This window comes from Anopheles coustani, chromosome 3 (genome assembly GCF_943734705.1).
Source record: "Anopheles coustani chromosome 3, idAnoCousDA_361_x.2, whole genome shotgun sequence".
In the NCBI taxonomy this organism is placed as follows: domain Eukaryota; kingdom Metazoa; phylum Arthropoda; class Insecta; order Diptera; family Culicidae; genus Anopheles; species Anopheles coustani.
In genome coordinates this window covers 90,713,553-90,856,633 of record NC_071288.1, presented here as the reverse complement: position 1 = coordinate 90,856,633, position 143,081 = coordinate 90,713,553, and the positions used below count along the sequence as shown (strand labels likewise).

The 143,081-nt window shown below is 43.0% G+C and overlaps 8 protein-coding genes and 1 long non-coding RNA gene across 14 annotated transcripts; 3 read left to right on the top strand and 6 right to left on the bottom strand.

The window, feature by feature from the left end:
- Positions 1–5,086: 5,086 nt before the first annotated feature.
- LOC131258608 (uncharacterized) lies at positions 5,087–10,354 on the top strand. Its single transcript, XR_009178099.1, has 6 exons — positions 5,087–5,216; positions 9,262–9,361; positions 9,444–9,537; positions 9,619–9,818; positions 9,897–10,067; positions 10,144–10,354. It is a non-coding gene; the product is annotated as an uncharacterized LOC131258608 (long non-coding RNA).
- Positions 10,355–26,483: 16,129 nt separating this feature from the next.
- Positions 26,484–39,385, top strand: LOC131271515 (uncharacterized). Of its 3 annotated transcripts, none has more exons than XM_058272965.1 (14): positions 26,484–26,822; positions 27,230–27,424; positions 27,496–27,897; positions 31,853–32,053; positions 32,134–32,244; positions 32,313–32,416; positions 32,588–32,646; positions 33,429–33,565; positions 33,670–33,763; positions 36,104–36,258; positions 36,783–37,092; positions 37,176–37,431; positions 37,514–37,666; positions 39,011–39,385. In XM_058272965.1, the coding sequence occupies exons 1-14, from the start codon at positions 26,484–26,486 to the stop codon at positions 39,030–39,032; spliced, it is 2,538 nt and encodes an 845-aa protein (XP_058128948.1). In that variant the 3' UTR covers positions 39,033–39,385. The 3 variants fall into 3 exon arrangements, 2 of the variants coding, with proteins under 2 accessions (XP_058128948.1, XP_058128949.1); XM_058272966.1 differs by lacking the exon at positions 39,011–39,385 and adding an exon at positions 37,877–37,904; XR_009180121.1 differs by lacking the exons at positions 32,588–32,646; positions 36,783–37,092; positions 37,176–37,431; positions 37,514–37,666; positions 39,011–39,385 and having other exon boundaries at positions 36,104–36,148.
- A 1,715-nt stretch (positions 39,386–41,100) lies between these two features.
- On the bottom strand, positions 41,101–48,712 carry LOC131261313 (lysophosphatidylserine lipase ABHD12). Of its 3 annotated transcripts, none has more exons than XM_058263316.1 (7): positions 48,640–48,712; positions 45,998–47,527; positions 43,716–43,834; positions 43,456–43,634; positions 41,584–42,150; positions 41,353–41,514; positions 41,101–41,273 (listed from the first exon to the last, which is right to left on the bottom strand). In XM_058263316.1, the coding sequence occupies exons 2-7, from the start codon at positions 46,087–46,089 to the stop codon at positions 41,109–41,111; spliced, it is 1,284 nt and encodes a 427-aa protein (XP_058119299.1). In that variant the 5' UTR covers positions 46,090–47,527; positions 48,640–48,712; the 3' UTR covers positions 41,101–41,108. The 3 variants fall into 3 exon arrangements, with proteins under 3 accessions (XP_058119299.1, XP_058119298.1, XP_058119300.1); XM_058263315.1 differs by having other exon boundaries at positions 45,998–48,115; positions 48,633–48,658; XM_058263317.1 differs by having other exon boundaries at positions 46,918–48,115; positions 48,633–48,657.
- A 173-nt stretch (positions 48,713–48,885) lies between these two features.
- On the bottom strand, positions 48,886–50,024 carry LOC131269281 (cytochrome b-c1 complex subunit 7-like). Its single transcript, XM_058271635.1, has 4 exons — positions 50,015–50,024; positions 49,689–49,826; positions 49,434–49,481; positions 48,886–49,299 (listed from the first exon to the last, which is right to left on the bottom strand). Exons 1-4 carry the CDS (start codon positions 50,022–50,024, stop codon positions 49,052–49,054), a joined length of 444 nt encoding a protein of 147 aa, XP_058127618.1. The 3' UTR covers positions 48,886–49,051.
- Positions 50,025–51,479: 1,455 nt separating this feature from the next.
- On the bottom strand, positions 51,480–59,800 carry LOC131261380 (lipoyltransferase 1, mitochondrial). The gene is made up of 5 exons (XM_058263400.1): positions 58,673–59,800; positions 56,640–56,747; positions 53,551–53,654; positions 53,200–53,464; positions 51,480–53,109 (listed from the first exon to the last, which is right to left on the bottom strand). Exons 1-5 carry the CDS (start codon positions 59,333–59,335, stop codon positions 52,948–52,950), a joined length of 1,302 nt encoding a protein of 433 aa, XP_058119383.1. The 5' UTR covers positions 59,336–59,800; the 3' UTR covers positions 51,480–52,947.
- An 11-nt stretch (positions 59,801–59,811) lies between these two features.
- LOC131261381 (uncharacterized) lies at positions 59,812–60,455 on the bottom strand. The gene has a single exon (XM_058263402.1). It carries the CDS (start codon positions 60,288–60,290, stop codon positions 60,063–60,065), a length of 228 nt encoding a protein of 75 aa, XP_058119385.1. The 5' UTR covers positions 60,291–60,455; the 3' UTR covers positions 59,812–60,062.
- A 2,077-nt stretch (positions 60,456–62,532) lies between these two features.
- LOC131260642 (protein 4.1 homolog) lies at positions 62,533–107,329 on the bottom strand. Its single transcript, XM_058262414.1, has 15 exons — positions 107,212–107,329; positions 106,197–106,555; positions 75,898–76,239; positions 75,380–75,825; positions 75,157–75,309; positions 74,735–75,093; positions 74,510–74,667; positions 73,205–73,292; positions 73,065–73,138; positions 69,234–72,056; positions 67,727–67,951; positions 67,370–67,483; positions 67,063–67,218; positions 66,888–66,998; positions 62,533–65,674 (listed from the first exon to the last, which is right to left on the bottom strand). The coding sequence occupies exons 3-15, from the start codon at positions 76,036–76,038 to the stop codon at positions 65,609–65,611; spliced, it is 4,914 nt and encodes a 1,637-aa protein (XP_058118397.1). The 5' UTR covers positions 76,039–76,239; positions 106,197–106,555; positions 107,212–107,329; the 3' UTR covers positions 62,533–65,608.
- A 21,924-nt stretch (positions 107,330–129,253) lies between these two features.
- Positions 129,254–130,846, top strand: LOC131260824 (peptidyl-prolyl cis-trans isomerase Fkbp12). Its single transcript, XM_058262654.1, has 2 exons — positions 129,254–129,490; positions 129,613–130,846. The coding sequence occupies exons 1-2, from the start codon at positions 129,454–129,456 to the stop codon at positions 129,900–129,902; spliced, it is 327 nt and encodes a 108-aa protein (XP_058118637.1). The 5' UTR covers positions 129,254–129,453; the 3' UTR covers positions 129,903–130,846.
- Positions 130,847–130,859: 13 nt separating this feature from the next.
- LOC131260823 (protein EFR3 homolog cmp44E) lies at positions 130,860–136,545 on the bottom strand. 2 transcript variants are annotated; one of them, XM_058262652.1, is made up of 4 exons: positions 136,464–136,545; positions 132,781–134,386; positions 131,674–132,047; positions 130,860–131,605 (listed from the first exon to the last, which is right to left on the bottom strand). In XM_058262652.1, the coding sequence occupies exons 1-4, from the start codon at positions 136,543–136,545 to the stop codon at positions 131,172–131,174; spliced, it is 2,496 nt and encodes an 831-aa protein (XP_058118635.1). In that variant the 3' UTR covers positions 130,860–131,171. The 2 variants fall into 2 exon arrangements, with proteins under 2 accessions (XP_058118635.1, XP_058118636.1); XM_058262653.1 differs by lacking the exon at positions 136,464–136,545 and adding an exon at positions 134,512–134,714.
- Positions 136,546–143,081: the final 6,536 nt, after the last annotated feature.

Here is a 143,081-nt window from a genome sequence, read left to right as displayed (position 1 = left end):
TAAATTTTCGGATTGCTACAAGTGTCATGCTCACAAGTGTCGAGGTTGAGATGATGATTTATTCAATAATTTCGTCGGCTTATATACCTATAATATATAGTTTTCGCGGGTTGAACTTGACATAGAACTGTGCCATGATGCGTGGTTTACTTTCTAACTTCTAAGGAATTGTTCATGTTTTACTTTCTAACTTTCTTTCGTTGTTTAAGTTTGATTCTTTCCTCATTCTCTGGCCTTTTTCAACATTGCTAGTGTAACGAGGCGGTTATCCGACCGGGCGCGAAGGTGAACCCGACCGAGTGCGTCGTCGTCTGTCACGCGAGTATTCCCCAACAGGACACTTGGTTGTCCGATGGTTTCGGAATCAACGGGTTCCGTCCGGGCCGTGACTGGCCGACGCCGGAGAAAACCACGCTTGATGACGAAACCTTCAAGTTAAGGCAAATCGGGAACCCGGTCCGCAGCGCGACACGCCGCTGACGGAGAGGAATTCCAACGGATTTTCCTTAACCTTCTGGACGATGGAAGGGATCGAACTTGTCGAAGTTTCGAAGTTCCGTCCGAGCCGTGACTGGCCGACGTCGGAAAGAAGCCTTCGAGTTTTCTCTAAGTTCGGTTGGGAAAGGGGACTTGTCAAATTTTGAAGTTCCGTCCGAGCCGTGACTGGCCGACGTCGGAGAGAAGCCTTCGAAAATTTTCTAAGTTCGATCGGGAAAGGGGACTTGTAAAATTTTAAGTTCCGTCCGAGCCGTGACTGGCCGACGTCGGAGAGAAGCCTTCGAAAATTTTCTAAGTCTTGGAATTGGGAATGAGGAGCCTAGTTTCGGATTATTGGGCGTCGAAGTAAAATTCTTTCGTCCACAAGTGTCGGTTGAAAAATGACTGGTTTATTAAAAGTTTCAAGCGCTTCTATACTAAAATGCTTCTTATCCTCTAATGAACGTAAGCGAGATGGAGGATCTCGTTCTAACACGCGAGAATTTTGTGCTTAATTTGTTATCTCGCGAGTCCTGAATTTTACGGTCTTATCCTATCCTCGCTTTCGACATATTGGTCCGTCCGCTACAGCGCTAACAAACGTCCTACTTTTTTGCTATCTATGAAGAGAGGTCGATCATTTGAAATTAGTGTAGGGATAGTTGTGTTGTTGTATTTGATTATTTTCATAAACTTCACAATTCTACAGCTATTTTTGTCAGTGTTCATTTTCTTCCAGTTTGTTGTTCATGCTAGATTCCTTGATTTTTTAATGCTATTTTTTACTTTGTTAGCGAAGTTATTGGCCTGGTTTTCGGAGCTAAGTTTCTTCCATTTTCTTGTTATCATGTTTCTGAGTTTAATTGTAGCTTTTATGTTATTGAGAAGAATTAGGTTACAATAATCAGTGTGCATTAACCTGTAATATTATAATATACAGTGACCGGCAGGAAAAAGTGCCCACTTCGAATTTTGTTGATTTTCGCTCAATATTTTTTTCTCAATCCAACTGAATATACTGCAAGTATTTTTCGTATATTGATTAACATATTTCATATAAGATCCACTAATGAGTAAGCAAAAACAAACATATTTTGATTTTGAGAAAAAAATAATAAAAAAAAGTATCTAAAAAAACAGTGACAAGAAAAAGTGCCCACTTTTAAAATTAGAGCTTTGCATAAACTTTTCCATTGAGGGCTAACCAACTTATTGCGTTTTAATATTTTTTAGGTTTATTAGTACCATTTCTGATATTTATACATGTATGATCACGTGTTTAATTCATATTTGGTTGTAGATGTACAATTTGTTAATATCAGGTTTTGGTATCTCATTAATTTGAGTGTTGCAAGAAATTACATTACATAAAATATGTTTTATGACACTCATTTACATCGAAGTAATCCATTCAAAGCACGAAATCCACAAGGCAGCGGTAGGAAAAATCACAATGAAATTTTAAACGTAGGCGGATCGCCCTGGTAGAGGAGACATGAGCAAAACAGATGCACGCATGGACACTAAGATCATTCGTGAGATCAACAAACTCCAAAAGTAACTGTCAGAGAGGTCATGGAAACACTTCACACATCAGTTTTCGAAAGAACTATCCGTCGTCGGCTTGTTGCATACGGGTTACAGGGCAGACTTGCTAGGAGGCTTCTTTATATGAGCATGACCAATAAGGCCAAGCGTCTTAAGCTCGCTGAGGAACATGCTGCTATGCCTCTAGAGTACTGGAAAACGGTTCTGTGGTCTAACCAATCAAAATTTGAACTTTTTAATCGAAGATGGCATGAACGTATACAGCGCAGATCGAAGAAGGCAATGCTGCAGGTTCGCCACATCCAGGGCACAGTATGCCATGAAGGAGGCAATATGGTGGTCTGGTGTTGTTTTTCGTCCAGTGGAGTGGGGAGCCTTGGGAACATTAACGGTGTTAAAACTGCAGATTACAACATAAACATAAACATCCTGCAACAAAATCTGGAGATTTCACTGATCCTGACGGGCCTTGAAGAGAAGTTCGTTCTCCCGGCGGGGGTAAGTTCCACGCGGCCCGGCGGGGTCAAGTTCGACATACTGCCAAGAAGACGAAGTCTTTCTTCCCGTCTTGTCGGACAAAACTGTTGAAATGGCCTCCTCAGAGCCCGGAGGTTAAGAATTTGTGAACAATTCTCGATGCCAGGGTGGACAAAACTGACGTATCGAAAAAAACGACAATTTTGAAGCTCTAATGCGCGCTTGAGAAGAATAAAATCCCCAAAAACTAAAAATCCTAGTAGAAAGCATGCCAAAGCGCCTTCAGCAGGTTCTAAAAGCTAAAAGAGAACACATAAAATATCAAAATGCATTTATTGTTTCTTATTTTTTATGAATAACTGAAGTGGGCACTTCTTCTTGTCACTGTTTTTTTACATACTTTTTTTTATTATTTTTTTCTCAAAATCAAAATATGTTTGTTTTCGCTTACTCATTAGTGGATCTTATATGAAATATGTAAATCAATATACGAAAAATACTTGCAGTATATTCAGTTGGATTGAGAAAAAAATATTGAGCGAAAATCAACAAAATTCGAAGTGGGCACTTTTTCCTGCCGGTCACTGTATCTACGCGTGAACTTCCGGCATCACGGTTGCCCTGATATATTATATATTTTCTTCCTCTCCTATTTCTTATGATAATATATCTACACGTGAACTTTCGGCATCACGGTTGCCTTGATATATTTCATATTCTTCTTCACATCACTTTCTTAGCATAATATATCTACACGTGAACTTCCGGCATCACGGTTGCCATGATATATTATCTATCTCCTTCTATCACTTCGAATTAGCAGCCTCACTGCTGACTGTAGAATGCCCTTTACTCGTGGTGGAATTCACTGATCACAATGCACCTGTAAGAAACCCATCTTTCCTCCTTTTCGAGACTTTGTCCCGAAATAAAACACAAGTGTGGTTTCGTTTCTATAGTTGCCTAAACTGATCGAACTGTGCCTTGGTCTATTTTTCACTATAACTTCTTTGCTGTCTGTAACTCCATCTTCGAACGGGGATGGAACTGAGCGTCGCGAACTGAGGTTTCTTTTCAACTGAGACTTGTTCGATCAGTCTTTGGTCCTTTATTTATAGTACAATTTCTTCCTTAAGTTTAACATTTCTTTTTGGATTATTTCTAATGGGTTCCCACGGTTCATGTCTGAATTTCTAAGAATTTTGATAAAGAAAATAATATTGAATTTAACACTTTTGTTTGTCTGAATTGTGATTGGTCGTTTAAAGATTTAATATCGATTTACTGTCTGGCTAACTTCCTGTTTACTTAATTATGATTGGTTAGTTTGGTTAATATCCCAACTGGCGAATTTTGTCTCGTTATCATATCGTTACCATCTCGTTTGTTAATTTTCGATGTCCATACCCGACGAACAAAGTTGCGCGACGGCGAGTTTAGGAGCAACAATTTCCATACAAAACGCCCGGGCGATGAAAGTGCTACCCCAGTGCTCCTCTCCGCGAGTCTATACTTGCAAGCGGTAGCACAACATCGTTGACCCGATGTAACAAGAATATCCATGTTGCGCTGTTTTTCCGAGCAAAACACCGCGGCGAAGCGATGCATCAGGAGGAATTTCCCCATCCCACCCCTGACGGACCCATACTTGCTGGCAACATCTTCACACACGACAGCGAGCGTGCGAGCAACAGGCCGTTGTGTTTAAAAAATCATCGTGCCGCGCTGCAGCCTGAACGCGCGTTCACGCATGTGTTCGTTTTTTCGTCGGGTACAAGATCGCGTACATTCAACACAAAGCGGTCGAAAAAAGCAGGCGTACAATGGCGGTGCCCGCATCGCCAATGTTTACATTTTTACTACACTGAATCTTTCGATCGTAGAAGCCATTGCGTTTCAAAAGTGATGAACAGTTGGTGTGTAAAAACTTGGTGCCAGTGCAAGTGAAAGTATGCTCCTGCAGAATAATGTGCAAATTGTGGTTATCAAACATAACCCCATCGGGCTTGAAGTGATTTCTTCAAAGACGATCAGGATGGTATATCAAAACGCGTAATGTGTTCGGTTTATTGATGTTTGTTTTCTTTGCAGTTGGCCGTTCTATTCGAAATAATCAACGGTAATATCGTGATCAACCATACGAGCTTCACGAAAGAGGATACTATCGGTGCAGGGTATAGGAAAGTAGCGATATGGTTCGCTTGTTTACATCGAGTGGCCATAGCCTTTGAGGATACGATATATCTCGTGAAGGATGGTCTGCAATTCAACTTGTGGTCATTTGAATGCATTGGATGAGAAGCAGGTGTTTTGGGGGCTCCTTCTGTAAAGCTAAGAAAGTAAAATCTCGTTTCTTCGTAGGTTTGTGAAGAAGGATAGAATATCAGCTCTTTTATCTGCAATCAACAATACTACAATCCACCTGCAGCATAAATTAACCTACTAAACGCACCATTCAATCAAATCTAGATAGCTGGAGGAAATACATGGAAGTATTTAGCAAGGAAGCAAGTAGATTGAAGTGATGGTGTGAGCAAGCAGTGTTATACGTTTGATTGTTTTTGATTTGTTTTTTTCAGAATGTGCTGTTCTTACATATATCATCGTGCTGTACAAAATAACGATCAATGTGAAGAAGACACCATCGGTGGCGATCGCAGTAAACATGCCAACGAAGGGATTGTTTATCGGCGTGGAGTGTGAATATTACATAGGTAAGCGATTTTAAAATTTGCCATCATAATTATCATATTATAGATCTAGTTGTTTGACTGAGTGTTATCACTATATGGTATTGTATGTTCTATCTAAGCCTATACATGCGAGAGTGTGCATCAGTTAATCGTTTTCAATCCCCACTACGATGTTCTCCGCGCACGTTTATCTATGCCAATGCAATATGGCATTTTTTCTATCATGTTGTCGTTCTATTTGCTGTATTGAGTGCTATTGTGTGATTTCGCTATACATACAAATGCTATTCAAAATTTCCCTCATTGCTCTACAGCTATCTTGTAGGGACGATTGATATGCAGTGCAGTTTGTTGATTTTAACGATTGTACACATTACCAAGCAAAAACCATATATGCCTATGTTAAATTACATGTTCATAGACGTAAGGTTGTAAGATGGCCTGGCACAATATCGTTTGTTTTGCTAATAACGTTACAGCCGATAACGATTGTTTACATTACAATAATGATGGCTATTTGCTCCAAAAGCGAATGCATGTGGACTTCATTTACCAATTGGGTTAGCCGAAATTTCTTATACGTATGAATGGAAAATGTTCAAAACTGTTTTCGTTCATCTTTACTTCTAAAAATCTCACTGTTAAAGTAGTTTAGGTTAAATTGCAAGTGATTGTCATTTGAATAGAAACCTAGCTTAATAGTGATTATTAAATTGTTCGATAAATATGCCATTGGCTTGACCCATTGTCAAAAATGTTTTTAAGAGAGAGATGGCTTCGCTTGTTTTCTCGTGCGAGCCGTAATTATATAAAAGGATTACTTTATGTAAAATAATCCTATCCATCATAGATAAATTATTTTTAAAAAAGATGGCATATTTTCTGTCAAAACTCTACCGTTGAAGTGCTATGAAGAAATGTGCCTGATGTGTAAAACGTACCTGCGACTACGAATTCTTGATAGTTGAAGTGCTATGAAGAAATGTGCCTGATGTGTAAAACGTACCTGCGACTACAAATTCTTCCGGACGTCCATTCGCTTTTATGCTCTCTGTGTGATAAGTTGCAAGTGAGATATATTCGTGGTTTTACATTCATTTCGTCAGTGCAAATAGGTTTTGTGTTTGCTCAGGATATGGCCTACGTTCTGTATTCGCGCCGTTTGAGGCAAACTTCAAAAATCTACAAGGATACCGCTGCTCGGACGAGAAGAATGGAAATAGCTGGTGCCAGCGTAAACATTCGTTCTTCAACTAGTGAGCCAGTGGCTAGCACCTCAACCTACGAGCCAATACTGGAGCTTCCAGAGTTGTTGGAAATGTATGAAGAAAGTCATTGCGAAAGAAATGAAGAAAACCATGACCACCCCGATGAGTTATATGACATAGAAACAACACCTATGGAAGAATGTCTGCGATTTTGGGCTCTTGAAACGAACCAAACCCATGTTGCTCTGAACAAAATTCTTCGAATTTTGCGCATAAAAACAACATTTCGACTGCCGAAAGATGCACGGACTATTCTCAAGACACCATCCATCAAAGCAAACATTGTACAAATAGACGGTGGGAGATTCTGGTACAACGGTGTAAACAAATGTATCCAGAATAGATGCCGGTAAGTCTACCCAACTATCGTTCAGCGATCCATAGAATGTTACTTAGAAATGCTAAACCGTTTTCATTCTTACTTTTAGGGCCATGAATCTCAACATCAACACGATGAGTTTGTACGTTTCGGTTGACGGTCTACCACTGACCAATAGCAGTAAAATGCAGTTCTGGCCTATTCTGATCAGCATAGCAGAATTGCCTACCGTAGCACCGATGCCGGTGGCTATCTTTTGCGGGCTAAGAAAGCCGGAGAAGGTAGAAGAATATCTACGTCCACTTGTGTCGGAACTGAATGAGTTAATGACGGACGGCATTCGCATCCAGGACAAGGCAATAAACATTAGAGTCCGGGCTTTTATTGCTGATACACCAGCAAGGGCGTTTATTAAAGGTAATGATTTATTCTCTGGCAATCATTCATCACATTTTGTACACACTAATCACGCTTTTATTGCTTCGTTTTTTTTCTGTTACAGGTGTAGTCAACTTTAACGGTCTCCAAGGATGCATCAAGTGTGTTTCTCAAGGACAAAGAGTAAACAACCGCACTATTTTCAGAGGAATTGATGCCGAGAAAAGGACCGATGCGGTTTTCCGTCAAGGAGGTTATTGGCCTGATCATCAGAAGCACCTCACCCCACTTCTTGACTTACAGCACTTCAACATCATTGACGGAGTTATAATTGCCGACAGACTTCATCTGATGGACCTGGGAGTTACCAAAAAGCTTTTAAAGAGGTGGAAAAATGGCGAATCAGGATTCCATGGAAAGCTGACAACAACGCAATACACGAACATCTCGTTGGCGTTAGAAGAAATACGGCTACCGTCCGAATTTCGTCGTCCTCTCCGTTCTTTGGAGTATTTAGAAGATTGGAAAGGAAGCGAATTCGGTGCATTCCTGCAGTACGCCGGAGTCGTCGTCTTGAGGGGAAATATTAGCGATGCTCAGTACCAACATTTCATGTTATTGTTTTGTGCCGTTACAATGTTATCAACGGAAGCATACAAAGTGTATTGGGCCACGGCGAAGAATTTTTTGGATAAATTTGTGCTGGAATACGAAGGAGTGTACGGTCCAAACGGTTTAACCAGCAACGTACATAACTTGCAGCATGTCTGCGATGACGTGTGTCGGTTCGGTGCACTACCTGACTTATCTTCGCACCAATTTGAAAATTACCTTGGCCATCTAAAAATTTTGTTAAGGCATGGATACAGAAACCTTGAACAGGCCATAAATAGGCTTTCTGAATTAGACTATTTGTATACCCGAAGAGCAAGCTCGAAGACAAAATTCCCATGTTTACAAAAAAGCGGGGGAAATATCACTGCTTCTATAAGACCCGGATTTGATCTTAAAAATAATACCAGGGACGGGTGGTTTCTGACCACCGACAATTGGGTTGTCCAAATGACCACGGGAGAAATAAGTAACGAAGATATAGTTATAGGAGGAAGGAAGATTTTAGTTTGTAGGGAATTATTTTATAAGCCAATTAGTTCGTTCGCTATGAACATATCCATAGGGAATAGGAATGATTTGAATGAAGACATTGAAGAATGGACTGTATCTAGTATTAAATGTAAACTTGCGGCAATCCGCTTAGATCTATTGGAAAATTTAGTATTTATTCCTTTAGTCCATACTTTTAAAACGTAAGTGTAAATAAAGACTTGTAATATAGTTAAACATTGTTTATTTTTATTGCACCTTAATCACAAGATTTTGAATTTGACTATATTGCATATAGTCTCTTAATTTAAAAAAGGAAATGAGAAAAGTAGATTGTAGAAAAGAAAATGAGATCATCAAAAACCATCTTTTGTAAACCTGTGGGCCGTAGATTTGATCCTCCCAGTTATTTTTGCCCTTTCGACTGCATGATGTATTTTTTTTTTTAAATAATCACAGACTTCTCGAAGGGTTGGGATAAAAAATTCCGTTTTTCCTAATTCTACAAACAAATCTATCACATTTTTGTATTGCGAAAAGCATATTTTTTTTGTGCCACACTTGGCCCTTCCTGTCCAGCTGCACTTAGCTAAAAATTGCTTGTCGAAAACCACGTCCAAGGCTTGATGTATTTGGTAATACATTTCGCCACACTCAATTAACGATTTGATTCCGCCTGCTGTTTCTCTTCTGTATGCACCACTTTCATCTCCCAAATCTCTTTCTAATTTTTCAAGTTCCTCCACGTCTGCAATTTTCTGGAACACAAAAAGCCTTTCTGCTGTAGGATTTGCCCTGTTAACCGGTCGTAATATGTCCAATATATAGTTCAACGTGGTTTGCATAGTGTCGATTTTTTTGCTTAACGTTGAACAACAGCATGGTTGGTTCGTAGATCCGTTTGAATTAGCTGCATGTGTATCTGTAAAAACAATTGTTCACATATCACGTTGTTCATTTTAAAAGTAATCGTTTTACTTACGTTGCTTCTTTGCAGGTGCGGTATGGATACTTTGGGACGGCGACAAATGAGTTGATATGTTGGTGGCAGCGGAAGGAATCGTATGACTAGAAACCGAAGGAACGACTGCTAGAAGGTGAAACAAAAAGCCATGAATCCATCGTTACGGATACATCAATTGAATCATGATTCGTTTTACTTACGTTGTTTCTTTGCAGGTGCGGTGTGGATAGTTGCCGAAGAATGAGTTGATGTTACGGAGGAAGCGGAAGGATTCGTACGATTAGAAACCGAAGGAACGACTGCTAGAAGGTGTCAAAAAAGCCATGAAACTATCGTTATGGATACGTCAATGGAATCATGATTCGTTTTACTTACGTTGTTTCTTTGCAGGTGCGGTGTGGATAGTTGCCGAAGAATGAGTTGATGTTACGGAGGAAGCGGAAGGATTCGTACGATTAGAAACCGAAGGAACGACTGCTAGAAGGTGTCAAAAAAGTCGTGAATCCACGGACATATGCCGATGCATATTAACAATACTCACCAATAAATGAAGCTGGTGTGCTACCATCTGCTCTAACCAGAAACTCCAAGTGAGGCCCTTGCATGCCAACTAGATAAAAAATCAAATTCATTAGCAAACTTAAATCAATTGACCATATACGTTTCAGCTTACCGCTGGTTGGTGTAGCATTATCCGCATTAGTCCGTTTTGCTGCAGAATTAACATACGGAGAAGCAGATGAAGCGTGGGCCGGCGAAGGAACGGATGCTGGAATATAATCGAAAGCAAAAGGGATTAATGTACCTTTTCCCACTGATTACCTGGATAAGCCATAAAAGTAAGGGTCATTTACGGTTGGTTATGAATGAAACCGCAATAACACTTTCTTTTCTGATTTATCCGTCATGTTTTAGCTACCTGGACGTGGTGCACCACTTTTCGAGGACTTCGACGGCGGGATCTGTCCCTTTTCTTTCAACACCCGAGAATTCATCGTTTTAATTATTTACTTGTTTTAAACACAGCCACTTGAGTCAAAATTTTAGTCCGAATGATTTAACCCGGCTCGTTGGTTTTTCTACCCGCCTCATGCCGGTGCTGTACGCGTACGCTTACTTGCTCTGTCTGACTGTGTATGTTCATTGATGAAATAAACGAGACGTTTCCACTAACACAACCAAACATTGTCTAGAATGAAAATTGTACCCAACTTGAACGAAACATCGCATACCACACAAAAACACCGCGCATTGTATAAAAAACATCGCGTCACGTCGTTTTTGTCACGCAACCTACATATTTCGCAGGTTCCATCAGTACTCTGATGATACCATGAAAAACACTCTTTTGATAGTGCAACATGCGTATTTTTGTTACTCGGGTAACGAGACAAAGTGTTGCACCAAAAAAGAGGGTGGGGTGCAACATTCAATCGGTTATTTTGTGGTGGTGTTAGTGCCAAACAGAGGTTACGAATGTGTGCGTGCTATTTCACCATAATGGTACGCACACAACTATATAATCCATTTCGGATGTCAAATGAGACGGAGAAGACGGTGTTGTATTCTACTCGAGCCGCCAACGCGGAAATTTTTATTTTTCGTAGAATTCCTCCGCTTCTTCAACATTCTGCTCTCCCAAGGGCGGTTTCTTCCTCCGGTGTTATTTCTGTTGAACGAAACAAACTAAGGAATAGAATTAGTGAATCGCTGTTATAAATGCTTATGATTTTGCACTATCACTTTGTTTACTTACCGGTTCTAAGATCCGGCCAACGCATTCGTGGACGATCGAACTCCCCATCCGTTTCCCGATCGCACATGAGCTGACACTGTTCCCGACTTGTTGATGGATCCTATTAGTTTCCGTTTAGGCGCCATGAACATTGCAAATTCAACACACTCTTACGGAAGGAACAACACTTTACACTTTTTCACTCGACTGTTCTAGCGCTGGATGTTTCAAAGACTGAAAACTTCATCGCGTCGCGATTGACAGTTGGTGCGTGATGGCATTCATACAGACGGCCTTTTTTATTCTCTACATGATTGACCGACATAAAGTGCACCAACACACATTCGGGTTGCTGTGCAGTGTGGGAATGCTACACGATCGGCTCCGCTATTGTAATGTGTCAGACTGAAAGGGAAGATGTGAAAGGGCAGATGTGACTTCTCCCCTAGCACACCGGTTCATCATTAGAACGAGAAGGAAGACAAAGTGTGCAAGAGAAAGCTGACAGTTCTGGACTCGCGGGGGTAGGAATCTGTGGACACGGGGCAATGTTGCATGTCGCCGTCAGTTGGGATGATCCTACACGTGCCTATCATGATCGAACATGTTCGTTCGCCTAATTTGGGGTTCATTATTTTACCTGAAAGTGTGGGAATCTATACATTGTATTTGAATGCGTTTCTAAACGTTCTTTTGCCCTTGAACTAAATATGTTGTTTATTGGCGCGATTGCATGTACACCCGAAATCGTGAGAATTATCTCGCGGTGTCATATTGAGACGAGTCGTACGCTACCTAAGGGCGTATGCACTTGAAAGCGTGGGAACACGCATTCCCAACTACGCATGCATTGCTTCTTTAACATTTGGTTTATTGCGCAAAGTTATTTTGGGTTTCCGTGGTTGAATTTGTTATCGGTAAACAATATCAGGTTACAATATGCGTACATGCCCGTTTGGCTTTGATTGTGATTACGTTGCACGTTCAACACGTTTATTAATTCACTTCTATTCGACTATGTGTGTGATTCAAAGTACAACAAAAGCTAAGTAAAAGTGAGAGTTATGGAAAAATTCAATCCTTACAATAGATAAAATCGAACAGACACTTAAAAGAATTACTAGGAACAGCATTTCCAATGAAAAAAGAATAAAATAACGGACAAAACTCTGTTCCCAGATGTCTTTCCCAGACTGAGAGTTTATTATTTTTTACAATATTTTATGTAGCTTTCCAAAAAATTTCAAGTACTTAAGTATCTAAGAGCAAAGATATCTGTACTAAAATACAGAAAAAGCCAACTTCTATGTAAAATATATGAATTACACAGATAAATGGTTGTAGATGTGAAGGGTGAAATTTTTTGGAACCTCAAATTAACATACTTAATGAATTTTTAAAATAATAAAAGTTATACAATATTTTGGGGAACACTCTCAAGTATCTTCACTGAAAATTTCAAATCGATCCGACGTCTAGATAAAAAGTTTTTTAGGCTGAAGTACAGGACAACGGAGTCTCCCATACAAAATGTATGGACTACACGGGTAGTCCGGTTGAATGTCTACGTAGGTAACTTTGGTTGAACGGGTGACGGTTAAGTTAATATAAAAAAAAGATTGAAAAAATAATGCACCCGTAGAACAGGCCAAAAATATGTGGGTTTTGCTGCGCCAGCTGGCAGGATTGTCCAGAAACATCATAATCTCGTGTAATACAATAGTATTACACGATATTACAATGAAAAAATGGCAAAACATTTAATTCCGTGCAGTCGTCAGAGACCGTCAGTCAGCAGGGTCCCCAGATAGCTATAAGAAAACAAAACCATGTCACATTTCACATGGAAAGTGGCAGCCGGTGGCGGTAATGTAGCGGTAATGGTAGCGAAAGTGTAGCGTAATGTGTAGCGTAGGCTCGATTGCAGCTATCAACTCGACGGCCAGCTACTCTGGGTAAAATGTAACTAACAACTCGACGGCCAGCTACTCTGGGTAAAATGTAACTAACAACTCGACGGCCAGCTACTCTGGGTAAAATGTAACTAACAACTCGACGGCCAGCTACTCTGGGTAAAATGTAACTATCAACTCGACGGCCAGCTACTCTGGGTAAAATGTAGCTATCTACTCGACGGCCAGGTACTCTGGGTAAATTGTAGCTAACGTCTCGACGCATAGGTTCACCGGCAATAATGATGCAGTATATGAAAAATAGTTTACCAGGGTATATGTTTGATGGGCAAACGATGTTTTAGGAAACCAAATATTCTGAATTTTTTAAATATTCAGCAATATATTAGTAACGAAAGTACCTGCTTGGTAATATTTTGAGTAACTAGTTAGTATTTTTATTATCGATACCTAGCAACAGTAGCTAGTTATACAGTTACAGCTCCCTTCACTAGTTCAGTTTCGTTCCTAAGCCCAAAGCGACCAGAGGTGTTTGTTCCGCGGGTCGCTGACGGGTAACGTTCCGCGGGCCGTCTCCCCCTATTTTTTATTTGTAAATTTCTTTCGTGTGCTCCATCCGAGTATGTAACTGACCGGAACCGCAACCCCCGGGGCAGAATAGAATAGATCAAGTGCGAAAAATCAAAACAGAACGGGGTAACACACGTCGAGTGTAAGTGATAAAAGAGAGAAGAAAACCCAATTTAAAACATAAGTAGAAGAAAGAAGAGAAAAAAAACGCAGCGAGTGTGCGATATCCCCAAGACCGTTTTTCCCTTTCTTGGTTCTTGCGGCCGTGTGGTGTGTTGGATTAAGTTTCGTGCAGTGACCAACCGCGGTGGATCCCTTTTCGGGTGGTGTGTAAACGCAAAAAAAAGGGTTTTTTGCAACAAGCGAGTGTTTTCGACGCAAAATATGCAAATGCTTCATAATTCTTACCGAGAGGAAAAAGAGGAAATCGAAACGGATCGTTCAAAATCCGTTTCCAACTTGTCTCGGCTTGTCGTTGGGTGTTCGAGATGTGGCATGCTGGCACAAGCTAGCTAGCGCGTAAGATCTTCTCAAGCGGGAGCAGCAAAAGAAGAAAAAAGAATAACATATCGAGAGGAAAATCTGAACTCGCGCTTCTGTCGGTGCGCCACGGTGTACAAAAATAAAAACGGCACAACTGCTGCCGTTGCTGCTGTGTATTTTAGTGCCGCTCAATAACAGTGTCGAATGCTTGCCTAGCTAACACCGTTATGAGGTGTGTTCCGAAAAGCGGCACGGCATGGCGTGGTGTGTGCAGTTAGTTCGATGATCTTCGTAGCAAAGTGGGGGCCCTGAAGTCCCACAGCATTCCCGATCGCAGCCATTACAGCAAGGGTTACTTTGTGAGCAGTAAGAAGCTGGTGGAAATGCGTTTGCACGGTCGATCAGCTGATCCGGAGCGAACTTGTTTTGACCCAAAAATGGATACGCAACAAACAGCGAGGTTAAATTATGGCACACTGCTGGTTGTGTTCACCTTCGATGATCATATGGAACGTCGGAAACGGGATCTTCTATGGTGGTTCTTTTCTTTCGACAAAAATTGCCAACAACAACCATTCGCGCATACTACGATTACTTTTGCAGAACGCTACAACTCGGAGGATGTTGTACCTACACAAACGACGATAAAAACATACGACCCGGTGTGTGGAACCACCGGAGAGCATGTAAACCCAAACACAACCGGATGGATGTGTAGTTTTTCTGCTTAGAAGAGCTGAAAGTAGAGCCTCCCCCCAAATCACGGCATGTACTGAAAATGGGGTGGCATTTTCCCCCCCATTTTTCTTTATTCTCTCTCTCTCTTTTCCCGCGGTCCGCTCGTGTTCGCGCTCGTAAGAACGGAATGAATTTTAAAAATATTTTCTTGAAGAAACCTCCCTTGCAGGCATGATTTGAGGCCGCTTGCGAAAAGAAACGACCCATCCTTCCGGCCGTTTGCCCCGTCCGACACTGTTGGCCATCGGCCGTGACACGTTCTTCGTTAGGGGTGCAATATTTTGCTCTTTTTTATTCGGTAGGCACAATTTTAACCAGGTCCTCTCGGGTGAGGATAGCTGCTGGGTGCGATTTATTTAACGGTTTCAACGAAGCTCATCTCGTTTTCTTCTTTTGTCTTTGTGAAGCAGAAAGAAGGTTCGTTTGCAACCCCAAAAGATACTTCCATTAATTATTAAATAATGTAAAAAAGTCAAAGGAAATTACATGAGCTGACCGAAAGAGGAATAAGCGTTTGCATGATTGTAAATCAGTTTGGTAGTAATGAGATATTTCTCATTGAAAGTCCACAACAACAATGTTGCATCCGAGATGAATGGTTTATTTGTACGTAAACCTTGAACCCAATCAAGGGTCAAACGAGATGTAAATTTAAATGAAGATTCTGTAAGAGCATAACTTTTAAGCCCTCATACGTAAACCTGTTCAAATACAACACAGTAAAAACTTTTGAGACTATCTCCACTGATAATCAAAAAAACACACTATACACTCAAGAAGCATCCACAACAACCACTCACAAGCCACGTCGTCTAGCGTCGTAAGATAGCGAAAACGCGCTGAAGCGCAAACCCCTTCTTTGCCCAGCAAAACTACATAATAAAAAAACATAGTATTATTCCTGGCCGTACTGTGATGCTACGAAATCGCATTCAGGTGTGTTTTCAAATCTCAGCCCACATTGCCGCCCCACTTCCTGTCCCCCGTGCTAGTTACTGCACCGGTTGAATCATCGGTAAAGGCAGAGGTTCCCAAAGGTATCATGTAAAATACCATCCATTGATGCATTCAACATTCATTGTGGAAAAGAACGAGAGTATTTTGTAAAACTGGCTATTTAATGTTCTTCTTCTTGTTCTTAACAACAACCACGTCTTGGAATGTATCTTAATTTTTAATAATTAGCCCTGAAAGGAAAAAACAAAACCAGCTCATGGGAAACAAATTGGCAAAACCTTTGCAAAACTATGAGCGCAACTGACTCTTCCCTTTTCTTCGGAAAGAGAGCTGTTATAGGAGACCATGCAATTGTGCCAACAATGCACTTCAAACGTTCCATAGAATGAAACGGCTACTGCGTTTTGGATGTGGGTTCTTGAATCATCTTCTCCATTGGAAAAAAATAAACACAACATAAACCTACGCTCTTCATCACGAAAGAATCTTTTATACACGTTCTCTTGTTTAAACTTATTTTCTACATTAGATGACTTGGTTTTCTATTGATTTTGCAATTAATTTGCTAATGTTACACCACTCAAAATATGTATATCGTTTCATAAGATGCATAGGCTTTAAAGCCGACACCCAAACCGACGTTTTGCGTTGCCGTAATAACTCCGTTGGCCAGCATCAGATAAATCCATCTCATTATCTAAGCTTTCGTGGCAACACAATGTAGAAAGCGGCCAAGCCCGCGTTTGACGCAAACAGCGCACTCTGACGAACTGGGAAACTGTTTTGCAAACCATTACATGGGACAGAGATGGTGGAATAAATTTCCCGCGATGAAATCCTCCATGATATAACGCGTGCTTTCAGTGTTCGGCAGATGTAATAAATTAGTATAATCGACAGAATTCAGTGGACTTGAGGTGTTTTGGAAAACTATATCGTGCCTTTAGCTATAACTATACCGAACAACCCAAGAGTAAAACATTCTCGACGATCTGGGGCACATGCTATCAATAAAGGATTTCCGGGCAATATACGAGTGTGAAGGACCAGACCCATCATGTGGAAGCCAAATGGCGAAGTAAACGGCAGTATCTGACCGCTTCGTAAACAACGCACCAGAAGTAGGTCACAGGAGACAGAGTGAACCGTACTGCGCCTTCCGTTCCGGGTTGACACGCGAGTCGCAGGAAGTCTTCACGTGTCCTGCCCGGAAACTAGGACATGTCGACTCCAGGTGTCGCCCTGCGGGGAAATTTCTACCGCTTTTTTTTTTTGTCAGAATCACAATTTATTGCAAGTTGTAATTGCGTTGCGGAAAGGTGGCAAATAAATTAGATACCATTAGCTTTCCCGGTCGATAAACAAACGTTGGTTGGGCAACAGTTTTCCAAGCGGAAAAATGGTGGAAATCTATCTGCTTGTTTTATCTTTTCCGGTCCATCTTTCAGTTGTTTTAATTTTAATTTTTTTCCAAAGCTTTTAATGCAATGTGTTATATCCATCCTTTGCTGCACATCTTGCCGAATATTATTCAAATATTCTTTTCAACATTTTCCTTTTGCAAAAACAAATGGTTGCTAAATAAAAGATAATTTCTGCAACCGAATATATTCACCCCCCATGCTAATGAAATCGCATAAAATCTCATCAAAGAAGTATTTCAATATTTCGAAAGATTCCCGACCATCGGAATGGGTGGCGAAGGCCGACACGGACGTCGTTGTCGGCGAACGAAGACGACACGGATGATGATGAGCAGCGAGTGGTTTGGGCGGACCAGTGCGGACCCCTAAAAATAGCACCCGTGGTGGCGTGAAAATTTCGACCACTGCCACGGGCTGCATAACTGACCATCGGCTCACAAGACGCGAGCATGTAAATGTGAATGGCGATTTTTCCGCCGCCAGCCGGAAGGCAAAGGCTTCACCGGGTGTGCGCCCTTGGCGTTTCCTTTGGAATACACATATTTTGTAAGTTCCCTTACGACAAAGCATAACATCTTCTCTTTCGTTCGCACGAGCGGAAGAGAAATTGTACAGACACAAACCCTTTTCTATGCGCAATGTTTCCGTACTGCGAGAATCACGTGGCATCGACGCAGCTTAAGACATAAGTCAACACTTTAAGACGAACCAGTGAAATGGATACACAAGTGCAACGACGCCCGGGAAATGTGGGCCAACCGTTGTTTACTTTTCCGGCTTTCCCGGCCAATTGTAACAGCAAACAGTAATAAAATGGTTCTGTTTAGTTTACACTCTCGAAACCACCGAATAAACTCCCTTCTTTCCCAACTCGGGCTGTGTGTCTGTTCTGTTCCAGTGCCACGAAGAAAGTGGAATCGATCGACACTAGAGTGAACTGTACCCGTTCGGTTTGACCCTCTTTCGTGCGACAAACGGCCGAAAAACCATGAACCCACTCGTGAGAAGGATGATAAGGAGTCTCACGAGGCTGCTGAAAAGGCGAGGTTAATGAAAACAGTCCATTTTTATTGTTTATGCTACTTTTGCTTTCCCTCCACCTGTTTGTGTGTATGTAGAATACCTTCGTGGTGGTGTTGTTTGCATTAATTTCGTTGCACGATTCGAGCGTGTAATTTCAAATGCAATTTCACCGTTAGACACACCTCGTGTGCATTTCCATTCCATAGGTGTTGGCATTGATATATGTTTGCTACGGTTTGTGTGCTCGTTCGTACCATTCCGACCCGGTGCTAATCAGCTCCTTATCGCATAATAAGTCGCTAATGGAAAAGCAAACATCGTGTCGATTTTTCGTGTCACTTCTATTCTCTTTAAGTGATTAAAATTATGTGTAGTGATTGTGTTTCTTTTCCAATTTATTTTAATTTTACTGTTAGTACTAATTAACTGTATTTTGGATGTTGTGTTCACTTGAAAGTGGTTTCTTTTGCTAGATGTAATATCTGCGTCTCTTGTAACAACGTGTTTTGCGACGTGCAACGTAATTGAATTATCCGGAACAACCAAACTCAAGTGTGCGAATGCACTTTCATACTCCCTACCTCCACCCCCAGGTGCACTCAAGTGTTTCCCTAGACAAAACTGCACTCAGCAAATGCATCACCCCAGCGCATTACTCATTTTCCATCATCATTATCATCGATCGTCTCGGGACCGTGATCGTGGGGAAGGGCTCGAGCTTTCAGGGATGATAAGCCAAAGGGGAACGCTAGGCAATAGCAATAAAGCCATGCTCGTTATTATCCGCTCCGATCGGCATTGCACCGGGCGTCATTAAATCGATCGTCAAACTGGCAAGAACATGCTGGCGTGCAATCATGGAGAAAATCACAGTCTTGGCGTAGCATTATTGCGCGCATGGCTACACGTGCCTTGCACCGTTTGCAGAAGCGGTTTCGGAGAAGATTGAAGCAGTTTATGGGTTTGTTTTTGTCTATTATTTTTTGCCAACAACTTCCTTCCTTCCTTGCATCGGATGCTTCCGGTTGAGGCGTGTTTGACGCATCTTCAAACCGTTTGCCTAGTAATTGCGAGAACCGGAGTGGTTAAGTATCGAATTTGCAAAGCAATTACACCAGGGTCACGTGTTCCGGGTACGTCATGCATCGCGACGGAGTGAATTTTATTTAAAACAGAGGTGGAACTGGATAAGTTAGTGGACCATTTAAAATATTTCATCTTAATATCTTATTTATACAGGATTAATTCAATTTAAAGTACAATAACAAATTAATTCATGGCTAAAGATAATTATCTACATTGTATTTAATTTTAAATTTGATAAATTAGTCCGATTCAAAATCAAATTTTTCCGAAATGCTTGACGCCGGAAGGCAAATGCCAATGAGGTTAAAATGTGATGAGCATCTTTTTGTCGCCCAAGGTATTTTTATTTTTATTTCAAACCATAATTTCTGCCTCATGACCTTTGTCAACATCTTCATTTTCACAGCGTAAACGAATGAAGTAACTCCGACCGGAACCGATGGGCCTAAGCTCAAAGAAGAAAAAAAGGAAACAAAAACAACGTTTCGCTTTGTTTTCCGGCAGCGTGACATGGCTGCGTGTGGAATGAGTTTTAAAATTTAATGGCCCATTGCAAGTGGAATGAAAAACAACCCGCGCTGAGGGGTAGGAGGAGCACGGGGAGTTGACTATATACCTTGTCGATTACAGAAAAAAGGGTATCGATCGACGGTTACATGATCGCGCGCGAATCGCGGTCTCATAAATTTGTTAACAAAACCTCCGATTGCGTGATTGCATGGACGGATTCGGGCACTCACAATTATCGGTCGCCTTGCCAATGCCAATGTCGCCACGGTCGGTTGGCCGCATCCGATGGGTTTTGAGGACCACGACCCGGAGTGGAGTGGGGCGCCATTAGCTCTCCGAGGAGGAGGTTAGTTAGCCTTTTTTTCCCAAATGTTGACGTTCTGCATCGGCGGCATCCGATGGCATAATTGATTGTTGGCATCACCGTTTGGTTGGAGGTTTGATGACTTCGCGGTTGATCGACAAAAAATCAACTAATCACTCACATCTAATCCACAGTGGTTTAAGGGACACAGATTAAGGGACAACAAATCTGCAAAAAATATTTTCATAGCCAAATTACATTAAGTTGTTTTTAGGACCATTGCGCACATTTAGGTGTTTTTAATTAACCTCCCGAATATATAGCTTATTATTTACTGTAATGGGTGGCCTCATCGAGGCGCTTCCTTATCACCGAAATGTACCGAAAAACAAAAACTCCCAGCCGTCACGTCATTTTGACACTCTCTGGGACACGTCGACATGGTCTGTCCGTCCGTCCGTCCTTCTAACCTTCGGAGGAGTTGGCGCATGTTGTATTTTTCTCTTCTCCCTCTTCGATTAGCTCATCGAGTGCTGTTCGAATGCAAATTGATATCAAGTGGAATTTTTGAAAAAAAAAAAACAAATACAATCACTCACATATTTTATGCATTATGGCTTTTGAAGGCTTCGTGCACAAGGAAGAAACACGTAGAAGAAGACAACATTCGAAAAGAGGTTTTATTAACAATATCAAATCTTTGAATTTGTCCATGAGATAAGCAAACGTTGTGTTTGTGTAATTGACAAAATCGGAAAGTTACCTTAAATTTCTATAACTCTTTAAATTTTTCGATTAAAATGATAAATTTTGCGTTTACTGACAAATTTCACTGCCATTAATCCGAAATGAATAATGAGTGATGAAATTAATGCGAAGCAACGATGTATTATGGAATTATTTGCATGCTAGTAGGCAACGAAAATTCGAAGAGCTATGGCCTACTACTGAACCGAGGTGGATCTGCGTATTGGAAAAAGTATGGAAAAGTAGACATTGAAATGAGAACGATTGAACGAGAATTCTTGTGATTGATCTTGACCAGAGTGGCTGGCGATGGAAGATGGAGAAAACGAAGCAAATTGAGGAAAAAAGAATACTTTTTATTTGAAAATTGAGATATGTAAAGAAAAGATTTGTGGAGATCACGACACATACTAATATTCAATAAAAAAAAGCTTACCAGAGCTAATTGAACACACTTTGTGGTTCATAATGTTTTGCTTTTTTAACAACAACACCACAATGTTAAATTTTACTCAGTTTTAATTTATGTTTACAGATGCTTTATCAACTCGTATTGTAAAGAATATGTTCTATTGCATCTTCACTGCCTTTTAAGTTGTTTGTTTCTCTTTCGTAGTGCTGTTTGATCGATAGGCTACTAACTTTCTCTGCACTAAAACAAACTCCCTACATTTGTAGCTTTTCACTCTACGGACTAGTCTGGAGGTGAAGCTAGAAACTGTTCGTAGTAAAACCATCATGCCGATTGCCGGCGCAGCACGCACCTAATGCGAAAAAAGCATGCGATGGTACGTGATCGAACCGCTGCCGTCTGGATTGGCAATCTGATGTCATCGCCAACATCCAACGTGTCCGGCTCCACGCCCCAGCCGGCGGGACCTTTAACCGTAAATCCCGCCGGCTGCTGACGACGGTGCCCGACCGGGTGGAATCGTTATTAATAGCCAATCTTGAAGGTCCATCTCCTGCTCTCTCGCTCTTTCTCCGCCTGCTCTGCGCACTGGTGTACAACAGGGTCATCATATCGCGGACACCCGTTCCCGTGTGTTTACATTTTGCATCATCACACCGGAGGTCCCCGCCGTTCTCCCCCGGGCCTAGGCTGGAACGCCTCGTCCGCCATGGTCTCATCAGTCGGCTCCTGAGAAGCTGCACCTTCCGATCGATGTCGCAGCCAGCAACATTGATGGGCGATGAGTTCGAGCGGGGAGCGGGTTGTGGTGTTGGTAGCGGCGTAAACAATTCACTAATTGACATTTGATTTTGTTTAAAAGCCCCGGCACGAAGCGGAACGAGGGGGAGGGATGTTGGCCAAATAGCTGGCAACGGTGACGCAAATTGGTAAACATTTTTTCCCGGTCTCCGACTGCCTCTACCCTTCCAACGGTGACGCACTGCCAGCATGGATTTATTTTTATGAATTTCAAATATTTCACAAACATAATAGAAACGGCTCTGCGGAATTACAAACCGACCCGAGGTATGCTTCGTTTCTTCGCAAACACCGCAGCGTCCTTCGCAAGCCAAACAGTCGCATTTCATATCGTTGATTGAAAAAAACTTTACATGCTCATCGGTCGTATCATCTAGTTGCATCTACAAATATGAACCCGGGCGATATGACGTCATGTACTGTGGAATGATTGTAAGATTGGCGAGTTCCAGCTGGCGAGAGAACAGCAAGACTTTTTTCAGCATGGGTTGATTTTGTAGCGTCCGCTAAAGATTGTTTGATTTGACAATTCTGCACCAGTTTAAGGAATTTCGCATATGAATAAATAAGTCAACAAAATTAAAATCCATCACAACACATTTTTATTATTTATCACTCTCTACAAGAATTTTATGATATAATATACACGACATAATAGCATTTATGGACGCCTTTTTTCCTTTGAGTTCTAAAGTTTTTCTCCTAATTGTTGTGATCTACACGAATCATTTCTACATATTTCAATTTCCAAAATAAACTATTATTTTTCATCATTATTTATTTTGTTTCTTCGTTTTCCATCTTGTCGCCATCCACTCTGATCAAGATCAATCACAAGAATGTCTTATTCAATGGTTCTCACTTTCATTCATCCTCTTTTCCGTACCTTTTTTTTGCGTAGAACTATTTCTGTTCTAGTAGGCCATAGTTCCTTCAATTTGCATTGCCAACTAGCTTGCTTTTAGTTTGACACTTTCCGAAAACACTAGAGAACGCTATAACAAACATGTTTTTCTTTGTGAACGGGTACTTTTCGCTACTCCAAAGAGGTGTACAATGTATTTAGAGTTGTATTTCTTGTCTAGACGATGGTTTGTGAGGATATGAGAAAATATGTGCTTTTACCTTCGTCTCGATAATGCATACTAATCACGGAATGGAAGGATTAATCGTCGGCTTACTTCGCATTGACTGAGGAATCGTTTTGTCAAGACTGTTGTCAGCTCGAGGTTACAAGCTTTGGGGTTTCGACCACACAAGGCACCGGCACGCAAAACAAGGGCTGTTGCATAGATGTCACGACCGGCCAGCGTTCCCATTTTGGGGCGATGGAACGGCATGTCAGGGCTGGGTCCACCATCTCTCGAACCAAGAGAGAAAGAATGGTCCACAAATGGGTAAAAGGCAGCGCGTGCAATAATCCCGCCAAGGTTACGGCACCCAGCTTGGCATGTTTGACTGCTGGCACCATAAAATGCAGTTGAAGCCCGAAAAGGCTGACCGGTTTCGCTCGGTTCAAGAGCTACCAAATGCTGACTTCTTCAACTTAGTTTCACCATCGATAAAATAGCGTTGAAAAATCCGCGCGTGGACCAGGTCCGGTTCTGGTATCGCGTCATCTCGATGCCATCATCATCGGCATTCCGGGCCAATAGCGGGCTTTGTCACCCAGCAGTCATCGATCGATTAAGACCTTCCACCAGATTTGCTTGCCGACCACCGTTCCAAAAATGCGAAAGAATGGTAACTTTATGGCCACAGTCTTCTCCTTACCTTTCTCCGGTTTCCCCTGGCCACCTCGACGCGTTACTGGCGTAAGCATGCTGCCTTCCCCAGGCGACGTGTTATCAAAAACTTCCACCACGTCCGGAGACCATGGTGCGCCTGTGTTATGTGTCCCCGCCGCGGTGCTGATGTCATGCTGCAGAAGATTTTTCGCAGTTCAACCGGTACAAAGTTCTCCTTCTGCCCAACGTTCCGATTCTCTTTTACGGCAACGGTTAGAAAAAGTACAAGAGAATAAAAACAAAAGTTGAAGCCCACAAAACAACCACTCTCCAATCTGTGTCCGCTGCCATTCCGACCCCTTCTTCATGGCGTTGACAAATTGTGTCTCCCCGCCTCGGGGCCTCGCCTAGCCTTTACATAGTGGTACGTTGGGTTTGGAATTACATCGAGAACGCCACGAGCAAAAGGCTGATGGCAAAGGTTAGCAAAAGCTGGTGATTTATTTAATTGGCCCATTCTGGTTCGTCATTGATTTTTTGCAACTGCCAAGGGGTGATGAACCTGATGATCCCGTAAAGATATCGGAACGCAAATTGAGGATACGATTGCGGCTGATTGGGATCATTAGATGTGATACCCCAATCATTCCAGACTGTAAACTGATTGTAGAATGATTTGATAGCAACATAGGACAATGTACTAACATTTGATTTTTGAGGGATTCTACATGTTTTCATATTAGTTTTGGTGAGAACTCCTTCATGTATTCATATTGAGTGTTTATTTTTGTCCAGTTAGATCTTTAATGATTCAGCTTTTAAGTACAGTTTTAGCTGAAATATATCACAAGTTCCGGCTTGAATTCTTCCACGAACGTTCCGGGTCATGCCGTCGAATTCCAGCGAACCCTAAAACCGCTAGATAAGGGAAAGGACCGTATCATAAATGTGCGACAAATGTTTCGACTAATTTACCAATGATTCAGGTGGTAAGTGAAGTGGCCTTCGTCGCCTTTCACTGCGGCCAGGGTGGTCGCACCGTAACACCGTTATCAATCGTTATCGTAATCCAACTCCAGACGATGCTGGGTGGCCATTTATCCAACCGTGACCCGCACAAAGTGTTGCACCTGATGACTCGCGTGGGGCACCTGGGGATGATTTACGATAAATCCGACTCATTGTGGCATTGCAATTCGTCATGCGCGCCCGGAACGTGGGGGGAGGGAGGGGTGGGTTCGATACCATAAAAATAACTCTTCCTCCATCGTGGTGGGTGGCACTTGTTGAAGGACATAAAGCAATAAGACTCACTGCACACGCATGACGCACACGTTCCGATGTAGTGGCTCCACTTGAACTATTGACAAATGTGTTTGGCGAAAATTTTAACGGAGCGTCCGAGCGCCAAAAGCCATCAACAATGATGAGCACGCAGATTTGTGTGGCGATGATGTAAAACGGGACGATGATCGGTCGATTGGAAAAATGCTACATGCTCGATCCCGGTCCAATTTCCCGTCGATCGGCCGAACAAACACTTCACACACCGGGTGACGTCCGGTCGGCAGCGGAAGAGTGTTTAATTTAATATACACCGAACAAGCATACTGCATAACGATGAGATCATCGAATATTTTGCCTTCCCTCGAAGCTGATTCAATTATCGATCACAATACTGATCTGAAGAGAATAATTTTGAAGCGTTACTCAAAATACAGTAGACTCCCGACTGTACACATTCAAGTGCAAAATTGTTGTACGCACATTTTTAAATCCAACAAAAGGTTGGTTTGAAAATGAATTCCACCTTTCAAAAAAAAAAATCATAAGATTATCATAAGATAAAATACAGCCATTCTTTCTCAACACAAATCTTGTACTTAAAATATGGATATGAGATATACAAATTTACAGACTCTATTATCCGCGGATTTCGTTTTGTTGATCTTTTGAGCATTTTGCGAATTATCCACGATTACTGTGCCAACCTTTACTTCGGAATCGGGGGTCTACTGTACCTTAGACCGGTAGAAGGAACACATTCTTAGAAAAGGGTAATGCGGGGCTCAATTAACTTTTGAGCAGGTAAAATATTTAAATTTAACGTTTATTTTTCTTTTTTACTGCTGTGTTACTGATTATTTTATTCAACGAGATTAAAAATTCAAAAGTTTTATCAGACCTTTCAATTTCATTGGAAGTCAGTCACTAGCTTGGAAAACAATCACAATCGGGCTGATTCCCTTAAACATTAGGCAAAAATAACACATTCGTTCGAAACGAAAATAATGTGTTCAAAAGTAGCATATTCTTATGACGTTGGAACAGATAAATCGTTGCGGTCCGTACTCCCCTCTCATCTTTCAAATCGAATCTGATTTACGAGTCGTTAGTGGGGAATGCTAAAATGTTAAATACTATATGAATATTATGCAATCAAATTGTATGATTGTGTGACTAAAAAGTTCGAAAAAGGACACTGTTGCATCCGTTGGTGCTTACATCTCGAACACCGAACCCAAAGCCGTTCTTCGTGTCGTTTTCGTGCGTGTTTTTCGTTGGTGCAGTGATTAAATGTGATTAATATAATAATAATAATAAACATAAAACTCAACCCCACTCTCGTCCACTGTCACGCCAGCATCCAACCAACCTTGACTCCCTATACCATCCAACCACCAACATCACCACTTCCACCACCATCTCCACCACCACCACCACCACCGACCGAAAGTCCAACATAAAAAGAAACCACCAAAAAACGAAAACCCGGACCGCGCCCCCGGGTGTTATGTCGTGTCGCCGCGCAGGATCGAACTGCTATGGCCGAAGACTTGGCTGATCAAATTGACGATTATATCTGTGTATTTGAAGGAGCCGGTGACCTAACGATGGATACGTTCGTAATGCTACTGTTCGCGCTGATCGTGGTAGTGATCTCGCTGGTGTTTGTGACGAAGCTGATCTACGACAAGTACGTCCTGCGCAAGGGCGTCACCGGCAGCTCGGGCGTCGCGGCCGACGCTGGTAGCGTCGCCGGCGGCGTCGGCGTCGGCATCTCCGGGGCTACTTCCGGCGCCGTGTCGTCCGGGGCGTCGGCGGCTGCCGTGGCCGGTGGAACGCGCGTGTCCGAGCCGAAGGAGGTGCTCACCTCCAAGAAGGTAAAGCCGAAGCGTTCTATTTTCGTCCCCAAGGTCGTCTGCAGACATTTTCCGGAACCTTTCGCGGAAGGAGGCGAACTTCAAGGCGATTCCTGGGGAAATTTTCAATGTCTTGTTTTTCATTTCTACGCATACAGGCCTTTGGTAGCTCTAAAAACTTACTTTGTTAATTTATAAACAACAATTTATAAACTTTACTAAGGGCCCTCAGTTATATGTTCACTCAGAATGAAGTTCTCTTTATGGCAGATTCATGTTTTTAAAGATCTCTACGATACTCCTTTAACTTCTCCTAATTTTTTGTAGGAAAAACAAACATAAATTTATTCTGCGCTAAACATTTATAACTCCCATGAGAATGTGGCATTTATTTTAAGCTACAATTAACCATCCCACTGTTTTCGCAGGACGCGATCCTCTCTCAAGTCCGCAATGGAGGCGGTGGTGGTGGTGGTGCACGGATGGGCGGTGGTTTCGGTGGCGGAACTGGCGGTGGTGCCACGATCGCCCGTAAGCGCATTTCCCGCATGAGTCCCGGACCGGAGCTGACGCAGAAGAAGCGTCCGGTGATCCCCCCGTCGAACATCAATGGAACTGACCCGGTAAGCATCCTTAGAGCTTCGTATTCCCATCAGCATCGTCCTAATGCTATTCTGCTCTCCCATTACGACAGCAAATTACCCAGTGGGCCGTCCATCTGTTCCGCTGGCTGTACTCCGACCTGGTGGTGGTGAACAAGTTGCTGCAGGACTGGGTGTCGTCGGTCAACACGGCACTGCTGACGCACGTCGAGCAGCACGAGATGATCGTCGAGATTGTGCGGGTGCTGCCCGAAAGCCTCCCGCCGAACCTGTCCAGCATCCTGTGCGAGGCCACCGAGCAGCCGAACGAGGTGGAGCTGCTGTTCGACGTCGACACCACGCCCGTCCTGCAGATCAAGGCGTTCAAGTCGAACAACCAGAAGACGGAGGTGTCCCACTACAAGGCGACCATCTCCCGGCTGAAGTCGCGCGTCAGCGTGATCGTCAACTACTTCGCCCTGAAGGGAGAGATGAAGCTCGAAGGATATCCGGATGTAGGTATTCTTTCGCGAAAAGGTTTTGTCTAGAGTTGTGTATTTCAGATTCAGATTCATGAATCTGAATGAATCTTTCAACAAAATTAATGAATCTGAATCGCTGAACGAAAGATTCCTGAATCTTTCGGGATTCATGAAGATTCATGAATCTCTCAGGATTCATGAAGATTCATGAATCTCTCAGGATTCATGAATCTCTCGGGATTCATGAATCTCTCGGGATTCATGAATCTCTCGGGATTCATGAATCTCTCGGGATTCATGAATCTCTCGGGATTCGTGAATCTCTCGGGATTCGGTATTAATGAATCTTCATTGACTAATGAATCTTCATTGATTAATGAATCCTTAGGGATAGGAATCTTTAGGGAACAGCAAAGCGCGATAGAGGTAGGGGAGTTTTGGGAAATGTATATTAAATTTGAGCACAAATTCGGCCCAAAAAGTTTATTGAATTTTGACATATTTGTTTAGTTACGTATTTCATTCACCCTTGGTTAGTTTAGCGCATCTAGATGTAGAAATTCACTGAGAAAACAAACTAAAACAGACAACGACGATGTTTTGCCCCACCGTAGGAGGTATATATTTTCCCATCATCTCCTATTTTAATGAAGTGCACCCGATTGACAAAAATTCAAATTTTTTGCAGCTGTCATGTAGTTACAGCAAGTTTTTCCATGGCAGATTGCTGGGACTCTTGCTGGAACTACATGATAACAGCCAAAATTTAAATTTCTGTCAACCGGGCAGTTTGTTTTCTTTTCGGCACCGGAAAAAAACGTTGGTAAGAATATCAATTAAAACGGAGTTTTATAACTGAACTACATTTGAGAAGAGTAGAAATGAGTAGTAAAACAAAAACTCCGATGTTTCGTGGAGAATATATATTCAACAACGAATTGAAATACATCTTCTAATATATAAAAGTCACCGTTGTCTGTATCTATATATGTATGCACTCGCATCACGCAAAATCTACCGGGCCGATTTACACCAAATTTGGCAGGAAGGTAGCTAATTTTCCAGGATTGAATGATCTGAGCTTCGTTTGTTGATATCCCCATACCTCCCTACCCCTCCCGAACACCTACCCTCTAAAATTAATGAAAAACAATTATAGATCAACAATTATTGAACGAATTTTCACAATTCATTGGTGGATATCATTGGTTAAAATTTCATCCATCTAGGGGAAGGAGAAAGGGGGGCTGTCATAAAGGGTGTCCCAGAAAGTATAAGCACGATTTCAAAATTAGGTAAAAAATAAAACCTGTTCCAGAAACTGAACTTTTGTTTCATAAATTGTGTTTGGGTTCTGTTCTGGACTATTTGCGAAAGATAAAAATTTTAAAAATTTAATCGTATTCTAATGACCGCTTTTTTTATCTGTCGCCTCCGATATGGCTCAGCACATACTTATCGTGAACGGTTTTCGACACTTTTGAACGGTTTTACACTTTTTTTGAAAACTGTTGATGTTTTCCGTTGCTTTAACATGTTTTCTCAAGTGTGCCTTCGTTAGCGCCCAAAATATCTCAATTGGTCTGGTCTTGGTCGACTCTTCGTCGAACTGATGCATGAGGGTTGACCACACAGCAGCTTGTCGTACAGTTTCCGGGCCCGATGTTTAATGCATGCAGCCTAATTTGCAGTCCGTTTCGATTTCTTTTGGATTTTGTACGATTTTAAATTCAATCTTGCCTTGTCTCATTGGACGTTACTTTTTAACGTACCCATTTGTTGAGCCACATCGCGAATGGAACTTTCCTATTTTTGCTTGATTGCTTTTGCTCTTTCCCGGTTCAACTGTTGGTCGATAGGACCAGGTTTTTGACCACTTTTAAGCGTATCCTTGAAGCTGGACTCCTCCCGAAACTTTTGGATGGCGGTTCGTACGGCTCTGATACTCACACCTACCGATTTTGCCAATTTCCTTAGCGAAATGTAAGGAGTCGAACACCATTTGTGCAGAACGCTTTTGCGCTTTTTGACGGAAATGCCTCGCATTTTAACAGAAACGGTTTAACAAAATAGTTTGGATGCACTATCTAGTAGGTTTGAATGTAAACAATCAAACACCCGAAGAATCAACTGTTTGGCGTCATCCGTTTTCCAGAAACGTAATTTAGAAATCGTGCTTATACTTTCTGGGACACCCTTTATTACCCCCTACCCCAAAAATAGTAAAAATGCAAGATGGGTATCAATTTCGCAGTATTTGTGGTCTCTAAATCGAATGGCTTCATTCTTAATGTTCAATCTTACCTCAGACTCCCTTTACCTTTCTCCTCTTCAGTAAAAAAAATAGCAATGCTCTAAACGAAAAAAAAGTGCATTCTTATCATATGTATGCTACGCAAAATCTACTAAGTGTATCTGTACCAAACTTTACTGGAATGTTGCTAATTTTTTATTCTTTCGAATACCCTCCTTCCCTGCCCCCCTTTCGAACACCTATCGCTTATAATGATGAAAAATAATAATTATTCGTCATTTATTCAATGGGTTTTTACAAAAATTGGACCACATACTATTTGAACATGTAGCCGTCATGTGATAATATTTCATCCATTTGGCGGAAGGGGTAAGGGGGGCTACCATCCTGAATTCTAGCTCAACAATGGTTACAATGCAATATAGGTATCATTTTTGTACAATTTGGGGTCACTTAATCGAATGGTCACAGTTTGAGTGCTCAATCTCATCTCTCCTACGTAATAAATATTCTCAATCATACAAAATCGGTCAAATCAAATCAACCAAACATAATTATAAGAGAGCCAATTTTTCAAGTGCGAAATGTCCAACATTCTTATGCCTCCTTCCTGCCTATAATTTTCTATCACCTAATCCAGGGTTCTCCAAACTTTTTTTAACGTGGGCCGCATTGGGTGGAATAACCGTAGCGTTAGGCCACATTTACCCAAGGAGGAGAGGGTCGTAGTTTGGAGGCCCCTGACCTAAACGATAGAAAATATCTAAAAAAAATATGATGCCACCTTACGACAGATGCGACGGATTAAAAAAAAAGACGCTATGTAACACCATAAATATCGCGGGGGGAAGATAGAAGTGCTCTTAAATAATTGTCGATTGATTGTTGTTTTGGTCCAACTGTGGTTTAGGCACAGTTTTTCTCATACTTGCTTTAATAGATTAATTTTAAATGCTTGCACTAAGCTGGAAGCACAATTAAGTAATGAATACAAAATGTATATTTACATAGTTTCATCGACTAAAGGTAATACTAAAATTTTCAGCACATAGCAAAATTTAAGATAGTAAAACTGAAAACTGGAATTGATTTCTACCCGGATGAAATCGGGTTAATCGGCTAGTTTTCTATATTTATAAGATAATATCGGTTTTTTTGAATGACTGATTTGGCATACACGTGCAAGAACTGCTAATGTCCATCGCTAGTTGACTCGTATCAATTTTTTTAAACTAAACAAATATGTCAAAATTCAACAAACTTTTTGGGCCGAGTTTGTGCTCAAATGTAATATACATTTCCCAAAACTCCCCTACCTCTATCGCGCTTTGCTGTTCCCTGAAGATTCCTATCCCTAAGGATTCATTAATCAATGAAGATTCATGAATCTCTCAATGAAGATTCATGAAGATTCATGAATCCCGAGAGATTCATGAATCCCGAGAGATTCATGAATCCCGAGAGATTCATGAATCCTGAGAGATTCATGAATCCTGAGAGATTCATGAATCCCGAAAGATTCATGAATCCCGAGAGATTCATGAATCCCGAGAGATTCATGAATCCCGAGAGATTCATGAATCCTGAGAGATTCATGAATCCCTGAAGATTCATGAATGATTCTGAATGAATCTTCCGTAAAAGATTCATGTGAATGAATCTCGTCGAAAGATTCATATGACCCAACACTAGTTTTGTCGCATACCATTAACACCGTTTCCGTTACGTTTATAGATAAAGATTCACTTGAACAGCATCGGCCCGCTGAAAACCGCGAACGCTCAGGACGAGAAGAAGCAGATCGATCTCATCACGGAACTGCTGATCGGTTCGATCCGGGATGTGGTCTACCCGGTTGACTTTTCGATCTACTCCACCTGCCCCCGACTGATGGGCGAGGAGTCCGAGGAGGTTACGTCCGACTATGGATACGGTGTACGTTACCTCGCAGTTCCCTACAACATCGTTTCCGGCTCAATAAAGAGTGCCTTTTGATTGGTTTTCTCCTACCTTAGGGCTACAACGATGGATATCGTGCGTACCAGGACGATCCGTACGGTGGAGGTTTATCTGCGTCGCCAAGGAAATTGCTAGTCAAAGTGCTGAAGGCCGAAGGACTTCTAAAGGTAACCTCTGAAAAAAGGCACAACAGTTGGAAAGTTAAAATAATGCTCGTCTTTCCATCCGTTTGTAGTGCACGCAACCCTTCTGCGTCATCGAGATGGACGAGCCAGCCCAAAAACACCAGTCCGCATCCAAGCCGGGGCAAAACCCTTACTGGGACGAGTCTTTCTTGTTGTAAGTAGCCGACGATGAGCTGATCGTAGAGTTCGAAACGGTAGCCCTTAGAACTTGGCGGTAGAAGATCTCGATCTTAGAGGCGTCCTCCTACAGTCTACAACTCTTTGTCTCTGCTCTATCGTTTCATGTCGTTCGGAACATCCCTTTCCCGTTACTTCTCCCCCGTAGTGATCTGTCGAACCACTCCACCGAACTCCTGTTCGAGGTGTACGATACCGTAGCAGTAGGTAATGAACAGCCACCGCCCGCGGACATCAAAGATGATCCCGGGCAGGCCTGTGACGATGCCGGCAACGGTCATCTCCCACACGGTCTACCCGCGACGACTAACACCGCGGCTTCCGATGAAACTGCGAGCATGCCTTTGACACCTCCTGCCGTCGACAGTACTAATAACCCGCCGGGTGTGCCGGACGAGGTGACGGATACTGACCGCGTTGGTGCGTCTGCCAACGCTGCCGAGTGTCCCGAAGCGGATGCCACAGACGCAAAGGACGATACTGATAGTGCAGCAGCACCCTCCGATGCTGTTGTTGCTGTCGCTAGTGCCGATCCTGCTGCATGCTCTGAAACTACTAACCTAGCTAAACCCCGTAATGCATGTGAGTGTGAGCCTGTCAGATCCCAGAACCGATCTTTAATTACATTTCTTTAGAATGAAATAGCTTCAAGTAGAGGTAAACGATTCATAGATTCCGCTGGATTTAATTTGGAGTTTAAAGTGCAAAATGATTTACTCATCCAAAAGATAGTTCTGTAGTTCTCATCAGAAGTTTGTAGTTTGATACAATACTTACCGTGTTTGAACCTCTGCTTTCAGAAATCAAACCTGTCTTGATAAGATATCAAAGTTGCTTTCAATGTTAATACATAAATTAAGAAGCTATTTACCTAATGTATTAATTATTTTGCTCTTGCATGTAAAATACTAACTGTTCATATTCAACTATTAGCCTACTAGATGTAATTAAACATTGTTTTCAACCTTTCTTTCGTCGCACCACGCCAGCTGGTGGCCAGAAGTTCCTCGGTTTGGGCCTGGTAGGCATCGACGAGCTGTCCAACGGTCCGGCTACGACGCAGATCCTCGAGCTGCAACCCCGTCCATACGAAACGGAAACCATTACCGGTTCACTAACGGTTGAGGTAGGTCGTTCAAGGCGCGATCCAAGTAACCTGTTTTATCTTTTGTAACGAATTTCAATAACCATTTATTTTATTTTCATTTACTTTTACCACCACCAACTTAGTTTGTTTTCATCGATTCGCCGCCGGTTCCTGCCGCTCGACGGCAGTTCCCCCAGCAGCCCTTCCAAACGAACGGAATGTCCAATTTTGCTCGAGGTAAGTCTTTTAATTCTCTGTTCAAGAAAACACACTTTCATGGTCAAGGAATCATTCTCTCAAAAAAAAGTGCATCTAAACCCGTTTCGTAAATTTATATTTCACCATGTAATATTTATCGGCAATGAAAACCCTCCTCTCCACGTTCCATCAACACACCACAAACCGTTTCACACACCGAGTACAGTTGTTTTAAACAATTTTGTATTGTATTACTTGCACCTCGTCTTAGTCCTACGGGACCAGTTTAGTTTGTTCTTTTGATTTAGTTTTGTGGTTTAGTTTTGTTTCTTGGATTTCGTTTTGTTCACCGCCAATTGATTCGTTTTTTTTTCTGTTCTGTTCGTTTGGTTTGGTGTTACATTTTTTTTTATCACTAGCTGCCTTTCGTGTTTGTTTTTTCCTGTCCAACACGGAAAACACGGAAGGATACATTGATTTTTCCCCCTTATGGTATTTTTTTCTCTATTTTGGCACAAAGTTTGTAATCCATGCAAGTGGTATAAACTATCAAAATTTTAAAGTAGTGTAATAAAGCAACAAGAAAAAAGTCGTAGGTGCACGAGGCGTTCGAAAATGCATTTGTTTCAATTTCCTGTTATTTGGTAACCATGTTCACCCGAGCCCATGTGCCATTTCCATTCCCTGTAATATTGTGGACACCATACCCCCCTGGCAAAATGCATAATTTAATCTATTCGCACAACCTTTTTAACAAACAATTGATCCAAAAACATACAACAAGAACAAAAAAACGTCATTGTTCCATCAACACCATCGATTCTGGATGGATAGAATTTGCCTAACATCACCGGAAAGGAATCAAGATCAACAAAGAAAGAAAAACAACATAACTAAAGTATATTTTCTCACATAATACCCCCTTATCTGCCTATTATCTATTTTCTTTTCTCTATCTATTGTTTCAGAATACTAAAACCAAATTTCGAATCTAAAACCAAAGACTAAACTTACAATAGCTAAAACCAAAACTTGTGTACGAAAACTTATCAAACACGCGCTCTTAAAATATCAATATCTCAATCTTTTCTTTACTCAGTTTAAAATGCTCCCTTATTAACTAGTCATGATTGCAAGCACAAAATTAAAAAAAAAGATCCGGTTTTCAGTTAGTTTATACAACACTTCGTTGTTTGTTATCATGTCTATAAAATGTCCATTGTTTAGTGTTACTGATTCTGCAGCAATTTTGGAAAAATAAATTGGAATCGTAAATCAGAAAGTGATGCATTTTTATTCTTCCACCCTTCTTCAATCGTTTCCAAATTGATCATTCGTAGGGTGATCGAAAGACGTGAAACTTTCTACTCTTCTTTTGAATGTTAAAAAGAATCACATGTCCAAACAAGAACCGTAGTTTCACCAGTTGCTCGGAGATCGTCCTTCGGTGGCTGCAGTGGAAACTCAAGCCACATCCTTAGCTCGCACACGCACCGCTGCCTGTACCTCACGCCTCAGCTTAGCGCCAGGAAACAACCTCTTCTTTAATCTTGACACTCTGCGGCACTTACGTACACGAGCAGCGCTCGGAACATGTTTAAGCTAGGAGCAAAAGAACAGACTTAACGTTATCCTCCATCCGTCCTAATCAATACCATTTGAGGAGGAAACTGTACGAAAACCAAAGCCAAAGATAGTAAACTATTGCACTGAAAGAGAATGAAAGAGAAACAGAAAGGGCGAGAGAGATGTGAGTAAAGATATTTTCTGCGTTGCCTGATGCTCTCAAAACCCATTAACAACCTCAAACCACTAATCCGGGATGCGTTTTGTGCTGTTGCTAATGTAGTGTTTGAATTAACTCCCTCATCATCGCCATCATTCGTCGAGCGTACCGTAACTGTTCGACGGGGTTTGTTTTGCATGCGATTTTCGTATTTGCATAAAATCATCTATTTCATAGAACTACAAACACACACTGAATGGTAGAAGAGATAAAAAATACACGTGCATGCGCTTATTCCGTTAGGAAAATGAACACTTTCCAGGAGCGGCTTTAAAATAAAAATCGCTCAATTGTGTTGAGGAAAAATTGTTGTTAATGGATCTTCAAATGCCCCCCAAAAAAGTGTGGTCAAACGTCATCTCAACTTTGTGGAATACACATCCCCGCCCTGAAAACGATCCCTTTGCCCTCAGTTCCACCAACACTCGCAGCTTGTGATTTTTCTTTATACTCTTTAATATAATTTCTCCTGTTTTTGAACGTGTGTCCTTGTGGAAACCCCTTTCCTATCCGAATCGACATAATTCGGACGGCCTTTTTGAAAGATAACTATCGCTAGCTAATGTGTGTTTTGGATTGTCCCTTCTTTGCAGATGCCGTCACGAGTACGCCGGGCGGGGCCAACGCCAGTCTTTCGCTGACCAACGGCACCCTCGGTTCTCCCACTTCCCCCTCGAAGCTGTCCAACAAGGCGCAGACGATGGCGGAACGAAACCAGCGGTTCCAGGCAGCCGAAGCGAATCGAATGGTGAGCCGACGGGAAGGATGGAATTATAGAATAAGTTCCTAGGGAATTTACACCGATGTGGGAATAGTTCTCCACCGTTAATTGATGGTTTAATATTGCTAGAAATTTCGATAAAAAGCAGGGATTACTATATCTAAAACACTCAATTAATGTTTGTTTTGTTTTGGCATAATCATCTATTTTTATTTTAAATTAAGGTAATTGTTCTCATGTTTACGTTAATATTAAATAACTAAATTTGTGAAGCGAGAAAAAATTGGAATCGTAATTTCGTTCAATCTAAGTTGCCTTACTCGTCAATCTAAGTTGCCTTAGTTGCCTTAGAAACGAAAAGACAGCGCTATTATTTCAATCATGTATGCGTTGAAAGTAAACATTTAAAGGTTGTATAACATGAAGCAATTAGTTAAGGATAAAGTTTTTTGAGTCGCAAAAAGTACCAGTGCCTCAAGAATATGAAAATCCAACAAATTACCAGAAAGACTAAATAACAACTCTCTTTTCCTATTGCTTGCCCCCGACAGAATAATTCCTTCCTAAAGCCTTCGGCCGGCGGAATGATGGGTGGTCTGAAATCGGAATCCACGCCTGCCTCACCGGCCCTCTCTTCCGCTTCCCAATCGATGACGGCCAGCCTGAGCAACAGTGCGCCGGTGAGCGTAAACGCCCAGCCGGTGAAGAAACCGCGAAACATCTTCGGCACCCTACGAAACAAACTGACCCCGTCGAAGAAGTCGAAATCGCTGGACGTTCCCCAGTACAGCCCGACCGGTCCGGGAGGTAACGTGCGCAGCGCATCGTCCACGCTCAGTCGAGAATCATCGCTCGATCAAAGTGCGTTTGCGTTATCCAAAAAAATAATGTTTAAAGTGCTGTACGGTACTTGATCTGACCGCTGTTCTTGGTGTTTTTCGTAGGATCGAACATTTTCCGCAACCTATCGCGCAAATCGTCCATCTCGGAGTCGTCCGCCATCTCCGGCCTTTCGACGGGAAGCGGACGAACGTACGTGCACGAGGAATCGACGCTGCTGCTCGAGACGACCGAGAACAATATCGTACGCCACTATCTGGTCCCGCTGGAGGTGGCCACCAAGCAGAAGAACTGGAAGCGCAAGGGCACCAAGCTGCATGTTTACAATGACCATACGTTCGTTGCGAAACACATCCCGGGGTAAATGGAGGGTTAACGGATATGAAAACATCTAACATCGTTTGACATCTGTTGATCTAACCGAACTTCTGTAACATTTCAGGGGACTCCTTTGCTTCGTCTGCAACCGTAGCATACCGCGGCGCCCGGGCAAGCAGGGCTACGAGTGCCGGGACTGCGCCATCCAGTGCCACAAGCCGTGCCACGTACGTGCACCGCAAGCCTGTCCAAATCCAAAAATTCTGTCGATGCAACTGTAAGTACTTTACCTTTTCTTTCCGGAAGCGACATAGCGAGCCATCTCCTTCCGCAAAACTACTTCCTTTTTACTTGCTATCGGGTGGTGGTGATCTTGAAAAGTGTTTTTATTTTGGCCCCACACTCCTTCTGCCCCGCCCGGTTTGATGGACATTTCTTTGACCCTAGTTTTTATTCTTCTTCCCCCTACCTCGCCACTCTACCGAAGGTCCTCCATGCCTGTACTTAGAGACTAGTTGTACCTACTACTGCTACTACACCACCGCCGACACCGTAAGGCCATAGACCATGTCGACCATCCTTTACCGTTTGCGCATCTTTGGCTTTCTAGCGGCAAAACGATTCTTCCTTCTTTGGCGTGCGCGCTACTGTAGATGCAACCTTTCCGATATTAGCTCCGCCTAACGGTAGAAACTGCCGACCATTTTCGTTCGCGCGAAAGTGAACCGAGAAATCCATGCAATAGGTTTCCTGAAGCGCAAATTTACTTCTAAAAATTGTAAAAAAAATTGGAAAAAATGGCTTGCTGTGTCCTGAGAATAAAACAAAAACCAAAACACACGACAACCCGAACAACCTTCGATCCGTTTCGTAAGTGATGGAAGAGAAGAAAGAGTGTGTGTTTTACGCTTGCCTATAATCCCCTTTTGCAGCTCAATGTTGTGTACATGTTTGTTACCCGGTTCGGGTCAATCTTGTCGTTTGCCAACTGTGTGTTTGTCTGTTTTTGTCCCGCTAACCGATTGGCCGATGTTAAAATTTAAGCCTTGATGTTGTTGTCATTTTTAACGTTACTTCATTTAAAAAGTAGCATTCTTTCACATCTCTTGTCCAAATATTTCCATCCTTCGGTTTTGTACAAAAAAATGTTCATTTTAATTTTATTACTACATCATTACCAACTTTCATGTTATTAAAAACCTTTTCCTCTTGATTTCATCCATTTATACTTCTTTTCACCTGCTGTTATTTTGCTTATGCTTATGCTTATCTTCTGTTGTTTGCTTGTTATTTTTGCATCGTATTTTGCACAGTTTTAGTTATTTCAACTTTGAAGCTTCTTTTGTTGATTTCGTTTGCTTTGCTTTTTATTCGCTTGTGATATCATTTTTTGGAAAAAATCATTTCGTTGCTTTCGATGTCTGCTGTGTAGTTTTTATTTCGTTTTTGAACTCGTAGAAGATTACCTTTCATCATGTTATAATATGCATTAATAACTCCGATTGAAGAACTTGACAAACTGCGTGCATAAGCTCCTTCTCCTCAACGCGTGCTACTAAAACTGACTCTTGGATCAACTGAATTCTGCAGTGTTTTAATATTTACCATGCCTTTCTTTCAGATTACGGTGGCCATGGACATAAATGGGAGCGTGGACACATACGATACAAAAAACAAAAAACAGAAATCAAAGAAGAAAACGAAACCTCGACGATCAGCGAAAGGCTGCGATACACATCAGCTGCCAAAGGAGCATTTAGGACACAACAGAAGGACCACAAACTCACTCTCAGCGTGTCTCTGGAACTATTAGGAACGAAACCAATTGGAGTCTGGAGATTGTTTGTGTGAATGATGAAGGAACAGAAACTGATAATGAGATAACATCCTTTAAACAACAAAAAAGGCTAATTTAAGCGCAACAAAAAAAAAACAAAACTAACGAACGCTTCCACTTACGATTTCAGCTTCTGCTTTTTTTTAACTCTCATTACTAGATTCATAAAAAATGAAGGGGAAAAAGGATCCATTAGAAGAAAAAACCAATCTCGAAACATTACTCTACGAACAAACTTTCAAACAAAACGAATAATTCTTCGACTCGCAAGATCGCTTTCTTAATTGGTTAGACTTTCTTATTTGTTATCTTGTTTGCATAATCTCTTAGCGAAAGTCATTCTACTGTGACACTCACTCCCTCTCTCTCCTTTTGTCTCTCTTTCTCTATCTTTTTATGCTTATCAATCTCGCGTATTTGTTGTGTAACATAGAAACGGTTTTATCTTTCAATCTCGTTCTGAAAGCGAACGAGCAAGGATAGCTTTAACAAACAAAATTAAAAAGGCACACAATTTTTCAGGCAACTGTTAGTAGATATTTGTTGTAGTGTCGACCAGTTGGGGAAGTAAATGATCCTGTGTGCCTACGACGATGCCAAGCAGCAGATAGTCATTAGCGGATAAGGAAAAGGGAAACGATCATCAGCCATCGTTACCACAACACATGAAGCAGGGATTTGCGAAAATCAGTAGAAAAGCTGCCCGGTGAGTAGAATGCGAAGCAGGAGATTTGGTATTTTTTTTAGTCAAAATTTCATTAGATTCGAATGAAAACGGTGCAATTGTAAGAAGCTAATACAAAACTATTCACTTAGAAGACCGACGCAGACATATTTATTATCAATGCCATGTTTTCCTCATGTGTAGTTCCACTGGCCGAACCGAACCAATTCATTCAATCGTAAACGATAAAGGTTTCACCCATTGTGGTCACCTCTTGAAAAACAGGCTATCTTCGGGAAGGTGGATCTTTAAGGGAGGTGGAGGAAGGGTAATGTTCGGTCATAGAGAGCAGGTAATTTAATTTGTGTTTATCATAATTTCCCCGGGATACAGACGTCCGGAACGAACGTCACACACTGTTGAGTTTTTGTGTTAATACTATCGTTAAAAGTACCATTATTATTATTATTATTATTACTATGATCTTTTCTGGAAAAACTTTGTTCAACAAAAGCAATCGGTTTAATAAAAGTCCACAATGGCGAGAAAAATTTTAAGGATGATGTTGTATTAAAAGCCAAATAAAAGATTTCGTTGTAATTATCAAACATACATATTATATGCAGTTATGATATTAATAAAAACCGAATTTCTCTTTTACAACTTAAATCGGTGAAAGAACACTTAATCCCGTTTCGCCCGTTTTTGGTTCAATAAGTTTAGTTTTATTGATAACATTATTTTCCGCACAGCTCATGTGAAAAGTGTTCGCTACAGTACCAAAAAACGGTATCTTATTTCCTGCGAGTGAACAAACGGCGAAGAGGGAGAGGGGACAGCCTGCAGGGTCTACGACACTAGCTTAGTATCCCCCAGAAGTTTATCTGCTAATCCTACTAAAAAAAGTCATAAAGATGCTTTACATATTTGGTAAAACTCTACAATGCCCTTTGAAGGCCTCCCAGTTTCCAGTGTCGGATGTGGAACAGGGTGATCCGTCCATCGGGGCAACTATATTTCGCTCCTAATCCTATCACCTCTTGCAGTGGTCGTGCTTTTAGTGGCTAAATTCCTGTTCTTCCGCGTGACGCTGCCCTGATCCAACGTCAACACAGGCATCATCTATTGTCTTGATGAACCAGGGACGGGCTCCCTGTTATGGCGCTCTTCTCTAGTTTTATTCTATCGACTACATATTCTTGGCTCCGCATTTTTCTTTCAGTACTGCTCGTAGCGATACGCGTGGAAAAAGCGCAGCACCTTCTCAGGCAGGTTGGGCGCACGGCATATGTATTTGTGCCCGTAGTGGCTCGTCTTCTCGAACCGATGGAACTCGATCGGGCCCCACGATTTGCCGCGGGTGTCGAGTGCCTTCCGATAGAGCTGTAACACAATCAGGAGGAGAGTTTTTCAATTAAATAAATAAATTTAAAAAACGGGCAGCAGTTGTAAATATTCCTACCTTGTAGCCTAACTCGAACGGTACGACGAGATCGTCCTCGGCGTGCAGGATCATCACCGGCTGCCGGAACTCGGCAATGTGCTGGTCGGATTCGAAGCGCAGCTTGTTGGCGTACATCGGTTTCGAGATCAGATAATCAAACCATGGCAGATGGCGATACAGCTGGAAGATAGTGAAGAGAAAGTTTCGTTGTAAGTGTCCCATCTATGTACGCCACCGTGGAACACTTACCTTCGAGAACGGATGGGCAATGATCTCCTCTTTAATGTTATTAAATGGACTCTCGAGCACGAGAGCCCGCGGCCCCGGGAGACTCATCTCGGTCAGCAACGACAGCAGATGCGTGGAGACACCGGTGCCAAGCGAATGGCCCCACAGGTAGACGGGATTGCGTGTAATGCTCGTGATGTACTGGTAGACCGCGAGTGCATCGTACACTACGCCCCGCTCGGTCGGGGAAAGGTTGGCCGAGTCACCGTACCCGCGGTAATCCATCGAGATCACGTGATAGTTGAGGGACCGTAGCATCCGATACAGTTCGACCCGATGCGGTGCCCCACGGGACGCCGTGTTGCCGTGCAGGTACAGGACCACATCGTTCGTGGTCGCACGGAGGCACTCTTCGAAAAGTTGACGCTGGTGCGTTTCGTCCGAGGGAGAGAAACCGTCGGCGTGCAGTATCCGGTCGATCTGCCGGTATCGATCGTCGGCATGTCCTTCGGGTGGTAAGATGCTGCCTCCACGGTTTCCGCCGACACTACCCTCGATCGATGGTATTGTACTGTTGGAGATTGTTGCCTAAAAGAGCGGAACGTAACAGTATGTTAATCACGAGTTCTATTGAATCAAAGCTGTGGTTATTCGAGGAAAATATTCACACAACAAACAGATTGCATCGTACAAAAATAACTTACACTACAGGATGATGAAACTAGCGATGAGTGTAGTTAGTAAAAACGAATGAGTTCAAGCTGCTATAGCGATGAGTAACTATTTTACTTACTCATTCAATCTTTTGGTATTCAAACCTTTTTTTTCCCGATCCCAAGCTTTGTTTGGAAAGCAAATATATGCCGCGAATTACAACTGATTCCACATATTTAGTATGATTCATTGGCTTCAAAAGAATATTTTTTCCCATTTCAAACAAACAGGAAAGATTTTAAGACCCGTTTTTTATCTTTTTTTGTAGTACAGCAGACTCTGTTATCCGAGAATTTAGCAGTTGGGTTATGTTCAATTAAATGTACCCTTGTTTTAACTAAAAACGTCGTCGTTAATCAAACGTCTAATGGAAACAGGACATTCTGTCGGCCCAGCGAGGATACAAACTTAAACTTTACTTTAGATATACCTCGTGTGAATAAAACATATGTACGTCCAACACGAATGAATGGGGATCAAAGTGCATAAAATATATGAAAATTAGTCTTTTTTTGTTTACAACTGCATATGGCATGAGAATAACCACTATCGATCCGACAATTGATGGAAAATAAACATTTTCTACAGGAAAAAGCAGTCTCCCCCTAGCATATCGCAAAACGGATAGTCAGCTATCATGAGGACTCGTGGGGGTGAAAACACATTTCCAACCCATAATCACATTCTGCACGCAATTTTTCCCCAATTGGAAAGGAACATTACCCGTGGGTGATACACGCACACACGCACACGTCCCTTGAAAGTGGTTTCGTTACAAACAGTTCCTGGCAACTTTCTTGTGCCACCCTTCCACCGTCCTTAATTGCATAATGGGATTGAATTGGTCATAATAATTGTACGCTGTGGAAGCACAGGTCCGTCCCTCGACGGTTTCGGGACGGTGCAATGCTAAAAATAGTACCGTCGTGTGACCATTACCACCACCACGCATCACAGCACACAGTGGTCGTGCTCGGTACGTCATCAAGCGACGGAGTCGAGATGACTGATCGAATGATCGGTCATGAGAGATGGTTAAAAATAAACCCCACCTCCCAGGTTCGAACCGTAAGGTCATGACGTTGCACCTTCAGCGTGAGAAAGCGCCGAGCAATGCGGATGCCGTAATTTATCGCTTGAAAGCCTTGCAAACGGTTCTGGAGTCGCGTTCGTCCTCACCTCGTCGACTTGAAGCTCGCGGGCGTAGCGCCGCACCAGATCGTTCGGTAGCACGTGCCATACGGCAATGTCCACGTCGATGTCTTCCTCCTGATCGCGGTAGTTGATGTAGAAGTTGCGCGTAGCGTACAGACCACTCTTTTCCGGTCGCTTGAGGTCCAAGTTGGGTGGGTATGTTACTAAAAGTAAAACACAAATTAAAGGCATCAGAATATGATGTAGCAAAACTCTAAGGCCGACTTCTCGTTGGGTATACTTACTGAACGTGAGAAACAGAATGCCCTTCTGCAGTGAAAAGGAATACTTGAAGATAATCGGGAGAATGACAAACACGATCAGTATCACCAGGACCAAGATCTTGCACGTCAACAGGCCGATTCTGAAATGAGAAAATTAAAGAAATGGTTTTTGTATCAGTAACCCGTGCTTCGTTGCCATGACAGCAAACAGGTGTTAGTGGAAAAACTTTGTAAGCAAACGTCACTTGTGAAGCGATATCCTTCTGAGACACTCCGAGGCGCGCGACATATCAAATGGTGCGATCCCTTTCGGTGCGAAAACTCCGTTCAATTGGCGTGCAAGGGCGGAACAAACGCCGTCGTCGTCGCCGTCGTCGGTGCATCCCTTGCACTTGCACTCTTGCGTAGCGGTTTAGAGTAATAGGGTTAGTATGGCCACGGCTTACGGCTGCGCTGAGGTGTGTCTGTGAGCTCGGTACACTCGGGCAAGTTTGTTGATGCAACGAAGTTGCAAACACGACTGCACTTGACCCTGAGCGAAAGTTATGGGCTGAATGGGGGAGAAGGGGGAGGCAGATGCGTCTCGTAATGAGAAACCGACCGGGAGGCCCCTCTTGTACGCGATAATCTTCCGTGCAATCGAAGGAAGATGTGCCCCCGGGGAGGACTGTTACGATGCGCTTGGGAATTAATGTTTTACTCGCGTATAATTCAGTGGAATCAAGAAATGGTCGTCCTTGGCGCATTCCAGAGATAAACACGATAGGAAAGCAAATGTGGCTATTACACCACAATTTCATGAAACGTTTGCAAGCATGAAGCATACAGGTTATTTAGTAACACGTTTAAAAAATTATAAAACGAAATCGAAAAAGCTAAAAATAATGATGATTATGTTGTGGGCAAATATAATGACCATGGAATTTTGTTTAGCTTATAACAGCAACAAATATGCATCATGCAGATAAGCCGAACTGCAACAAAAGTCAATTAATTACCAACAACTAATCAAATGTAAAACAATGACGAATGTGCAACAACTTTACAGATAACAGTGCGCAGTCAACTTTATGTGTCGTGTACAATTAAAATAAATTTTAAAAACATCCTGTTTGGAACCGTCCACAAACTTATCAATCGACACACAACATTTCCTATGCTTCATATCAGCAAGGGAAAGCAAAGCGTGTACTTGTTACTAATAAACCCTCAGTGGCTACCAGAATGCGAATACTCGTAATGATCGTCATGTTTACAAAACCAATGGTCCCCGGCTGGTAGGAGGGACGCCGGACTGATGATAACCAGGAAATACAAAGTTCATTTTGCGAATTACGCAACAACGACGATGTTGATTTGTCTCATACGCCGGCGAGCCAGCTAAATCTTGGGGTATATTTAGTGGTCGCGTAGAAAACCGAAAAGTTTTTAGTATATTTATCATATCTAGTCCATCAGCACACAATCTAACGGCTTTGTTATCTTTAATCTCACTGAAAGATGATATGGTTAGAAATAGATAACAGAAGAACATATTTCGGTAACTTTCCCATCCTCAATCAATGAAGCATTTCTTTAGATGCATATTCTTGAGTTAGTAAAGGAGTGAAAGCATTTGAAAGAAAAACAAGCCGCCTTGCAGTAAATGACCAGCAAAATATGGAAGCAGAGAAACAATTAAAAAACTAAGAACTTTCTTTCAATTGTTTTGTTCATTTCAAACCAACCGAATTAATCTTTAATTTAATTTCGAACTTTTTTCAATTCAAATCTTTCTCCTAATGGTTTCTGTTGATAATTTATTTTTGCTTTTTTAACGAATGAAATTATTTGAATATGAAAATAAAGTTTTTTATCTATTGCATGTTTTGTCTATTTCCCTCATTATTTTTCGGTCATTCTGTCTAGTTATGTCAGGAAAAAGAGAGGAGGGTCCACTTAGCATGCAATTTTTTATGCATCCAGCAACAAGAGGGAGAAACGGCCTCGAGGCTGCAGTATGCTGTTCAGAGTTCTATTATCACCTTTTATTTACTGTTCTTGTTAATTTGTTATCTTGGTTTAAATGAAATATGACGAACAAAAACTCAAGCCAAGGAAAAAATGAACAATTCTCCTTGTTAACAGAACCACAGTACTTACATAACATTGAGATGTTTTCGGGACACGAGTTCGAAAGACACAAAAAGAGAGATGTAGGTGGAAGGTGCACGACGGACCACCCGAAATCGGTCGTGGTAAGGTGAGGATACATAAATCTACTTTCGATGGTAGGGGATTTCGGTTTGGGTGCTACTACTTACAAATCGGTCAACCAGAGCCCGACCACGATCCCGGGCAGGACGGTGGCCTTGAAGAAGTCGGTAATGATGCGATCGAGATCGAACAGAACCATGGTGGAGGGTTGGTAGGTTAGTTGGTCGGTTCTTCGGTGGAGGAACACAATCCGTTCAGCAGACGTTCACGCCCTTGCTCCGCCTTAAACGGGTTCAACTTTCCTTTGTTCCGGCAAGGATCGTGTTCCCGTGTGCTTACGATGGGCCGATGAGGATGGGGATTTAGTGTTTAGGGAAGAGGAACGCTTTGCCTGAGAAAGCACAATCAACCACGCAAAACAACACTCGTTTCGTCCAGCAGAAACTTATCACCCACAAATTGGCGGCAGAACAATAAAGGGAGGTTTATTTTTGATATTACTCGATCTTGCACGATCGTGTGACAGAAGCGCGAATGGGAAACGTCAAGCGATACGCGATCCGTTTATCCGCAGCGTTTCGTTGTGTAAACAAAGGAATGGGCCCTTCACCCACGTTCTCCCCCTTTTTTGCACGGGGGAGGGGTTTTATTTTTTTATGGTTTACTCTTTGCGATGCACAGTAAACCTTTTCCCTTACTTGCGCCCTTGCCTACAACTGCGAGGAGAACATTCAGATGAGTCACGCTGACGATGAACACGCATAAAATGGATCAATTGGTTCCACCGGGGATTGATACACTATCGCGGATATTTTTTCGCTAACCCTCAAAGTCGTCGTCTTGGGGACGCCAGAGTGTCAACATGGCGTAATTTTGTTCGCTAACTGAACAATCGCAGCAGCCGCTTCTTGAAGATGCACTCGCACAAAACCCACGCAAACCACAGCACACACACGCGAGCGAAGTAAAGCCTAGCAGGGGATAAAAAACCACAATGGAAGCGAAACACTGCGCTAATCGTAATCACCTTTTCAGACTGCGCCGATTGACGGACCAGTGCATGCCTGCGTACGGTATGGCCGCTGACAGCGAACTGACGACGATGAAGATCGGGACTCCGCGCCACGGCGACCGTCGATTAACGGGGAAATGGCGGCACGCCACTCGCGTGTTGTGTTGTTGTGCTGCTATCGACCGCCACCGCCACCACCACCCGCTGCAGTATATTCGCGGTCGATTAATTGAATCGTGGTTGATTATGTACGAAGAATTACTACCACCATCGCGGAGGAAATGGCAGCGTCAGGAATTGATATCGCGGCCGACCGAGCGCACTGTAGGCCTTCTTTGATGTGGGTCTTCCAACGATTCAATGAACTTCAGTTTTGATGACCGTTAATTTTTCTTCTAGCTTCAAAGGTCACTTTGCTTTCCTTTACACAAATTCGTTCTTCTATTTTAGCCGGGCGGTTAAAAGCCACACTTTGGAAAACTCACACGGAAACTCTCACGATTTTCCTTCGCCGGAAGACGGTGCACGACTGGCCACTGAAAATGCCATCTGGTATTTCACACGAACAATTTCATGCGATTACGATTTTCGTAATACACACGAATACACGGCAGGATCAAACAAACTGAAATGAAAAAAAAAATCAGCCAAATTCGTCTGCCGCGAAAATGCGCAAGAATAGCACACTGGCCGAGGGAAAACGCGTTTCCCGATGCGCGTAGAAAATTGCGCGCTGCAAACACAGCTTGCCCGGTGCTGGCCACTCCCGTGGCGTAGGAAAAATGCAGCACGGAATCGTCGAAGGGGGAAAGCGTTTGGAAAAAAAGTTATCATCAACAAACGACCGGTGATATTTTCGTCTGCGACTCGTTCATCTTTTTGCGTCGCTTTTCGCGGACTTTTGGTCTCTTGACGTCGGTTCAGTTACGATCGTCTGCATTCGTTCTTGTGGTGTAGCTCTTTTTTTCCGGGACACACGGTTAAAATATTTGGGACATTTTTTTTGTGACGACCGCTTGCTTCGCGGGTTGGCACTAGTTTTACGACGAGTTTTTGGCAACGAACGACGGTTTGCAGAAGGAAGCAAAGAGGGACAACACGCTTGCGGATTCGGTATAAATTTGCCGGTTGTTGGTTTGGATCGGGGCTTGCGGGTGGCAGTGGCGTGAAGTTGGGTCCGGGAACCGGCTGGTGATGTAATTGCACTTGTACGCTGTAATTAAAATAGGTTACTGAATCATTTATGTTGCCGGCATAAGGACAGTTTTACTTGGAAAGGTTTCGTGTTTTAATAGGGCTCATAATTGGCTTGTAATGATCGTAAAAGCTGGGCAAACATTGTCATATGACGACAGTCATACAAAGGAATGTACAGCTATTAAAAAACCATCATAGGAAAGAAGTGAAATTTAAAGGAATAGGTGTTGAAAAATACAATTGAACTTTCTGCAGAGCAAAATTTTAACCAAACAAAGTTAAACCAAAGTTCATATTTACAATGATTTCACACAAATCATAATATAATCAGGGTTTAAGAAGTTTTTACAAAGATAGGCATGGAACCATATGGTTGCTATTGGCGTAACGAAACAACAGAAACCGGTATTGCGAAAATATCTGATCTAAATGCACCATACCACACAACTTCACTCCTTCATTGTAGATGAAAGGAAACGTGCCTAAAACGACGATTTCTTCCAAGAGTTTACACTACGACTTGTGCTACTTACAATTTACGTTCTTGCTCGTCGGCTCAACTAATAATCCTGTTTACAAAATCAGAAAAACGAAAAGCAGGGTAAGCATGTGAAAAAAATGTAAACAAATACAATCTGAATTATGCGAATGTCAAAATCAGCTGACAGCCCAAAAGCTCCACCTGCGACGTTTCGATTTCGAAAAAGCTTTCTTTCGAACTTTCCCTAATCGATTCTGTATTTTTTCATCTGTTGGTCAAATTATTAAAATACTGTAGTTTATGTTCCAACGATATATGATTTATTCCTAATATTTCACATCATCTCACATCGTCCCGCTGTACCGGGTAGCATAATTGCGTCCATCCGGTACGGATGGTTTGTAGACGGCATCCTTGCAGGACCGTCCCACGAGAACGTGTGCACATTGGCGGTCGAAATTGCCACGATATTTACTTGTTCGACTCCCACTTGAGCTTCTCATCACGCTCCCGGACAACCTCATCCAAGTACGGTTCCAGATACTTGGTGTCCTCCTCGTATTTGGTCCACTGCTCCTTCGGCAGGATGGTTTTCGTCATCGAGAGGTGGAGGGCGCGAGTGATGCGGAAGTTGCGCTCATCCTTCAGCTTCTCCGGCAGACGGCGGATCGCTTCCTTCACGTCCTCGTTCTCGTACAGGCAGTCGTCCCGGTGAAGACCTACGATGAATGAACAACAGTGAGAAAATTGCACAGCACGTCCACCCCGAGAGTCCATGAAAGGTTAGGGTTGCATCCGACCGGGGCCGCTGGCTATCGATGACCCAGCTTCAAAACAAACCATCCCAACTTACCGTACTGGTTGAAACCGGCCATGTTGTACGCCCATTTGCTGAGGGCAGCTGTAAGCAACGGAAAGACATTCAAATTAGAATGTAAACAAATCGGATTCGATGTAGGAGAGTACAAGTTAAGGACATAAATTCTTCAATATTATGTAATTTGTGCAATCGGACGCAATTCTTCTGGAGTTGAAAACTATATCATAGGACGTTCTTATTGCAACAAAAACACATTGCACCGATCTTAAATCAACTTATTTCACTCACAGTAAACGGCGGGTCCTTTGCGAGCGACGTACGACATTTTTATCGACGAAAAAAGATTGGCAAACTTTTCTCGAAGAATTCTGCGGTTTTGCGACTTCAGAAACGAGTGAACAGCACAGTAGAGTTGGGTAATCCGAACTGCACTCAATAGAATGTGTCGTTCACGGTACAGGAATCATGTACCTAGTTCCGAAGGATGACGAATGGCTTTGTGATTTTGATTTTAAGTGCCACGCGACTGAAAAAAAGCAAATTTAAAACTAAAAATCATCACAACTACATAATCTTGCTTCTATATAAATCATATTGTATCAAGAGTGACGAACCTAGATCCATTTCGAATTTCAAAAATTGTACCATCCCTATCTGACCTAGACGTTGATGACAACCAAGGTGGGTCCTAAGGGAGGTGAGCTCAAAGGCCTGGTTGTGGCAGCCATTTTGAAATCAATTTTTGACAATCGTTCCTGGTTTTGTTTACCAACAAAAGGATTACGACGCGTTAGCAAGCTGCTGGTTCCAGTTGATACGGTTACCGGAAGAATCTGCCCTCTCTAGTAAATGAGGTTGGACGAGATGGGTAAAGCGGTTAGGTCGTCCAAAGGCACATATGTTAACACTTTGTTGCTACAATGCTACATGAAACGTGTTTGTTAAAACGACAATATCTTCATTATATCGCATTTTTTCCCATTCCATGAGTTATTTTTGCAAAAAACAGCTGAACAAGATAAATACGACATTCTTACGCTATCGGAAAGAACTTTGAAAACAACAACTGGCAAATTGTAAACATAAACAAAACCCGGAACGATTGTCAAATTTTTCCTTTATTTTTCTAAAAAAATCAAGGCGATTTGTTCGGGATGAACCCACCTGGATAGTAATCACTTTGATGACAACCTCACCTCTGACTCGTTTAAACAGCATCCTTCAGGTTTCAACACATGTTCGCCAAAAAGCGATCGATGGAGGCGCCTCGATCATGTCTGGTATAAATTTTGAAATAATGGTTAGTCGTTTATCAATTTAGAGCATTCTCTGAATTCTTGTTTGAAAATTGTAAGCAGAATTCTAATACTTAAACACATGTCAACTGAATTCGATAATAATTGAGCATAAACAAATATAATCCAAGCACAATAATTGGAACCTGGGTTAGCACTTTCTTGGATTGATGACATAGTTTTGCGATCAAAATCAAGGATCACGTGGAGATTTGAACTTGATTTTTGTATTTCACGCACTCAATTAGAACAAGAGCATTACAGCATAGTTTTTTCTTTCAATCATAAAAGAACTTTCTTTCGAAGGCGTCGCGTTCAAAGTTCAAACAACAGATTTCATAAAAGAGAATAAATGTATTTACTTTCTATCCTACTTCTACCTATCTTATTTGGTTTTATGGTCATTTATATATAAACAACTGGTTTCTCTTTTATAACAGAACGCACGGTATCATTCCTAAACTCCCTTACATTCGTTTGCCCTCAGGGCGAAACATAGAACGAACAAAAAAGGCAAAGTGTTATAGTCCTAAATGAAATGATAAGAGAAATAAATCAATATACTAAACTAATGACAGCCCGATCAAAGCCCGCGGGTAAACGTAACACAATAGGGGTTATCATGAAATCGTCGTTTCGTTTTAGCGGTCGCTAAAGGCGCTCATTCGTCGCTAAGGGTGCTCATTTGTTCATTATAATGAACTTTTAGCGACTGAAATGAACAAATGAGCACCTTTAGCGACCGCTAAAACGAAACGACGATTTCATGATAACCCCTAATAATAGCCAACTAACTATAAAACTCGTCAGCGGTATGTCGAAACGAAATGATATGATCGTATTCTTGATGTATCCTCCCGCGCGTCCTGCCCAAGGATCGATTTGCAATCCGGTATGCCGTGAACGGCGGAACAGACGGAAAAACGGGGCCCAGGCTGGGAGGCGGAATTTACCTAACTAAAACTAGCGGAAAGCAATAAATTGAAAAGTTTATAACTGTTTATCATGCTCTTAACCTATCAGGGTTGTGCCTTCTACGGTTTTGCTTATGCCAAAAGAAGAAAGAAAGCTTTTGTGATGCAGACATTTATGCGGTGTTTCTATCTTTTTGTTTCAAACCAGTTGTAGGGCCGAGTGCATATTGAAGTTGGGTGTGAATTAGCCAGCACATAATCAAGTAAACTTAAACTAACATACACGAGCTAGTGACGATCGGTGGTCAGTTTCGAGAGTAAAGCAAACGTTAACCCTGCCGTACTGACCACACCGGAGTCATTATTTCGCCTAATCACAATTTTTATCGTCTTTGAGAAAAATATTACGTTGCATTGATGAAGAGAAAACAAAAAACGGAGTCAGATAGTCGCTTCATCGTCTCTCGCCGTTATCATTGACCGTGTCTCGGGTGCTAAAACTAAAAAACAGTTGCAGATCGTTTACTGTTTGTCTCGCGGTTCACTGTCGATGCCTACTACTTTGTGTAAATATGTTGTTTCTGTTTGCATGCAAAGCACACTTATTGCCTTCATTACTTTGTAATCGTTCGTCTGGTTTGTCTGTTGTTTCCTTGTCCCAGCTTTTGCATCCCGCCACCCGCCACACACAAACAGCTGATTAGCCGTATTAAGGCAAGGTCGACCGATTGACCAAGCAGAGGCGCGGGGGTCCCGAACCCGATCGGTGCATTCTGCCGTCGCTGTTCTTTGCCCGGTGACAAAGACAACCGGCGCGTGTTGTCCACATGGTGTATTTTATGCGGGACGGGAGGCGAGGTGGCTCGTTGGCGGTCGTGATTTCCAAAGGAATCTCATTTAGATTAGCCTATTTCATCGAACGTTCGGTAAAGTAAACGTTTAGGAAAACGATTAAGGTGGTGGAGGGAGTTGTTTTCGAGTTGCTTGTTCGATCGAGGAGACCTAGAAACTGAGCCTAGAAAGTTTTTGCTTGTTGCTAACGGTGTGCGCGAACGATGTCGTAGGACAGGCCCCCACGAGTCAACCACGAGCGACTTTCGGTGCGACTTCATGCAATTGTTGCGTGTTGCGGGGCGTGAATGTAAATCACAACTACGATTGTCAACCCCCCGAGGAGGGAGGGGTTAAGGTCACTGGTGTGCGAACTCTTGGCTTCGTAGGGGATCTATGAATCAGCCATAACGGCGAGCGATCGGTGGGGTGTTCTTCTTTTTCCAGCAGCTAACGCCGTCCGTCACCTTCGTCGGACCCGCTCGCTAGTGCTGGCAGAATAAACCTTCATAATCCCATCGTCTGCTGCATGCTCTCGGTGTTGGCACCCTTCAGGGCGTCCGCGATGCCATGGAAGCAATCCTCACTGTATGGTCGGCCGATCATATCCGACACCACTGGAATCGGCTCGTGGTTGGGTAGGATGAGGCTGATTTCCTTAATCAGCGCCTAAAGACAAAACAAAACCGATCCGATAAGATAAGATAAGCGCTGGCAGGGTGGCACACCGTGCGGCTGATAACGGCAGCTTCCACTTACCTTCTCCACGTCCACCTTCACCTTCATCTCGTGCTGCTGTTGCTGACCCGCCGTCTCGCCCGTCTTCAACTGGATCGCCTTCTGGACGGAGAAGGCGGGCGTCTTGCCGAAGCGCCAGTCCCACGCGGCAAAGTTCTGCCGCAGCTCCGTGATACCGGGGAACCATTTGTCGGTCGGGTTGATCAGCTGGAAGCCGCGCTGTTTCATCAGCAGCTCCCGACCACCATCGGTCAGCTGGGTTGCCGGCGTTCGCAGGAATTCATATCTAAATAAAGAGAGGAGAATACACGACATTAGTTTATTGTTGTTTATATCTCCCAAAAAAAGAGAAGATGATTTCGAGCCACTTACCCGATGGCGGACAGAAGCTGTTGAATGTTGACGGTACGGTTCACATCGACGAGGTTCTTGATTGGTGATGGGACGGATGCCGTGGCCTTGCTTGTTATTTCAACCTGAAACCATAGGAAGTGAATACATGTAGATTCCGGCAACGGGTGTAAATTATTTGGGAATAAATCATAGAACCCAACCGCCGCCAACCTCTCTATCGCAACCGTTCCAAGTTTTACACACAATCGTAGAAGTAACATGTTTATTTTGATTTACAACAGCGTGTGCGCAATTTAGCCGCCATATGTTACGGCTCTTCCCAATCCATCATGCTCTCCTCGGACCCCCAGTCAAACGAGACCGCCGGGCCACTCGAGATAACCCCCCACCGGCGGGTATGTGTGAATGACGAAGCTGGCTGCCGAGTTGCGTCCCGCTCATTCGTTTTGACAGACTGTTAAGGTTTGTTACAACAAACAGCCCTTATCAACGCCACGTAAACGCGGCCCTCCTTCCCTCAGCAGCACCACAATTATTTGAATTTGTCCTTCGACGTTCGTCAAGCGTGCAATAGTAAACCCACGGGATGCGCGCGCGCGCACTACCCCTCCACCCCTCCCAGTGCAAAGTGCGCATGGTTTGCGGCGTCATAACGTTCCGACGGGCTCCCTTTTTTTCAAGGGAACAGACCCTACCGGGAGAGACCGATCTAATGGAATTGACCAAAACCGGTTTAAACCGGTGCCACTTAGCTAGCAAATGGCGAGTGCAGCCGCGGTGTTTTTTTTTTCTATCGAGATAAATTGAGACGGTCTGAACCGGAATTGCTCAAGTAACCGAGATTGGCCAGACCGGTATTGCTCGGTACGAGATGCAGCGCTAAAGCGCCTTTTGCTAACGGGATGGTGATGGCGTTATGTAGCATTTGATTTTGATTTTTTTAACTAGCTATATTTATATAACTTATGGTTTGGATGCTTCACATAAATAACATGCATTCTATAAAATTCCAGATTAATAAACAGACTATTGGAAAGCAAGAAATAACAAGTGTCTTGATATAAGAATTAAAATAAGGACCACCTTTGTGTAACAACGTTCAAGTATTTTGGACTCCTTTTTCATAACAGTCATATTTATTTATTTTGATTCAAACAAATCTTTTGTTACTAACAGATTTTTTAAATGTTTTTTCTTAGATGTGTTTTGATGTAAAATTTCAAATCGAAATTGGTTAACAAATATTAGCATTCAAATGTGAATAACACCAGCTGTCCTTTTGGAAGCAATAATTGTGAGTACAGCGAGATCGTTAAAAATTCGTAATAAAAAATCGAATAATAGCCGCATGCAATGGAACAGGTATTATAAATACCTCGATAATCGCACCAACCACCTACTCCAACGTGCAGATTTATGGTTCTGTTTTGTCCCTGAACAGCAGTCTCTTGGGGTTCCGCGTCCTCCGCCTCAAAGAGGACGCAATCGGTAAGCAACAGCTTCTTATCGATATGGCAGATTCACTGAGCGTAGTTCGCATCACCTCCGACTTTCGAGCGTCGGATGGCCCAAAAAAAGGTGGGCCGAATGTTCCGGAGTGGAAAATTTCCACAAGTACCATTGGTGAGTTCACCCAGCACGATGTTTGTTATCACACTCGCATTTGGGGAGCAGCATGTGTTTTCCTTCCTTCGCTTGTGGTGTTGGTAGCATTTTTTTTGGTGTCTTCTTCCTTGGGCACACAGTCTTCAAGATTTGATTGAACGACCAATCCAACTTGACAACCGAATGTGTTTTCAGCCCGCGGGAGAGATTCCGTCTGGGTCGCATTTATCTCCGGTCCGTCCGGGATAGACCTCGCTGCGAGCCTATCGGCCATTTCGCGCAAAACAAAAAGGGTCACAATGATTGCGCGTATTTGTGTGTTTTTGTAAGGATGTAGGAGGGCGAGGGGGGGTTATTGTTCTCCCCAGAGTCCCCCCATTGGGTGCGTTATCACATGCAATGAGTCGAACATTAAATAAGATCGAGAAGAAAGCCTTATCATGACCAACGGTATTGGTAAACCGGTTCGAGGCGGTCCCGGTGCCGGTACATCGAACCAGTTTATAGACATTTGGCCTTAATTTTGCACTAGAAAAAGAACATTACGAACAACACAAGTACACAGCCCATGGCACTTGTTTGTTTGTTTGTTTGTTTCCTCCCTCCGGAGGCGACAGCTTATCAAGCGGAGACGTTTATCAGTTTGCAGTGAAACAGAGCGGTTTTCTTGCCAGTTTGTACCTTCAAGCTTCATCCTACGTGCTACCCTCTCCCCGGCGACAACTTGTATACCCGGCTTTCGGAACTACCGGCACTGAAACGAAGACTCAGCGTTCAAAGTTCAGTGAGTGTGGTCAAGGATACGGAGATACGGGAAAGGGATGAAGACAGCGTAAGAAGAACAGGGACGATAGAAGGTACAATGACTTGATGAAGTCACCCACGATGTCGCGGAATGGAGTTTATCGCTCGGCAACAAAGAGACCAACTGTTGGTTCGGTGGCTGATGCAATCCAATTATTGCCAATTGCGTTTCGTACAGATGCACCATCGGATGACCCCAATTCGTAAGACGTCTTGGAACACAAAGAACCTCAAAAGAAACAGAATGTGCTGTGGAGCTCTATCTTCAAACAAACAAACCACAGACACAAACGTTGCTGTCGCTCCAGTGTTTGTTCCAAGAAACGTCTATTATGATCTTAGATTTAGTGTGACCGTATAATGACTCTCGCCTCTACCGGGGACATCATAAAAAACTCTCCTTTTCATTGAAGCAGCTCCAGCAATAAAGACGAAAAACAGAGGGAAACAAAGTATATGGTGCGCGACTATCAGCAGCAAACCGGTTTATCTTATTTGTTGATGATCAGGCCATCCCGTGGCCGGTCACGATACGGACGCGTGCCACGATGGTCATCATATTTCCCACCCTGGCAACAGGCGGGAATCAAACGCGGGAAAAGGATGGACCAGCGATAGAGTTTCGGCCGGCACCACTTAGAATTGATTTGACCCTATTTTTGGTGGGGTTCTCTCGGCGGTTTCAAGTCGATACTTACGTTATCTTTAGCAAGGGATGTTCCCAGATGGAGTTTGTTCGAGTTCACCAGCAGCGTGCAGTGGTGATAAGCGTTCGGTTGGCCCAGTTTTGCCGCCGTGCCGGATATCTGCAAATATGAAAACAAAATTGATAAATGATTTCTGCTGGCAGGCCACAGCTGTTAGTAAGATATAATGGATAGTGATAAGAATGGTACGAGAAAAACCAGTAAAATGGTAATTACTATCATTCCAAACTCATGGAACTTTCCATTAAATTGATTCCACTAGAATTTCATTTGGTCTTAACAAATAAATTCAATGGTTGCTCTGATGGATTGTTCAGTCTAAATGAACCAGGAACGGTAAAGCAGCCCTCGCCGAAAAACAGAAAAATAAAAATACGATTAGATTAGACACACAACCGAAGCAAGCTTCTATTCTTAATGTCTTCATACTAATAAGCATCTTCAAGAAGCCTGGCCGAACAAAACATGGCCATCTTTCTGGCGCAGAGGTTATTGCTAGAGGTTATTTTGATAGCAAAACTAATGTGACTAGTTGATTGTCCTTGGAAACATGTTTGGCGAACGGTATTTCGGAATGGCCCTACAGGCGAGAAGCTAACGCAGCTAACAAATCGTACACATCGTCTGATGGTTGCTTCCTTCCGTTACCGGTTTTTAATAGTTCCAGTTTTGTATCATCTTACCAACGCGTGGACAAAGAACGGACGTGAACGTAAGTGACGCAGGCTGCATAAGCAAATAGCAAGAGCGTATCTTGTTGTCTCCCATTAACAGCCCACGTTGATGGCGGTGCCCATCGTTGTGGATGTTGCTTAGCAACAGCGATGGCCAGAAAAGCAACTCAATTCTGCTGTTTTAAACCTGCCCTCAGGAGGTAATGCTAGCGCTTAAAAGATCTTAAGACGCTACACACGACAAACAGCGCTGAGTTCAAGGGTGAATCGTGGCCGGTTCCTGCTGTGCTCCACGTTAGCGGTATTCCTTTATGGGCAAAACGCGCTCGCTCTTCCCTTCCGTCGTTGCACGCTGATGGTCTATCGGCGTCAGTGCTTATCAGTACAACTTTGTTGCCTACGACGTCTACGATGAGAGTGAATACAAAGACGCGCCACGCGTGGGCCCTAGGAATTGTGTCTAGCGCACACCCGGACTGTGTCTAGCGCAAAATTGTGCGTCCGCATCGCGCCGAGTGCACGTGCACCGGAATGACAGCGGTGTGTGCGCCAAGCTGTGCGGATGATTCGCTTCCAGTGCTTGTTCCTTCCGTAAGCCACCGGTGCGCGTAGGGCAACCGAAACCGGTTTCATGGGTCACGCTCTCAACACGTGAAGAAAAGCTCCACGGCGTTTTGCCAGCGGCCATTCCGCTTGCCCCCTACAAACCCGTCCCTATCTGCTGCTGGGTCGGTTTCTTGTTTGACTTTTCTCCGTTTGCAATTCTTCGGAATCGAAGCCGCTTCAACATACGCGATACACCGCGGTTTATAGCAATGCATTTTGCAATCACTGCATCGCCACACACATACACACACACACGCACGCAGCACAAAGAGAGCTCTGGAACATCTGGTAGCGGAGTCTGATCGAGGCTAAGGATGTCATGAAATCCATCTTTTCTGTGCATGCTGGACCGATGTGACCGATCGCACGTAGGACAACGACTTTTGGAGTACGTGCGTCCTTGCATGCACGTAACCAACTGGCCATTCGCGGAACTGCAAAAAATACCCGACATAAAAACTGACGTTTGTGTAGAGACCGCTTTTTACAAAAAGGGGAAACCCCTTTAAAATTTTGGGAAAATCTATTAAGGGAATTTACATTGAACAAGGTCTTTTTTTATCCTGTTTTTCTTTAGCTATTGAGAAATGGCGTCACAATCGAGATATGACTTTCTGCTGGTTAACAATGTCGTTCGTAATTCAATATCATTTTTGTTGTTATCATCAGCAAGTATTTTGAAATGAAAGCGAAATGATGATTCAATTCGAATTTGGGGTGAAACGAAAATAAGCGATTCCGTACCTTTTTGCCCAGCAGCACAATGTCGTCCCGGTCGGACAACTCCGCGTTGATACCGTACTCCCGGTACAGGGCGCGGATCATCAAGTTCAGGTTGTACTTCCGATCGTACCGTGCCCGCGGCATGAAAAAGGTGCAGTTCAGATTGCCCAGGTCGTGGTAGACGGCCCCGCCGCCACTGTTCCGCCGGGCCAGCTCGATCCCGCTGCGCTCCAGCGCCGACACGTTCGTCTCAGCGAACGGATTCTGGTGCCGGCCGACAACCACCGCCGGCTTATTGATCCACAGCATCAGGATGTGATGGTGCGTCAGGTCAAAGTTCCGATAGATCCAGTCCTCCAGCGCCAGGTTGGTGAACACATCGTTCGACTGCGAGATGAAGACGGACTTGCGCACCTCACCGTCCGGTATGCGCTTGATGTCGGCGGCGGACAGCTGTTTGCTGGCGCTACTCATCGTAAGGTGCCCGGTCGGGCTGTTACCATCGTTACCCCCGGCGCTGGCGCCCGTCGATGAGAGTGTAGTCGTGCTAGTCGCGATCGCGCGCGATCGCTGATTGTACACGCTTGCTGCCACCGGCAACGGCGACGGTGACGACGTCAGGACATAAATGCGACCAAAGGATCTCGCGAAGGATCCCACACGCTGCGCTACCATAGCTGCCATCTTGCCGTGAGTTTTTTTCCACTCAGTCTTCTCTCGAAAGTCTTCCCAAACGCAAAACAGACACTGCTCTTGTTAAACACTGACACACACACACACCAGCACAGCAAAATGCAGTTGCTTGCACTTTCTTTGTTATGCAGCCGCTTTATTTTTTATCACTTCCACCGATTTCGGCAGAATGTGTTGTTTTTGGTCGGTTCCTTTGTTTTGATTCGGAAATTCGTAGCAACCGATCGCGAACCAGGGGCGGTTTGCACGTTTGCCGTTTGGAAGTGATTTCACAGCGGAATATTTCTGGATAGTTCTTCACGCACCGAGGTCAGTCTTCGGACTGGTTACGTTGTTTGACCGTTTCACAAACTACAGGCAGTGTCACGTTAGCTGAGGATTTGGCCTTCGAAGTTCTATTTTTAAAGAATGATGATCTCTTCTATGCTTCCCTTCTACCTCGATCACGATGGACGTTTCTTGTGCACACTCGTGTGGCCAGTCTTTGAAGCCGATACGGTTCGATACGGTACGATGACGTGTTCGTCTGCTGACTAGAGTTTACTGATGTTGCTACAACTAATAATGCACTGCTCGTTTAAGGCACAAACGAGGAACAGGAATTTTATTGCACTAAATTACTTTTGCTGCCTTATGTTTCCTAAGCACCACACACTGGGAAAACGTACGTCGTAAGGATACACTTTTGCACTCTTCCTTTACGCTTTCTTTGTCCTTCTTAGCAGGCAACGCAGATGTTGTTTTGCTGTCCGATGCCGAAGAAGCTGTTTCCCTGCTGTGGCTGAGCGGAGGAGTGCGGCTGCTTGGTGTTATTCGTGTCAGCTGCGCTCATGGAAATCAGGTACTCGTGCAGGGCGATGGTCTGGTGCAGCCACTTCCAGGTTTGGTGCAGCGAGTTGATGCGGTATCGAATACCCACACAATCGCGACTGCAGTTAAAGGGCATTCCTTTCAATTGGCCAGACGAGGGTGAGAACTGGTGACACCGTTTGCCAGCAGCTCGACTGAACTGCGTTTTCGCCAGCCTGTCGACTGTTATTGCTGCTCGGCTCGCTATACACGCACAGGATTGCCCGCACAAGGTAGGCAATCAAACGACACACAACAACCACCGGTCGGTTACTATGCAATTCAACAATCGCAACATGTAGGCACTAGATGTCGATAGGGGAGTGTTACTTTCGCAACTTCACTGGAGTCACGGGAGGAGTTTGAACGGAAGGTAGCTCGTTTACGTTCCACTCGATCAGACGGAGTTTGATCAACTGATTCCAGCTGGTGGGGAGTCAATTTAATTTATACACTTTGATGTGCTGCTTGTGGTAGTGGATCTTATCGCGACTAAGGTTGTTTGAATGATGCTATGCTTTTCAGGTTGGACCATTTAAAGCATTATGACAGCAAAACATAGCACCAACATGCAAGTAGGGTAAGGTGAGGCAATATGCACTTCATATTGTCCTAAATCCACATAGTCCATTAAAAAACTATCCCCAAACATGGTCAGACATCAATTATCATAATTTGTTTCTATTACCATAAAATACAAAAATAATAATTTAATTCTTAAAATGTTACTCAAACCAAGATTTTTCCCTCGGCGATGAATTTTCAATGGATGTGATATAAGCGTTTGATAAATTTTGAAATTGCATAATTCAGCTAAACACACGTCGATACGTTTTACCCTACCGTTGGCGTTACGTTTACTCTTCTTCCTCTTAAATCGAACCAAAACAATGCTTGATGGACGTGTTTATTTGAATTCTACGATAGGTTTACTGTAAAGGCTTTTCCCAGAAGAACTATCTTCTAGTAATAACCTAAACAATTTACCGGATATGAAAATAAAAGCTTATAAACTACAGTTAGAAAGAACTAGAAATAGTAAGAGAATATAAAAATTGAATTCTTGTTAGAAGGTTACATTTCTAAAACTACAAAACTTACATCTTTTCGAATCATAAAGTTGCATATAATTCTCCAAATTATCCACTCTTTTTCTTTTGGATGAGTAAAAGCTACGACCTTTTTTGCTTAGTTCCGGTATCAACAGGAAAAGTTTTCCTTTTTATCCACTCCAAATTATCCACTCTTTTTCTTTTGGATGAGTAAAAGCTACGACCTTTTTTGCTTAGTTCCGGTATCAACAGGAAAAGTTTTCCTTTCTCTAGTCTAGGGTCTTCCCTTTCTAGTTCTTTCTAGAGTTCCTGTTAACTGTTACACACTTCGTGTTCTTGACCAGTTTCAAGATCACGCCACATTTCACGATCACGCAACCCGCAGCCGTCTGGTTATATGATCCATTGATTGTACGAGACCGTAGTCCTCTCCCGTACAATACCTCTCCCACCTCCCGCGAAGCGCTCGAGTGTCAACTGACATGCTTCGTTTATCTTCTGTTACCACGTGTTAGGGGAGTGCAACCGGGATGACGCGCAGTGCATTCTCTTTACGGGCTCGATTGGTTACAAAGTTGCGGCAGCAGTGACGTGGGCCAACGCCGCAACGTGTGTCGCTCCCGCCGGGCCCCCCAACGGTCCTGACCACGCACAAGACGACATCTGGAGAGGGGGAGACCAACCCGATCGTCTCCCTTAAGGTCACCCGATGATAATTGACTTGGAAGCGTGCGATTGCACCAGCAGGTGCATCAGCATCCACGCGAACTGGATTCGATTTCAATGAGATTCATCCAAGTACAACTAACCAGTCCCTAGGGAACGTTAGTACATCTAGGCAATCTTCCTGATAAGAATTTGTTTCCAGTAACAAACGCTTAATCGCGTTACATTACGTTCACAATAGGTTTGCAATGCGCACTGTGACGTAGTGTAGCGCCATCGTAATGCGAAATGACCCACATTTGAAGCCGGGTAACTGCGCAAATAATTGCGCACGAATGGTAACGAAGTGCCGGAAGTACTCCGGGTTCTTGTTTTGCGAGTTATGTTCCAGTTTTTCATTGCAATCACAAGATTGATTAGCTTCACTGATGTGGGAAAGGTTTTACGCTTTTTAATCTCTTGTAAGCTAAAAATAGATTGCATTATGAGAAGGCACATTTTCTTTCTATGATATGACGGTTGTATGGTTTAAAATATTTTGCAATGTAACAAAAGTAACACCGTAAAACGAAAAGTAAAATTGTGTTAATAATTTAAAACATCAAAATTGGTTTCGTTACACTTAAGCTTGCTGTTAATCACGTGGCGTTTTTATTATTATTTCAGAATCAGATGTTTTTCTCGCGTGTCTCACCTTTTATTTTATCTTAGAATTCTTAACATTTGATTGCGATTGTTACTTGCCTCCGATATACTTCTATTCGGACTGTCCCAAATTTAAGCGTTCCACACATCACGAGCATTTCCAACTTCCAGCCCAAGCCAGGCAAAGCACCTTTCATTTGGAACACACAAACACGGAGAGCTCAAGCCGTTAGACGATTGCAATCGTGTGATTAGTTTACCTGCCATCCTGTTTGGTGCATCATTGTCTCAAGCAGGATCTTCCTTCAACCAACTTCCGCTCTACCCAAAAACATCACGCGTTAGATTTGATTTTTGATGTAAAATGCAAGATCTTTATCGAAGGGTTGAAGTTGAAATGTGACTACATGAGAATATATGCCGATATCGGTTAACGTGTTAGTATAGGATCTTTCCTTTTCCTACTCTTTTGTGAACCAAAAGACGGTTGGTAAATCGTGGATGCCTAGCTAGCAATTAGACACAGCCTCGCTCATTTGTCCTCCACCGTTCTGATAAATTGCGTAAAAAGACGCTTGGATGCTACATATGATTACCCATTTGTGTTGAACTTTACTTTTTTCTTTTTTTTTACTTTTACTGCTGGACCGCTAGCAAAATGTATAGGAAAGAGTCGGTTTGTCTTAGTCAAAATTGGCATAGTTAGTTGGGGATAAACGACAGTAGAAATGTGCCCCTTAATTTTGACCCTCGCAGGAAACACATTTGCTTTAGAACGAAAAGTAGTTTGCATAGAGCGCTTACACAAAAAATTATACTTAACAAATCTTTAATATATTTCCGTAAATTATAAAAAAAATAAGCAGAAGCCATTTGACAATGTACGCAACTTAATTAAATTAAAAATAACAAACTAAAACAAACAGAAATTACATTACAACACAAGCCACTCGATACTGCTCCACGAACGCTTCTATAGTGATGTGTATTCGCTTCCTTCATCTGAAACCGTTCGTTTCCGTCCGTCTTGGAACATCGAAGTCCGCTTCGCGGAACAACGCCAAATGCTTACGACGATTGATAAAGAATGTAGCGGGGGTTTTATCTTCTTACTATTGCACACCCTCTCTCTAGGGGTATGATTGCCTGCCCTATTTGCGGACTTCTTTCTAAACCTAATGCACTTGTGAAAATGCATGCCCAATGCTAAACAAAAATACACCATCATTCACTATCGGCGGCGGATCTACGTTTACTCAAGCAAGGTAAAAACTTAACATTACTAGGAGTAGAAAACTGAGTTTGAATGTGGCAGATAGAATGCAGATCAATTGAAACGGCCCTAACAATCTTTACTTCATTTTACTACGCAAGATGTTATGGAATGTTAATGTCAAACAGAAGCGAAAACGACGAAAACGTACGACAACAAAAGTTCATGAAATGTAAGCATAGTTTGCAAACTAGTTTAATCGCGAGATAGAAAGAAAAGTGCAGCAAACGGTAAGCTATTACCTTCCAGGATATGAGGTTTGTAAAGATGATCAATCAGTTGAAATAAGGCAACGATTGTTTATCTTCTGTCACACATGTAAGAGTTGTAAAATGTCACCCCCTCGTTACCCTAACGGTCGTTTTAAATAAGCAACGATGAATAAATTTTGTAAATTTCACTTCCACCTCTCTGAACTATTAATGGCTCCACACTTCGGTACGGCTTCAACCAATTATGACTCTGGACTTTTTTTTTCTTTTTGCACACCGACCGGATCTCGGTCGAATTGAACACTGTTGGGTGTATTTGGTTTGCATCCATTCCTTCTCACGTGACGAACAATTCGCAGCCTACTTTAAATGTGTTAATCCAATAAATTTTCATCAAAAGTTGCTTCTCATTTATTTTTATTCGCAAAGAATACTTGAACAGAAGTAGTTAAACTAAAAACAAATACAAGTAAAGCACATTTTGCAGTAGATTACTTTAATTCGATCCAATCGTGTATAAATATCTATGCTTGGTTGGGCTCTTGTTTTTCAGCATAACAAACTGATTACTCATTCTAAAGTAAGCTTTCTTTTCATTACTCCTTTCTTGTTTCACTTCCCCTTGTGTGTTCTCTTTTTGCTCTTACAAGCGTGTGTTGTTTTAAATTGTTACTTCCACAAGACACAACGACAACAACTGTAAATAATCATTTCGGCTCGTTTCTTAGCAAATGCAAACTGTTGTAATTTTAACTCTTACTTGTTTGTATGCCCTGAAAAACCCCCTAATGTACTCCTTAACATCAAAGATTCTTCTTTTTAACCTTCCGTTTATGGTGCTTTAGATATAGTTTTAGCTGTTTGTTGCTTGTCCACTGTTCACTGCATTTCTCTCGTCAAGCATTGGTGATTTTCGTAAAGCGAATTTGATTGTTTGCTTGTAGTATTTTGTGTATATGTATGTGGTGTATATATGTTTTCTTTCATTTGTTTCCGTTTCACATTTAGCATTTCTTAGATGCACTTCACGCGTGCACTTCCGAATGTTCACCGCCCGCTTTAAGCAATAAATAAATATATGAATAAAAATCTTTCCTTTTTTCTTTTTCTCGCTCGCCCGACTATCTATCTCTTTCGCTTCCCGCTGTCAACGACCCTAATGTTTCTAACGATTTGCACTTTTTATTCTTACTTGCATTAAATTGTAATGTTATAGACTCCCTCGGTCCTTTTCATCGTCGATTGTTTTTTCTTCTGCTGCAAAGCACGGAAACAACGCGGTGTAAGCGAAGATACACACTACACGCATAAGATCGCAAGCAAAAGGAGTGTCAGAAAACTGCTCTCGCCAATCCACAACTCGATATGCCTCGCGCGAGGAGGCACATGATGATGGCATCACACAAACACACACTCGTTTTCGTTTTCTTATCATCGAAATTGTCATCTGCTCCCCCGGTGTATCTAACCCACCCCGAATGTACGACGATATTCTGCCGTAACACTGTGTGGCGTGTTCTCGAATATGGCCCTCGTCCGTGTGGCGTTTTTCTCATACCTAAACCGGTTACTGCGTTTGCTGTTGGATCTCGATCTTTTCCACCGTCATGTCCGGGTTCATGGCGGTCGCTTCCTGTGAAATTGACGGGGGGAAGATAAAAGGAATATAAAATCGATCAGTTGGTTTAGTACAACGCATTTTAGTACAACGCACAAAGCAACAACGTGCGCGAACGATCAACCGGGAAGTGCGGGGGAAGAATTAGCCACTAGAGGAGGGGCGGAAGGAATCGAAGCAAAACTAGGCTAATATAACGCGCGTTGTGCATTGGTAGAAATTGTGGTTAGGATGTAGAATGATCGCGAGGTTGTAAAACATTGCGTTCCAGTTATTCATCCGAAAAGCGAACAGCTTCCGGTAAGGGCTACAACTACCGACTCAGATATAGGCGCAAAAAAAAAAACACTCCGATGATTCACTCGGAAGCAATGCGCGATAGAACGGATGAAAATAAAATTCAAAAGTGTGATCGATCGATGGGAATGGATGAAGAATTCCTTGCAGTCCAAGCGAAGGCGAATCTTCAGACTGAACTGTGATTTTTTTCGCTATAGGACTCAATGGCTTTAACACTGCTAATAACGATAGTGTTTGTGAGAGTGTCTGTGTGTCCATGTTGGCTTGTTTAGGGCATTCCAGTCTAGCACACTCAAACGGGGAGCAGTTACGAAACGATCTTCGTATGGCAAAACACTCGCGCAAACAACACGGGGCATTACTCAACCGTCATCAACATATCCACATCGATTGCACTGGCGTAGCTCTGACCACTGGCCAATCTCCCATCAACAGCCCGCTATAACAATCAATCTACTTCCGGGCGTCCTCCTTCTCGCTCTGGTCACTTCTTGGCCCTCGTAAAGGAGCGAGCGGTGCTTGGCTGGTGCGCAGTAGGTACCTTCGGGCGGTTTCCCGTCGATCGAACGGGTTGATATTTATTTTAAGTGAAGCAACCTGCCCGGATCGAAGATAGGGAGAGGATGGCGAATTCGGAGGGGATGATTTTGTAACGACACAATCAATACAATGGTTTTAAGATTAGCATTTGCACAGGAAGATTTGAAACAGTTGGTGCTAACTTTTACTCGGAACGCATGTTTCTTTAATAAAAAAATGTTCGATCTTTCAGCTAGAGGATAACAGCAAGGAAGGATGGATGGAAAGGAAAGATGAAGCCGTGCGTTCTTGTTTTGCTTGTGTCTTTTGGACGTGTTTGGAAATGCCGATAAGTAGTTATAATGCCCCTAGCGGGTGAAAGCAAACTGGCCACTCCATTAGACCCTACCTGGATTGCCTCAGCGAGGGCCTTATCGTGATCGATTGGATCGCCGTCGGACTGGATGGTGATCTTCTGTTCGACGCGGGTCTCCACCACACCGTCCCGTTCCGTTTTGTACTAAAAATTGGGAAACGAATGTTCGATTAAAAACATGTGATAGGAAGAACAACCGTCGACTTACGGTAATGGTTTCAACGGTTCGCGTTTTGCTGGACACCGTTTGAGACGAGACGATTTCACCATGCGCTGTGGTTTCGCCCTCCTCCAGCAGCACCCGACGGTGCTCCACGTTCGGACCTTCCGGTATCTGGGAGGCACCGGCGACATTGTCAGCTCCCTAAAAAGTGTGCAGATAGGTGGACAGAGATCGATTAGTTTCGGTTCCACTTCCCAAGTTCTGTACATTCGTATTATTTATTTACATATGGAACATACGATCGTAACAAACATTCTCATGCAAAATAGTAGTGAAGAAATGCTATACAAACCGTGTAGGATTTGTTGTAGATCACCTCCGATAGCGATTCATCTCCGTACGGGCCATCGATCGGTGTTCCGGAATCACCGGAACTCGTCGACGAGACACTGTCACGGCGTGTGTACTAGGACACGCAATGGAGCCATCGAGCAGAGTGTTTCGTTTCGTGCAATAAGTATGATATTGGATCCACAGAGTAACAGTACAGAAAAATAAAAGATTGAGCCATGCAGCAATGCGTAAATCAGAAAGGCACAACACGCAGGATAATGCAAGAAGAAAATAATATAAAAAAAGAATAACATACATAGATAAGTAATGGAGCAGTGAAATTAAAAAAAAAATAAACTAAAGCCCAACTCCTCACCTGATCGCCACTCGTAACGGTGGCGGTTGTTTTTACTTCCTGCGTAATGACTCGCTGCTCCTGCCGTTCACCGTGCTGGGTGGTGGTCGTGGCCACCGTCTTCTCCTCGAGCTGCTGCGTTTTCGCGTTCGTGCCCAGATCTTCGTGGGTGGTGGCGGTACGCGTGGTGACGGCGGTGGCCGTCACGAATTTACCTGCATCGGCACCGCCGGTCGGTGCATCGGCCTGATGGTGGTGGTGATGTGGCGGGAAGGATGTGGGAAACACATACACAACGACCATAATTGGAACGAAAGCGCATTTCATTAATGGCAACGGAAACAAACGGATTAAAGAAAATCAATTTGAAATTAAAACAAATTCAACGAAACAGCTTGGTTAGTGATCGTGCGTGAGTGCATTGATCATGCCGCGTGCACAAGGAAGTAGGTTATCTTAAATGTATGCAGCGTGTGAGTTCACCATAACCGAAAAGTCGAACCACAATCAATTGTTTAGATCACTAAGATAAAGTGGTTTACGTGAACTTGCAATTGCCATGAGTTCTAAAATGTTGTTTGACACAAACATAAATACGTCATGAAACATAAAAGCTGAAGTAATCCCAACACTTTGGGATGCTTAGGTTTAGCTTGGTATTCTAAAATCGTTGGTTTAATAAATCTTATAAGCTAAATTTATCAAAAATGATTGTACCGAAATCCTGTACTAAAACAACTTGGCAGACAACGTGTTAAACGAATTGTTAATAAAACCTTTACTAAACCACAAGCGTGTCAATTTAAAAAAATTTAGAAGATTCTATATTAGGTACATGAAGTACAAGAAGATTTAATCTATAGGAAAATATCAATGCGTCTAGAACACACCTCGAGTACTAGAACAACAGCTACCACCTACTAAGGAGACAATACGATGCAACCGAAGGATGTGTAAACTACATATAACTACGACAACCGACCGATTCTCCACCAGAAATCAACCCATTACAACAATATTTAAAAAATACGAAGGAAAACGACGATAATAATAATACCATGCACAATACTATCAATGTGTGTGTAGAAAATTATGAAAATATTATCAACCAGGGAGAAGAAAAACGCAGCGACATGCAGTTGAATTCAAACAACGTATTTACAGCCGAACAATAAAGCGTAGCAGAAGCAGCCAACAGTAGAACGACAGCAAAATAGAGAAGCAGATGAAGGAAAGCTCAACAAGAAAGCAACTTATGTTAGGAACCCAACTAAAAAAAATAAAAGAACAAGTTGGTTCTAAACCGATTGTACTAAATTAAACCCAAAAAATATCCCAGGAGAAGTAAGAAAACAGAAGAAACAACACAACAAAACATACTAAAACATAGAAAATAATATGTAAGTGGTTAATATGTGGCTTGCGTGTAACGGCGGTTTGTTTGTTTTTTGTTTGCTGTTTTTGCTGCATGCGCCACCAAACTCGGCGGACATGAGAAGTAGTGCGCTTTATGAAGAGGGTACACTACCTTGTGCTCCTGCGTGGAGTATACAATCTGGCCGGTGCCCAAATTCTGCACCTCCTCCTCGACGTTGTGCGTGACGCCGTCCTCGTTCTTCGTGATCACCTGCTTGGTGGTGGTCTTAACGACGGTTGGCGTCGTCGTGGCCGCCGTGGTGGAACTGAATTTGCCCGCCTGGCCGGCGGCCGCGCCCGAGTGGATCTCCTTGATGGTTTCGCTACCGTACTGGGCAGTCATGTCGTCATCGGAGCTCTCCGAGTCACGTCGGGTCGCCGTCTTGCCCATGTGCTTGATGCCCTCGTAGAACTGTTCGCGTGTGATCGGTACCGTCTCCTTGGTGACGGTTACGTTCTTGCCGAAGTGGCTCGGCTCGATGTCGGCGTAGTTGAGGATCAGCTTGCCGGTGACCGGGTCTTTGATAGCCGTTGCCGGATCGATGTCGCCCGTGTTCGGATCGATGTGACCCCACTCGGACTTGATGCGACCGGTGACGGGATCGATCTCACCACTCAGGGTCATCGTCTGTGTGACGGTGGTACGTGCACCGGCGACACGTGGATCGTTCGGATCGACGTTGTACGTTTCGCCCGTGATCGGATCGCGCATCTTGTACAGGTAGAGTGTCTTTGGGGCAACGTTCCGGATGTGACCGGTCTCCGGATCCATGTCGACCGTCGTAACGTCCACCTCCTCCGGACGGCCCCGTTCGTCCTTCTTTGTGATGATGAAAATACGGATTATCACTAGACGACCCGTCTTCGGATCGACTCGGCCAACCTTCGTGTACATCTCGCCAGTTTCGTCGTTGATCTGCGTGGCCGCGAACAGTGGCTCACCGGTGCGTTCGTCCAGTTGGCCGGTCGCGGCGTAAACCTGCCCCGATGACGGATCGACCTTCGTTAAGTTCGGATCCAGTTTCGACTGTCGTTCGATTTCGTTCGTCTTCGGGTTGAGATAACCGTACAGTGTAATGACAAAACCGGTGCGCGGATCGACTTGACTCGAGGTGTAGATCGTTTCACCCGTTCGCGGATCCTTGCCACCGTCCGGTATCCACACCTGGTTCGTCTTCGCATCCACACGGATGTCCTTGTCGTCGACCGTAGTCGCCGGGACGTGTTTGCCCGTTACCGGATCGATCCGGCTGTGCACGATGCGGATCGATACGATACGACCGTAGTCCTTGTCCACCTTGCCCGTCTTCGGATTGACCTGACCGCCCTTCAGCATCACCTGTCCGGTGACCGGGTCGACCTTGATCTCCTTGGTCTCCGTCTTGCCCGTCTTCGGGTCAACGAACGTGATCGTTTGCTTGACCAGGTCGAGCTGTCCGAACTTGGTGTTGATCTTGCCGTCCTTCGTGTCCAGCTGGCCGGTGCTCTTATCGATGACGACCGTCTTCGGGTCAACGATGCCCTTCTTGTCCAGCTTGCCCAGTACGGAGGTGACCTCCACCACCGGATCGACCTGGTTTCCAATGGCCAGCAAGTGCGCCTGTCCATTATCAACCTTATTCGTCTTCGGATCCATCACACCGACGATCGTGATCTGTCCGTTAGCACGGTCCACCGTAACCGGGCGTACGGCTGATGCCGCCGGCGACGGACGACCTGTCTTCGGATCGATCGAGCGTAGCTCTCCGGTGCGTGGGTTAATATCACCGTACTTGGTGCTCAGGACTCCGGTGCGGTGATTCAGAATAGCTCGGCTCTTCTCGATTTCACCATTGGTGGTGTCCAGTTTGCCCGTCGTTGGGTCCACCTTCGAGGTAATAGTGGTGATCTCGACCACCGTATCATCGTCGGGTACAACGGTGATGGCCTGGCCGAGACTTTCGTCGGCCTTACCAGTGGCAGGATCTACCACACCGCCAACGACGTGCAGCTGGCCCGTCTTTGCATCCGTCTGACCCTGGAACGTTTCGTTCTGGCCCGTGCGAGCATTAAAGTTCACCACGGTGCCCGCCTTCGGATCGATCAGCCCATACTTGCTCTCGATCTGACCGGTCTTGGTGTCCAGCACACCGGTCGAATGCTCCACCACACCCTGCGCCGTGTCGACCTTCTTCGTTTTGGGATCGAACTTCGAAATGATCACCATGATCTTTACCTTCTTCTTCGCCGGCTCTGCGGCGGCGGCAGCAGCTGCTGCAGCGGCAGCGGCAGCGGCCCCGCTCTGTTCCCCTTGAATGAACGCGGTACTGGTGTCATCCAGTGGACGGAACGTTCCGGCCCCGGATGCCAAAGGATCCACCGGCGTACGGCCCTTGTTCGGCGAATACGATCTTGCGCTCGTACGCACACCCTTTTCGGCGTCCGTCTCCCCAGGCAGACCACGGGCGGCCGATTTCGGGGACAGCTGATCGGACGTCGGCTTGGTGGCGCCACCAGCCCCAACTAACGGTGAGCCAGGCGTCTTGCGCTTCTCAACCGATTCGCGCACCTTCTGATCTTCGCCCGGTGCGTAATTGAAAGCCAATCCGGTCGCACGGCGACTCTGCGAGTTCGGACTCAGCTGCGGCTCGTGCTCGTCGTTCGCGGCACCACGCAATGGTGCCGCCTCGTCGTATCGGAAGCCCCGGGTTTTAACGTTCTTCTTGTGTGCGGCCGGATCCTGCTCGCTCTCCGAGTATTCGTACGGCTTGGTGAAGCCCGGTTTTTCCGGTGTCGTTTGCTGCTGCTGCTGAACTGGGACCTGTTCCTTCTTGCCATTGCTACTACCATCACCGTTTGCGGCGGCCATCACCTTAGCGGCGGCTGGGTCTTGCTGTCCACTGCCTGGAGTTTTCTTATCCTTTGGCGACTTGCGACCGGACGAAAACAGGAATCCCTACAACCGACGGACGGACGGACGCACACACATATACACACATACAAACAAAACATGGATGTGGACGGGCGGGTGGTGGTGGTGATGGTTGTCGCAATGAACGAGCACAGGATGGACATACGCACACCGTTCGTACGTAGGCAAACGCAACAAATGTACAAGCAACGTCGTAGGGTCCGGTAGGGTGTCGTTCGGATCGAAGGTGTGTCGAGGAAAACACAAACGTGAACGAGGATCATGTGGGTCATTAAGGAAACATTGGAGGAAAAAGGAGAAAAACGAAATAAGGGAGGAAATAGAATAAACAAAAAATAATATCAATCAATGTGCTACTCTTTCCATATGGAAACATTTAAATCACTTTATGAAAATCTTATTTGCGACTTTCTTCATTCGGTATGTGTATGAATTTGGGAGGCATTTTCTGTCCTAGCACATACGAGTAAAACAGCGTTTGATTTTAGGAAGTATAAGAGTAGGTTTCGTCGAGGGGAAAACATGGTAAATCTACAAACTGTTGGTCAAGAACAGAACAGAAAAATGCAAGAAAACTTATTAAAAAGAGATAAAACTCTACCTTAAACACGAAACTCAAAGGAGCGAAGAAATACGAAAATTATTACCGGACAACATTCCACACATACACGAAGTAACAGGATCCACGACGACGAGAAATACACTTTAACGCAACAGTTGTGCCATTTCACTTTCAACCAGAACAATAGGAGAATGTTTACGTAAGGGAGAAATTGGCAACAACATTACTGGCAATCAAATCTACGGTAAGTGAGTTTTAGCGCATAGTTGGATCGAAAAAAATGTCAAAAAGGGACACTAGTTATGTTGAAAATTGACGATCAAAATGCTACTAACAAACGGAGTAAAATCGTTCTAACGGGGAACAAAATCGCAAGATGTTTTACGGTGTTGTATAACGATTGAATTTCAATGTGCTCTGAATTTCGAAAAAGGTGGTGGAAACTGTTAAAGCAAACATCCGACACTTACCCTACGTTTACCGGATGGCGAAGTAGTTTCTTCCGCGGATGAATTCAACGGATCCGCCGCTTGTCCATTGTTACCTAAAAATAAATGTAAGAGATTAGCCTTAAAGGGTCCCGTTTTTAAACGGTTCTTTCTATATCTACCATTAAGCGCTTCATCTTTCTGAGGAGTCTGTTCCGGTTTGTCTTTCTTGCCGACCACTGGCAGCACTGCAACCCCTCCGGCCGGTTTCTGTAAAGTGTGTGTATGAAGAAACGGGTACCAATCAATATTGGAAAGTAATAAACAATCATATAAAATGGAATAGAAAATTGTACTGAACGAAAACATGCAAGAGTGACAATGATGCTGTGGACTAAATTAGCAAACTATGCAGAAAAAAACGGTGAAATTGTGCAATATGTGTATAAAGCACTCTACACTACAAGCAGAGTATAACAAAACTGACTAGTAATACTTAACAGCAAGTAAGCAGAAATAACAATACCAAAGGACTGATCAGTTAATACAAATTTGACCGAAATTGTATCGTTTTATAAAACAACAATTCCGTTATTCTGTCGTAAAATAACCTTACATAATTTCAAAAATTAAATTGAAACCAATAACATTTTCATTCTGCTCAAATCTTTCACTGAGATTAAATATCACAAACAAGGAAACAAAACAAACTAATTTAAATGCGGAAGGCAAGTTTGGAATACCTTTAGAGAACAAAAGAAAAACCAAACGGAACTAGGAAACTAGATATTCGAAAGGAAACGAAAACGGAGCGGACAGAGTTTGTTGCTATTAACCTGTGCCGGGACAACGTTCGGCGAGTTGGTTTCGTACTCGCCCTCGAGGGAACTCTGCGATGAAGCGGACGCCGTGCCGGTGCTGGACTCGCGCTTCAACTATACCCGCGTGTTCCGGTTTAATTCATTCGACGGTGAAATTGTTTCCACCGTTATATAATACAAATAGATACAGACAAGTAGGTAGTATGTTAGTGGCTTTGTTGTTATACCTCGTATGTGACGGACGAAACGATAAGTAAGAGCAACGTAAAGAGTTTTGTGTGAAGTTAACTCGCGATTACTTCTTCAGCACAATGAACGAGAGGTGAGAACAGGGGGTTGGAGATGTGAATCGATTCTATACGAACGTAGAGTGAGTGGGGAGTTTGTTCTAAATTTTGCAGTAAACATCCAAACAATGCAACAAGTTCTACAGGTGTGTCATTGGGTTCGGAAGGGGGAAAGGGGGACGGGCAGTAATAAAAACGAGCCATTGGAGAAAGAGATACAGAGACGAGGGAAAGAGAGATGTCGTGTGGCAGAGTAGTGTAACGATACAACGAAACTTCATTAGGTGATCGCGCGCGATATATTAACTATTTCAGGATAAGGTTCACAGGGGTTTAGTGTTTGGAGGGAAAGAAGGAACTTGCTCTCGGAAATACTCACGCGTTCCTTCTTGTCCTTCTTGATTGGGCTGCGGGAGCCGCGCGTCGGAGAGTCCAGGTCCGGAATGTGGTCCGGTGGATGGGACATCGTGTGACGTTTGTTGGCATCCTTGTTTGGATCCTTGGCTGCGGCACGTTCCTTTTCTTGTTGTGCCAGAGCTTTAAAAACAGAAAATTCAGTATCAATAAATGGCACAAATGGTTTCAATCTCTTCTCCCAACTCACCATCCATACTACGACTCGAGAGCCGCTTGCCGGTCAGACTGCGCTTGAAGTCGGGCGCGGGACGCTCGACGGGCGTTTTGCGCGTCTCGTAGTGTGTGCGACCGGAGTAGCGATACTTCGAGCCGAGGCGCGGGAACAGACCCGACTTTTGCTGCGGTTCCGGTGTCATCAGGCGGAAGAAGGTGTGATGTTCGACGCACGCCTTCCAGAGCTTCTTGGCCGCCCGGTGATTCTCCAGCTTGAACCCGATCGTCGACTCGTACTGCTCGAACTCACCCGGTCGGATTTTGATGTAGAAATTGTTGCGCTTGTACGATATCTTCAAGATTTTTGGCCATGCGAACCGATTGATGCGAAGTCTGGATAGAGGAAGTAGATAGTTAAATTGCTTGTCTCTGGGGGAAAACTTTACAGTTACATACTTGTCTCTGTACACGAGCAAACCGGACGCGCACACACCGAGCATGATGTCCACCCCTTCGGAATCTTTCGCCGGATGCAGATCTACGCCGTACATGGCAAGCTTTTTCGCATTTTCCAGATAGTGTAGTTCCGCCTCTGCCGGTGTTTGACTCCTGATAATAAAAAATAAACAGATAACAAAAGTGCTCTTTCTTGCATCTCCGATTTAAAAACAAAACGTACTTGTGGGTCTTGTGAAGATCGATAACCTTATCCAACAGTTCGGGCGTCTGATTCGGTGCAATCTTAAAGTCCTTCAGGTAGGCTCGGTCCTTCATCTCCGCCGGATCGTAATCACCCAGCTCCGACTGCACCAGGTACGAGCCGAGCAGGGCATGTGTCACGAACGAGCAGGGCAGCCGACCCTCGAGAATATCGTTGCGCACCTGCAGACACAGGTGGTACCGCGTGATGTCCTCCTGCAGCTGGGCCGGCTCGGGTGGATAGAACTTCACCTCGAACGACAGATCCCACGGGTCGGAGCGGAAGAACTTCGTAACGGGCCGCTCCAGGTCGAGCCAGGTGCGCGGATCGTTCGCTGTGTGATACGTCAGCCCAAAGTAGTCCTTCTCGAGGATGTTCAACCCGGCGCAGACCGAGTTTAGCAGGTCCCGGCCACGACATTTTCGCTGAAATCAGAGGAAAGAAAATATCGTCAGGCCAGGATTCATAACAAAAAAAACCTTGCACAAAATACTTACATCGATGGTCACCTCCAGGATCGACCCATCGAGCAGTGTCACCTTGGCGAGGGCCGCCTTCGTGTTGGAGGGCTTCTTCTTCGGTGTGGTGGGTGTGGTTGCGGCGGCCGCTTCCGCCGCCTTGGCCGACTCTCCTGGCATGGCGTGGATTTACTCCTGTTGTCGGACACGCTTTTTTGCTGGATTCCGATCTACTGGTTCCGAAGAAGCTCTTCCTACTTCCTACCGCTACCGACGACACTACGACGATGTTTACTCGGTCACTCGGTCAGCGTGTGTGGCCGTATATGTGTGTTACCTCCTAACGGACGCGAAACTGGAAACGAACTTCCGGCAACGGAGCTGTAAAACGGAAGGAGGAAAGAAAAGGAAAAAATATCACGTTAGTACCGGGGGGTATAAGAAAACGGAACCTAATTGCATCCATTATCGTGGCGGCGATACGCGAGACACACAATGTTCCCTCACTCCCTCCCTCCCGGTTTCTTGTCATCCGATGGGAGTCACCACTCGGGGGTACGGTCCAAGGGGAATTCCATTGTAATGTGTTGTTTTGCAGAATGGGCTCACAGGGAGTACGAGCAGTGGCCGTGCTGTCTCGACACACTGTCGTCATCATTACACAGCCTGGTGCTGGTGGTTGATGAGCAACACTTGCCGAAGATAAGATCTACATTTCATGAACGTTTTCCACCAGCCGGTTTTATGCGTCTGTATGTAGGTAGTATTTGTGCGTTTAGGTTAACATATTTCCCACCATGTGAACATTATGCAAAAGACAAAAAAAGAACGGGGGCAAAAATGAATGTCAGAACAACCCTCGCATTCCAAAAGACAGGCCCCGACCGTTCAACCATCGACACACACTCACACACTTCGGGCCAGACTGGCTGCCGTCTAGTCGCGTGGCTTTATCGGCACCTCTCGATGGCGACCGTCCGGGAGTTCGCAAACAGGGTATGCTAATGAGAAAGGGATGTAAATCGATTCGTGTCAATTATTGGCTTCGAGACCCGAGAGATTGTCCACCGGGGGTTCATGCGGCGATCGAAGGCAATGGTCAATTAGAACTAATCCTGGGGATTGCCATTCTATGAAAGCCCAGCCTGAATAGATTTTTAATAGAATTTCGAACCCATACACTGCACTTAACGAGATTAAACGACGGTGCAATGGATGCCATGTTTATGTTCTCAAATGGTTTATTGGTTATGAGTTGAGTGCTTGGTATATAGAAGGAACGAACAATGTTTAAATAATTACAACAATTAATTTTTTAGTTTGAGATTCTTTTCAACAATTTAATTGTTGTTTTAGAAAAATGGCGTCAAGTAGTACATTGGATTATAGAAAAATTCTACACACTTGGAAAACATTTGCGAAATGAGTCATGAATTCCGCGTTGTTCGTCGGGGAAGCTACTAACACAACAACGATGCGTTCGGGAGCATTATGTCTCGATGGCCAAATCATCGCCGGCCGGAAGAGCGTGATGATAAGCCCCGTGGGAAGGGCGGGGAGGGGCCTCCTTCGCGTGCAGATAAATCATGATCACGTCAAAAAATGATTTCACCGTTCTGAGAAAAGTAAAGCTAACGTGCACTTGCGAAAGTAGACCTGTGTTCGAGGCTTCTGATAAGAATTCTGTGACTTCCCTCTTCTGAAAGAACCGAACGTAGATTTATGTTTACCGTTTGATAGAACAGGGCCTGCTTTGTTTGACATTGATGTATCTGTGTTCCATTTTTCCCATCTAATACACGTCAACCGGAACACGACGTCCGGCTTATCGGGTGCATAAGGTGCATTTCGTTGAAGTAGACCACCAAAACCAAAGGGATCGAAAAAATTCCAACAACATTGACCGCGATTTGATGGTGTGTACCACAACTCCCGGTGCCCTTCACTTCTTGTGCGTGTGTGTAGTGGTGGTATGTGCGCCCTTGCAAAGGGGAACGACAATGTTTATCTCTTATCGGTACGATAAGAAAGGACGCGATCCAGCAGCGAGTGTGACTACCTATCGTTATCTGTTTGATTTCAAAACCGGAGGAGTGACATTGAGCTACGCAGTGTCAAGTGTCGAAGAAATGAAGAGGTACCACCACCGGCCGAAACGGATTAGATCGAACACTTGTCGATTTGTGTGCTTTAGCCACATTTTATTCAAGCCGAACAAACCCACCACCATTTGATGTTCCAGCATTTGAAAGCGCTAAGGCGATCCAGCATCGCTTATCGACAGTCAGCGTTTCGTTTATTTTTAGTCCCACGCCGGAGGAGAATGATCGAGAGAAATTGCGGTCGCTCGGTTCTCCTTCCCTGGTCTAGTGGACGAAACCCTGCGCGTCACACAACCGTGATATGTTTATGTTCGAAATTTATTCAACCCCCGGCTTGATTCGGTCGAAAGTGGGAAGAAGCTAAAAGGGGCAGCAACGACCGCGGGGGGAGATGAAAAGTGGGAGTCACAACTTTCGTTGATTATTACTGCGATTGCATGCTATTACTTTGTTTTGCATCCGTTCAAAACACAAAACGTGCCCGCACGCGGATTGCAAAACGAAAATGGCTTCTGCATTATCGGAGGACGAGCATCGGAGTGAGAGTCAGAGCGGGTATTTTTAGAACCGGTGACCTCAGAGTTATTTTATTCACAGAGTCATGTTATCAAAACATAAGCTGCACTAGATGCACTAGGGGAGAATGCAGAAGAGATTCTACATTCAATGACTCACTCCGATTGCTTGGTAAGCCTATCAGAAAAGGTCAAACTAAAAAAAATTAACTGTAAACTATAGTCCACTCGAATAGAAAAAAATGTGATAATAACAACAAACATGCTTGAGCATGGTAGAACTATGTCACCAACGAACGATTTGTAAAATTAGACGCAAGCTAATTTGAATCTAATGTGGAACATACGCAAATTGTTTAAAAAGAACCGCAAAGGGTTGGTGCTTGCGTCAAAAAATTATGATATAATATTTTATTTTGATAGAATGACTTCGGATTATTCAAAGTAATTCTTTCAACATCATTGATCGGCACAAAAGAAAAATGATTCGTCAAACATGCGAAGGAATGATTGTAATGGAACTTTCTCCAATTTAGCAGCTACAGCAGCAATTAGTTCTGAAAAGTTTTTGACCCATAAACAAATGAAAATGCAACATAAAAACTACAGTTATATAAAAAACAAGTTCTTTGGGGAGCTAAGTCTTTGCTTGTCCTTCGAAAACCGTCGATTTAACAAATGTTATAAACAAATTTTATTAAAAGAGATTGTAGTAAAAAAAGTATGCTAAAAACGCTTGGCAATGAACGTGTTTATCGATCATGACCATCATTATTTCAATCATACTTCTCTTCAATGTTCATCTACTAATTGCACTTGCAGTGTTTTTTTATCAATGTTTAACTTAACACGTAAATTGCACTGGAGATTAAGTTTAAGGCAGTTTTTGTCCAAAAACACTACTGAGTACATCAACTACAAACAAAAACACATCCAAATGAATCCCCCGCAAACAACAAAACTCGTGTATTTGTGTGCCCATGGAGCCTTTCACTTTGAACCATGCTGACACATTTATCTTGCCAACTTTCCGGCGTTGCTTTTCCCCCCCGAACTCGATCGTGTTGTTGACTGCACGTTCACTCATCGTACATTTTCATCCATTATCAGACGGACGCATCCTCCTCCATCCCATTGCTCGCTTGTGTTTGCCACCTTCGCACCACTGCGTCATGCGACCGCAGCATAGTTGCAGACGAGCATGGGAGGATATCTGTTTCACCTCCGTGGAACAAAAAAAAACTCCCAACCCAAGCCGAGAAACCAACGCCGACGACGCCCTCGAGGCGCCAGCAGCAGTTTTCCTCGTCGGTATATGTTTACCGTACCTTTGTTTCCTTCCCCCATTGTTTCACCACCTCCCGCCAACAACGGTCGCCTCGTCGTCAACCGGATTGGATACCGTTTTTCCTCGGTTTCCTGATGTCGCAAACAAACCACCACCCCGCCGCCGGGTTTTCCCCCGACGTCAGTCGTACACACTTGCGACAGACAACGCACAGTCCCCGTCGATTCCACCGAACCGGGAGGCAGAGTCTTCGACGTTCGGCACCGGCGAAAAACCCATGGCAAGTGCATGTTTGTTAATTCGATGTCAGAGGACGGGGTGTGCGCGCGTCCACCGTTGCGAGTGTCATAAATTTCCGCGATAAAAGGGCCGCACCCAGAGGTCGATGGGCAGGGCCATGTAATAACATGTGGACAGGAGAGAAAAAAAAAATTACCACCCATGCTTATTGCCAAACAAAAGAATTTTATTTGCAAAAATACTACAACAGTTACTGACGCTTTCCAACTTTTTCTCTTATTTTGAATCCATCGAAAAAATGGTTGGAACAAAAGCGAGTAATAAGTAAACGATGGTGGAAATTCGCACCCAAGAAAACATCTGATCGCTGATGAAAGACAAACATAGTTTTGCTTTTCCGAGGGGCGTTCACCACTACACGGGAGATAATTAAGTTACAACATTCAATTATCGCTGATGCTGATACGAGCTTTTTTGTTCACGTACACGCAAACATTACTTGGTGTGGTTTGCGAAATTATGTTGCTTGCTTGGTGGAGGAAAATATAAGGCCATTTTATGGGCAGGTGAAAATTTAATACGAGAAAATGGTTCACTCTTCCACGCAGTAAAGCCTCCCAAAAAAAGGGAAACAGCCTAAGGGAACTCTAGGGCGAGGAAATGGGACGAAAAAGCGAGGCGAAAAAAAGGGCATCGTATCGATCGCACAACATCGTGCCGAATGCCGGACACAGCATAAAACCAGCCCACGAGGAGGATACAATTTATGTCAGTTTGATGTCATTTTTTATGGGAGTATTTTCTTCGCTTTTATTCTATTTATTCGCCAAAAGCTAACATGTCTACCAAAACCCAGGCAGTAGGGCTGAGGTATGCGCGGAGTGTTTGTACTTCTCTGCTAAAAGGGCCTTCTCTCCAACAAAAAAAAAACCGTAACCATTTGTGATTCATAAACTTTGCATGTTATCTGCTCTTTGGTTTGCCTTTCTTTTCCTTTTCCACCCATTATACAAATCATTAACATTGGAACCTTGAAATGCCAAACACTTTCCACCAACCGAAATAAGGGTCAAACACATGTTTTTTTTTGGCCGGGAAAGGTTTTGATTTGCAAACAGCTCACACACGCCACGTTCTGGAGCGCGCCATTTGTTGCGCGAATGATAATGTTACATTTGCTGTGCCGGTAAAGAACGAAAAATGAAACTACATCGTCTCCGGTGGGGTTTTTTTTGTTTTGGGTTAGCTAAGCTAGGTGGTTTCTTGTACGTCGCCGTGGATTATCGGACCTGATAAATCCCGCCCCAGAGCAACCTGTCACGCATCGTCACAGATAAACATAGTCCCGAGACACGAGAAGGAGACGGGGTGCGTACCTTTATCACGCACGCGGGAAGAAGGAGGAATTGGACACGGTCGTGTCCTTCCTTAGGTTCTGTTTCTTGCTGCGAACGAACGAAACGTAAAACAAGGATGTAACGGCGTTCGTTAGGGAACCTTTTCCACCGTACGTGCTCAATTGGTCGCGCTGGAAGACCAATCCATCCACCAAAAAAAAACCCCGAATAGAGCATCGAATCGAGGTAGCTTTTTCTTCATTATCAGCGATTCCCGGCGGACGAGGGAAGTTACGCTCGTTACGTAAAAGACCGCCACCCCAATAGCGGAACTACATATATGCTTGCCGTGCGCAATCAAGTACGATGTTTTGGTTTCATAATTGTTGTTTATCAGCACGGGAAAAGAACGAAACGATATGAGTGTTTTATGCTCGACCGCGTACGCGGAAACTTATCAAGAAAGAAAGAAACCCCATCAAGTTATGCAACGGCACGTGACGAATCAACAAAATCTTTAAATACTTCTAAAAACATTGATTGTTTGTCTGTGATTAATTTAAATAAAATCCAACCTTGAAACATTACTAATATTATGCTTGTCATCAACACTCCCACCACCAGAGATTGGCAATATTTTGTTGGCGACCTTTTGATTTTGGTAGCAACAACAAACAGAGCGTCGCAGCTTATGATTTTTGAAACGGGCCAGGCTTTATCGCACCTAACCACCCCCGGAATGGATTATTAGGGAGCTCAATGTTCGCGCCGGTATCGAATATCAGCTCTTCGGTTCATCCGTTGACCCCAAAAAAAAAAACATTATCCTCCCGGTAGCCCGGAAGGGAAGGGGGGATCGTGAAACCGAATGCCGGTCCTCCTCTTCCAACTTCCGCCGCGGTGTCCACGTGCTGCAGCAGGATATCGTTTACGGATCGCGGCCACAACGCGACAAAGCCAACGAACACTCCTCACAGTGTCGACGTCGAACAGGCTGGGGCTCGGTGGTCGGGAGGGGCAAGGATCGATAATAATCCAAAAATTATCGACCAAATACAGTTGCACACTGCGGCCGGGCGGATAGTTGGAGGGACGTACCGGTGATGACACGAAACACGCTCGGTCGCGTTGCAGATTGCGGTCTTCACTGTCTAAGTGGAGTGTATCGTCGAGGACACCCGATGATGATGATGATGATGACGATGATGGTGATTTTGGTACCGATAATGTGGTGGTTGAAATCTGTGCGACTTTGTATTTGGACACCTCAGGCCAGCCAGAATTCTAGTGTCCAGAAGAGTCATCGGCAATGTCACCAACAACTAAATACTTATTGGACAGGAGAGTTTTTCTAATACTGCAAATATGGATGATTTCAACTTTATAGTTTTAGGACTATTTTCTTCAAACATACGACACGGTTCTGATATGTTTAAATGTAGAAGAAAAAAAAGTTGTATGATTTTAAACATCCTATTAACACCTTGACCGCCATGTCCCGCAAAAGTGGGTGACAGCAGCAATTAGTTCTAAAAAGTTTTTAACCAATAAATAAGTGAAAAATGAACATGAAAACTACAGTAATATTAAAAACAAGTTCTTTATGAAGTCTTCGCTTTGAATTCGAAAACCGTCGTTTGATAAATGTAATAAATACATTTTATTTAAAAAAAATTGTACTAAAAAGTGTGCTAAAACGCTTGGCAGTCAACGTGTTAATTTATTTTTGGCTAGCTCTTTTGTCCACGGTGTACGGTTTTTAGGAAAACACTTTCCACGTCCATAGATCACTATCTAAAAGTGCGTGCGTGCGTGCCTCCGTTAGAGTGCGTGTTGTTCTAACCTCACTTTCTGGGCTAGTTTAGGATCAACCACCACACTTACACAAAAGGTTTCATATCTTCCCCTTCGCTATAGTTTCTGGGACGCAACCTAAAAGTTCTGAAGGCGTCCAATAAAAAGTCATACCTTACCCTGGTCGCTTACGTCATTCTGTGCACAGTACACTCTGGGTTGGATTGACCAAACTTTTGACCGCGACCCGGCTAGAGATCAGATTGAAAAGTGTATTAAAATTGAGGCCACCGGTAACTGACACAAAAATTCTTATCGTGACCATCTCCCTTCGTTGACGAAGGTTGCCGGAAGAAAAAGGCAAACGACTCAAGGTTTGAATTTTACATAAATGTATTTTACATACTTTATTTTGTTTTGCCTGTTTTGTTTTTCGAAACCTTCCTCCAAACTCCCGTTTCAAATGCAAATCACCAGCAGTACTATTTGAATAATGTTTCCTTTAGTTAAACATAACATAACTTGCCTTTTCTCTGCGTACTCCTGTGTTGCCCGGCGGTTCGTTCGAAATTTAGGAAAGCCGGTTCAATTTAGATCCATTCCGCTGATGGACTTTTACGACCGCGGTTTGCGATACGATGGTCGCTCGCCTGGGTTCTGGGTTGTTCCGTTCCCCCGATCGTGCAAGACTTTGGCTGGTCAAAGTAATGAAGGTCGTTTAAATCAAACTACTGCTAACGAAGGAATGGCGTCAGCTTCGGCAACAGGCAACAAAGATGATCAATTTCAATACGTTTACGTAAAGGTTAGCGAACAAAGTAAGTATAAGTAAGTAGCGAACGGTGCCTTGACGTTGAAGAGAGCAACGTAATAGTTGTTTAATTTCATTTTTCACACACGAGTTTAAGAAGAAATGATTTATCAAACATCACAAAATTCAATTCGTTGCCTAACAGACGGAACGTATACATAAATCATTCCGATTGGAATTGAAATGCGAAACGGTAACATTTTAATTAAAAACTTCGGAAGAACTCTAAGCCCGATTAGTTCATCACATGAATATATCAAGCGGAACCATTCAAGAGACGGCGCCCATTTTCCAGCCTAACTTATTTGCTTATTCGTTTTCCCTCTTCCCCCAACTTTTCATGGATGTCCTGCTGTGTTTGAGAATCTATTTATTGCTTTCCCTACACAGACACACACTGTCACACACAGTACAGTAAGTTGAATCCGGCAGTTGAAGGATATTGACGAAATTGATTTAATAATATACCATCTGCATCCCTTCAACGCCTCCATCCATGAAAAGGAACTTTGGTGGGGTTTTTGGGGATGCTGTCTCTACACCCGTTCAACAGCATTTTCCCTTACTCTCCGAGAGTGTGTGTGTGTGTGTGTGGGCCGCCGTCTGTCGGGAAGGCGATAATTTAATTTACCATATTAAATCCGACACGCTCCAGCGCTAAAGCGATCCATTATCGTCATTGTGCCACCCCGGTAGCATTGTATATGCTGGGGATGACGACGAAGAAAGATGACTCTTATTTATCCCCACCGTCGTGATGATCATCGACCACTGTGTGCGATGATGGTGTCCAACGCGCCGCCGTTTGGAGTGTGGCAGATAAAGTTCAATTTTAATACTCCATACCACCATGTCCGGGGGTGTCATCCCGTAAAAGTGCGACGAGGCCTTCCCGAAATCGTCCACCGTTTGAAAACAGAAAAATCCATGCGACTGGAAAACGAGGAAATCCTCTTGTTTTTGTCGTCGTCGTCCCCCGTTTGATGTCATTGGAGTTGAAATCGTTGCCAGTGACGTTGTCAGGCGCGATGCCAGTCTGGACGGGTTGTTAAATATTTATTCTCCATCCTCTTGTCGCTGCCCGGACGGTCGCCTGGTTGCTTCCTGCCGAGCGCCAGAATGGCAACGTGAAAGTGAAAGCAAAGCCAAGCCAGCCAAGTCGAGTGTGGGTCGAGTACTCAACCTCCCGTTATCGCTACCGTTCTACACCGTTCGTCCTTTTTTACCCGCGTCCCGGAAAAGGGTAATTGCGACCGGCGGAGGACGGTCTGAAACTATAATCCCAAACCGGACGACTTTTGCACACCAAGCTCATCGTCCCACCTCCCCCCTTGGCACGGGCGCCTCCCACACTGATTCCGTGCAGGATGCAATTTTAAATCCTCTTTGCATGTCGTGAAAGAGGGGTTGGTTGGCAAGGGAACACCCCTACACAGACACACATACACAAGGGAAGATAGCTAGCGAAAGATTTGCAGAACATTGGATCGCATAAATCATCATCAGCGCCGTTTGCATACGCGACATGTTTTGCGTGGCCGTATGTTCCGTGTCCGGTGGACACGCGCGCCTCTTATGTTTAATTAAAACTACAGCCCCGGGGGACGACTATGTTGCAGCCGGGTTGATTTGGATCTTCACCGTCGAGGGAAAGACGGATACTAATCACACAAATGAGGGAAACATTGGTCGCATAAGAGATAAACTTGCTGAAGCTATGTTTTAGTCCGGATCTATTATTATGATAGACTGTTTTCTCCTAATGGTAGCAGAATGAATAGTTTTTTAATATCTTGAGGCATTCTCCAACTTAAACATGATTGAAATAGTGTTTCAAGATGGATGTCCAATGCATCTATTTTTGATATAACGCATAATTTTTGTCTTTTTCTTCAGAATTTGTATGTTTGCCACGCTGTTTTCTATTTCTCTCCCAAGATTGATTTCAAAGGAACAACGTCCCAAAAATTTGGTTTGTAGCATAAGAGCAGTGAATAATATTTGACATACAAAAAGAAAAGTATGAAAATTGCAAATAAAATAAATGCTTGATACTGTTTTATGTCTACGACTATGGAAATACGTTATTATCGAAGGGTTAACTAAGGGTTCGAAAAAGGTAAACAAACATACACTCAGAATATCGATAAACAATATATGTTATCATATCGATAAACAATACAATAGGAAGTAACAAGACAAAACAATCTAGGAAACATTAAGACATGACGTAAGATACAAATACACGTCACACAACTTTCCTCCTTCCGTTCACCGTGAACCGGAAAAAGCGGATGAAAGCATAAGGTATTAAATGCCATCATAAATAAACGACCCTACGCTCTCCAAATCAGGTGAACACCGGGCACTTGAAGTAGCGCAACAACGGTGCGGAATGGAAATGCAAACTTCACGTAAACCCTCCGGAGGAAAGTTCGACGGCCTTTCTGCTCCTCAATTGCGCAATGGGGCGGACCAAACACCCATGGCTTACGATGCCGGCGCATCGGTATCAGAGGTGTAATCGGATCGCGGACGTAGTTTATAGTAAACAAAATCCGATCGTCGAGATACGTACGCTGACGGGGAATCGGGTGCGCGACCGTTTAACAGACCAAAAGTGTGTGTAAGTGTGATGTTTAAAAAAGCGGAATGCATTTACACCGCTTGTTTACGAATGGGGTGATGTAAAGCGGGTAAAAGGACTCCTTCACCTTTCCTCGAGCGTCGAGCAAAGAGTGTCCGAGAGCAACAAGACACCCCACCGAGCATTAAACACATAATAATAATTGTAGCGCAAGATGCGTCGGTGGAAAAGAAATGGCCTGTGGAGGAGGAAAATCTAGGTTTACGCCTCCATCGTCAACAATGTTCGTTTAAAGTGGTGCTACACCGTGCTGTGCCACGTGGGATGGTACTTTCTTTGCCAGACAGACTCATTTTTCATTCCTTCTTGAAGCAAAAACAATTTTAATGGAAAAGATGAAAACATTAAAGAATGAAAGAAAGATAAAATTAAAGTAAAAGAAAATTACAAAGTGCTACAAAAGGAAGAAAAACTAAAATTGATCTAAAATTGGGACAAAGATCGTGAAAAGTAGGAAACAAACGATAAGCAATAAGATAAAAAATGAAAAACCGCCATGAACTATTCAAGAATGTAAGCATATTATGTGAAAAACTGTTATCATCCAAAATAAATCCTTCCAAAGCTAAAGGTATTACAAAATCAGAAGCAAAAAGAATAGTTGCTAAATGATAAATCGTTTATTTTATGCTTGCTAGCAAAGGAAAGAGTAACCAACAATCCATGTAATGCTTTTTGGAAGCGAGTCAAATTTTCTCTTTTATTTTCCACTCTCCATCCACGTCCAGATGACATCATGGGGGTTTTCGATCGATACGAAAAAAAACGGAACGTAAGCCAGATTTCCTGACCGTTACTGGCGCCCTCATCAACTAACCTCGGAGAATCTGGCCCTCATTTGGAAGCACAAGCTAAAACTCGATGACACGTCGGAAGAAACTAAGTGAAACTATAAAAAAGAGTTGGGGGGGAAAAGGAAAATAGCAGCAAACCCATAACAACAACACTTCAACTCTAATTACGAAAAGATAAGAAACCGTTCCGGCGCCAAATTAAACTCCCTGAAGTTTCGTCCAAGTGAGAAGGAGTGTGCGGGAAAGGACCCGTTGCTGCCGGGATAGCTATGTTAGTTCATCCGAAGCGGACGAAGGAAGGTTCAACCATTAGCCACCGACGTACGACGATCGCATCCAACCGTCCCGCACTCCCTTGGCTCGGGGAAGGAGTTTACTTTAATTTTCTCAAAACAACGACGAGTGGTATCGCCCCTCGACCGTGTCTTGCCGGTTGTCTCGTCTCAAGTTTGAAAATTCATTCGGTTGTTTTCTTTCTCACAACCAATCGTCCTCGTCTGTGTACTTGGTTTCATGTTTGTCGGCATTCAAGTGCGTTCGTCATGCACTACACAACACACTCTTCTTTCGCTGGCACCTACTTCCGGTACGCTTGACGCATTCTTTCTTCCCTGGACGCTGGACTTCTTCATCTACTGATTGCGTTTGGAACGTTGTTTGTAACTTTTATTTGCCTTTCCACCCCGGGCGGCGTTTCCTCACAGTAAGTTACTACCATCGCTTCTTTTCTTCTTAAATTCTCCCATCGCTCGGTAGAGAACGGTAATTGAGTTGCGGCTCAAGTTTCCGGACCGAAAGAGGATTGCGAAGGAAGTGATTACTATATAGTAGTGTTTTCGTTTTGTTTTTCTCCCCTGTTTGTTTTCTCAAATCGAATCAGAGGAAAAGCCAATTTGCCGCACTGGAGAAGTCTTGCAAGAAAATACCTTCAGAAGTAAGTAAGTGTGCTTTAAAAAGATGCAAACACTAGTTGATAAAGATAGAAACAGTAACAGCGGTTGGTAAAGTCTAAAAAGAACCAACAACATAACAAATCAGCCAAAACGATAAATTAAATCTGAGATGTAAAACAAAACACTAGATACATATGTGATACGTGTAAAACTGGGAAATATTCAGATAAATAATAAGAAAATACTGAAACATACTTAAAACCAACATTTCTTATAAGCATGTACAACTGTTTCCTATCCAAAAACAACATTTTTTTACGGAAAGTATCAGTCAAACCCGTTTCAAGATTTATGTTCCTTTAGACACCGAAGGACCTTCAGATCAAAGCAAAGAGCAACGCACTTTCTTTGCCGTTCGTTGGAAATAGAAATTACGATCCATTTTCTCTGAATTTCGGAATCGTTTTAGGTATGGTCGTAAAAACACACTAGTTCAAGTTGTAGTTTTTACCACCAAGTCAATCCTTTTTCGCGGCATTAGTGGCCTCTTCCTGTTCATCGTAAACCCACGTCAAGCAAGGAGGGCACACCGGATAAAAACACAAGCACAATCCCACTCCTATCGACACCGGGTCAAAAAGACTATCCAAACCGAGCGAAAGGATCGGATATATAAATAATAAATTACATCCCACACCGAGGAGATGATGGGCTTTTTTTGCAGGGAAAGAAAACAAATTCTCCATTTTCATCCCCCCGAGTAGAATTGGCGAACCAAGAAAGGCATAAAAATCTGTCCTTCCACTTTTATCCAGCGAAATGAAAAAGAAACCCATAGAAGACCCACGCAGGACAACCGGGAAAAGAAAGTTCACTTGCGTCTAGCGCGCGCTGGTCGCGATTGTAAGGGCGTCGGTTTCCCGGCCGAACGGTCCCCAATTTCCCTCCAGGGCAGCTTCGCTTTCGACAGAGCTCTTTGGAGTAAAACAACGGCGAAATATCGGGGAGGAACCATTTCTTTCTCCCGTGAATCGCGAATTTCGTTTTGCGCGCGCGATTCCAAACCCTTCGAGCGGTGGGAAAGTGTGAGTGAGTCCCGCGGAGTGTGCTGGAGTTCGAAGTGAAAGTAGGTCGGACCGAGCCACGACTCGACGCCTCCGAATGTGGGGATGAGATGATGTTGGGTTGGATGTGGGTCACCGGGGTAGAAGAGCGTCCGAGGTCGCAACAACAAAGAAAGATTATATACAACAACGAAAAAAAAACCAAGAGAGAGAAAAAAACAGGAGTAGAGCAGAACTAAAGGGAAGCCGGGAGTCCGACGTGGTTATATTGGCGCTGTTTTGGTGCATTGTTTGGGGTGGCATTGAAAACAGGGAGGTTTTTGGACAGCTGCTACCCTCCTTCAACCCGCAACAGAGGGTGGTTCTAACCCGTGCCCCATCTGGCAATCTCAGTTGACGGGTTGTTTGACAGGTCGATCCATCTGCCTCCGGTCGAAGCTACCCTTCAATAGCACGGCCTGTTGATTCGCGTGTTTACCGTTTCCTTCCTTTGTAACGGTTCAGATTCTTTTCGGAAACGCGTGGTTCGTGAAAAGGAAAAGCGGATTAAATTCACAATATTCCAACACGCACGAACGTTTCGACATAAACCTGGACAAGAAACGTACATTGGAAATGTCTATTTTACATTCTGAATTATTAAAATGTGTGACTTGCAAAAATAGATTAGTCATTTGCACAAGATAAGAGCGATAAAATCAATTGATATCAGGATAACAAATGATAAATAGAAGTACACCACATCGACGTGAAAAAATATGGAAAAGATTTCGTTCTTCTCAATTGAAAATTATGACATTTGTCGCCTCTTTCTTTTCTATCTTATATTTTATATGCTTCAATATAGAAAGGTTCTAATTCATACAGAAAATGGACAATCTTTCATCCGTGGATTTGGCTCTTTCTATTGAGTAATGTTTATTCTACTTTGAAGTTACTAAACATGGCAAAGATTTCGTATTCTTTCTTATTTCATTAGTTATTTTTAACGAAATTTCTTATTCATAAACAAAATTAATATTTTTTTCCGTGATTTCCTCCCTATTGAGCAATTTTTCTTCTACTGTGGAAAGTGTTGCGACTTCATAGACGATTGGACGACACCGCCCCAAAGGATGGATATTTATAGTGGTGAAATCAGTAAAGTTACTACCATCAAAACCTTCCCCCGGTCCACAGACCGATGTTGTTCTTCGAGCTTGACGCAGGGCTTTCTTCCTCACTCGGTTTTTAAACTGAGAACGCTATACAAACCTTGGAAGCGTCACAAAATGGAGGGAAAGATATAAAAAAAAACATCCCCCAAAAAGCGAAACATTCGAGTGGGGAAGTTTGCATATACAGTTTGTGTTTTTTTTTGGCAGAGGGAGAGAAACACGGACCGATTATTGGCGGGGAGATGTGAGAATAATAAACAATCGTGAGACCCTGGTCCACGATCCCTTTCGGTATTTTACGGCATCGCTCTGTCCCGGACGGGTGTTTCTAAACATTATTCCACGGACACCATTCAATAAACTATGATTAGAACAGAAGGCCGGTTGACAGATGGTTGTGTGGTTGGTGTGTTTGCTGCCCCAGCTGCTGGTGACTTCGGGCTGACCACGATGTCGAAGATGAGCTCATACTCATCGGAATGGGTGACACAAGTGGTGGTGTTCTGGGAGCCGAACGAAAGCATTCGCGTGTCGCATGTGGCAGCAGCATCCGTTCGGCATGAGATGCATGATAAGAGCTTGGGCAAAGTTTAATTAATTTCCACACACACAGCCACCCTTTGGGACGATGACCACAGCATTGAACGTTCCCTTCCTTTGACAAATTACCCTCACCGTTAAGCCGCCAAGTGTGGATTCACAATCGACGCCACACCTAATTTATTGGCAGCCTAAGCGCTCTGCTCTGGTATTCGCTGGCTACAAGCTGAATGAAATGTAAGCGTGCCCACATCCGTCGAACGAGAGTGAAATCGTGGAAACAAACAAACCTCACACGACGCGAGATAACAACCGAGATGAGGGTGGAGCAGGACTGATTAATCACACCAAGCCTCAACCAGAGCACGTGACGTTGATTCAGAGGATGCGCCATTGAGGAATGTCTCGGTTCCAAGAATACCATCCCCAGTTTCCTCTCGAAGAAACCCAACGATCTGAATAGAACTATTTTTACGCTCAACCACCGCAATATACAAAACAACGCCCGAAGCGGCGGTCCCTAATCGAATTGCTTCTTGGCAGAATCGGGAACAAATCTCTCTAGTGACAGATCGTGCCGCTCTTTAACGAGAGTGATTCATTGGATTGGTTGTACAATCAATCACAACGCATTAAGGGGGCACCAGGACGCTTCCTGCAGTGGCGGAACGAAAGATCCCTAATTGCCGGAAGTGTTCCGACATGTGGCCCAAAAATAAAAGAATAGGTATAATCCAAATTAACATTCAGTGATTAGCTTAATCTGTTTGTAATGGTTGCACGAGGTAATGTTGTAGTATAGATAATATATATAACGATCTCTTGAGTTTGGTTATTTGGATTGAAGAAAATAAAGCACAAGTGAACCCGTTCTGCTGATCACAATATGTTTTTTAATCCAGATGTGAAGCTATCGATGTTTGTTGAACCAAGGAAAGAGAGTCTATGATGTCACACCGGAAGGCCTTCACCAGTGGAAAACTTCATCGCTTATAATAGCGTCGATGTATTTTCATTCCACATTGTTTGCTTACATCGCCATTGGTCAAGGTTCCAATGAACGAGACAGGAATTCTATCACCGTCGATCACGCATAGGCTTTCAGACATACACTGTGGTGCAAAATTGATCGGACAATAACAAAATGTTCGTAAATTATGTATAAAAGGCATGGAAAAAAATTATTTTCAATAAGTTTTCAATTAGGTCCGCTTTGTTAAGATTTGATCTCAGTAAAATTAATTTCAAATACCGTATAACATTGCATAAAAAAATTTCCTACAACAAAAGACACAAAATAGTTCAGATTCAATGTGCAAAAATGATCGGACGACATGCAGAAATAACATTTTTCTCTTTAATAGTTCATTCAATCAAATATTTTAGTAATGTGTATGCCCTCCTTTGTACTTAATAACTTCTGCCAAGCGTTTTGGCATGGATGCGACCAAGTTATTAGTTGTTTCTGGACGTAGACAGTTCCATACAGCTTCGATCTCCTGCTTCAATTGTTTTCTGTTGGGGATATGTTTCTTTTGCAGTTCTCGTCCAATTTCATCCCATAGATGCTCAATTGGGTTTAAATCTGGGCTTTGGGGAGGGTGATTCAGCACAGTGATGTTTTTTTGGGCCAAATACTCCGTCACAAGCTTCGACTTATGCTTAGGGTCATTGTCGTGCATAAACACAAAGTTGCTGCCCAACCGGTATTTCCTGGTAGATTTTGAGATATTACGTTCCAGAATATCCTTGTAGTCTTCTTTGACCATAATCCTTTCAATGAACTCCAAGGTGGCCACTCCAGCATAGAACATACCACCCCATACCATAACTGATCCGCCGCCATGCTTAACAGTTCCACGCATATTCTTTTTTTCTAGAGCAGTACCGTCAGTTCTCCAAACTCTAACACGTCCATCTGAAGCTCTCACGTTGAACTTACTTTCATCAGTCCATAGTACTTTTTTCCAGAATGAAATTGGTTTGTTCAAGTGCTCCTTGGCGTAGGCCAAACGCTTCAATCTGTTCTGCTCACTTATGAATGGTTTTTCCCGAGGTGTACGACTCTTGATTCCTATTTCATTCAAGGCTCTGCTGATAGTGAACCGGCTTACTGACTTTCCGATGATAGGTTCCAGATCGGCAGCCAACTTTCCACCACTAACGAACGGATCTTTTTTAACAGCTTGTGCCAAATACCGCTTGTTTTGTTTTGAAAGATACGGTGGACGCCCACATCTGGGGCGATTTTCGACGCCACCAGTGGTTTTTTGGCGGGAAATGATGTTAGATACTGTTGACTTTGGAATACCAAGATATTGAGCAATTTTACGAATAGTTTCACCACGTTTGTGAAGTAAAATAACATTACTTCGTTGAGCTACCGATGTTTCCTTCCTTCCAGCCATTGTGAGCTTTCAACTACTGTCAAAATTGCGACTAAATGTTTTGTAGTAGTATTAGTGACATTAAAATTCATTAGTGTATCAACTCATACACTCAAACTAGTTTGATCATTATTATCTTTTTTTTTTGCGATGGTTTCAATGGATGTCCGGTGACTTATGCACAGCGGTTTTCAAGACTTCGTTGAAAAAAAAATTTTTTTCCACAATTTGGCACATTATAAAAATTTATGAATCATGAAAATTAATGTATCGAAGTAAAACAAATATTAAGAAAAAAAAAATTTGTGATAAACAATAATAAAATAAGTTTAACGAGCCAATCAACGAAGTTATCAGATGCGTCCGATCAATTTTGCACCACAGTGTAGCTCCTCACCATCTGGAGTGTCATAGATTGGAACCTTGAGTGGCAGAGGTGATATCGCGTCATGACCCACCGCTATCTGGGAGTTGGTCCATCGGCCTTTAATTCCACCGTCTGCCAGTGGATGGTGAAATCATAGACGGTAGCGTTATTCCTGACGTTCTGCAAAACGAAACCGAATAACCCTGGCCTATCCCACCGACTTGAGGTGAATGGATGCTTCCAACGAAGGTATCACAACAAACGAGCTGGAAAAAATGGAAATCCGCAACGCAAGCAAAATGCGCATGGACGACTTCTAGAGCTACACGATATCTGCGGCTGGATCGCGGCCGACGCTGACGCTCGCAATCAGTTTCAAGTGGTTCCACTTCAGTGGCGCACATAGCACATGGCCAGCGCCCCTGCCCATGATGGAGTGATTCAGGCGAGCCCAACCCGTCGTTATTGCCATTTCTCGACAGCACATCTGTTCCTGCCTCTGAGAGGGTGCGCTCTCGCTCTCGACCCGACCACTAATTCCTGTGTTGCGCCTTCCATAGGTTCCTACTCCTCGCGACTCCAGAGAGCCTGTCAGCTAATTGACATCATAACTGAAAATGTACGCTTACCGAATTTACGAAACCATTCGTCCATTTGCATTTGCACCCGAAAAGAACATCTACTCTAGGACGTGCCGTTGATGACCCAGGAGTGGAGTGTAACGGAATGAAGTGAACCGCGCCTGGCGGGTGTCGTTAACAGCCGAGAACGTAAGGTTAACCTTCCACCGACGTGATGACGTACGCTATTAATAGAAGCAATAAGTCAGTGTGTCGTGACACTTTCCCCCCGGCCCGTTGCTTGCACCATTGAGGCGTGTCCCACATATAAATACGGTACCTACTGGCACACTTATTGCACTGCGGGGTTCAACCCGAGGGGTCCATTTGGACTCGAACGAGATGCACGAGACCATATGGAAGACAAGATTCTCACTGCCAATGATGGATATTATTGAGTGGTGCGAAAAACAAGCTGGACAGAATTATATCACCACCCGCGAGTAATGGAAAAGCGAAAAAGCGGTCGTTTCGGGCAATCGGTAGCAAATGGATCTCCCAGATTTAGGGAGGGTTATGAGCAGAAACGATTCATTGAAATGTAGTCACTGTTTCTTTCACGTCCGCACACATTGCCGGTGATGAGGCGCACATTTTCCACGAACACCACGTGGACGTGCTGGTAACCGGTTTTTCAAGCCTCTCGTAATTCATTTAAACGAAATCACTGTGCGTCCGATCACCCAGACCTCCCTACATCGTCGATTGTGGATCGCCATAAATTGCGGGAACCGTGCCGCGCACTCATAATTACATCATCAACCGTTTCGGTTCGGGTTGTTCGGTAATGTCCGATGGATGGATGATCTCACCCTCACCGAGCGGGCGAAAACATCGGACCGTTAGAGAAACAGGAGAAAGACACAACGGGCCAGAGACCTCTCCTATATCTCGGCCCTACAAGTGGCGACATCTGGGGAGGAAACGCAAAAACCGACATTCCTGCTGCTTATACGCAGGACGATTTCAGCAGAAATGATTAACCGGCGGACGTTCGAGAGCAAATTACGAGATGGTCAATATTTGCAACATCTTGGTTCATCCTGCTTCAGCGCGATAGACATTAATCATGGCTGCGATGGATTCAGAGCCATCACTCCCTGGATGAGGCAAATTTACCCAGTACATCCCCACACGCTTCAGTTCGAAACCTTCTCCAAATTGAGTTTGCATTCGCTTCTGATTGAACCTTTCACTAATAGAAGAGAAGAGAGGAGAGGTATCACTTAAGGCGTACGGTTCAGGAAATGGGAAAGGAAACCCAATCCAACCTTTCACCGGAGGAGAGCCTTGGAAGGAACTGTGTACATAAATGGATGATTTGCGCCATCTTTCCCCCCGAGGTGGAAATTAGATTTACAGCCACGCCTTCCTTCAATCAATCGTAACTGAAACTGATATCCTTTTTCCCGGTTCCCGTACCAGAAGTGGATTTCATTTAAACGACAGAAATATCTGATCTAGAAAATCGTCCCTAAGAAAGTGTCATCAGAAGTAGTTTCTTTCAAGTTCAAAAGCGACTTGACAGTATTCGAAACTTTAAACGAACAAGAGGAACCGCTTTTTAGTCCGAATACTAAACCACGGTCATGGTGCGGAGTTTTTTTTCTCCTGAAACATGTGCTAATTGGCCAGGAACCATCAACCGTCACAAGGCAACGGGCACGAAACAGAAACTTCTTCAAAAGACAAAAACAGAGCCGCTTACCGGATGGCATTTGAGAAAAAAAAACCCTTTCGGCAACAAACTTGCTCCGGTGTTGTACCACGAATTGTCAACCGAACGAAAGCGAGGGATTTCTTTTTTACCTCCTCAAGATGACATTTAGCACCTTCGACGTAAGCATAAACGGTTCTGTTAAGAAAAAGGCACAAGAAGAGAAAAAGGCAATACGAAACCATTTAAAAGGTTTAAGAGGAGTTAAGAATTCTTCTCGTGTCGCAGCCATTCCTTGGGTAGTTCTTTCTGGTCCGCTCTTTCTCATAGAATTTGTCGCGTGTCCCGTTAGTGATTGTGACAGAATGACGAGCTGCGAGGATTTTTTATTTTGTCCCGAGACTTTCTTTATTTTCTCCACTCTTTTCTTCAACTTTGCTGCTGTTTGACACATGGTTATTAGTTACTTTGCAGTCCCCCATGCTCCTCAACTGGGATGGTTGGTTGGGACGATAATTATGCATACGATGAAATGGGAGCGAGAAGAATATTTCATTATGGATAAATACACACGCACACAAAAAGGCACCCAACGTGCGTGCGTACGTGCGTGAATATGCGAAGACGTGCGTGTTTTGTGTGCTGAGAAATGCTATTCGAAATCCACCCAGGAACCGGGGGGTGTGTTGGAGAGAGACATTTCATAATTTATGACCTACGACCGCCGGGAGAACTCCGTCAAGTCGATGTACATTTTTGTGGATGCGATGTCAGTGAGTAGGAAACGCACAAAGTAAGAAAACAACAAACGCTTCTGTAATAATAAGCGCTCGGGGAAGAGTCGCGACGGAATGTATGCTAGGAATTTATGCTACACCCTTGAGTGGCCACATCTCGAGCGAGAGAACTTTCCTTTCCTTCCCATCAACTCGTTCGCCGCAAGCCGCGATCTTCAAACGATCTTCACCCGGCGTCGCTCGGGGGACATAATTTTATACCATAATGAGCTCCCCAAAGAAAGGAAGGCTCCTTTTTCCCCTTTCCCCCACCACTTTCCCTCACTCTCTGATTTAAATGGCCAAAAGTAACAACAGAGAATGGGTGATTATCAACACCGAGATTTTGTCGTCGTAATTTTCTCGTCCGACGCACGTACACAAGGAGTTGGTTTATTCGTGGTGCGACAAAATAATAATTCACCACCAACAAACAACAGGCGTAGGGAATATCGTTCTTTAGGGATTCTTCCCTCCGGTAACAGGTGGTTTGAGACAAGCCCAAGGATGTAGCTTTGAGCGTGGTGATGCATTTTTTAATGAACTTCACTCCGACTCGACACGTTCACGGACCGTCATCTCTCCCCCAAACTCTTCCGCACAGCGCCGTGGAAGGAATTTCTAATGAAGCTTGTAGGAACACACGGGGGTTGTCGTAATGCTTCCCTGTACCGCAAGACGCCGAGATGTGGGATGCAAAGTTTCGTCACAAGTGGCAGCGTTCGGTGTGGGACGAAAGAACCAAGAGGCCAAAAGTGGTGACGCGCTAGCAACATGGCGCACATAGGACCGATGATGCCATCAGAAGAAACCGGTCATCTCGAAGAGGAGTTTGCATTTACGATTGAGTCATACACATCTCGTTGACTATTTGCTGCTGACTATCGCGAGACGAATGATGAATTTGATTGCGAAGCAGTCAGGCAAGGAAATGCCTGCCGTGATCGACATAAACATAAGAAAAATAATCAAGTTGATATTTGAAAAACATTACGCTTGGATTTTTCAGGTTTATGGTGTTCAGGTTGTTTTACAGTTTTCCTTCCGTTTTTTTAAAGGTTGAAAATGTTTAATTCTACCCACAAAGTTGAAAAATATATCCAAAGACCCTGCTGATGATGCTGATGTGTGCAAATATCAATGCAAGTGTTCCATGGATTCCTCAAAACGAATAAAACGGAAGAACCAATAAACAATGCTGATGATTTGTTGTTTCAACTGTTTATAGCTAGGATTCGATGTTTTGAAGTGGAAATCTATCCACCACCGAGAGCTAAATGTATTTATAGATCATACTCTATGTAAATATGGCGACCTTAATGTTAAAGCTTAGCATAATTATTTTGAAACCATTAGAAACACAATAATTCATTTAAATGCTCTTTGGTATCATTCTTCACATATAAATGATCATAGTAGTTACAAAACAGTGTAATACTCATGTTGGAAATAATCTTGATAGCAATGAACTTATATCAAAAGAACCACGTTGAGATCAATCAGGTCCAATTGATTTAATAAGATAGAAATCTCAGATACGCCACGGGGACAATTTAAAACAACTGTGTTCTTCTCGTGGCTCCACATTAGTTCCATCGCTCGAAATTACCCTTTTCGTCTGTGACAAGCCCGAGAAAATCGACCGAGCTAACTGAGTTTACTTTAAAATAAGGCAAACTGTTTAATTAAACGATGACAAAAGCGTGTCACCTTCATCGAGACAACATCGTGTCGCTTTTCCGTCGAGTTGGGCGTGGTTGTCTCGAGCAATTGCCATGTTTCTCCATTCTGAACCTTCTTCACTCGTGTGTGTCGGGGTGATGATTCGGTCGACCGGGGAAAGGTATCAAACGGAAAAAGAATCTTCACATCGAAACAGTGTTGTTGGCCACATCGGCTTCGTCGCCGAGCACGGAACGTTGACGCTGGTGACCCCGGCTTGACACAATTTTCATTTATATTCATAAGTTTATTTCATCTTCAAACCAACCGAACGGATGACGCTTGTGTTGGTGTTTTCGACGAGCCATTTTTGCCGACGACCCGCGTCCTAAGACACTGCTTCTCGGCACGCATATTTTGCCGAATGTCGCCATCGAATGGTGCAACGATGATGTGATCCTCGATGGGCGGACGGGACACGGCATCAACAGCGTCGGCGCTAATGTATGACATCATACGGGAACGGTTTTATTATTGAGCCACAATAAATGTGCACCAACCGCGAGGCAAACGATGTTCCGTTGCCGATGGAGGAGTTGTTCCCTCCTCATGCCAAGGTAACCGCACCGTCGTCGATCTTTACTCGTCGGTTCATGCCCCCGAGTGGGACGTCGGTGGTAGTCGTAATTGAATTTGATTCAGCAAATCGAGAAGATCTTTCCATTTGTTACATCAATTTGTGCTGTTTTCAAGTTTTGTCCGTTGGGCGTTGAACGATGAACTGTTTCGTGAAGTGAAGCATCATCAGCGCCTATTGGGTGGCATTTGGGCCGTATAAAGTTTCCAGTGGTGGATGTTTCATTAGAATGGTCTTCTTTTTACTGCTCTTGATTTGCGGATTCTTCAAAAACTTGGCTGGTTTTTGTCTGTTTTGTTTATGTTATGTGTGTCGTCAGTCGAACTAGACTTTCCATTAAGTTATTCTCAACTTTAGCTGATGTCGGCATTTTTCCATCAAATAACAAAACATAAGAAACGAAAAAAAGATAAATCAATAGAAAGGAATAAAGACAAGAAAATGAAAACATCAAAATCCCGTAGAGATATCGATCAGCATATCCACTGCTTCTAGGCTAAAAGTAAACGATCTCTCTCTCCCTTGATTAGGCATTAACTTTTCCATCCGTCGCCATGGGGGAGGAAAATGTGGAAACAGCTGTTGTCGGAACAGTTTTTTTTAAATAGTTTCGCTATTTTTCCTGGCGAGTACAACTTCATCAGCTGGTTGCAGCGAGGACCCAGTGGGAAATCAATTGTGTCGGCCCCCTCCCAGCGGATTGTCCGGTATAAAAGCGGCCTACACGGACCGCTGGCAGCTCCAATGTTCCAGATTCCATTCGCCAGAGGTCGGCCAGAGTTGGATTGTGCAGCAGTTGGGTCTCCCTCCCTCCAGGCAGTAAGGAACAATAAAAAAGGCACACAATAAAAATGCACTCAAATCGACCACAGTGGGTAATGTATGGCTCGTGCAGCCGCCAACTCTTGCCATTTTCCGGATTGCCTTTCTGAGGGCAATATCTACCCCTGTTCCCCGCGCGGAAAAGGTAAATTGCAATCAATTCCAGCCGATGCAAGCGACACTGATTGAATGCTGACAATAGGGAGTCCCGGAGGGAGCCCCCGATTCGACCAAACGTCAAAGGGAAGTAGCCTCCGGTAGGCCTCGGTGTTGTGTGGTATATGCTCGGGTGAACTCCAACAACCACTCGAGAGACGCATTGATTGGGGACGGCCATTCGTTGTTCCCGTCGTGTCGATTGATGCAAAAGCTATGCCACTCGATATGCGATTGTTCCGAAGCGCCCATTACATCGCGAAACGAAGTGTTTTTAATAAAGCCTTTCTACTTCGAGAGCATTCTAATCCTTTTGTTTCGTTTAGACACCTCTTTTGTTTTGTTTTATACGCAATTCTCTGCTTTTTAATTTTGCAGCGAGTGAACGGAGTGAAAAATCCGTTATACGTTTAAAATTTAAACCACCATTTTCGAAAGTTTGACAACCGTTATAAGTTGTCATTCATTGTATTTTGTTTTCGACTCCCCAATCTGATACAACAGAGTAATGTTTCCAACAATGAAATTTCGTAAGACACAGCTAACCATTAACCATAATTTTCAAATTACTTCAAATCGGTGAAAAGTAATGGATGTTAAATTGCCGAAAAATGCCAAACAAACAAACAACAAACAATGGAACATCTCTCTTAAACAGTGTTAAACCCATAACGGAACTACAGCACGGAACGGGGAGCACCATAGAGTTCAATGGTCGCCGGAAGCCCTGCAACGAACCATTTCGGAAGAAAAAGTCATAAAACGGACACAATTTCCTCCGCCACCGGAGATAATGGTCCGTTCGAAGGAGAGTAATATATAATTGCGCGAATCATTAGATAAGAAGAGCGGGCCGCCATTTCGACCGTTCCGTCACATCAACTTCCATCATGATGTCAAAAGTCTCGCCCCGCCCGAAATGGGGGTTTAGTGTAGAGGTCCCTCGGTTATCAGCGATGTTCTACCCCGTGTTTAGTTTGTTCATCGGAGAACTCGGAACCTTATGCCACGGAAGGTGATTAAGTTTGTTTTTCTTTTAGAAACGCCAACATCACCGCCTTTGAGATATGATCGCGATCTGGTCGTCGCGTCATCACATGAGTCATGTGTCTTGGTGTGTGAGCATCACCAGCGCCCCGCGAGAAAGGTGCGGTCGCGGACATCCGCGAGGTCCCCACGTCGTACAAACACACATACACGGCTCGACACCGGTCCATTGTCAGTGTATAGGTTCGCGTTCCGCGGGGAATTCAAACCGGCCGACCGAAAAACCGCCACCGCCCAGTGCACACAATGTCGCACATCTACCAAGAAGCGAAAGGTGACGCGCACACCTTACACACCCCGCCCGCGCGCGCGCGCACGCCGCGGAATCGATCGTGGGCCTCGCGTCAGATTCCAATCTGCGTGCCAATGCATATCGACACACACACACACAAACAAAACAGTTCCCTCGCGGCGGGGTTTGTGGTGTATGAAGCTAGCAAAGACAACAAGTTGTCAATGTCGCACGGAACGACCACTTGGCGCAGCGCGCCGCAAACACGGACACATCTGGCGTTTGGAGCAAATGTCCGGCGGGATTAGAACAGATCGGTGAGACCCAAGAACCAGCACTGGTGATGATGCTGATGACCGTGAGCTGAATGTGCGCGGGTTTTTTTTTCGGTTCGGACACAGCAATGGCGGCACATTATGTCATCTTCTATTTTATAAACGACCGACCGACGACGCCAGCACCTACACACGCGCAACATTGGAGCGGATTTTTGACTTCCCAGAAACATTCTAACCATCATCATCACACGAGGGATGAGCAGATCATCTCATCAACGTAACGCCACGCGACGAGGGAAGCCTAAGGTGTTGTGTGTTACCTTTTCGAGGGCCGAGGGAAACATGGCCACACCTTAAACCAAGCTCGGCGGCGGTCGACAGTCTCAACCCGAGGGGTGTATGCTTTGGTGGGGGGTTATGTGTGCCCGTTCTCAACTTCTTGCCACCTGCCAACATTCCAAAAACCGAGCCGCTCGAGAAACCAACCACACCAGTTTATTTAGGTCACCATGCCACAGAGCTAGCGCTAGCATACGGAACTCATGGCAGGAAAAGCTCACGATGACGACGTGCCCTTATTATCCCCGGCCAAGAGACCTAAACTTGTGACTGTGCTGTGTAGGGAGGACCTGCCTTCAAGCACGAAGGAGAATGCGTTTCCTCGAGGTAAAGCCTACATCAGCCCAGTGAACATCGTTAACCGTAATGGGCAGCAAGTTCCAGTTCCTTCCACACAAACACACACACACCCAATAGGGGGTTGTTACTTTCTCCCACAGGGAGGAAAAAGGGAGTGTTTTTCCTTTCCTTTCTATCACAAATGTACGACGATTTATTTCGCAGAGTTGATAGAGACTTTTCGCTTCAGATATTCGGTGAGGAAAGTACATTACCGGCTTATGGACAGAGGCCGTTAACTTGCTAAACCAGCTCCAACAGCAGCAGGTTGAACGAAGCGTGTTTACTTTTCTAGCCCATCCAACAAACCGGCAGTGTGTTGGTGTGTCTATCCAATGGGGTTTAATCTCTTTAGGCCTCTTTTAGCCACCTCGGCAGGGTTGAGAAAAATGCCACACCTTTTCGTTAGTTTCCAGTCTTTCGAGGAACTCCAGACGCTTGGATGTATGCGAACGCGGTAGGGGGACTAGAACAATGGTATCTAAACCGACCCGCTCCATCCACGGTTTAAGGGTTCACTGGCAAGTGTTTCCACTACATCAACTACACCCTTGGAGCCCAGATGTGCCTTCAAGCGTACCTTTCACTACCCCTCCCGGGATATATGCCCACCCCCAAAAACCGGCGTTAAGTGGCACGTGCACCTGAGGAAGGGTTTTATTTTTCACATTACTTCGAAATGTTTCAGGTGAATAACCTTTCCCTTTGTACCAGAGGCCATCCCAATCCGTAAGAAACTTTTTCCCGCTGGGCATTCCTCTTTTTTTTTATTGTCGCTGTGGTTTATCCTCCCGAAAGTCGGTGGGGGCTGAAGAGGTTCCGGGCTGAAGAGGTTCCGGGCTGAGGCAAATGTTTCGGGCCAATTATCGTCATGGATATGCTCGGCCTGACCGAACCTCTATCGATCGAATAGACGTTCCCCACAGGTGGCTTTATAGACGCAGGAGACCTTTAATGGAATAGAACGAACCGGTGGCCACCACCTGTGTCACCATTTCCGTTTCCAGGTTCCGCAATGTCTATTTCTAGCCGAGTCCCCTCGCCCTTTCTGGTTGCGCTACCGGAACTTGCAGCCTATAATCAACTCATTTTGGGAGAAGTATGGGAGAGAACCAGACCCTTAAAAATCCACCCTGGACGCTGGTGGCGCTTCCCAATGTCTGCCGGAATCGTGGACTCGGACACGAGACGCCACGAAACTCCAGACGACGACGACTACGGGTGGCGTCTGGTGTGCGCCGAATACGCAACATGCTGGCGCCGCTGTAGACATACCGCACACTACTGAAGGAGAGGGAGAGAAAGAGAAAGAGGTTGCACTGAGGGGAAACAATTTAATAATGGTTATGTCAGCGGCAGACGCGGGCTTCGTTCGGCGTCGCCGGTAAAATGCATTTGCAACTCCAACTCCAGAAAAAAAGAAAGAAGAAATCAAAACTCCATTTACTCCAATCCACAGCTAAAAAAAAACTCGCCAAAGAGTTGCGAGACGCGAAAGAAAGGAAAGCTGTGACTTGATGGCGCCAAAGAACATGAATGGACGGCTATCTCTACCAAGAATTGAAATTAACTAATTACATTCTTGTAGCACAAAATGGAAGAAGGTGCAAATTAGCATACATCGGGGGGATTTTTCCATGACCGCTGAAACGATCGGGCAAACATCCAAGAATTGGTTGGTACAGAGACATGGAAAGTATATGAATGATGTCATACCCATCAGGACTTTCAATGGGACAAGTTTCTAAATGAAAACCAGACAAAGTCCTTGTATGCAAAAATTAAAAGTAAAATTCACTTTTCACAACAATTTTTTCCAAAGCTTCAAATGAATGCAGCATTAACATTCAAGATTGTCCGAGTTCGATTAAGCTCGTTTTTTAGTTCTTCACCACAAATCGTCACGCTGCAGTTAACAGACCCTGTGTTCCTGCTTTCCTCCTACCCCACCCTGTCCAAGTTCTCGATGAAAAGGGTTTTATGCTTGCGTCGCTAGAACCGGAAAAGGGGTTAAAGCATAAACTCCACATTTTACACCGCCAGCGGAACCATAAACATGCGGATATAACGGATGAGCCGGCACAATATGTTACCAGTTTGGCTTCTTCCTTCCTATTATTTGATATTTGAACAGGAGAAAAACAAAATGATTGGTAGTGGAATCAAAGAAACTATTTCCAAGTAATTCAAAATGAAGTTTTGTAAAATATGCTGCCATTATTTTTAATTTAATAAACACACTTTGTGTAAAGTATTTCATACTTTTCATTCAAAACTGATCGGAATTTTGCCCTTAACTAGTTTTTCCTAGACGTAAAGTGACGTTTGTTACTTCCGGTTTTCATTTTACGCCCATGTTGCTAGGCAACACTCCCTACTGTCGATGGTACTTAAAGCATCCTGTTGCACTCGAAGGTCTCCTCTACCTCGTTCAAAGACCAAACGACCCATTAGCACAGAGTGGAACCACTTCCGTCCAATGCAATGGCCTCCTCCTGGGAAGAACGCCGGAAGGGCTGAGGCTCTCTCTTGGGTGCATCCGTTAAGAACATGAATGTATCGTTTGCAGCGTAAACAACACGACGGAGCAACCCATCCGATATTACATACGCTATTCTGACCCACAACCAAAACCAATCTACGGCATGGGCACGTAAAGCTGGAGTCCAGAGAGGTTTGTAGCGTTTGGTTCCATTCTTGCTGGATGGATAGAATTTAAACGTTCATACGAAAGACATACAAATACAGACGCATCGATAAAACCGGATAAAGCGAGGATAATATGTTCCCAAGAGGTAAAACAGCTACGGCGAGAAACATTCTCCAAAATACCCAAGGAAACGTTGATGGGGATCGAAGGCAGCCACGAAAACATGGCTCACACTCTTGCATTAAGAGGGATGTATTTGCTCCTCCACCCACAAACTATGTTGTCGCCCCCTTCCTCACCCAACCACTCCCAACTAAAAGGCATCGAGTTTCGGTTCTTTCGCGGCGCGACTTCGCTTCGCGTGCGTGGTTCTCTTTAATTTCTTTTTTGGGGTTTTTTTTTGTTGGTCCGTTGGTGGAAACCAGTTTCTTCTCCGCCTTTCTCGGGGTTTGTCTTCGATATTCGTTAAATTCTACCCATGTTCCTGCTTGCCATCCCATCCCCCGGGGACTCCATCCCTTTTGCTTTGGATACATAGAGGTAAACCCGAGGCGAAGAGAAAATTATATTCAAGGGACCCACCAAAAGAGGGCTTTCATTTTTTTTTCTTTTTGGATACACTTTTATTTACACTGTGTACCCCTCACTCGCGGAGTGTGTGCGTGTGCTGGGCCCCGATGTTGCGTGTACACACGCACGCACGCACGCACGACTTTTCGATGCTTTATGCTGCCCATGCTGCTACTGCCGCTTGTTTACCACACACCTTATTTGATATTCCACTTCGCTTTATTGCTCTCTCTCTCCGCTGGTGCTGGCTTTTGTGTTTCCGACCCGGCTTAAAAAACATTCAAAAAACTTGTATCATTCGGGACGACGAAAGCATCGACAGGCGAATGGTAAACAGTGCCAGGTTCAAGAAAAAAAAACGAACTGTTTCTCAAAGAGGCAAGCGAAACGGGGAAACATTACAACCAGGGTCTTCTTCCCACAGTGAGACACACATAAGAATGCCCGCGAACGCAAACTGAAGCCCCGGGAACTTGTTTTCATTTAACCATCATATCCCGGCGTTCCGTTTTTGCTCGTTCCGCCAAACGTTGGCTCACCTTTCGCGCTTCGCGAACTTCGCGAATAAATAATGACGCCAAGTATTCTTTTTACTTGTTGTTGCTGTTTGCTCTTACCTGTTGTTTTTCGACTTCTACGCCAAAATTCCGCAGACACTACGATGAGGAGTAAAGCAGCAACAGGATCCTTGGACTTGGGGACAAAGTATGCTTGTTTTTACGTTGTACTCGATGAGCACTTTTCTACCGTTCCCACCCGCTCACTCCACTGGTGCACTATATTTCTTCTCTCTCTCAATAGTGCATCATAGCATGCAATGACAGAATAGTATGTTGCGTTTATTTTTTCTTTAGCTCCACTACGCGCTAGGTTACTTTGTTTTATTTACTTTTTCTTCCCGTTTACAAATCACACGGCCACTTTGATTCTTACTTTCACACTTTTCTCAACCTTCCACGTACACACTCGCTGGCAGCTAGAAGAAAAATTTAAATTAAATTTATATTTTTATTTACCACCCCTCTTTGCACCCTCCACACAAGACGGGAAAGGCCGAAAGGGTAGCGGAAAAACGCACTCTCGCACACCAAAGAACCGTTGTTTTCATTCATTCGATATAGCAGAGCAAATCTATACACTTTTTTCATGGGCTTTCTTGTTTTCCCTTCTTTTGCGCTTTTGCGGTTGACTTTCGTGCCACCCTCTCTTTCTCGCGCGCACTCTTCGCCTGTGTGTGTTTCTAGGCACACAAACCGATCACAAACACCTTTCCGATGAATACATCCGCACTCCCCACCCTCTTCGTTCGTTCGTTTGGGACGGTGGAGAAGCGTGTCCAGTAGTGCAGCGTCGGGTGGATAAAAAAAAGTGGAAAAACTTGCCCAACTTGCAACCCCCGGACACTTCGATGTGGCCCCTCAGTTAGCACTTCACACAGTGGGTTGTCTTCCGTTTCCCGTTTTGATAAATTCACGCTCGTTTCCGAAACAGCCTTTCGACCACCGAAAATTTGAAACATGAACGAAACGCAACTGCCCAACGATGCGTCGCGGAAACCCGCAGTACTTCATTCACACACGCGCACGCTGTCCAATCGTAGCTTCTTGTTGTTATTACTCCGTTTGTTACTACCTTTCCACACAGCCCTGTAGTGCAGTGAAGAAAAAAAAACGATGCGAAACGACTTTGTGCACCACGGCGTCACACCAACCCGGGGAAAAGCAACGCGTGTACTCTCGACGAAGTCCGCGACTTGATTAAAAATAAAGCCTCGTCTGACGACAGACGTCGGTGAGGGTTTGCTTTGACCAAGGTTCTTGCAGCAGTTTGCACAAGGTGTGTCAAAGAGTCTGTCAGTTGCGCATTTCGGACGTTGAATGTGAGACAGAGAAGAAAGCACAAAGACCCGTTCAAACGCATGCGCATAAGGGAGAAGCCGTACGTAGGGCTAGTGATGTGCTAAGGAGTCAGCTTCAGCGAGTTGATTCACAAAGAGCAAGACCGATCAAGGTTACTCCCAAGGTTGGTTTATATGGAGCGATTTGACAGATAAACATAGCCCCGTCTTGGAATTTATGATAACTAAAGTAAACATTCGTAATGAACGTTTGAATTCAATTCTGTAACAAAAAAAACAGCTAAAGGATGTAAAACACATTTATACTGATCGACTGCTACCAACCATATGATTCCTGTATCAGAAAAGCTATTTGATTGGAATTTTAAGGAAAACACTTATCTATCTATCTACAGCACCCGGCAATTTCAACCTCAAAATTCGTTCACTTTAGTCATCAGTGCCAACAAGGTAAATAGACATGAAAAGCTGTGGCGACCCAACATCTAGTTCCAGTAATCTTGGGTGCTACAGTGGGACTGTCATTTTCTATACGTTGTTCATATCCCCCTCAAAACCCCATGAATACCACAGTAGTGTTAAGCAAGCCGTAGACGTTGCGAACTTGTACGCGCGAACAATTTGACAACCAGGCATTGCCTATGTTAAGGAAAGGAAAGGAAGATATCCTCTTACATCTTCCTTTCCTTTCCTTAACATAGGCAATGCCTGGTTGTCAAATTGTTCGCGCGTACAAGTTCGCAACGTCTACGGCTTGCTTTACAGGGATTCTCAGATGTGTAGACTCTTGGCATTAGGCACCTTGATATTGAGCGGATACCGGATATGTCATACACCTTTGTAAACCTACCTGATAGAATTAAGAACCGTGAACTACTTGAAGTAGAACTGTCAAGCTGGATTTAAACGTTAAGCAACCCGTAGACGTTGCGAACTTGTACGCGCGAACAATTTGACAACCAGGCATTGCCTATGTAAAAGAAAGGAAAGGAAGATATAAGAGGAAATCTTCCTTTCCTTTTCTTAACATAGGCAATGCCAGGTTGTCAAATTGTTCGCGCGTACAAGTTCGCAACGTCTACGGGTTGCTTTAAGCTGCCCGTAAACGTTGCGAACTTGTTCGTGCGAACAATTTGACAACCAGGCATTGGCTATGTTAAGGAAAGGAAAGGAAGATATCCTCTTATATCTTCCTTTCCTTTCCTTAACATAGGCAATGCCTGGTTGTCAAATTGTTCGCGCGAACAAGTTCGCAACGTTTACGGCCAGCTTTAGAGCCCCGCTACACGACCCGCAAACTCAAAAACTTTTCGGCGAGAAGAGGGGAACAACCGAGAAGTTTACGTCAAAAACTTTTCAGCTCCGTGAGCCGAAAACTGCACCCGCAAAGTTTTTGGCAGCTACCGCAAACTCAAATGCGCGAGAAGAAGAAGATGAAAAATAAATAAATGTAAACATAACAAATCTCAAAAACAAAATAAACGAACATACGGTGATAAATTTACGTGCTACGGTAATATTTTGTCATTGGCTGGCGGAGATCATGACTGGCAACAGCATTGGTACCGCAGAACGCGGCTACACGAACCGCAAAGATTTTGACGTAAACTTATACGGTTTTTGAGTTTGCGGTTGGAGTTTGCGGCTCGTGTAGCGGGCTAGTTACATATTAATCTGTGCAGATCTTTGACGTCTACAGCTTTTCCTTAGCTCTTTCCAACATCCCTCGAGATATTCGGGATATCTGGAGGGATGTTTGACAGACGATGGGTACGAGAGAACAAAGGAAATCTGTAGACGTCAAAGATCTGCACAGATTAATATGTAACGTTTAAATCCAGCTTCAGAATAAAGCACGAGGCTCACTCTTTTTCGGAGCCGACCGTCAAACTGAGCAGACGTGTCGTCTATGTATCTTCGGTCTTTTGGTCATTGTGTGTGTGTATAATTCCGAAATGGATTAACTTTACTGTTTGTCCGTAAACGTCGCCCTGCAGTTTTTCTATCCTTCCTGACTATGGTGTGGTACGAAGTCCCCACTTTGGCGGCGTTTACAGATGATATCATAACAGTAGCAGCATTTATTCCAACTGCAGCACATGATATTCCAACAGCATCAGTTGATTTTATAAAGCAATTATCTTTATTATAACTGCGTCAGTTGAAATGTGTATCATGAAATGTCATTTTAATTTGGATGACTTCACCTTCCAATTGATACACCTTGCATATGTATCTTGTTTTTATTTGACATTTAGATATGAGTCAACCTTCCGTAACTATGGAGCTTGTGAATTACATAATATATGTATTTAATCACATCTGACTTAACCGTTCTTTTCCACTTGGACCACCGCGGTGAACAAATGTATTGTTAAAATAAAAGTAAAATATCCGAATATAACAGAAATTCACTAATCCGCATGGAAAAGAATAAAGCAAAATCTTCAACATCAGCTTAAACACATACTGGTGTAAGCGTTCTGCGTTTGCGCGTTTATTTTACACCTTGGTGGTGGCTGCAAAAAGTGGAGCCAAACGTCCTTTAGAAGTTAAATGCGCAGTTGTACAGTTTTCACTTGTCGTGCATTTGATAGATTTACTTGTTTGTCACCTTAATTTGCTGCGAAAAGTTTGTGTAAAGTGCTTCTTTACCGTTTCTAAAGTGTTGTTACTGCGATTGTGACGAAGGGAGAATAACAAAAAGTATGACAAAATTCGACCACACCCAATGGCGTACGAGACTTTGTAAGCCGGTCTCTATGCTAGTCCACAAGTGATATCATGAAAAGTCACGTATGAACATGTTGATTTGTGGAATTGAAAATTCGAGAATGCCATCATTGATCTTCGAACTATCTTCATAAACCATTGATAACAAAGTGATGCCCAAAAAATTCGCTCGACTTTTTCTGTGCGCTAGCGAACGTTCGCTCGAATTCTGAGCACCGAACGTGAACCGAAGGAAGGAAAAAGAAAAGTGTCATTAGAGCGAGAGGCATTGCTGACACACGGAAAGCTGACGACGTGTAAGACGTGTTTGCATAGAAAGGGGGTCATCCTGAAAGTAGCTTAGCGGAGCTTCGCAGCAAGTGCAAACCCTCTCGATTGTTTAGCGTCCGTGCCGTGGACATCGCATTCCCAAGTTCTATCTAATTAACCACTCGAACTCAACTGTTTGGCCCACCAAGTTTTCTTCCCGGGTCAGGTGTATTAAGTTAAACGAAGTGTGAAAGTAGTTAAATTGGCGTTACTTCAGCGACACAAGACCGCACATCGATCGCGGAATTTCTCTCGTTGAACACTAGCGAGGTAACGACGCCATCGTCGATTGTTTCAACTGCAATGTAAGTATATTTTTGTAAAGCAATGAAAACTAAAACACAGTTAAACCCGCTAGGCAATTTCGAGCAAATCGTCCTCAAAAACGTCCTCCATGACACAAACATCGAGCAGTTTTGTATGGTGAGGAGGACAAGGAGGACGATTGCTCGAAAAACGTCCTCCTTTTGTTTCATCCCCATACAAAAATGGAGGACGTTTGTTCGCGCGGAGGACGTTTTGAGGACGATATTTCGAGCTGCCTAGCGGGAAGTCCACGCCCAGCGAACGGCGGTACACTGAAAATCGAGCAGTTTTTTGCCTTTTTCTTTCGGACCCCCCGTTGTCCGCTTAACGGGGGGTCGGATTACACGCACACAACGTTGAGTCACAGGTGACACTACCCAGTCACTTGAACACGCGGGTTTTGGATATTAAATTGGATATTACACATAGAAAAATGGATATCCGATTTAGCTCCAAAACAATCACCAAAATCAAGATTTTTGGGTGTCGCGGTCGAAGCGCGTAGCATTATACACACACATGAGCATTTGTCATCACCCGATTTTTGCGGTGTTCCGGTGTGTTTAGGGTGATGCCGAATTGATTCATGCATGGCTTACGCATACAGTCGCAGCTCGGTGCCGCGGTTGAAAGTAGTTGCATACCCTTGTGCGAGTGGAAGCTAGAGAGAAAGTGCAGATTTAGAGTGAGAGATCCGAACAGTATCCGATTTTTGCGATTGGGTAGTGTTCCCGGTTGACAGAAATTGACATTGTTGCTGGTACTATGTACTTCCAGCAAGAGTCCCATCAATCTGCCATGGAAAAACTTGCTGGTACTACATGACAGCTGCAAAAAATTTGAATTTTTGTCAACCGGGTTGTCATACGGTCATACAACGTCTCTATTTATTCAGCAAAACCTATTCGATTAACACGTTCCGTACCAAGCGTTTTAGCACATTTTTTAGTACAATTTTTCAAATTACAATTTGTTTATAATATTTGTTAAACCGATTGTTTTCGAAGGCCAAGCAAAAACTTAGTTTCCCAAAAATGTTTATAAAATATTATAATAATTTTTATGTTGCATTTTCATTTATTTATGGGTCAAAAACTTTTTTGTACTAAAACTGCTGTCACCCATATTTGGGTGACGCGGTACGGAACGTGTTAAAAATGGTCAATGTGTTCAAAGTGTACGATTCAACAGGTGTATGCAGAGTGTTGTAACTCTGCGTGCAAAAAAAAAAAAACAAAACACAAGGATCCAAAAGTAACCCAGAATTGAACAATACAAAATTGGAACACAGTTTCTTAGGAACATCATGGATAAGGTGTATAATTTGGGTTGACATTATGTTTGCTAGATTTTGGCCGTTTACACTTCCATTCAACACTTTAATATATAATATGCAATTCGAGCCAGTGTTTAAAATGTGTAAAAAAAACAACATTGCATTTTTATTTCAAGAAAATGCGTTATATTTGAATTGCGTAGGAGAATTACTTTTCTTCCTGGATTTGTTCCTATCGCGGATCAATCATAGCCTTTTTTCTTATGGCAGTTTTTTATAAAAATAATAATGTGAAAATTATGTGATAATGATGTTCAAAATTCGACAGACTGGTTCATACTTTTTATTCCTACACTGTTGAGGGTATTATGATCCAGTTCCGCGTTATTGCTCGAAAGTTTCCACATTTTACTGCCATTACGACGGCCATTGGATTTTTATTTGTTTTACACCAAAGCTATACATCTTGACTTCGATGCTCTATAAACCTTCGCCAGTTGTTTAGCTTGGTTTAGTCAACTTGTTCAGCAACGAACAAGACATGGCAAGCGGAGCAGAAGCCGAACGTACCCACCCAGTCTCCCGAACACGTGCTTTCTCGATAAGCTTGTCGGCCGGGTTTTATTAAAAGCTCGGCGGCCGAGCTTCCCGTTCTTTCCACCTCGAATCCGCTCAAAAGTTAAAATGTGTAACTAACTAAAATTCAAATATCCTAACATGTTACATATTATGGATTTATGTTCATCGATCTGCAACAGAATTACAAGTAGCAAAAAGATAACAAATTAGAGCGGCCCAAAACCCAAATGATGGACATCCAGAGGTGCATGAAGAATAGAAAATAACATACGCTTATGGACGCGGTGCGTGGGGACGCAGCGTGTGTGTGTGTGGCGCGGTGCAAGTTCTACGCGTAGAAACGCACACGCTCTCAGCTCGCCGTGCACCGCACACACTCTCATCGCGTGTTGTCTACCCACGTACGAGTGGAAGCAAGAGCGAATGCGAGATTAGAGCGAGAGATCCGAGCCAGTGGCCGAAAATTTTAGGCTGGGATATTGGCTCGCCAGCCAACGATCGGGCGTTCAAGAAAAAGTTCGCGTAGCGTACAACAGAGCTGGCCGGTAGCGGCTGTAATAAATCTGAGAAACGAAATAAACGGACATACGGTGATACAGCCGCTACAGGCCAGCTCTGTCGTACGCTACGCGAACTTTGTCTTGTACGCCCGATCGTTGGCTGGCGAGCCATTCCGACTATTCGGATCCTGATTGAGCCACAATTTGGCTTGCTTTACTTCGTGCAGTGTTCCGTGGGTGGCGTGACCTTCGGCGTTTAGCGGACGCGTGGTCCGACTTCCGTTGGCGTTCCACTTAGCGGAGCTGGGGATGGTTGCTTTCGTTCAGGGTTTTTGCTGACAAGTTGTTTTGTTCGTGTCTTGCACTGCGTTGGTCGAGCGTTGTCAATTCGTACGGCTGAGAGGGCGCGGGTAGAGGTGGTGGGGTGCGCTGGAGGAGGCAAGGTGGTGGATCAGCTAGGTCGCTTCATCTACCAGGCGCCTCCATTATACTACTTGTACACGCATTTTGTTCAGTAAAGTAGTTGAATCTAAGACAAGCTTGTTTCTCTGATATTATGCTTACCAAAACATCTTTTAGTTGAAAACTAGGAAGTAAAACTTTTAAAATTTGGTCCTAATGTTTCTTTGTCGTGATGTTGTTATGTTACATGTTACAAAACTACGTGTAACGAATCCTTGTCTTCTTTTCTAAACACCGGTAACACATCTGATCTTGCTATCGAGCGTACTTAAAGGCACAACACGAAAGATCTTTGTTATGTCTCATTCTATGAATGTGCATAGCCAAACTTGCATGTAAAACATCTGTTAGAAAGAAGTGAAACTAGACACGACTATAAATACCAATAAATATGTTTTATAATACATTTCAATATTTGTGGCGTACTTCAAACTCCTCCTTAGCGTTTCACAGGTTTCACGCTGCGAGTGAATTTAATTTTAATCCACAGCACAATGCATGTCCAAGGACATCTAATTAAAATTGCGTTTTTTTTATTTCATTTTAGAAACCACAAACGCGTTGTTATTTTCTTTACTAATTGTCAAGTAAAATGGAAAAAAGAAAAAGCAGCTCTGATGATTCAGAACAATCAACGTCCAAAAAACCAAAATTAGATAGTTTGAATGAAGGAGTTACGGAAGAGACACACGAGTCCGGTCAATACAACAAGGATGACCCACGGCAGGCAAATGATTCGGAATTTAACCAAGGTAAAGAGGTCAACATATCTTCTGATGATGCATCGAATATAGGAACAACTGATAAAGGTCATGGTTTGAAAAACACACTTCACGGCGTTACATACCAGCTAAAGCTACTGATACTGATACTGCTCCAAGCTGCTAAGGAGATGAAAGTCAACAAGGAATTTAAATGCTTCATTAGCACTGAGGATCCAGACTGCGGAAAGTTTGATGACATCGTTTTCCGTTTTACAAATGGCGGTCAATGGTTCCTTCTATGCATCCAAGCTAAGCACAAGGAAGATGATACCAAATCCATCACATGGAACGACCTTATATCGACTTCAAAGGATAGCCCATATTCAATTAGTAAGTACTTCAATTCTTACCTACAACAAAAAACGGACGAAACCCAAAAAACGCAACCACCCATGCTTGTTCTTTGTACTAACATTGGTCTGGAGCAAGAAGTAAAAGATTTAATGGTAAAACACTCTTTTGAGATTAGTCTAGCGGGCTCTATTTTTAACTTATTAAATAGTGAAACCTACACATTTGACCTCAATAAGATAAACAAAAAAAACGGTGAGAAGCTACCTGAGTTTTTGGCAGGAAATTCAGATTTTAAACAGTTGCCTAAGCAGTTAGCAGAAAGTATTTTCAAACGAGATACTGTTGATTTTCGCAATCCTCTGTTTAAAAGAAATCGCGGTTTCATACAAAATAAAATTGCAACAAACGATTTTTTACCAAAACGAAAACAAGAATTTTACAAGGTCAATAAAGACTTTTTCAATGATCGTGACAATTACGAATTCAAAATCGAATTCGAAACAGAGTATCGAAAACTCATCAACCAAAAACCCAAAAAGTCAACCAAACAAGAAACAAACAATCAAGATATTTGGTCAGACGTAGAAAACAAAGGCATAAAGGTAAATAAGCAATCAGAAACCGACGGAATAATTCTACCAAAAAAGATAGAACAATCGCAAATAGAGACCTTTTTCAATTCATTCATAATTGCTGCAAATACATTAAACGAATCGAAATTATCTGGACTAATTGTGAATGAGCTAAAGGAATCCGGTTATTTACCACAGGATACACAAGAAACTATTGCATCTGAGATTGTGCTTGACCGTCTCTCGAACTCGATATTGGAATGGATGAAAGATAAAGGGAGCAAGGCTTTGAATGGACAAGATATTAATGCGTTTTTTGTATATTTTGAGACATCGTTAAAGTTTTTTCACTATGAAGGCATGTCACAAGATTATTGTCGAAATATACAAAACGATAAGCTTGAATGCAAGACGGAAATATTAAAGGAACGAAAATTGTATAAAACACTCGATCAGTGGCTCTCTGAGCCTGGCAATGATGAGCATGAAGTGGATATTTTGAAAAGCGACGAGCCATCGTGGATTGTATATGATACTTTAGAAATATGCAAGTCTAATCTGACCTATTTATTTTTTGAAGACATACAGTTTGAAAAATCAAAACGAGACATAATTAAAGTCTTCATTGATATGACTTTTCCACTTGTGTTGGTGATTGAATGCAAAAGTTTGTCCAATATTAAGGGATATATAGAAGGGCGGGTTGAAGGCATGCCAACAAAAACTATCAAAAAGATTATACTTATCGGCAAAACTGATAATGCTACAGAGATTGAAAGAGAACTTCTTGTCCGAGATCTGACGGACAAATGCAGAGAACAAATAATCAATCAAAGCAAGATCATAAATTTCTTTGGAACCGAAACATCAATCAGTGTGCTTTTCCATGATGAAGATAAACTTAATTTTGTTTTAGATGTTCGACAACTTTACAGTGGGATAGGTATAAAATGTAATAAGTTGAAGGAAAACTATGAGAAAATTAAAGAATTATTCATTCATAGAAAATGGGAGCGATGTGATAAAAACGAATTTCGGAAAACTGAGAGTTGGAGCTTTTGGTCTGCTAGAGAAGAAGGTTCGACTTTTACCAAAATGTTTCCTGACAGTGAAGCTGAGAATAACATTAGTTACGAAACATTTTTGGATTATAACAAATTTAGCGACGAAAATATTACCAGCATTCATTTGCATAGAAACAGTGAATGTACACATCCACCACCCGGTGTTGACGGTCGTAAAGTGCATGTAATTTTCAACGAAGCCGGATCGGGGAAATCGTTCTACCTTACTTGGCTAGCTATGTATCTGCAGGATGAACGTCCTTTTCAGTGGGTTATTAAATTCAATCTAAACGAATATTCCGTGGTATTCGATCAATTGCAAACAAGGGAAGAATGTGGAAATATGGGTAAACTGATCACGATCAGATTTCTTTTTCAGCTTGTCTACTTAGCTTGTCTCGTCGATAACATGTTTCTAATGGATTCAAATGATAAATTGCATAAGGCTCAAAAAATTGCGGAAACACTTGATTTTGATAATGGCTGTTTGAAGCTGGAAAAAAACAAAATGGAAACCGTATCTTCTGAGGAATTAATACTGCTCCGAATATTTGTACATAAATTCAACAGCAAACAAATCGTTATTTTGATGGATGGGTTTGACGAAATCGCGCCAGATTACAAGACGGTGGTGCTTGAATTATTATCCACGCTTGAAACCTTTGATGTAATTTGCAAGATGTACCTATCTAGTCGTCCGTATGGTTTGAGAAACGAAGTGGAAGCCACATTGGAAGATTGCGAATGTTACCGTTTAGAGGAATTCGACCAAGAAGATCAACATTCTTTTATTGGTCGATATCTTTTAAAGCACTTCGACGAATACAAATTATCAGACGATGCAAAACAAGCAATGACATGTCGTGTTGTTTTTGCAATTTTAAGAGAGACCCTGGGAAACATTATGAAATTACCACTATTTTTATCGATGGGAATAGAGCTATTTATGCCTATGGTGAGAAAGTATATAAGTGTAGAAGAAGAAACAATTTCCAAACAAATTATAATAGATTGTGAGAACATTTTTGAACCTCTCAGCATGGTGGAATGTTTTATTGAAAAGAAGCTTAACATCGTGAACATTGAGAAAACCGGTTCAACTATTGCTATAGCTAAAACAGTTGAGGCAATGAATAATGCAAAACAAAAACTAGAGAAGATCAAAAAAACCCACTCACTATTGGCTTTGTACACAACTATGTACCAAAATGATATAAAGGAATTATTGATGGTTGAAACGCAAAACACTGCACTCCGGTACATGGAAAATGTTAAGAATGGTTCAGAAAAATTGGGTCTTATTGAAGGAGTAGTAAAAATCACACCAGTCTTCAATCACAGGTTGTTTGCAGACTATTTTTCTGCTCTGTGGTTATATTTAAATCAAAATGTTACCGCTGTTAAAGACTTCCTGAAACATAAAATTTATAAGACCAGGAACAGAGAAGAAATAAGACAATTTTTAAACAGAATGATTTGTAGGAGAAGCTCACTTCATATGTCAGTTCTTGATGGTTCAAAGGGTAAAATGGAGAGAATTCTAACTGAAAACCCAGACTTCATTACTGCAAGGGACGATTGGGGAAGAACTCCGTTGCAATTGTCATTTTTACTTCCTACGTCTGTAGGCCGTAGTAAAATTGGTGAATTCTTATTGCATTGGGTTGATGAAAATAGTGCGAAAATAAAAGACACATATTTTAAATGGTTTCCATTGGATTATGCATATTGCACTGACAATGGCGCACCAGATTGGCAGTGGATACTTACATTATTAAACAAGGGAGCTTCCATCGATACTCCTGAAATGTTTTCTAGATATTCTACAGAAGACCATTTGAATGTGTTTAAAGAAGTGTTGAGCATTGAATTCTTCACCGAAAGAAACTACACACCGAACTTTGAAACGTTTTTCACGAAATTGGTAAAGAGTTTAGGATCAGACAAAATGCTTAATTTAATGATGCCGCTGCTTGGGATACGTGTCTTTTGGTTGATGACACTTGGCTTGAAGTTCTTTAAAAAACAAGTCCAATGCATGAGAAAAATGAAGAAAGACTTATCCAGTGATGTACCAATTTTAGAGTTTTGCATCATGATTGATTCTGTAATGTCCAAAGTAATCATCGAAAATTCAAGTGATTTGAAACTCAAACAACCTAATGAATATCATTTCAAGTTAGCATTAAAATATCGTTCGATTAATGTTCTTCAGTATTTGATCACAGATCAGCGACAGTATTTGAATCTGATAGAAGACAATTTTGAACGGGAGTTGTGGGAATTGCTTGCATATTTGCAAAATGACGAACTGGAGTTCAAATCTCTTTTCCACGAATATTGCACTAGGCATAACATCACTTGTCGCGAAGACACTCCACGTAAATCTAAGGAATGGAATAGAGGATTTTCAACGCAACACGATCTTATGGAAATTTTTCCTACACAATTTGAAATAAGAGACGATACCGGTATTGATAGTGGTACGGAGTTTTTGATTGCACGAGCATTGCACCTTGATAATGTATCCGCAGTCGAATATTTATTGCACAAATCAAAAACAAACCTAGACAATCGATTTATTGGTCAAATTTGCCAAAACTGTAAAATAAAGTGGTATTGCCAAAGCTCATATCATTTTCTTCTGGATAACTGCATAGATCTTACTGGCACTGATGAAAAAGGTAGAAATTTGTTACAATTATTGGTAGGTTACGGTGATTTAAATTTGGTAAAATGTCTCATGGAACATTACAGTTTCCTACCGAAGGAAATAAATACGAGGGAAAACAATTGGAACGCTTTCTTCTACTGCGCAACAAGTGGCGAAAGGGCAGATAACAATGTACGGGATGATGATGATGATGAAGATGATGATGAAAATAACAACAAAAATATCTTCATTTATATGATAAAGAAAGATCCTGTGGATTATTTTAATCAACTGGATGCGAAAGGAAAGAGTGTATTTTATTATGCAGCCAAGAACAACAACAAGATTTCTGATTACATAATTGAAAGAAGATTTGGCGAAAAGAAGTTTTTGAACTCAGATCAGATTACTGATTTGATAAAATTATTGAAAGCTAAAGGATTGAATGCAAAGAAAATATTAGAACTTCTTCAAAACCCACATTGTAAGGATGCAATTAAATGTAAATTGATTTGTGACACTCTAGAATCAATCGAGGAACTTCAATACCACGATGAAAATGGTAGGAATCTTTTACATAACGCTTGCAGAGAGGGTTGGTTAACGTTGGCGAAATGTCTCATTGAAAATTATGGTTTTGATGCGAAGGAAATCAATGAAAAAGACTACAACTGGAACGCTTTCTTCTATTGCGTGTGCAACAGTAAAAATGCTTCAAACAAACTGAAAATAATCACTTATTTGATGGAGAAAGACCCTTTCGACTGCTTTGGTCAACTGGATTCGGAAGGAAAGAGCGTCTTTTGGTATGCGACGGATAATAATGAAGTCATTGGTGTGGATATTTTCAAACGAGAGTGGAAATTGCACGAACATCTTCCTATCGAAGAGCAAATCCCTGTGTTGATGGACAAGTTAAAAAATTCTTGCCTCAAAAGCTACGACAAGATTCTTCAATTTGAGCGAAATCATTTGGTTGATGAGAGGTCGGTAAAGATCATTTGCGGTTACTTGCAAACAACTGGAGAACTGCACTACAGAGACGAACAAATGGGCTGGAGTCTTCTGCATATCGCTTGCAAGGAAGGTTTATTCACTTTGATGAAATGTCTCATTGAAAATTATGGTTTCGATGCGAAGGAAATCAATGAAAAAGACTACAACTGGAACGCTTTCTTTTACTGCGTGTTCAATAGTGAAAATGCTTCAAACAAACTCGAAATATTCACTTATTTGATGGAGAAAGACCCTTTCGACTGCTTCGGTCAACTGGATTCGAAGGGAAACAGTGTCTTTTGGTATGCAAATCATGAGAATGATGAAATTGGTATGTATATTTTCAAACGAGAGTGGAAATTGCAGGAATATCTTTCGATCGAAGAGCGAATCCCTGTGTTGATGGACAAGTTAAAAAATTCTAACCTAAATAGCTACGACAAGATTCTTCAATTTGAGCGAAATCATTTGGTTGATGTAAATTCGGTAAAGATCATTTGCGATTACTTGCAAACAACTGGAGAACTGCACTACAGAGACGAACGAAAAGGGTCGAATTTTTTGCATTTCGCTTGCACGGAAGGTCTATATACTTTGGCGAAATGTCTCATTGAACATTATGGTTTCGATGCGAAGGAAATCAATGAAAAAGACGACAACTGGAACGCTTTCTTCTACTGCGTGTGCAACAGTAAAAATGCTTCAAAAAAACTGGAAATATTCACTTATTTGATGGAGAAAGACCCTTTTGACTGCTTCGGTCAACTGGATTCGAAGGGAAAGAGCGTCTTTCGGTATGCGAAGCGTGGCAATGATGCGATTGGTAAGTATATTTTCAAACGAGAGTGGAAATTGCAGGAATATCTTCCGCTCGAAGAGCGAATCCCTGTGTTGATGGACAAGTTAAAAAATTCTAACCTAAATAGCTACGACAAGATTTTTCAATTTGAGCAAAATCATTTGTTTGATGAAAAGTCGGTAAAGATCATTTGCGATTACTTGCAAACAACTGGAGAACTGGAGTACAGAGACGAACGAAATGGCTCGAATTTTCTGCATTTCGCTTGCACGGAAGGTCTATATACTTTGGCGAAATGTCTCATTGAACATTATGGTTTTGATGCGAAGGAAATCAATGAAAAAGACTACAACTGGAACGCTTTCTTCTACTGCGTGAGCTACACTGAAAGTGCTAGAAACAAACTGGAAGTATTCACCTATTTGATGGAGAAAGATCCTTTCGACTGCTTCGGTCAACTGGATTCGAAGGGAAAGAACGTCTTTTGGTATGCGACGGAAATTATGAATGTTGGAATTACTGGGGATATTTTCAAACGAGAGTGTAAATTGCACGAACATCTTCCTATCGAAGAGCGAATCCCTGTGTTGATGGACAAGTTAAAAAATTCTTGCCTCAATAGCTACGACAAAATTCTTCACTTTGAGCGAAATCATTTGGTTGATGAAAATTCGGTAAAGATCATTTGCGATTACTTGCAAACAACTGGAGAATTGCACTACAGAGACGAACAAAAGAGCTGGAGTCTTTTGCATATCGCTTGCTTAGAGGGTTGGTTAACTTTGGCGAAATGTCTCATTGAACATCATGGTTTCGATGCGAAGGAAATCAATGAAAAAGACTACAACTGGAACGCTTTCTTTTACTGCGTGTGCAACACTCAACATGCTTCAATCAAACTGGAAATATTCACTTATTTGATGGAGAAAGACCCTTTCGACTGCTTCGGTCAACTGGATTCGTGGGGAAAGAGCGTCTTTTGGTATGCGAGGGTTTATAATAAAGAAATTGGTATGTATATTTTCAAACGAGAGTGGAAATTGCAGGAACATCTTCCTATCGAAGAGCGAATCCCTGTGTTGATGGACAAGTTAAAAAATTCTCGCCTCAATAGCTACGACAAGATTCTTCAATTTGAGCGAAATCATTTGGTTGATGAAAATTCGGTAAAGATCATTTGCGATTACTTGCAAACAACTGGAGAATTGCACTACAGAGACGAACAAAAGAGCTGGAGTCTTTTGCATATCGCTTGCTTAGAGGGTTGGTTAACTTTGGCGAAATGTCTCATTGAATATCATGGTTTCGATGCGAAGGAAATCAATGAAAAAGACTACAACTGGAACGCTTTCTTTTACTGCGTGTGCAACACTCAACATGCTTCAAACAAACTGGAAATATTCACTTATTTGATGGAGAAAGACCCTTTCGACTGCTTCGGTCAACTGGATTCGTGGGGAAAGAGCGTCTTTTGGTATGCGAGGGTTTATAATAAAGAAATTGGTATGTATATTTTCAAACGAGAGTGGAAATTGCAGGAACATCTTCCTATCGAAGAGCGAATCCCTGTGTTGATGGACAAGTTAAAAAATTCTCGCCTCAAAAGCTACGACAAGATTCTTCAATTTAAGCGAAATCATTTGGTTGATGAAAATTCGGTAAAGATCATTTGCGATTACTTGCAAACAACTGGAGAATTGCACTACAGAGACGAACAAAACGGCTGGAGTCTTCTGCATATCGCTTGCATGGAGGGTTGGTTAACTTTGGCGAAATGTCTCGTTGAACATCATGGTTTCGATGCGAAGGAAATCAATGAAAAAGACTACAACTGGAACGCTTTCTTTTACTGCGTGTTCAATAGTGAAAATGCTTCAAACAAACTGGAAATATTCACTTATTTGATGGAGCAAGATCCTTTCGACTGCTTCGGTCAACTGGATTCGGAGGGAACGAGCGTCTTTGGGTTTGCGATGGTTTTTAATATTGGTATTGTTTTCGATATTTTCCAACGAGAGTGGAAATTGCAGGAACATCTTCCTATCGAACAACGAATCCCTGTGTTGATCGACAAGTTAGAGAATTCTCGCCTCAATAGCTATAACAAGATTCTTCAATTTGAGCAAAATCACTTGGTTCATGAAAAGTCGGTAAAGATCATTTGCGATTACTTGCAATCAACTGGAGAACTCTTCTCCAAAACATGGGACAGAAGTCTTCTGCATATCGCTTGCGAGGCGGGTTGGTTAACTTTGGCGAAATGTCTAATTGAACATTATGGTTTTGATGCGAAGGAAATCAATGAAAAAGAAAACAACTGGAACGCTTTCTTCTACTGCGTGATCAACTGGGGAAATGCTGCAAACAAACTGGAAGTATTCACTTATTTGATGGAAAAAGACGCTTTCGACTGCTTCGGTCAACTGGATTCCAAAAATCATAATGTGTTTTATTATGCATTGTTGAATAATGTTCGCGTTGCCAAATATATTATTCGAAATGAGTTGCCTACAAATAATTCTGTTTCGGTGAAAGAATGGGCTTCAATGTTTTCAAAACGCTTGAGTGAATCAAAACTAACGAGAACGGATATTGATACAATTTTAACAGATTGGTTGCAATATTCCACTTTGGACGCAAAACATGAAATTTACGTGGAACTTTTATCAAATTTGGAAAGAATTAATTAACGCAGAATTTATAACAAGCCCAAACGATGTGAATTATCTTAACATAATTATGTAATAGCCTATAATACAGCCGCTACCGGCCAGCTCTGTCGTACGCTACGCGAACTTTGTCTTGTAAGCCCGATCGTTGGCTTCTGTGCCAATACGTTCAGCTTTCGCTACGATTCGCTCGTCTTGTTCGTTGCTGAACAAGGTGACTAAACCAAGCTAAACAACTGGCGAAGGTTTATAGAGCATTGAGGTCAAGGTGTATAGTTTTGGTGTCAAAAAAATAAAAAAATAATGGCCGTCGTAATGGCAGTAGAATTGATCGAAGTAATAATTTTCATACGCTTCATTAGTCACTTGAAAACATTTTTTTTAAATACACAATTTGGTCAATTCTACTGCCATTACGACGGTCTTTGGTTTTTTATTTGTTTGATACCAAAACTATATATAACTGTAAATATATGCGGCCGCAAAGTCAGATGTTTTCAATTTGAACGATTTGCTAGTTTTAAAATAGAAATCTTCTAAGTTTGATAATGCATTAAGTAAAACTTCTGTGTTAAAAAAAGCAAATCATTGCCAAATTTGTGCAAAAGCCATGTTAATGTAAGGAATTTGTTGTGCAATAAACTTGCATTGATGTACTACCTCCAATAAAAAATAGCTTGATAGTATTTGAGCAAAATATCCGAAAGGTGTGTAGATTTGAGGTGAGTTCACAAAAATTAGGAAAGCTCTTCAAGAGTCAAAATTTTTAAATCAAAATGTCAAGTTTTCTTATCTACGCTAAGGACGGTAGAGTGTGGCTCTAGTTTAGCAACCATCGTATCGGTATCATTGTAAAGCAGTTGTCCGGTGTCTTATTTACCTATTTACCTTTTGAACGTTTAGTTTTCTTTCTACCAGGAGTAATCCCGCTAGGCTATTTCGAGCAAATCGTCCTCAAAAACGTCCTCCATGACACAAACATCGAGCAGTTTTGTATGGAGAGTAGGACGAGGAGTGCGATTGCTCGAAAAACGTCCTCCTTTTGTTTCATTCCCATACAAAAAAGGAGGACGTTTGTTCGCGCGGAGGACGTTTTGAGAACGATATTTCGAGCTGCCTAGCGGGATGGAATCAAAAGTTGTCAGCAGGATCACTTTAATCATCCAGTAATTCTTTTTCACTTATTTGAGTCATTTTTCCACAGAGTACATGTGAGTTTATTTTGGTGTATTACATTTATTGCAATTGAAACCGTGTTCAACGTTTCGTACTGTCCGATAATGTGTTTCTGTTGGGATTTTTTAGTAAGAAAACAAAACACGTGCTATTCGTTTCGTAGTCCAGCAGCAAGAGCGGCAAGGGACCCTGCGAACGGTTTTGCTCGAATCAGTTCATTTTACAGGCGAGGGGTAGGGAGAATCCCATCTCCACGACCCTCTACTGTGGACAAGATCGAGAAAGTGTCTATTGATGCTATGCCCTGACTCTTCCTTGCTAATTGGGTCATGTATTTGCTGTTAACGCGGAATAAAAACCGGTTGATGGTGTGCGTGAAGTGGAAGGCATATGCATTGTATGCGTGTTGAGGATTTTCTGTTAATGCTTTCTGCTGTGTGCAAAAAGAGCATGCCTCAAAGGTGCTATCTTTTTCACTCTTATTGGACCTGTGTTTGCTTGTATGTGTTATGATTTTTTTCTATGTTATTGGCACAGCTGATTGCTGAGCAATGTAGCGGTCTCCAGATTTACAAGCGTTCGAAATTACCCAGCGAACGGCGGTACACTGAATACCGAGCAGTTTTTTGCCTTTTTCTTTCGGACCCCCCGATATCCGCTTAACGGGGGGTCGGATTACACGCACACAACGTTGAGTCAGAGGTGACACGCACACCAAGCGCGCCAGAAAAAAAGAGAGCAAAAACATAGTTGCTCTCGTATTCCGCTCTCTCCCAATCGCAAAAATCGGATACTGTTCGGACCTCTCACTCTAAATCTGCACTTTCTCTCTTGCTTCCACTCGCACAAGGGTATGCAACCACTTTCTGCCGCGGCACCGAGCTGCGAGTGTATGCGTGAGCCATGCATGAATTTACTCCCCGCACCACGCATCCCCCCTTTGGGTCCCACGAACTAGCATCGTTCGTTTCCTCCATTCTTCATGCCCTGCGGCCGTTGCCCTGCGTCTGTCGTTTTAAATCGCTTTCTGTCTTTTTTGCGCTTTTTTTTCTCTTTTGCTCATCTTTCGCTTCACGCCAAAACTATGAAGTGACGTCACATTGCATTTGTTTACTACGATTTTAGTTATCACTTGCGGTAGATTTAAAACCATATTTGCGTTGATTACAAGTGAACAAAGTTTTCCAGTGTTTATAAAGTGCAAAATTATAATTTGCGTTGGACCAAAATGTCCGATCTTGATAGAATGAAAAAAACTGGCAATTTCAGTCGTAGGGTCGCAAAGTACCTGAAGATGGATTTACCAGTCGATGAAGAAGCAGGGTCAAGTGGATTGAGTGAGTGAAAATAATGATTTAGTAATATTGAATTAGTGTTAAAGCTTTATTTTCCAGTGTCACAACAATTACATGCCGTTAATCCTTCGGATAGCACCGATATGCCATCTGAACCACAAGAGCATCAAGGAGAAGGATCCATTCATTCCGAAGATCCGAAATTAACGGATTATTTAGAATCGAGTTCTATTAGTATGACAGGATGTCCTCTTGTTATCTTTTATATGCACTCTGGCTGCAGCATGTTGCAGTTTCTTCATCAAAAAGTTAGCAACATGTTTGTCAGCTACTATTTTAATGCTCGTTACTGCATATTTCCTTAAAAATACTCACCACCTCTTTAAAATTAATTAAACCTGTCGTTGCTTGCCCAGGTGTCCTACTGATACCCGACCAATTAATACTGGCAAAAAATGGCTTAGCAAAAATAATATCAATAGAATCGTGCACGCAATTGGAAGGTTCTGCGCGCGTGACTTGACTTTGCAACCAAGCCAACAGTTTTCTTTTGTATTGAACGTTTTAAAGGTCATCTTCAAGCTTCAAAAGTTCTTCTGTGCTAGATACAGGAGAAAATTCAAAATCCGTCTACTTACGGATGAGGCCTTCTCTAGGCCGACTGACTGCCACCATCGTGTTCAAAGTGACATTCGTAGTCGCAGTGTTGCGCAGAACTAAATCCAGTTTGGCTTTGAGCCTCTCATTTTGAAGTCGAAGTTCTTTATTCTGATTTTCTAGTTTAGTGAACTTCTCTTCAAATTTTTCAGACATAGATTTGACAAGATGAGATTTGAGAGTTTGCATTGTTGTATTGTTGTCCATTCTAATTAGATTTTGTGTAGAGCACAAGGTGTGGGTAGGTAAAGCAAACGAATTGTAATTCTGCTAAACAATAACATTCTGCTCATTAATTTACACGGCTGTAAAACAAACAAATATTAAAAAGAAACACAAATAACTCCATTGCTTTTGGATCCATTGCTTCAGGATAGTTTGATGGTGATGATGATGGAAATGAAGAGAAAGGTTTGAATAAACAAATAATAATGAAAATAATGTAATTTAATCGATCTTGGATGCTGATTGATCGATCACGAACGGTTCGATGACAGTTGACCAGTCGAACAAATTGCCGCTAGAGGGAAACTCCTGATAAGGATGAGAGAGTAAGGAGCAGTCGTTCTCACTCTACTATCTGGTATATAGACAAGTTATTGAGGATGCACCAGGTTGCACTGGTATCAGGTGATAAAAGTCAACAACCTGTGACAAATCAGAATTGGTTGGTGGATTTGAGAACGATCTCTAATAAAATTATAGTCAATTTAAATGCGGAGAACTTTTTACACAAAGCGGAAAAAAAGCACGAATCGATGTAATGGCACTAGATTCGAAAAATTATTAGATATTGGATTGCGTAGCACTTTAAGGTGTAAACTGAATTATGCTTACATTCAAACATTTCGTTATTTATATTGAATCACCAACTGGTCATGCTGAAGAGCAGCCGATAGCACAACTGGAAAACACTTCGTTCCATGGGTAAATATAAACCATCAAATAACGATAATCAATTCTACTTGCCTTCTTTCAGGAATAATTGCACCGTAAAAGTTTGGTCATCAATTAGAATAATATGATATGACGCTTCCTTTCACGCCACCGCCTCAGGCTCACAGGCACGAAATACCCGCGCGTGTAAGAGCAAACGAGAAGCAGACAGCTGTCTAGACTCTCAGTCGGAGCACGGAGCTAAAGTACAAAGCAGGAGAAATAATCGAAGAGAGGGAGAACACGGGTAAAACAAATACGACATAGATTTTTTTTTATGCAACGCGTTTGTGACGTCATCAATCCGACAACACCCTAAACACACCGCAACACCGCAAAAATCGGGTGATGGCAAGTGCTCATGTGTGTGTATAACGCGGCGCGCTTCGACCGCGACACCCAAAAATCTTGAATTTGGCGATTGTTTAGGGGCTCAATTGGATATCCAATTTTTCTATGTGTAATATCCAATTTAGTATCCAAAACCCGCGTGTTCAAGTGACTGGGCTACCATCTCCAGCCCCACTCTTTCTCACAGCTCGTCTTCAATTCTCACCAATGCGTCTTTTTCTACTATTTAGTCGTCATGTTGTCTCGATAGGATAAGTCAGTGCTGTAATTGCTCTGGGCTATTTGTCAGTTGGCGATGCCCGAGGTTTAACATCCAATATTAACCTACGAGGAATGGACATCGGTTTCCATTACGTTCCATTCTCTCTCCCATCACGGCGCACGACTTTGCTCCGCTCAGGTGTAATCTCGGATGGTTTCGCTTACAGCTGTTCGACGTTAATGATATGAATGGTGTATGTGTTCGATGCATGCATGGGGTATTGTTTTGATTGCGGAATGAAATTGCGTGAAGCTAATGGAATGAAATTGCATACATGAAACTAAGTTATTTCTTTATTTTTCATTTTACTTCTTCATTTTCTTTGTTCTTCGTACGTTTTACTATAGAATTGAATGAATGAAAGAACTATATTAAAATAACGATTGAAAAATTATGAATTGCAATGGGTTGAAATATGGTAGCAATGCGTTATCACATTAACACAACAAACAAAAGCTGGGCATCAAAAGTAGCCCAGTTTCGGCAGAACAACAAACAAACTGCTCTTCAACAAGTAGGAGATGATCTGGAAATATATACTTCCTACGGCGGGCCAAAATATCGTCGTTGTTTGTTTAAGTTTGTTTTCTCAGTGAATTTCAAATGTGGAAGCGCCAAACTCACTCAGGGTGCATAAAATACGTAGCTAAACAAATATCATGCATTACTACCTCAAAATTCAATAAAAAATTTTAGTCGAGTTTGCGCCCCAATGTGATACATATTTCCACATACTCTCTTACCTCTGTCGCGCTTGGCTTGCGCGATTGTTCTGCCGAAACTGGGCTACTTTTGAAACGGGACGTCGCGCTGCAGTGTGGACCCCGAGTAATGGAAAGCGTTGAAAGGAAAAAACATATTTAGTTTTTGATATTATATTTTTTGCGTAAAAACTAATTACGAAATTTCATTTAAACGTAATTCTTTATCATTTTTCATTTATCATTATCATCAAACAGTTTAGGATCATGTCAGAATCGAAACAAATCGAGTCCCAAACCAATCAAATCTGATTCGAATCCTAATCGAATCAAATCTTTCGAATCCGTCAAATGAGATTCAAATCTTTAGAATCCGTCTAGGGATCGAATCTTCGAATCTTCCGAATTCCGATTCTGCCAACACTATTTTCGTGCGAGGTACGCGAGAGCAAGAATTTTAGCGTGATAAAAATCGGCACGCTTCAGCCGCCATTATTGACCGCATCATCGTTTCGCATTCTTTCAGAACCTGCCTCCGCCAGTGTGGTCGTCGTGTTCGTAACTCTTGGGTGTTTCGATTGTAGTGCAATTTTTGCCGGCTAACGTCGTCACTTGTCGTCAAGGCACCGCGGTCAGTAACCAAGCGAGAAGGAAGAAAAAAGATGGGTGTTCAGATCGTACCAATTGCTGAAGGTGACCGTAAGTATTCCCAGCGACGCGGTGTGCTATCCTGGAAAAAGGGTGTTAGAATTTCGACTGTGCAACTTCTAATGTGCGTTTTTTCTCAATCGTCTCTACCCCGTTTTCCTCCCTTACCCCAGAAACCACCTTCCCCAAGCCGGGTCAGACGGCGGTTGTGCACTACACCGGAACGCTGGACAACGGAACCGTGTTCGACTCGTCGCGCACCCGTGGCAAGCCGTTCAAGTTCGCCGTTGGCAAGGGCGAGGTGATCCGCGGCTGGGACGAGGGAGTCGCCCAGATGTCGGTCGGGCAGCGCGCTAAACTGGTGTGCTCGCCGGACTACGCCTACGGTAGCCGTGGCCACCCAGGTGTCATCCCGCCGAACGCTCGGTTGACCTTCGACGTCGAGCTGCTGCGAGTAGAGTAAATGGGCAGGCCATTGCCGGAAGCATTAAAATTTTACCAGATCTATAATAATACATTGACCGACATCAAAACTACCACTGCACTAACATCGCTGTAGCATCATGCACGTCCCGAATGCTGGCAATCGCCAGTGTAAAGGATTAGCGGTAGCCAACAACAATCTGCATCTTTAACGATCGTAGTAGTCAAGGAGGTTCTTTAACCATCACAAACATTTATAAGATTGAAAGCTACAAAATTGCATTTCGAGTTCTCTTGCTAATAGTTGGTAATTCATCACTGTCTCTAGCTCACGGTGACGTGTTGTAATTCGTCGTATTTCCTTATTTGCGCACCACCATTCCACCCAAACAAGCAAAATCCAAACCGAACACATTCGATGGCCCTTAATTGCATTTAAATGTTATATTACGGATCGATAGTATTGAGCAGTTTAAACGCAGGACAGCAAACAGAATCAAATGCTCCAGAGTGTAATCCATCGGAAGAGTAGCATGTGAAATAAAGCATTTAAAATTCGTCACCATAAAACACGCAACGATTACTAAAAACCATCACCGACCTGTTTTGAAAACCTCAAACCGCTGGTCCCTCTTTTCCGCAGTGCAGTTACTTGGTCTCTCTAGTTTGCGCTGAACTGAACACATTTAGGAGGATGTAAAGTTCCCACTTTCCTGTTCAGCATGCATTTAAACTCTACTTGTTCAATCAACTCGGATACACCACGGCTCGGACGAGCGTTGTGTGGTTCTATTTAACAGTTTTTGGGTCAGTACTTCAGGTCTCTTTACGGAACACAGTGGGAAAACACTGCCCACCACCCAGGAATTCAAATCTACAACTAGAAACTTACACAACAATCTTTTTCCCCTCTTCGGGATGGTCGGATTCAATGCAAGAAATATTGAAATTGAAATAAAATATTAACTCTACACCAAAACAGAATTAAGCTTGTGCGTTGGCTTTTATTGTTCGAGGAGAAATTGTTTTGCGCTTTCGGATGACATGATTCGTGAAGAAACTGCTTGTTTTAGTCAACCATTTATTGAATTTCTTTATAGCCAATCCATACCACCATACTTGGCTCCGTCCGAATAAATACAGGAACAATTTCATTTCTTCACGAATAGATAAGAGAACACATCAATTGCTTTTGCCGATTGCCATTTTAAAAAGAACCCCCTTGATAAGACGAGGCGTAACCCATAACAAACGTAAAACTACCGTCCCCACTTCCGAGTGCGTAATAATACTACATTACTTCTTCGTCCTAGTAGAAGAACAGTTCCGGGAAGTTGTTCTCGTAGATGGGACGCTGACCGGCATGCTTGGTTCCATCGATGAGCGGTCCGTTTAGTCCGTTGGCGGCCAGCAGCGATCCCGCCTGCACACCACACGTGGCCGAAATCTGGCGTTCCGCCGAGAGCGCGTTGAAGATTTCATTCAGCTTGTTCTGAATAACGTCGTGCTTCGGTTCGGTACGGCGCACCAGATCCTCGAACGCAGTCTCGCGGAAGGTGCGTCCGATCTGCATCTGCTTCTCCCGTGCTTCCCGCTTGGAAGCTTCCGTCGGTTCCGCCAGGACACGTTTCATCGACTCGAAGTTGTACTCGGACGCGAGCGAACGCTTCTGGACGCCGGGGGAGCTGCTGATGCTTTCGATGTCGTTGTAGCTCGAATCGACCACACTGTTACGGACGGCACCTTTGGGCGGGGATGGAAAAGGGTAAGGGGTAAAATCGCACGAAAAAGAAACGCGAAATACAACTTACTGTGAGTATCGACCCACGAGTGCCGATGGGCGGAAATGTCCGTCTGGTTCAGGGCGTACGGTGTGCCCGTCTGGATTCGGTTCACCTCCAGGCCCGCCTGCTGCAGACACTCCGCCACCGCCAGCTTGTCGATCAGCAGATGCGGCAGGTTGGTGTTCAGCGTGCTCGGTGCACTCTTGTCGTTGTCCATCAGCGGCGGCAGCAGGTAGGTCGCTTCCTCTTTTCGGGCCTGGATCAACTTCTCGGCGTACTCAACCAGCGTCCCGATGGCGGTACAGCGTCCCAGCAGGATCAGCAACGAAATAGCAATGCTGTGCAGATTGCAACGATGCTTTGGCGATAGCTCGACCTCCGTCACCGCCACTTGCTGTACTCTGTTTGGTGGACAACGAGGAGGAAACGAAGAGAAATACACGGTGGGTTCAAAATGAGAGCACATCGAGAAAAGGAGGCTAATTGATTTACGTTCGCTGCTCCGGTGTGTTCCAGCGGAAATTGGCATATCCTTGCAAAGTGTATCGATTGCAATCACGCTTATTTATAGCATTACATATTCGTTCGATAAACGATTAAATAAAGCGCTAGGTTTCACCGTGACCCCATCAGTTCATTTTGTGACTATTTTTTTGAAACAAACGCCCATGTGGTTTCGATTCAAATAAATTTGATTTTGGAAGGTGAGATATGATTAGCAAATCAACAGTTGAATGTCGATAATTGGCATCTAATGGGTAAAATTCTTATTTCCGTTTTGAATAAAAATCAATATATAAATTCGTGTGGGACTCAACGTAGATGAAAACACATAATTAATACATAATGATTGAACACAAGGGTAATCAATTTTAGTTAAAGACGTGTAAAACACTATTTTTTTCATCCACAGTTGTTCATTAGAAAAGAACATTGGTGTTAAAATAAAATAGAATTAGTATAACTCTAAATTAGTTGTAACAATTTTATGACTTCCCATCATTTGAAATTAATTTGTGTATTCTTCTTGCCGTCAATAGATTTTGTAAATTAATCACATTTGAAGATTATTTGTGTTTCTTTTTAACTGAATGTGTAGGAAACCGGATCAAAGCAAACCGTTTCCTGACTCACCCCAGTACAAACAGCAAAAACTCCTGCACCGTTTCGCCGCAGGCCATTTCGACGATCACGAGTGCCACGGTGTTGTAGGACGACTTTAGCACCTCCAGGTGGTTCTCCTGCGACATGCTCTCGATGATGGCCTGCAGGATATTCGAGCCGTACTTGTGCGTGAACAGAATGTCCGACCGCGACGGCGTTTCGATCGTGAGCGTGGAGTAGTTGCTCACGCTGATCACGTTCAGCAGATGCTGGTTTTGATGCCGATCGAGCAACTGCTGGAAGATCTGCATCACAATGATGCGAATCGGGATGGAGGCGGCCCGGGCCATCTTTAGCAGCGGCTGCAGGAACGACACCGGGAACGCTTTCTCGAACGACACCGTTCGGTACTGGGTGCCGACCTTGAGCAAACTCTTCAGCAGAATGTTTTGCAGCAGCTGATCGCCGCGGCTCTTGTTCGACGGGTCCGGTACGGTGTTCATGATGAACAGCATGATTTCGATCTTCTGATAGTCCGGATGATGGTTGGCGAACTCGCCGAGCGCATTGATGAGTGCCTCCTGGTATTGCGTTTCCTCCGGCGTCGATTCGTGCTGGGTGCTGACACTCGTCTTCAGGTGCATCAGCAGATTGTTGATAATGTCCAGCGCCGATGGGCCCACGCTCTCACCCGCAGCGATCGCGATAATCTTTGACAGGACCACCGCGAGCGAGGTGCGTGTCTTCGGGGAAGATGTCAAGTTTTGGTCCAGGTGGGACATCAGCGTTTCCACGACCGTGTACGAGTACTGCGGCTGAATGGAGATCATCACAATGCGGAACGTGTCGATCGCGAACCGATTCGGTACCCACAGCTTGTGGTGGTCCATGTGGGAGAGCAGAGGTTTAAGAACCGATTTGATATGTCCGAACGAAGCGCGACTGACCAGCTCGCGGATAACGGCCTCAGCGAGCAGTGGCGGTGTCGATGGTGTCGCCTCCGTATCGGTCGTCTTCGATGGGCCCGACTGCATGTTAAACAGCAGCGACGGTACGATCTTCTCCATGTGCTGCTTTTCCCAAATGTTCGCCACCAGATCGTCCGACACGGTCTTCCGGATGACGCCCTGCAGCCCGTTGATGCCCGCCATGCGGATGCTATCGCGCAGCTCCACATCGTCGTTGTTGCCGTAACACATGGAGGAAAACTTCGAGATGAAAAAGTCATACCGGCGGTGGTAGGACGGTGTGTCCTCCTCGATGTTGGCGAAGCGCACGAACGAATTGGTGGCCATGATCTGCAGCGTCGGGTTGGTGTCTTCGAGCAGCTTCTGCACCATCCGCAGGAATGACTCGACGAAGAGATTCAGGATCTGCGCGTGGCAAGCCTTTAGCAGCAGATCCATCGCTTCCATGGCAATCTCGACGAACTTGTACCGCTTCCGGTAGATGTCCTTCGAGGCGCGCTGGTAGAGGTACTCCCCGATGCGGTCCAGCTTCTCCGGCGATCGGAGCGAGTAGAAGGTGAGCTTTTCCATGTTTGATTTCACCAATCCGTCCTCCGGATTGGCAGGAAAGATGTTATCCACCAGCCGCTTGTAGCGGGGCCTCAAGGCCGAACAGCAACCGCAACAACCTGGAACGGCATGAAATGTTACCATTTTCACCAACGATTTGCAGCAGAATATCGGAAATTGTTTGCCATTGAGGTCATCACAAAACGACGGGGGGTGGCGATGTTGTAGTACCACTAAACTTTACCTAGCATTTTCGATAGGAGAGAGTTGGACCACTTTCCGTAAAAAAAACAGCACAAAAACACACAGTTTGTGACGCCCTACGCACTACTGCCAGCCACCGTTGTCATGGCCATTGCAGGTGTATTAATTGGACCATTTTTATCAGGTAATTAAACAAGACGAACGTAATGAAACAACGACGACGAAAACGATTGTGCACGACAATTTTCTATTCACCGTGAACTGTCAACATTAGTGTTGGCAGAATCGGGATTCGGAAGATCCCAAGATTCGATCCCTAGACGGATTCTAAAGATTTGAATCGATTAGGATTCGAATCAGATTTGATTGCTTTGGGATTCGAATCAGATTTGATTTGTTTGGGACTTGATTTGATTCGATTCTGACTTGATCCTAAACTATTTGAATCGACTCACAATGATTTGAGTCGAATTAGCCACGATCGAGTCGATCTAGAGACAATGGGAGCTATCGGATACGTTTTGCTCTATCGATCGATTTGCCCGTTTCCTTACGTGAATAGACTTTCATGATCAACAGAACTATGTACTTACAGCGGTGAATCTCACATTGGGAGTGTGTGGCACGTTTTTGATGGGTACTAAGATTAGGATAAACAATTTCCAGTTCAACATTGGTTGGTTTACATCGAGACGATGTCACGACTGTTTCTTGGATTGGGATTCGGATTTGGAGATTTGGTTAACTTACACCACCCGAAAGAAACTGCGCGCCAATCTGGCCTCAAAAGGTCTGCTCAAGACACACAACTTTGCGAAACAAAAGATCTTTCCATATTTTCTAGTTAATCTTAGAATGGATTTGAATTGAAAGACTCGAATCCCAAAAGGGATTCAGTTTCCCCATCACTAGTCAACATGAAAACTGTCAAAACAACCTGCACCTGGGGCAACCTGACACTGTAGAAATCTTGGTATAGCACATGACGTCATCGTGGTGTTTATGTTTGATTTCACAAGGTTTGTACAGGAAAAGTGTACACCAGTTCTTCTCAAATAAATTTAAAAATGTTGTTCGAGATTTACCAACATTTCTTGGTGGTTTAATTTTATCAAAAAGGCAATAGATTAAAAGCCGATAAGATGGAATTATTAATCGAATGAACCATTCTTGACACGTTACCGATGTTTTAAGGTATTTTTTCTGGCCAGGAAAGTTTGGCTCACTGTATGTTGTTCAGAGGTAAATGTGTGAACATTTCTATAACAGAAATAACAAAAAATTGACAAATAATTTAAGAATCTAGTGCAATGCATCATCAATCAAAGTTTAAATTTTATAATTTGCTAAATAGACATTTTGTCTAGGCCACGTGGAATACCTGTTATTGTAATCAAACCGCCATTCTTGAGTGGCAGGGAGCTGGTTCGTTTGTTCTAGAATTTACAAACTAATTAATTTTTTTTCTTTTTGCTATTGGTGCTATTTTTGGTACCTCTGGTTCGCATTACAAAATGTCCCAATATGACTCAGAGTCGTGTTTTACTGCTTTACCAACCAAGCTATTGAAGCTTTTTTATTCCACCAACACGTGCGTTTCAGTAGCAACATCACCTTTAATTATAGGAAGGCAAATTGCATCAATAAAATGTTTTAATCGTTGTGTGTGTCTTTTCCCTGCTCATTAATTGAAGCAATACTCATTTTTTCTATCCTCTGTCGTGGCTTGCGTTACTAGAATTACTGCAAACAGCGCTATTTTTTCTATGCCAACGAACGTTTATTAACTTCCGTACTTCCGGAAATTGTCACGAATGTTCCTGGTAGTCACGCGACTGTATTTACCAAACAGAATCCTTGCGCTATGTTCTTTACCCCGAAATTTCACCCATCGGTTTCCCTCGCGTTGCTGTGTGTTTTTACTCCGAGCCCCTCCGTGCGTTATGTAACGTGCTACAAGCGATTTGGCAAATTTCCCCCATGGTCACTTACATCCTTCGGTGCACTTTTTGACGAAGGAATCCAGAAACTCGGGCATTTCCAGCGGCTCGAAGCAACATTTAATCATCGACATGGTGGACCGATTATCGATTCTGCTCGGAACGAAATTGTGATGAGCGGTTTTCGGGGGAAGATTGATTCACTACCGGATCCGTTTTAAAGGATCTTTCATCTGATGGTCACCGGTGGGTTTACATTACTTGTTGGCGGACGTTGCACTTTGCACTTTAGCGGGTGATAATTTAATTAGCTTCAATTCGCGATACACTTGGTGAATCACTTAGAACTCACTGACAATTCAATAAACGTCGCGGTTTCGATTGATTTTACATAACACTGTGTGCTGAGAAGAACCTTTACCAGTATCGATTAACTTGAAGTAAACTAGGGTAAGTGCACCCATAGTGGAGCTAGTACCAATAGTGGTTGTAGTGGAATAAAATCCTAGCACTACGCCGATATATATACAATGGAGTTATTTGTTCTTCTATGAAATGTTCTTTGATCTTCTGCTTAGTGTTCAAAAGATGAATCATCTCATTCCGTAATATAGAAGCTCCAAAATTCATATTTTCTAAACAGGTGGTCCCAACATGCTGCATTCCTTAAGAATCTATAACGAATATCATGATTTCCTTAAGGCTATAAATCACTACAAAATCATTAAAACTATCTGATTTCGCTACTGACATACCCCAATATAATTGATTTATACGAACTTAGTGCATTTTACCATAATTTTATTATATTTTCATAGTTTTTACTATAGTGCCACTATAGGCACAAAAACCCAAGTTGTTCCTATAGTAGCCATAGATTTTTTCACAAGTATATTTTACTTTTATTCCGGTTTTGGCCAAAATAATCAGGTAAATTTAGTGATTTTATTCTGTTTCTACAAAATAAACAAAGCGAAACTGGAGAGAAGGCTCAGCAGAAGAAGCAGAGAAAAGAAAAAAGAAAGCGGGCGAAGGATACGCTATAAAGCATATACTACAGTTTAAGCTGTAATATTCAGAGCATTTTTTAATGAATTAAAATTGGACATATTTCGGTAAATCAATACAGTCTTTTCAATGACAACGCATTGGTCAAGGAGTATTTTACCGTTCTGTTTGAAATATGCTTCAAAAATAAGTAAAGTCAAAATATATTCAAGTTTTTCGTACTACCACCACTATAGGAACACGATACCACAACTATAGGAACCATACCACCATAATAGGAGCAACCGACTACAAAGAAAAATACGCTTTTTTTCGAGTATTTTGTATGGTTTACGGTGAAAATAGATGTTTTTCAGAAGAAAAGTCATGTTTCGATCATAATTGTTTCAAATATGTAGAATATTGTGTTCTTAACACTCATAAATTACACCTAATTGGTATTTACATTACTAAGTGCACCACTATTGGTACAGTTACCCTAATGTAGATTGCTAAAAAGCAATCATGGCGAAATTTTTGCACGACAAGAAACAACACTAATCGTTGATGGCCTTTGAGCAAAACAAGGTCAAACTGGTAACTCCTTTACCAGCTCCGAGTGGGAAAGGTGCTCTCACTTTCGTCCTGTTTCGTAGCGGGTATATGTTTCTTATCGCTCGAAGACGCTTCGCACGTCGCACCGGACCGACGCTAACTGGAAAAGCTGGCTACCGAGTAGTTTGTTTTGAGGACCGAGCGGACCGAATTTTCCAACCCTTGGTCATGCGCGTTCTCGCAGCACTCTCGCTGTTTTTATTTTATTTCGAAAGCAACAGAGGACACCGGAGTTCAGGCAGCGAACAAATCAAATCGAACTTGGTGTGAGATGCTTTTCTCGCGCTCTCACGCTTTCCATCATCGCGAGGGGGGAAGGTTTTTCATCGAGTTACAGGTTGTTGTCGGTTGTTTTTATGAATGAACCCGACCATGGTCCATTGAGGAAAAAGCACCGTGACCTTGGCCACCGGTTGGTAGCTTTCCAATGGATCCCGCCCGACATCCCGCTCTGTGTGTGCTGGATGCATTTTAAATGGACGGACACACAACACAATCATCACGGGCGTGAAATGCGCGCGGAAACGGACACGTGTTTAATTGAGACTCCGTGAACGTGTCACGGTACAGCGATTCGGCACGCTTAAAAACACGCCACAAAACAACAAACCACACCGGCCGAGCGAGGTGCTGAAAAACAATAAAATAAAAACGTTATCGACGGTTTTCAAGGGCACTCGGAAATCGTCGGCAGTTAGTAATACCGATCGTAAAAGGGAAAACTGATTACAAAACGATCAAACATAAAAATTATAAATTATAAGCACAATAAAAATGCTCCGAAAATCCGAATAAAGAACGCTGAATCGGAAAACAATCGCGGCCAAAGTGTTAAAATGCTCGTAACCTCGGCGGACAAAAATCCCTTTCGCATGGTTTATGCGGGTCATTTGAAATTCGTTAGACCTAGAAAAAAAAAATGCATTTGTTAGTTTTGAAACAACAACGGTTTTTAATTGCCACTTCTATTTTGAACTGATTTCGTTTACTTGAAAATTAATACTTGGATCTCCAGATTCGTAAATATAATTAGCATTTGCAACAGTGACGATATTTAACGATGTTAAAATTTGTTTTTATTTTTTTAAATTTTGACACACATTTAATCAAAATTGTCCATAAAAATAACTCTCTTATGTAGCCATGTTTAAATGGTAAGAGAACCGAATTAAAGGTATTGACAGGTTTTTATTTTTAACTACTGTATTTGAAAAGCCCAGAAATTTGCATGCAAAACTTCGGGTTTTTAAGGCATTGAAAATTTTAGAAAACTCCATTCAACCTTCAAATCGTAGTTTCACGCTGGCTAACAAGCGACCCAGCGGAACAATTGGCGAACAAGACCCTTAACCGGCATTTAACAAAGTACTTCGAATTGCAATTTTCAGTGCCGCTGAACGGTATGTGCGTCGGTTCAGCTGCCCAAACCCGAGCAAACGGTATGCAAAACACCATTTAAATCAAAAGGCCGCCACCAATTTGCCCTTGGCGTGCGTGAAAATTGCCCTCCAAGCACTCGCGCAAAAGTAAAAGCGGAAAAGTGACGTGCGCTTTTGGGCGTTTTTTTTTCTACTTCACTTTTCTATCGGCTCCTCGGGAAAGACTTTTCCATCGCTTCGTTTCTTATTACAACCGATCACGTTTCAATTTTCTCGCTTTCTCGAGCGAGCGCGCGATCTGATCCTTCCTTAAGTGTGTGCGCATCTTTAAGAACAATTAGCGCGGATGTGATTACATATTTGGAAGGGTTATTACTGACTTGGGGCCACTTTTACTGCCCGACCAGCCCGGTACGGTCCAACACTTACGGCGCGAGCGCGCATAATGATCGTTAATGCCTTGTGCGAGTTTCGCCGTGGACGTATTTTTAGCATTTTTCTACGTCTTGTTGCTCATAAGGTGCAACATTATGCTACATGCATTGCACAATCCTGGTTTTGGGGCGCTCGGACAGGAAAACCAGGGGGAAAAGGAATGACGCTTAAAAATAATGTGCAAAAATTTCTGCAAAATAAGCGCGCTTTATGCAGCGAAACGCATCAATAATTTCCCTCCCGAAAATGCAGCATCGAACAAGAGGCAAGGCGTACATGCAACGCGATAATGGGCTCATAAAAATGTGCACCTATGCATCATACTCGTCGGGCGAGGATCGTACCTCACGGTTATGCCGAGTGCTTCGGAAAGGGAAATTTTTCGCTTCCCGGGAACGAGGAAGATTAAATAATCTAAAGCAGCAAGTACCCGAAAAGCTCCGAACCGTATTTGTCCGCACGTGAGTGACAGGTTGATTGATAGGAAGGTTTATTTGCACGACCAGCTTACAAATGAGGTACGATCACCATGTTCACCCTCTGGCGAATTCGTTTCCCGATTGTTTCTTTTTTTTTTAATGCAATCTCCGCACACGACTCGTGTCTCTTCGGGAAGGACTTTCCACTCGCAGGGAAAAAGGGTAATACAATAACGCACCGAGTTCTTATCGCGTCGGTTGTTCTTTGTACATTTTAGGCACGTTTCGGCTAGCGACTAAAAGAAGTGGAAAAGGAGTTTAGGGAAAGGAAAATGAGAAATAGAGAGAAAGAGAGACAGAGTGGACAACGGGTGTACTGTCAAGATGAATTTTGGAGGCACTTCATCATCGTCAAGATCGTCGTCATGATAAAACCGATGCAAAGTCATGAAGTTACGAACCGGACGATATGTTATTCTGCTACAAAAAGGAAGGTGCACGACACCCTCGTTAAAGGTTGTGGTTGTAATATTTAAATTACATGCTTTTAGATGATCTACACATGTTTTTTTTCTTACATAACATGCTATCTAATACTTCGATGTAGTGCAACAAGTTAAACATATTTGTGATTAAATTCGCTTCTGTTTAAAACTCTCTTTTAAAAAAAAACAAATGAACCATTTTACTAAATCAAAGAACTGAAAAAAGTAGGAGGTTTGATGGCACTTTCGTCTAAACTGAAAGCAAATTAAACCATCAACCTAAACGACAGCGCCGCTATGAAACCAAAATTAATCCGCTGTAATTTATGTGAATTAATTTTCACCGACTGTGTGGTGGTAATTTATTGTGCCGTTTCCATTCCCTCTGCACCGAAAAAAGAAAAAAAAAAAAAAACACGGAAGGATGCAGTTTCACTAGTGGCTTCGTGGCGCGGGGCCGAGAAAAGTGTAGAACATAATTTCGTCCTCATTAGCGCAAAGTGGATAAGATAACCGTGAAGGGTAAATTATGCGCCAGTGCACCAGCAGGGACAGCAAGTGGTGGCGATGGCGAAGGTGGCGAATGGGTCGTCCTCCTCGAGGTGCTCCTCGGCGGTCTGCCATTTTCGGATCGAGGGTGCTTCACACGAGCACCAGGCGACGAACCCCATTTTTTTCTCATTGTGGCATTGGAAACGTGGAGTCTGGAGTGGCTTTCGGGTTTCGGGGGTTGTTATGGTTTACTTTATACGAAGGCGAGCGTGGAGGCGGAGGAGAGGGAGGGGAGAAATTATGCTCGCACCATCTCTAACGTCGTGTGCGCGTTTGTGATGCGTACGCCGCGGGCGCATCAAGCTGTTCGTGGGGCAAGACGTCGGCCGATGGAGACGATGTTTATCACCACTTAATCTTGTTCAATGGATGCTCCTTTAGAGAACGCCAAGGGCATCTGGATCGGAGCAGCGGGCACGGTGTTTGATTGTCCAGCATGATCGCGGTTTTAGTTGTTGAATGTATGTAAGGCCATGTAGAGGTAAGGTTCAAGTGGCAACCTGTACGAATAGCACTTGAACGCTATGGTTATTCTGTACGATGATGAATAAAACATTAAAGCTCCAATCATTGCTGTTCGAATCGTCTTTTTCCATTGGATCAAAACACTGAAAAAAGAGATTTTTATTTTTTTTTAATATTTAATACTAGAATGTTGTATCGCTGTAAGTTTTCTGTTTATTTTTGAAAAGAACAAAATTTAGTCTTAATTATTCATGAAACTACAACTGCCAACTTTGATTTTTATAAGTTCATCTAAACATATCATTGTAACTTCGAATGCTTAAAAATATTTTTAAGAGAAAAATGCAATGAAAGTTCTAGAGTCCCAATTGTTACATGTCCAGATACTTTATTTTACGAGTTCATCTCTTCCATTCCATTGGATTTGGTGAAAAAGTTCAGTTGTGGAAACGAAATAAGATTAACATACCTTTGGTAGAGATCGCTACATTCTGTAAATCAAAATTGTTCTTCCTTTGCAAGGTTTTGTTTTTATTTTTCAATTCAGTTTTTTTTTCTTAGTAAATTCGTATTTCCTTCTTGTTACCCACATTTATGGTTTGTTGTGCAATAAATTGAGACGTATTTCATTAGTTTCATTCACACGCCATCCTGCGTCACCCGCAACAATGCGTGAAAAGATCATTAAAGCACGAAGATTGTTGCCCGTGCACGAAAACTTTAAGCTTTATGTGATGCAATGAAGAGGAAAATAATACAAGCTCAAAGGAAGAAGTTTAAATACACAGAATAATAACAATAAATCGCGGACAATGCATAAAACGCTGCACTTCAACATAAAAAAATAAAATAAAACGTAAAGCATAAAATAATCGAGTCCTGCGTGATTTCTTTTCTACAATATGAAATGAGCAAAAAAAAAAAAACCCCATCCCTTTAGGACGTCGCCTAAATTATGCCAAACGATAATTCTTCTGAGCGTTCGCTTAATCCTAATTAAATTTTACACCGAATCCTCACATTCTCAGGCATGCCAGAGGGGGAAAGGGAGTGTAGGCAGGGAAGCGTACTGGCAAGGGCGAAAGAAGACACCTTAACGACAACACACGATGGGAGACGATGGCAGTCTAAGGGTTGGAAGACGCTTTTTCGTCCAAAAAATTCTTATGTTTTAATGTTTTATTATTATTATTTTCGTCCGTGTCCGTCTTTCCCGCGGGCACAAAATTTATAGAGATGTTACACCAAACTGGGAACGCACGGCCGCAGGCGACACCAGGTTCGGCCTCTTCTTCTCACGTAGTGTTTTCCATTCTTTTAACCTCATATGGTT

Bases quoted from the DNA above. Each gene is read 5' to 3' on its own strand.
- LOC131271515 (XM_058272966.1), top strand. From the start codon at position 26,484: ATGGCCGAAGACTTGGCTGATCAAATTGACGATTATATCTGTGTATTT. The intron at 33,764-36,103 runs GTAAGTCTTTTA...CCTTCTTTGCAG, and splicing joins AATGTCCAATTTTGCTCGAG to ATGCCGTCACGAGTACGCCG. The intron at 37,667-37,876 runs GTAAGTACTTTA...ACTCTACCGAAG, and splicing joins AAAATTCTGTCGATGCAACT to GTCCTCCATGCCTGTACTTA.
- LOC131261313 (XM_058263316.1), bottom strand. From the start codon at position 46,089: ATGGTTCTGTTCGATCTCGATCGCATCATTACCGACTTCTTCAAGGCC. The intron at 43,835-45,997 runs GTAAGTAGTAGC...TTCTCATTTCAG, and splicing joins GGGCTCTGGTTGACCGATTT to AATCGGCCTGTTGACGTGCA. The intron at 42,151-43,455 runs GTGAGGACGAAC...CCGCTCTTTTAG, and splicing joins GCGAGCTTCAAGTCGACGAG to GCAACAATCTCCAACAGTAC.
- LOC131269281 (XM_058271635.1), bottom strand. The intron at 49,482-49,688 runs GTGAGTGAAATA...CGTTGCTTACAG, and splicing joins CAAAGGACCCGCCGTTTACT to CTGCCCTCAGCAAATGGGCG. The intron at 49,300-49,433 runs GTAAGTTGGGAT...CATTCATCGTAG, and splicing joins GGCCGGTTTCAACCAGTACG to GTCTTCACCGGGACGACTGC.
- LOC131261380 (XM_058263400.1), bottom strand. From the start codon at position 59,335: ATGGCAGCTATGGTAGCGCAGCGTGTGGGATCCTTCGCGAGATCCTTT. The intron at 56,748-58,672 runs GTACGGAATCGC...TCATATTTGCAG, and splicing joins TTGTGCTGCTGGGCAAAAAG to ATATCCGGCACGGCGGCAAA. The intron at 53,110-53,199 runs GTAAGTGGAAGC...TTTTGTCTTTAG, and splicing joins TGAAGGTGGACGTGGAGAAG to GCGCTGATTAAGGAAATCAG.
- LOC131261381 (XM_058263402.1), bottom strand. From the start codon at position 60,290: ATGCCCTTTAACTGCAGTCGCGATTGTGTGGGTATTCGATACCGCATC.
- LOC131260642 (XM_058262414.1), bottom strand. From the start codon at position 76,038: ATGCCAGGAGAGTCGGCCAAGGCGGCGGAAGCGGCCGCCGCAACCACA. The intron at 72,057-73,064 runs GTAAGTGTCGGA...CGTCGGTTGTAG, and splicing joins CGCCATCCGGTAAACGTAGG to GGATTCCTGTTTTCGTCCGG. The intron at 67,219-67,369 runs GTTTGTATAGCA...CACACTTTTTAG, and splicing joins TCTACAACAAATCCTACACG to GGAGCTGACAATGTCGCCGG.
- LOC131260824 (XM_058262654.1), top strand. From the start codon at position 129,454: ATGGGTGTTCAGATCGTACCAATTGCTGAAGGTGACC. The intron at 129,491-129,612 runs GTAAGTATTCCC...CCCTTACCCCAG, and splicing joins ACCAATTGCTGAAGGTGACC to AAACCACCTTCCCCAAGCCG.
- LOC131260823 (XM_058262652.1), bottom strand. From the start codon at position 136,545: ATGTCGATGATTAAATGTTGCTTCGAGCCGCTGGAAATGCCCGAGTTT. The intron at 132,048-132,780 runs GTGAGTCAGGAA...TCCACCAAACAG, and splicing joins TTTTTGCTGTTTGTACTGGG to AGTACAGCAAGTGGCGGTGA. The intron at 131,606-131,673 runs GTAAGTTGTATT...CCCCGCCCAAAG, and splicing joins CTCGTGGGTCGATACTCACA to GTGCCGTCCGTAACAGTGTG.